The sequence below is a fragment of the Archocentrus centrarchus genome, chromosome 14 (genome assembly GCF_007364275.1).
Source record: "Archocentrus centrarchus isolate MPI-CPG fArcCen1 chromosome 14, fArcCen1, whole genome shotgun sequence".
NCBI lineage: Eukaryota > Metazoa > Chordata > Actinopteri > Cichliformes > Cichlidae > Archocentrus > Archocentrus centrarchus.
The window spans coordinates 28,676,291-28,820,469 of record NC_044359.1 but is presented as its reverse complement, the minus strand read 5'-3'; the positions used below and the strand labels follow the sequence as shown (position 1 = coordinate 28,820,469).

Sequence of the window (144,179 nt, the reverse complement as noted above, 5' to 3'; positions counted from 1 at the left end):
GGTCTACATTAAATTCCTGTGAAATATATTTATGTTTGTGGTTGTAATGTGACAATATATGGAAAAGTTCAAGGGGTATGAATACTTTTGCAAGCCACTGTATACACATAAAGACTCATATGGTGAAAACAGTAACCAGACACACTGTTATGGCTGGTAAATAAAAGAGAGGAGAAAAAAAAAAAGCCTTTTGGGTTGCCATCTGTTAAATGCTCACTGGGAAGGTAACACACAATAAAGTCCCCTGGGCATACTCAAACCAGAACATTGCTGGTACGTGATAATCATCTGAGCCAAGTAGGTCACCAGGACACATTAAGTGCAGAATAAATCCATCAGGCTGTCTATATTTCCCATAAGGGGGCAAACACATTGCACTCATCGTATATCCCTGCACCTTTTAAGAATCACATAACTTATTTTTGCATCAGTTCATTCATTGCCAGTCAAGGTTTGCTAATGCCGTTTAATAGTACCCTCTACTTGTGTCAGGTCTTGTCAACAGGTTCTACGTGTTTAGCTTTTTATATATTGACTATATATTGTTTATTTTATCACCATAAGCTGTGGTGAGATGATTTCAGCATTTTACCTCCAGTATTTGTGCCTGGAAAGGCCAGTAGCCCATCTGAGGGACTTATGCTCACTCCATTAAATGCTCAGTGGAAAGTAAAGTGGCTGTACAGGCCATTGATTATCACTCAGGCAGAATTCGAGAGCAAACCTTCCCATGAATAGAGAGACAAAAAAAAATGTTATGTTATGTTGTTATGTTTAAAAAAAAGAAAGATTTGTATATATGTATATAAATTAATAGATTTGGTTACATGTACTGGTTTGACACATTTTTTAATGAAATATGTTACAGTTTTAGTGTGTGTCTTACCTTTTTTTGTCCTATTTAAGTTGAAGCTACAGTTAAATTGAGTGCATCCGACCACCTGTAGTCTATGTTGTTTCCTTCCTCATCTCCTTTGAGGCTTGTACCTTGCAAAAATGTTTTATTTGAATCATTTTCTGCTAAACTAAATAAATCAATACTTCAATGTTACATCAGCTCCACGCTGTGCTACTGCATGTCACACTTGCATGTCTGCACGACCTATATTTATTTTTGGTCCTAATTGTGCCCCTGGTAATGGCAGCCCAGATGTGAACTGACTATCACACTGTGAGGGGAGACAGAGACTTTGCCCAAAGCACCAAACTCAACTACAAAACTGAAGCACTCTGGTTAGAAAAATCCCATTTCATACACATTCAGACACAGCCACATACTGCGCACATGCTGTTCATGCCATTAATGGACACACATACGTTTAAACCCAGAACAAGCTTTCAGTTCCCAAGTGTAGGCAATACATTTTAATTTAATTTTTATTTTTTTTAAAAAGTGGAAAATGTCTTGGCAATTTTCTGCCAGTGTATTATTTGTTTGCTTGTTTTTTGTTTTAGTTTTTTTTTTTTTTTAAATACAGAAAAAACATAAAAACAATTAACAGAAAATTCCTTCATTTTAAAATCTTGTAATGCGCTGTATTATAGTCATTTTTTCAGTGCTCATTTTAATATCTTTATAGGTGAATTGTATTTATATATACATATATAAAATAGGCAATATTTGGTTCTCACCTGAGTATAATCCTTGAGACAGCAGATTAGTATACCTCAAATATTGAAAGGGGAACCATTGACCAAAAATAAGATTAGTATACCTCTAAATCTCACCAGTTAACATATTAAGATTGTTAATAACCTTCTAATCTAATCACTGGAAAGACAGTGAATGAGCACATTTCCTAAAATGTTAAATCAACATTCACTACATGTTAACACATTAAAAATGGGTTCCTCTTTCAGATTCACAGATTGCACTTTGTGGTGATACTAACAGCCTGCTATCTGAGCTGGCTGACACCTGTTGGACTTAAACCTGCTACTTGGGCCACAGAGACTCAATAGATAAATATTCGCAGAGATCGTTTAACTCATCATATCTTCAACGCATCTGGTCTCTCAGGCTTCCCTTTTTTCCTTGTCACTGAGGAAACTCTCTGAAAGCTGGTTTTCACAAGAAATGAAGTGCGGTGTGCTACTTTTTATCCACAATTCAACACGTAAAAAAATCAAATGTAATTTTGTCTTTTCTCAAAACAGTTTCAAATCTTAAGTCTGAACATTTTCAAAAACAGCAACTGGTGTTTGACACATTGGCAGCGCCCGAGCTGAGGAACCACATGTAAAGCTTATCAAAACACAGCTGCCACCTCTGCTGCTGGTGGCGGTGCTGTATTACATAAAAACACATTCCTCATTTGAAATATTAGGCCTTAGTGAAGCCGCAGTGCAAAATTTAGTTTTGATCCATTTGGATCGATTGTTTTTAAACCTGCTTTAAAGAAATTACAATAACAGCAATAAAAACAAATGGTAGTGATGCTATTTGCTTGAACTGACTTGAGTGAATTTGAACTGTCAAATTGACATGTAAAGCATGGAGCAGTGAAGCAGTAATATACAAGTGGCGAGAAAGCCCAGCGGGGAGAGGATGAGAACTGGCTTCTGGAAGTCTATAATATCCTGACCTTTATTTATTTCTTTGATTTATTTCTTTTTTCAAACCTGTCAGTCACTTCCACTGCACGGATACCAGTCTGTGTTCCCCACAAATTGCTTTTCACTATTTTTGAAGTGATTTGAAGTGTTTATAACTTCAATCTATTTTTTTTTCTTCTGTAAATGATAAAAGCTTACCATAGGAAAGGCTGCTCCCGTAGATTTTAAAGAAGGTGGTTACCCGTGTGGCATCAATTTGAGAATCTGTGTGAACAGCTTTTTATTTGGCCCCACTTGTGGCGCTGCTGTTGATCACAAAGGTTGGCACCTGCCCTTAGGTTGATTGTTGACACGTAAGCCCACCTTTTGGGTTAGCTTTGGGATTAGTTGGAGGGTAATGAGCCAACAACCTCTTTATGCTTTCATGGTTATCAAAAAGGTGTTTCCAAGGTTAAATGTTTCTTTGTGTGTTCTGAAACCTTGTGTCAAGCGTTAACACTTTGTTTTCAGTTTGAAAACTTCAGCTGCTTGTAAAAGGGAGCTCTTGTTGACTGAATAGAAGTGCGATTTATTTGTGGAAAATAAAAGCAAATCTGGCTGCACACCACATTTTATGACAATCTTCCAGTTCATAACAAAGTAGCTGTTTGAAATCGGCAATTCCACTGCAGGTATTTCTGTGGACTGGCATTAAATCCGGTGTAAATCTGCTCTTTTACCTCTTACTGCAGTGGACGAATCACAGGCAATGTGAACACAACCTCTGTGGGATGAATGGCTGTCTGAAGTTTCTTTTTATCTCTGTTTTCATACAAATTCTGAACACGGGTTAATTAATGTATTTCACAACACAGTGACCAAAGCCTGCTGATGATATTCCTGTCAACATTTCTTTCTGTCTTTCCTTCCCTCTCATTAACCTGAGCCATTTTCTAATGGGATGAGACAGCGGCCAGTGGCTATCATATCACTCAGCAAGCTTCAGTTACACCGACTATCAAAAATGGCCTTCAGGCACGCTGTAGCCGAGCACTGCGAGAGAGATAATTCAGTCTAAGCAGGCAAAGCCCAGCTTTATTACAATATTAGTTTCAGTCTTATTTACACAAACTCTAGAGCTGAATTCAAAGATGGAAGATTCTTTATGACTGTGAACAAAAAAAAAAAATACACATTATTCAGATATAGCAGTGACAGCTGTTAATATGACAGTATATCAAAAATTTGTAATATTGAACATTATTTTTTTAAAAAGCACAAAAATACATGAATGACATTAACTTTTCATATTTGTTCCAAATCAGGGAAAATAGGTTTTAAAGTTAAGAAAAATCAGAACAGGTGCAGAGAAACGGCTCTTCATCTACATCCCATTTTAAATCTTTACACACTCGGTGCACATCATCATGCATATGGTGACCAACACATAGGACACATATCTCCCACTGTCTCCACAACCTAATGAGAGTTAATATCAAAATGCTTGAGATGCTTTGACCTACATCCACCTCTGCCTAATGAAGGAAATATTAGGCACCCTGGTCCTCTCCCTGAACTAACAAGTCAGTCCTGAGGATATCGTGTTCATACTGGACTACTGATAAAGCTGCTGTCTTTATCATACACTGAAGCAAAGTACAGTGTTGGGTTTCAGTGTTCTGTTCGAGTCTTTTGGAATTCATTTTGATGCCTGAATTTAAATGACGTGAAATTCTCATATATTATTAGCACACAGTGGCTCGGTTCCATATACTGTACTTGAGAAGCTGACAGCATGCCATCTGTCACTATGTCTGAAAATATACAGCGTGATGAAAAGCTCCTCTTAACTTTTCTTCTAAAACATGTTTGGAATATGTTCAAAAATGATCTAATTAAAAAGAAACAGCTTCAGTCTTTTTGTTTCTATACTGCCAAACCTGGAGAGATGCAGGTCTTTTCCACAACATAATGTTTATACTGTCTGACACTCATTTATAACACAGTATGCCAATTGTTTTGAGTTTTTTTTTTTTTTTTTGGAGGGAGGGGGGATATGTGTATGATGAGTATACCATCTACAGATCAGATACATATATACATTTTCAGTTAAAGTCACAATTACAGTAGCTGCCTTGAGACTAATAAGTCACTTCTGTATGAAAGTGCAATATCTCACTGTTTCTCAGTGAGATCCCTCCATTGCTCATTATATCACACACCCTGCTCCATTAAAACTTTAAAACTTCCACAAAAATGAAGTGCACTCAATCAGTTGGCAAAAATTGCCACTGAGGCTAAAATATGCTCTGTAAGCAGCATGCTAAAGTGTCATTAGGTATTAACGCTTAGATGCCAGCTAATATTTCCTTACTATGTTTTACAGTGAAGCAGCACTTTCCCAACAGACTACCCGTGCACTACCCAGGAACAACACCCCCCCCCCCCCCCCCCCCCCCCAATGCTGACAAAATCCTAGAGGAAACACGGATCCAAGAGTGTAGCATTTCAAGTGCTAACTAATAATAGGTGCCCTAATTAAAGCAATTTATGCACGTTTCGGGCTCTTCGGTGAGAGATGCTCTGGTGGGAAACAGTTCTTTATGCTGAAGTCTTCACATAGAGAGCTTTGAACCCTGTCAGTAATGACGGGGAGAGACGGCAGGCAAATAAAGGTGAAAGATGAGAAGGATTGAGGAAATGGCAAACGGGTAATGTGCATTACTGATGGGTTCTCTCACAATCCTGAGCCATTTTTCTTTGATAGCTTATCTTAGGTTTAACATTCAGAGCTAGCCTAATAGATATGTGAGAGAATCCATCTATTTTCACGCATGTCTGAGCATTGCTACGAAAAGACTTCTAAAGGCCTATCAAAAAGAATATTGACTTTATTGATTATTAGCATGCCTTGCTGGAAAAGAGATAACTCACAGAGGTCACTTCAAGACGTATCCGTGAGGTCCTATTACTCTGACCCTTTCAAATCCAAGTCCTGGATAATTACATTTAAAAGTACTGCAACCACTGAACTGTAGCACTTCAATCACTGCCAGCATGAATGGGAAACGGGTCTTAACAACAAGTTTCAGAGATAGAGTTTGTCTGAAAGAAAAAAGAAAAATCAGCACTGTCTTGATTATCAGGGGATGAAAAAAACACGTATATGCAAATTAACCACACGCTTTGGGTGCAGAGTGTCACAATATTTATAAAACCTCAGGACAATGGAGAGCTGATTTATTTAGAGAAGTAATTGTCCTAAGTGCTTCGGCGCACAGACATAGCTGGACAATAACCTCAGAACAGGAAACTATGGCCAGAGGAGTACAAACAACCCAGAGAAAACCACAAACCCACAGCAAATTTTGAGCTTAGAAGTTTTTCTCTCCAGATGAGCAAAGCTACTGCTTTACTATTTAAGGTTTTCTTGACAGGGTTTGAGGAATGAAGAACAGCACCACAGGGTGACAAGAAAAAAAAAAAAAGAGAGAAAGAGAGAGAGATTGCCCATTCTTGCTTTTTGGGTCTTTCTATTTGGTCTGCAAATCTGGAAAGATCACGCCATTAGGGCCGATCAAGCTAATTCTTTCTACCTTATCTGCATCACTGTGTAACACCTTTGTATAATGTCCACCTAGCAGCTAGTTTTGCTTGCCCTTAAACAAAGAATGATCTGCTCCCTCACAGTCTGCTCGTTTCATGTCTTGCAACTTGTATTAAGTCTTTCGTATATGCAAAGATCACCAAATGTTGGCAACACAAGGGTTTTCATTCAGTCCTGGCATCTGAGGATCTAAAGACCCAGTCAACTACTTTTAGTTTTGATGGTGAAGGTCCTCACAACAATGGGAAAATCTTTAGCATTAGCATACTGTCTATATCATTTGGCTAATCTTATATTGCCTTTGATTTTCCCTCAACAGATGGGCCAGTGATGCGGCAAAATTGTTGAGGGACAATCAGCAGCTAATCAAACTCAGCTGTTTTTTGGGTTTTTTTTTTTCTGATGAAACATAAAAACTGGAAGGAAACTTATTCTGCAGGTCTGGATCTGGATTTACACCAAAGTAACAGACTATATTAATTTGTATATATTATATCAGGCTGAGTTAATACACAGTGAGGTAACAATGACAGAGTGTCATTTTATGCTTAGCTTTATGCTTTTAATAGCATTTTGTTGTTTTAATTCAAACACATAATGTGTTTCCCTTCATCATGACTTCCCTTTGAACTTAATTAAGATGTGACTATGTATAAATAATAGTCTGTTGAGATACACAATTCTAAGTATTCGTTTATGTTGCATTATTTTTGTATTATTGTATTATTTTTACAAATACGACTTGAAAAGGTTGAGATGGTAGTCGAGGTTTGTGAAGATCCCTCAGGCAGAGAACCTGCTACCTTTGTAGGGTAGGCAGACAATAATCGATCGCTCTCAAAATGAGATGTGTACACGTACTTTTGCTTTACACACTGTATGCCTGTGTGTCTCTGTGTATATATTTGTGTGTCTGTGTGAAGGTGTGATGACCTGTTGCCCAGAGGCCCACAGGCACTTGTCAAAGCTCCCAGTAGCTTGATCCTCCCTAGGCAAGCAACCGCATTCAGCCCCACAGCACCATGAGAGACAAGTGAGTAAACAAGGGAAGCAATTATGAATCACAGCTTTCAGGAGACAATCTGAAAACACACATTAAAAACAAGCTTACACTAACAGCATTACATATGCATTTATGCACATTCAGGCTGAAGCAAACAATTGCAGCAACATGTGCAGCGGTTTGGGAAAGTAAACATGCAGCCTTAGTTATTCTGTTTCAACAGTTCTTGATGGGCCAACTTCTCATGAGTGTCAGACAACCTTCATGTGAAATGACCTCATTTTTACACTGACTGACTTGGATGTGTTGAATGACAATGTAATTATCATTTGAGATTTAAGATGTCTGTCACATTCAAATCTTTAAAAATATGAAGCATTTATATAAAATACTAGGAAGTCCAGATATGTACCTCACGCTGGGTCTGCTGTATCTGTATCTCATCTTCAAATTCTTTAAAACCCTTAAAGCATTAATGAAAAATCAAGGCATACCGGAACATATGGATGCACATAAATGGGCTCTTCTTCAGTATGACTGAAGAAGAGCCCTCATACTGGTGCATTCAAACAAAAATAAACCTTCATGAAGATTCTTTCCAACCAAACAAGTGTCCACTGAAGCTTCTGAGCTGCATTATTTCTAAGGAATATCACAATTTCATCCAACAAACAAAGGAATTCTTGGTGTACAAAGATGTCCTGGATGACCCATAACAAAGAATTCCTCATTAGTAGTGGGAGTCATCACTGTCGCCATCACAAAGACTGCAAGGAGTCTTGTTAGCTCAAAGGCTGACACAGTGGGCCAGATTCCCCCAATCAAGCTATTATTACTTAAGGTCTAGCACTGAGTAACAGGTGCTGGCTGCTGTGGTTTGCATCACAAAAGTTAACCTACTGCATCCTCTGCCCAAAAAAAAAATGATAAGTATGTGCGAACTCTGACCTATGTACAGCAAGCTCCGGGAAGCATGCTGGATGTTTTAGTGAAACTACCCCCTGTGGGGTTGCTGTACACACCGATTATAGAACGGTGCTGTGTTCTGCTGGTCTCTGAGCCCCTCTTGTACTTAACAATCACACTGCTTGAGAATATGCTTTTGCTATCAGTGAGCTAATCCACTGATAGCACATGGATGAGAAGCTTTATAAAGGTAAGATGTCGCCTCAGAGGATTTGGATATTTATTGCTAAAGGCTAAAGTAATGATCCAAGTGGCAGCTAAGCCATTACAGTTATTAGAATGATCCTGTACTTAGTTTGAAAGCCACGGCTGTAAAACAGTCATCATAATAAAGAACAACAAGATGCACCAATCGTACATTTTCCTGTAGTTCCTTTTTATGTCGTGTTTGTGGACCTTTAAACAAAGCAGGTAGAATGGTGAGACAACAACACTCTGGGGATGCATAATTAAGATCTGTGGGAAGAAAGGGAAAAGGGCATCTCGACACAAGCACATGCTTTTCATGGCCATCATTTGGATTATTACACATCATCCAATTATTACTACCTGATTTATTATTTAAAATGACACTATTAACTGAGGAGAGTTCCAGGTTTCTCCATGTGATTAAGTAACTACAGCTTTAAGAGTTTGCTGTTTGCCATATTAGGTGTGTTTCTTTTAAACACATGAAGAATGGGGAAAAGATGTAATTATTCTGATTGCAATTTGGACCATTTACAAGAGCAGGCATATAAAAATGTCAGCTATCTCAGGTATAACGTCTCTGTAATCAATCATAAGCCCGTACTCTCACGGGTTTAAACAATGGTACTGCATGCACTGTGTACCTAATCACCTCTTCCAGCTCAGTCAGTGAGCGTTTGTCCACCGCATTAGCCAAAAAAGAATGAAGTGTTAACGACTCCTGTTAGTATGCAACCACTTTAGTTTCATCTCAGGGCTGTTCACATGAATCACACAGACGTTGATATGTGCACTTTAAACTCCTTCTTGCCAATTTGCTTCTTGTAGAATAGTTGGCTGTGGTTCATGTATTAAGATTTTCACATTACTATAGTTCAGAGACATGATTTAAAAAAGTAGACAAGGGAGCTGTACTTCTCAGACCTCCTTGAAAACTCTTGGAATCATGTGGTTACCAAATTTGTCAGTTTGGAAATTTACAGACAACGAACTGGAAAACTGGTGTCATGCACATTTTAGAGCTCTTGAAGAGGATGGGCCAAGCGTTCGCGTGTTTCCATTTTTGACTGACCACTGAAATTTAAGAAAAGAGAAGGTAAAATGCTGCATTATAGCCACGTTGGTGCTGCACATTTTGTTTTTTGTTTTTCGCTTTGATCAAAGTGACCTGGAAGGCCATTCAGGACATTTTCAGTGGTTTGGAAAGTGTTGAATAAATAAGACTTTTCATAATGTGTTTATTTTAAAAGACGCTAGCCAAAAATAAGATTGTGTTTAACCCATGTGTGAAGTTACTTGAGCTGCTGTAAGCTTTGGAAGAATGACCTTCTGTGCTGTCAAGGAAAGGAAGTTCTGCACCAGATAAAGCCATCACTCAGTGTCAGATGCTTATGAATGCTCGAGTGCTGAAATCATGCAGTTCTTTTTCAGCTTGTTGCCACTGTTAATGTTACTGACAACTGCCTGTGCCTTACGGAGCGACCAAGTCTGGCGCCAGGAGAAAACATCAGGGTTTCTTTAAATGAAATGAAATAAATAAATAAATGAAAGAAATGTAATGGTTTGAGGATAAAAGTGCATTCAAACATTGACACACACACACACACACACACACACACACACACACACACACGTTAAAACTACATTTGCGCACATTTTTAAAAGCATGCTTTCAAATGGTCATTGTGGGTTATTCAACATAGACTGAGCCAATCCATCAAATTATATACATCGCAATAAATTGTGCAAAACACTCCAATAAAACCTTCCTTTCAGATCATGCACCCCCAACCTGCATCTGTGACTTCACTGCTAAGAGTTAACCTTGAAAATGAAACTCTGTGGGTAATAATCAATGTGCATACTGGTAATCCAAAGCTCTTTTTTTTTTTTTCTTTGTCTCAGATTTCTCCCAGTGAGAATGATGTCTAAAGATGGCTGGTGGCTGATTTCCCAACATGCACTGTCTGAACATGAGAGGATGTTGTGCATATTCTGATGCATACTCAGAATTAGAGGGTGACAGCCTACTATGTCCAACTAACTCCTCCTGCACTTAGTCATGCAAATGATCTCATGCAATTGCAAAACTGAGTGTTCTCACATAAATGTAACAGCAGCCTGTGAATTTAGCTTTGAGCTCCACACATACAGTACCTCATGAGTTATAAGAAGTAAAAAGTACTTCAGTGGACTGTAGAAAGCGCAGGAGAGATGGGTCACCTCCAGCTACTACAGACAGCGTGCAGCACGGGTCAGGGGCCACATGCTGGTACTGCAGTCTACAGAGAGCAAAGGTGACCCAAATACCTGCAGGCTGCTGTTACAGATAGATAGAGTCACTTCATTTTCGGTTTCACCATCGCATTTTTTTTTTTTTTTTTTTTTATTTTACTGCATATACACATGCCCAGTGGGTACTATTTGGAAACTTTCCATCACCAGAGCACAGGCTAAGAAAAATAAATGTTTAGGCAATAAACAACTCATACCTGAAGAAATCTTTAGAAATGCCAGTAGAAGGTAAACTCCTGTGTGATACGCAGGCATCTCTAAGAGCGGCTGGGAACGGTTTTAATCCAGTAAGAATGTGTTTTGTCTATTTCATCTAATTTAGAACTTCTCCAGCAGAGCCGAAGACTGGGATCAGGGTGGAGGAGAGTTCCTGAGCTCCGCAACAATACAGATAATAATGTTCAGAACTGCTCCTCGGAGAGTGAGTTTGTATTTGAATCGAAGTTCAAATCAGTCGGAGACATCCTTACGGGTTATTCGACAAGTAGCCTTAATCCACTCAACGCCACTTGGATTTTCTCCACTCCCACTGCCCAGCGCCTCACTTCCAAACGCTGCTAACTTCACGGAATTCATCTGGGATCAGATCTGTCCGACTTCGAAAGAAGATTTCCGCGGCTGAATAAAGAGCAAGGATCCGAAAAGAGCCGAAACGTCCACTTGCAGTCACTTTAATGGTTTAAAACGTGCAGTGTTACCCCGGTTTAGTGGGACTGGCGCTGGTTGGATGAGGCGCCGTGCGTCTCTGCGCTCAGAGCTGGTCTGGCTTTCCTACCCAGTCAGAGGCTTTTCTGTTGTGCAGAGGAGATTCCTGCGAGTCAGGCACCATTTAACCGCATACGGACACACTGACAGCAAAAGGCTCCACTAGGCTTTGCATCATGCTCAACATTTTTTCTCGTTTTTTTTTTAATGAGGCTGAAGAAGTCTAATATGTGTTATAAAACCATCAAAATAGCTCAAACTGTTGGAATATCCAGTTAATTAAACATAGCAGACAAAGTGCCACAAGATCAAGTAACACATATGTAAGTCAAGCAAAACCACTCAAGTTTATTGGTTGTAGCCTGCAGTGGACGACAATAAACGCCAATTAAACGCTCTGTCAAGTGTCCATCATTGCTAAACATGTTTAAAAAAAAAAAAGAGCATTAGTGAAATGCAGATCCCCCCAATTCAACTATATTTAATATTTTAAAGCGTTTCTATTGCTGAAAGTGAACAAATGACCTTGATGAATGATTTATACTATTTTTATACCACCATCAAGAGAGACGTGCACTGTGTTCTTATTATATCCAAAAGGGACAAGCTCAGGCAACACAAAAAAGAACTGCTGCGATCTTAATGAGCCGGTAAAATGTGCCTTCATCTGTGGGGCTGAAGCAGCACTGTGCCTTTCAGAGAAATTGAAAAAATCGATCCAGATCGCACCCTCTGACCTCCACTACTGTGAAATTAGGTGATATTTTAAAGTGTGTTAGAAATGTGATATCTAGTAGATTGTGTCCTAATGTCCCCTTGAAGTAATAACTGGACATCCTCGGTGATGTCCCTATAAAATAAATAAAATTCGATCGATAAAGATAAATATATAAACTTAGCAGTTGAACTAATTCTCTAACCTAGTAAACCACAGAAATGTATTTGTTGTCTGAGCAGGTCAGCACTCCCTCTGCTGGCTGTAAGAGCGCAGTGCAGTCCAGTGGGAAGGATTCCTCCTTGGAAATGTAGCTTCTCCCTGATATTCCCTGTTTCTTCAGCAACGTGACCGCTTCTGTCGTTGGTTTTGGATTTTATTCTGAAATACACTATTTAAATGTAATGTTTGCATTCCGATTCTGTCCGCCCCACAATGAAACCCCCAAAGCCCCTTGAATGAAACAGCCAGGCTACATTTCACTACAAGTTTTCTCACTTATTATGCTTTTCCTTGGTTTCCTTATATTAACCGTGCCCAAAGTTTTAAATAAATGCAAATTAATGCAAGTAATGCGTAAGAACCAAAAGCTCAGTCTTCAGATAACTGAACACGCTCTGGTTCAGGTTTTTTTTCTACTCTCGGCTTTCTGAGAACGTCCTTAATATGGTCATCTCAGGCACACGGCGCACAAAGGCCCCACCCACCCGAGAAAGCTAGGTTTTTATATATATATATATATATATATATATATATATATATATATATATATATATGAAGTTGGAAATAAGCATAATAGGTACCCTTCAGTTTCTACAATAAAAAGTGTGCAATTGAAAATTCATCCACATATCTGACTGAAATTAGTAACAAAAGAAAAGAAACAATAATTATGCATTTAGGCAAATGCTTCCATCCCAGCCTACACTCGTGCCACAGAAGGAGCAGGGATGCTTCAGCTCTTTTAAGTCACATTTAGACAGAACAAAGTTTACTCCCTTCACTCTCGCCTCAAATCCTTTAATTGCCCATTGTGGACCACTGGTGGCTCTGTTGAATGCATTCAGCTCTCTATGCCAAGACATCACAGTTGGTAAACAACCAGTAAACTATGGGAAATTACAGTCTCACTATGAGCTCTTGTCTGCCTTCATCAAACATGCACTCTATTCTTTTCACTGTAAACACATTTCATTCTCTGCTGCATTTTCAATTTTTCTTAAGTTATATATAGTATTTTAACAATACAATGATGATAAAAAAATATTTGTACAGTTGTGCAGTTCTTTTTGCTCTTTCCTCTATTATTCATTTTTAATTATCTGCTGCACATATTGCATTTTTCCTTCTTATTTTCCCAAAGGGGTCTCTGTTTGTTCACATTTTTTTTCATTTCTTGCAAGTTAATATTATCCCTACAATATGACTCTCTGGCAGCCCAGTTGGCTTTAACTATAAGCAATAGTTGGCCTATGATTGTATTGCAGGACATATCGTTTGCAATTCATTGCAATAATATAAATACATTGCTGCAATCAGAGAAGCGCTAAAGTACAAAAACAAAAAGAACAGAGGTTTCTGAGTGGATCTTTTAACGCATGTGTGGCCTAAACATAACACCAGGTGTAAATGCAGAGTTTGTGAATTCTGTTGTGTCTTTTGCGGCCCAAAGCACCAATATTTCCAGGAACAGATGGTGTAAAAAAAAAAAAAACAGAGCACAAAGACATGCACGTCTTCACGACAACACAGCACATAAAATGGGAAGGATTTCAAGGAGAGAGTGCCAAGTACTGAGACCTAATTTTATTTATTTATTTCACCCTAGAATGGCTATCCAGTTGGTTCTGATCCAAGAGAGAAATATCTCCAATAACCCCCCCCCCCGAAAAAAAAATATTTACAAAAAATTTATAATTTGGAATCTCCTCAGAGCAACAAACTTGGCCTCAATCATCTGTTAGGCACTGTCAACTGTTTTTATCCACTAGAAATGTGGACAATTTTAAAAATGTGTTACACTAAAAAGTCTTTCATGATTCGTACGCATATACCAGTCGTGTATGTGACAAATCACTGCCATTAGCTGCTCCTTTCACATATTTTACCCATGTGATTTCCGTGCTGATTCACCACTTTCTCTCTCTCCTCTTCATCCGACAGCTTGTATCATATTTTTCAAATGCCTTTCACAGTTGCTCAGGATCATATAAAATACCAAGGCAAAATGTGCAGCAGCCCCTGCCTTCACATTCATCTACACAGTCAAATGATGCTGATGCAACAGCCATGCCTTCTGTTTTTCTCGGTGTTCCTCCAAACTGGCAAACTGGCAGCCGCCCGGATGGTCTTATCGTTCATTAAGACTTGGACATGCATTCAACTTTGCACCATCTCACAGTCCTTTTTTTTTCCTGCTGGTCTACTAAGATCTTAAATGTGAGAAAAGGCTCGAAAAATTCCACTTTCAACCATTAGTGCCACAGAAACGAACAGTGGAGGCTCCACTTTTGATTTCATAATAGAAAAAGAAAACATCTTCATGGTGCCCATTAAAGATAAAACACACACACACAGACACACACAATATTGTGGCATGTCATTTTTTTTTCCTTTGTGTTAATTTTGCTTCAGAATTCAGAAGAGTGCTCAGCATACAAATCAGTTTTTTGTTTTTTTTGGGGGGTTTTGTCATCTTCAGAAAGAAAGGAGGCTGCAGAGACCGAACACTTATATGTTTAGCTTTGTTCTACCACAGCATTCCTTCATGTCAAAGCCCTTACCATAAAATGTCAGAGCAAAGGGATGGAGGATTGAACTGTGTTGGCTTTGGACACAGAACTTGCGGTCGACAGCTGCTGAACTGGCATTAAACGGTATTAGAGTCTTTGTCAGCAAAAGGAAATGTGGTATTCTTCCCGGGAAATGGGTTCAACACTGTATTTTTCAATGGACAAATACAGAATCAGCACAACCTGGAGCACCACTTCACCACCAGCTTTGTTGAAGCTTATTTCAGACACTTCTTTAAAGCCATTTTACAAGACAAAACTAAGGCAAAAGCAAACAGTTTTGTTGAACCAATATTAGCAAAATTGGATCCCATGAAATAAAAAAAAACATACAGACTAGTAACATGACATTAAATCCTTTGCCTGAAACCAAATTAACCCAAGCATTCTGTACACTGTAGTAAAAGCAGTATGATGCTTTACACAAGACTTTAAGACTTTTTGTTTAATAGCAGCTCATGCATGGATCATACCTTTATACCCCAGACTGTTGCCTTGTTCAAGTTCTGGTTCAGATGCCGGTGACTGGGTGATGACCTCATGGTTTCTTCTGTGTTTGTCTGTATTTGTTTGTACAGGAAAAACAACAGCAAGTATAAAAAATACAGTATTATATATGTGTTATATTTAAGTAAGCAAATTTTATAGCACATTTTAACCAAACTGCTTTACACTAAAACAAAACAGAATAAACAGGTTCCTAAAAAAAAAAAAAGTGACGCCACATGCATTCACAATGTTTACATGAAATAACCCAACAGCAACCAATCATCCAATCACAGTTCTAGAAATCAGCAGTTTCCAAAAGCTTGGTAGAAAACGTACGATTTCAGCTTAGATTTAAAAACAGTCACAGCTGATGCTTCTCTGAGGTCACTTGCGAGGTCATTCCAGAGTTCTGGTGTAACAACAGCAAAGGCACGAGTCCCTTTTGAAATAAGCGTGTGATGATCAGAAGTGGCTTAGAGGCAGACTTTAATGATCTTGAGGGAGTATATGGATGCAGCATGTCTAACACATATGCAGGTACAAGATGATTTAAGTCCTTAAACACAAGCATTGCCCCTTTATAGTGGCTCCCTGTACAATACAGGGATTGTCTTCTTGACCTAAGTTTAACCACAAACAGCTAACTAAACTGAAAACTGCTGCAGAATGGTTATGCACGACATGAGATTTAAAAACTGCATACATAAATTTTAATCATCTCTCGGTATCTTCAAAATGTATTTTGCAACAAAGCAGTTTTGTGAACTTCATTTGGCATTTTAGGAAAGGACTTAATTGTATTCAAATGATGACTTGGCTAGTTGAAGTTAATAAATAGATTAAGTTAAAGAGATATTTCCCAGTAGATAAATAATTTTGCTTTGGAAGCACATTTTATAGATGCTAAACCTCATGAAGTGCATTCAGATTTAATCCTGCGGTAACAGAAAAGAGTGTAAAAAACATCCTAATATCTCAGTCACAAGAGGAAAGTGATCTGTTATGTGTAAGCAGAAAATAAATGTAGTGCAATATTAATTTGGAATTTAGCTTAATGTCCACTAAAACTTTTGCAAAGTTTTCTGAAATTTCTACATTTATTATGATCATAAAGAGAAAGATGCAATATTAATTTTTCGTGTTTACATTAATGTGAGCACTCAGTCTGTTCGTCCAACAAATCCTCATAAATCAACCTCAAAGTTTTCATTAATTTCCCCCTTGATTGGGACAATGGTTAGGTGTGTGGTGTGGGTATGATGTGCTGTGTACCACCAGAGGGCGCCACTACCTAATCAATACAGCAGAGTTAAGGCAACAGAGGTACAGTGTTTGAGCTTATTTTAGTCACTGTCATGTTTTAGTCTTTCAATATTTAAGTTTTTAAATTAATACCCAGAAATTTCAACATGTCAGACGTGCTCAAAAAAAAAAAAAAGTGTTTTCACATTTGACATTGGATGGGTTCGTCACTTGAAACCTAAAAAAAAAAATCAACAGAAATTAATTAAATTAGCAACGTTGGTACACATCAAGCAAAATTACTGACTAATTAAAATCTATTTTACCTGAAATAATTGTTGGTTGAAGAAAATCTTACTCAAAGACAACTCAGAGTGTATGTAATTAATCAGTGTCGGCAATTACAAGAAATGTTTGCACGCACAAAGCAGCAGTGTGATTTGTACACTAATGGAGAGTATGCATTTCACTCCCACTGCGCTTATAAAAGAGAAAAACCGCCTGCTTCCATGTTTTCAGCCACAATAGGAGAACATAAATGCACCTGAAGGAGGTCAAGTTCAAGTTAGTACTCAAGACAGTCAATCAAGTACTTTCTAATATATTACTCTTCATCATTCCTACATCCACATATGAGATTCTCACCTGATAAAAAGTCCATGGCACAGCCCTGCTGCAGGTGGTTCATACAAAGCAGGCCGATGAGAATGAATATTTGAATAACCAGCATAGTCCCAAAAGGCAAAGGGGGTCTTCAGGAAGTCCTCAAAAAAGAAGCTAGAGCAAACAGACAGGGGGAAGTATTGTTAGGACATTACATATACTGAGCCAAATTTGGGACATACGTCAGAAATAAATGGCTCGATACAAACATGCGGTTTCATGTGCCTATTACTGCTATTTTCACTGCACTAAACATTTCATCAAATTGCTACCACAGATATTCTGATTACAGTTCCAAAGTGAAATCATTCATGATCCACCATCTACACTGCTGGCTAGTTTGTGCAGGCATGTCTTTGTGTGAAATTCCACAAGAAGAAAAGAGGCAGGCAGATGGACTTTCCTCTGAAATGTATCCAGAATACAAACTTTGGGTCTGCCTGTTTCAGTCTGATCCAGTCCAACCTTAGCAAGTGAATGCAGATTGCTGTGGAGTCTGTGCTGAATTTCCTTTCAACCCCCAACACACAAGTGAGCCTCTAAACCTTAAAGATGCTTTCTATGTGTTTTGTGAAAAACTGAGCGGGAGTAAGCTTTGTGCTGAAGTGCTCCATCAAAATTTCATGCGCTCATACATATTCCAAGTCAAACACTGTGGAGATATGGTCACGTTTACCTGCTGCATAGCCCATCTTAATGCTGCAAACACACAGTTTCACACACAAAGCGAGATGAAACAAACCATTACTCTCAAGTGAGTATGGTGATGAGACACAGTGACAGTTCCAGGCAAGGGAGAAAAAAGAAATCAGTTCTACTGATCAGCCATCTGTGGTACAAACGCCACTGCAACTCTTCCTAGCTGTCTGATGGACAGCCAGATTCCTGGGAAGTCTTGGCATCCTGTGGCCATCGGCTCCATGCATCACTTTAATTGTTCTGAGAATTACACACCAACAGCCAACGCTAGAAACGTGCCAAAACTTGAATCAAACATGAATATTCTATGCACATAGAAATGGTATGATTTTCTTTTTTGTCTGATGGTGGAGATTTACAGTAATGTGCAAGATTATGCTTCTGGGTTTGTTTGGTTTTTGGGGGGAGTTTTGGTCATTTTCACAAAGTGTGAGTAGTGGAGATTCATGAATACACAATTTACAATTTGACTTCTATAATTTAGATATCTAGAACCTAGAAAACCAAACAAGATGCACTATTTTGCTTCTGTACCACTCAACCTGCAGATATGACAGCTGGAATATATAAAGGTATGTGAATTCATTACACCAGACCAAATTATCTCAATGACTCACAGACTGTCTGCACAATCGCGCCTGTTAGAAGGTTTGCAGAGACATTAATGGTCCCCAGAGCATGAATCCAAATGACTTTGGTAATTTGATAGCTTTTCTTCTGGCACCACAATGACTCTGGCATTTTTGATCTCAGAGGAAAAAAAATCAGGTGTGCCACCATGTGTCTTTTCTACAGATGACCAGTGGACCAGCTTAACTGACATTTCATCAGTGGCAGGTGGAATTTCTCATTTAATCTCACTATGAGCAGGACTGGCACAGCATTTAGCGTAGATGTTCACACAGTCAGAGGATCCCATGACTTTTCCCTTTAGCATCACAATGCTTTTGAGATCTGTGATTCTTAAATGCTCCAACAACAGTTGGTGATACCTTAGGCTCTCATCTTGCACCCAACACCATGGAGTAAAAATTTGCTTAACACACTATATTATTTATTGACCAAAGGCTTGCAAATGAGATCTGCATAAAGCTCAGCTCTGCAGTATTTAACACTAATTTTCAAATGTGTTACCAGGTTAAACTAAGATTGTGAAACATGTAAACAATAATGATGTCATTTAAAATGTCTCTGTTCCAATGAGCTGTTACTGTTTTTTTCTTTCCCCTGTTTAGTAGTTATAGAGTCTTGCAAGACACTGTGGGCTTAGCATATGTGTAGGCACTTCAAAACTATCCTGCTGTGATGGGTTCAGTGTTTATAATATTGTGCAAATCTAGTAAAGATGCTGATGTTTCAAAAACCATGAGCAGAAATAATAATATTTCATAGAAATACAATCTGAACTATGAATACCATTCATATTGAAATCTACAGTAAACATAATGAGCGCAGAAGGATTTTTGCAGTGTGCTGAATATTAAATGCAGGTAGTAATAATAACATTGCACTGTTTAGTTTTATCTAACATCTGTTGGAGAATGCTGAGGGGAATGGTAGAAAGTGGGTGTATAAATCAAAATGTAATTTTAAAATATGCCACAGAAGAAAAATATTAATCAAACAGAAACTGCATATAAGGGTATGCATAATATGCTAATGACTCCACAGGAAAAAAAACACCACACCAACAAATCTACAATAAAAGCTACAATAAAGAGTAAGAGTAGAGCAGTTGCATTATGTAAAGAATATCTGTAATCACTATTATAGTACAGTTGCATCTGTACTGCATCAAGAAGCATTTCCATGGGATGCTGTTTTCCTCTCTGGACACAGGGCCACTCACAGCCAACACTTGCAGAGCTGCCCTTGCTGAAAGACAGTATCTATTAGACTCATCTACACAGGCTTTGAGTTAATGGGAAGAGAGGGCAGTCCACAGGAGATGGAACTGCTGATGTCCCTTTCCGTTTTCTGTCTGTTGGGAAATAATCACAGCTCACCATCTAACATATTGTCAATAAGATGCTGCAGACTAGAACTCCCCCTATACCAGAGCAGAGAGATCGAATACAGTAGAGTGCACTGGACCGTGAACAAAATCACTTTCAAGCACCCCCACATACACACATGCTCCCATCTTTTCAACCTCCAAAATTTAATCCCATGTACTCGTGGAGACAGATACGTGCAATGCAATATGCTGCCAAATGTAGCATGTCAAAAAGCACAGTGAAGACACTTAGATACATAGTAAGTCTGTCAAGAAGCATATTTACCATGGATACAAATTGCGAGGAAAGCAGACATATTCAATGCACCTTGCAGGAATATGATTAATAAGTGCTTGAGGTATATACATATTTTAAGACTATCAATGTAATATTGCATAGTTTAACACCAAGCATATTTAAATCTCAGTACATACTATGCACAAATTGTAATGGTTGATCAGGACTTCTCTACTACAACAGCTCCAGGGCGATAACTGAACGCAGGGGGCACCACCAGGAAGTATGATTCACTGACAGTTTTGGAGTCTAAATCAAGGCCACAGTGGGTGGTATGTAAAGAAAGAGGCTCACGCTATTGAGAAAGCCAGGCTCAGGCATTTGATGTATACACAACACACATCCCACCTGCATATATTACTGTCACTCAGGGAAAGTCATATATCACATACTTTTACATTATACAAGGCTTGCTGTCTTCTCGTGGAAAAACTAAGAAGTTCTGGGGAGTTCTTATCAACACCTGGCAGTTTTCTGTGACATATTGCTGTGTCTTTTGGGGAAATGGATGGTAGGGAGACAAATGCAAGCTTTCATCACTGCCACAAGAATGCATTAAGGGAGCTATCAGAGCAAGACAAAGGATATTAAAAGTATGAGAGAATATGTCTAGAGCTCCGTCAGGGTTCATAGTAACAAGTCATAGTCAGCTGAGTAGGCACAGTGGAGCAAGAACACAAGAAAGAGGGATAACAGATGATCCCACAGAGCAGCCACAGAGGGCGTGACCCCAGAGGATGAATGACCCCCGCGTGTCAGGATCAGGAGTTTTCCTAGTTGAAGATGCTGCTGGCTTTGTGTTTTTGTATTTTTAGCAGTAAACACGTAATTAAGAATTTAGATTTTATCAAGAAAACAACAAATAGATCACAACACAAATCACAGCACAGCAGTGAGTCTACTGCAGCAAACTATTGCATTATCTGTACTTGATACAGCACAAGCACAGCCCAAGGCATTGTCAGATCAAAAGATTTCAAGGGAAATACACTAATCCCACTCAGTGTGACAACTGTTAATTTTCAGTGGCTAGTGATACAGCATGCTCATCATACTTCCACACATTTGGCCTGGAAAGTAATTTAAAAGCAACTTCAGGGTTTTTTTTTTTGGTGGTGGTGGTGGTGGGGGGGTCTGTCTGAGTTATTCCAGACAAATAATATAAAACGGCCAGATGAATAGTCATGAGTTTGAATTATTTTGAATGTAATTCTACCATCTTTAAACTGCACATCTTCACAGCCAAATCAATCCAGAACCACCCGTGGATGTTCAGAACTAGAAGCCAGGGTACAGGTTTCTCATATCAGTTTGATACATACGTTTATTATTTTGTTTTGCCAGCATTTACATTCATTAGGATTACAGTCTAGACTAGCATTTTATTATTTTTGAACTAATAAGAGAAGTGGAAAATTGTGATACAGCTACTATTTAACATTTGAACACTAAGTAAAGTGAAAATTCTAGAAACCTTCTATTAAAAAATTTGTTCTTAATGATCAGAATAAATTAAACAACTTTCAGCACTACAGCACGTGGACAGTGTCTGTGCATTGAAGTATAAATAGGAATAGGATTCAGTTCCCTCTGAAGCCACCTATGCCAAAAAAACTGCACTTACGACAGTGATATCACTAAGCAATTAGTAATATGAATGAGAACAACTTTACAACTTACCCCTCTGGGTTATTCCTTAAGTATTACTGCTCCATTTTTCCTGGTAAAGCCAAATCTCTGCCACTGTGTGTTGTTGAGGCATGCAAGTAGCCCACAATGGAAGCAGAAGGAGAAAGAAAAAAGAAGGAACATTGTAGACCTGTATAAAAAAAAAGGTAGTGGTGGGGGTTAAAAGAAGGAGCCTATGCTGGAGGAAGAGCCTAAATAATCCATCTGTGATCTAGGAGACGCTATCAGATGGGGTGAATACAAATCACAGACCTACCTCTGCAGCAACCTAGGTCCAATATCCTCAGGGTCCTAAGGCTACACTCTAACAGTTTACTCTTACATATGAGGACTAACACCTCACACATTCAAGCACATTAGAAAATATTAAACCTTAACAGAATAAAACCAAGGAAATATATTTTTGTGTTCAGGAATACCAGTGTCTTAATGTGCACTAAATTCTGACTGATTTTGCATTTTAAACATTTTACTGCATCTGTGCTCAACACTACCCTGTCATTTCTTACAAAACTATTCTATTGTAGCTGTTTATGTATAGCAAAATGCACTGTCATCATGCATGGTTTGACAGAATTTGGAAATCAGTGCATGTATGTACATATATAGTGATCCAAATAGAGCAGCAAAGTTCCAGATACCTGTGGAAATGGATAGAGAACTGTGGTGTGTTGTTGCAATAAGGGGAAACATCCTTGTTTCGTGGTTCTCAATCTGCACAAAAGTATCCCACAGGGTCCATGTTTACCTGCAGCAAAACCTGCCTGCCTCTCTCGCTGGTGCTCCCGGTGAGTGAAACTGAAACGCGTTTCGCCCGTTTAATTTTTCTTCTTTCTCATTCCTATTCAGCTATACACAGTGGGGGTGCTGGGACCTAGGGATGCATGGGTCACAAGGCAGGAAAACGCCCAATTCATCATGGAGATAACAAATACAAACACATTTGCACCAACAGAAATTTTAGAGGTTCTGAGTCCACCTGACTTGCATGACTATTAAGCTCTGCCCTTTTCTATTGCCTCCCATCATACACTTGTGTAAACATGTCGCCTGTGCTCACATCAAACAATTTAAATTTACAGTAACTTTACAGTATTTGCAGTACAGAGTTTATTTTATTTTACAGAAGGCAATGTCCACTGGTGAATGAATCTTCTTGTGTGAAATGATGTGTTTAACAAAAGGAATTGATCCGCAGCATTGTTTAACAGCTTCTTAGACAACTCAATATATCATACAGGATTCAGTAGAGCCCATCACACTTACTTTGTGTGGGCATCCTTTTATATTACATTTGAGGCATCTCCAGTTTAAAATGTCTTCTCCTAAGTAACAATAAATCAGAGGAAAACCTGTGCAATGCACTGCAGATTCAAGTACACACCACATATAATAACAGCTTTCAACAACAGCTTTGGAGTATTCTTACTGAAGAAAAAAAATAATAAAAAGATGGGGACTTGTAAATAGTCTGATGCTGCAGTGGAGGAGCATCATGGCATGCGACCCAAAACCTTTTTCTTTTCAACTGCACTCTTATCGTCAGCACTCTTATCGAAATCCTTCATCTAACTCAGCAGTGCAGCTTTGAATTAACCTCGAGTCAATATCACGGTCATCGATCTAACAGGAGCAGACCTGTGAGTGTGACACTGGAAAGATAATCAAAAGGAAACATGGCCATATCTGGCAGGAATGCTGCTTCAGTGATTAGAATGGCCAAGCCACTAGCAGTTTGAACCTGGGGTGACGTCGACAAAAGACAGACAGCATGAATCAGCCAATCAGAGAACAAAATTAATCTTAGTTGAAGGCTGCAGTCATGTATTTGTTAGGAAACAAATGACAGTCACATCCCCTTCCATGTATATTAAATGTTAGGCTGATAAAAAATTAACATAATCTAGAATCTAGAATTCTAGATTATGTCTAGAATGCCTTTTATTGTCATTATAAAGGATGTACAATGAGATAGGAGGGCCACTCCTGTTCAGTGCCATGCAATAGAAAATCAAATTCTCTAAAATAAAAAATAAAAATATTATAGTCTAGTATAATCAAGAAATATACAGAAAATAAACAATGTATAAAATATACAAAAAATAGAATGTATAAAAATATATACATACATTGGTGCATCTGTACATTGTAAGAAAAGTAAATAAGTGCATACATATAAAAATGAAGATGATGAATATTGCACTAGTGAATGAATACTGGATATTACCAATATAGGAATGTTAGATATTGTTCAGTATGAATAATCTAATATTGCACAGAGATGTGGGTGTTGCACAGTTACAGTGGGTGAGTGTGTGAGTTCAGGGTGGTGATTGCTCTGGCGAAGAAACTGTTCTTGAGTCTGTTTGTTCTGGCTTTGATGCACCTGTAGCGCCTGCCAGAGGGCAGCAGGTCAAACAGGTCAAAGCCAGGGTGTGAGCTGTGCTTGATGATGTTCCTGGCTCTGCTGATGCAGCGGGAGGTGTAGATGTCCATCAGGGAGGGGAGAGGGCAGCCAACGATTCTTTGTGCTGTCTTGACTACTAGGGTTTAATATTTTTCCCGAAAATGACATGAATAGAATGTATAAATATATTTTTTTCTTGCTCCAGCCTCTGACGGGGGCGGTCGCATTCTATCTCTCTCCCTGCCCTCCCTATCTTTCCTGCTTGCTGCTTGCTGTGAGAGCGTCTCTTGCACACTGTTCGAATAAGAATAAGATTGAGAGCAATATGGATTTGGCAAACTGGGCCTTCAAGACCATGGATCGAATTTTTTCCACTATGAGATCTGGGAAAGGGGAGCCTGCGTGTCCGAGTGGAACAGACCCGGTTGGATACGTCATCGACTCTTGGAGCTCGTGGAGACCTGTGTGCTTCTCGGCCCTCGAGGTGGAAGACGTGGAAGACGCTTACATATTTGGCTATCTGGTAGCGGTATCTTTTCTGTTTGGGCTTGGAGGATACCTGATTTACCGTGAAATCAAGAAAACCTGGACGGCAGTTCGACATCTGCAGAGGCTGCCGACCCAGGTGGATGGGCTGACCAGAATGGTACAGACTCAGACTCAAAGCCTGATGAACCTGAGCCGTAGACTTGGGGAGTAGCAGGTGAGAGGGGTTCGATCTGGAGATAAGGTACGGTTCTGCTCAGTGAGGACGGTAACTAATGAATTTGGATTATTGGATTTATTGAATGGTTTCCCAGTGAGACTGAAGGCTGTTGAAAAAACAAGCAGCCTGTTCCAAAACAACATCTGCATTATCAGAATTCGGCTCCCTAGCCGGCCTTGGCTGGCAATCATATCTCTCCAGAACTATGTGTGAAGGCCGCTCTCCCCCTCCGCCCTCTCTGTGATTTGTGAAGCTGGATCTGGTGTACCAAGGCTGCTGATGAACTTCCATCACTATCAGCAAACTGTTTGCCTGGGAGCTGGCATCTGGGCTCCACAATGCCCCCACCCTCTCGTCTCCGTCTGCGTCCCCTCCTGACCCTGACCTTACCCACCATACTGCTATCCCGGCTTTATATGTGCAATATGCTTTTTGCTGAGGTGTTTTTTGGAACCTCGTAAGGTGTTCTTTATGAACACAGTATGAGATGATTTTTTTGAACCTAACTATCCCAATGTATCTCTTTCTGTCTCTCTGCTAAAGGTAGCGCCGTTGAGAAACGGTTGCATGACCTCAGACATCTGTCCCCCCCCTGTCTGTGTTATGTTTTTGTTTTGGATGGATGTTCTGTTAACTGCAATTTCCCCATTTGTGGGACTAATAAAGGCATTCTTGATTCTTGATTCTTGATTCTTGAATCAAATCCCGGGAAATGACGAGCCATTTCCCGGGAATCCCGGGAAAAAGTTTATTTATTTTTTTATTTTAATTAGGCCTTCTGTAGCCTGTGTCGGCCTTAACCTATTGTGATATTGTAGAGGTAGCTTTCCAGCTATGTCCTGTTATGCCCAGTAGGGGGTAACGTCGGCTTGATTAACGCAATAAAACCTACATCTCGAGATTGGAGTGCTTGAGCTATGCGGTGTTGTATCGTTCCTCAACACTCCCTTAACAAATATAATTCGAATATTCCTCCATTGTACATGGAATTATACCAAGATATTTTACAACTGCTGGTGCAAAACAATACGGTTCATCTCCACACAGCATTGATAAAGGCTCAGCCACGCTGTCGTGGCGACATCTGTTGCGCTATATCTCCACCAATGGAACGCTGTAATAGTCATTGAAAAGTTAACTACCGTACTTCACTATAATATGACATAACACAGGGCCTTGAGTAATGCTCCACGACTTGGTCATTGCCATTCTGGCAACAGCAAATTTATAACACCGTGTCTGAGGGTTAAAGTAGGTTCGCTGTGAATCGTCTTTTGAAAAACTGGCCAATCCTTATAGCCTAAAAAATATACATTTTACTCAACTCCATTTTAAAAGCGAAATATGTTAAAGCAATCTATTTCATGATACTTTCTTCACACATTAGGCCTGTATCCTAATTCATGATTGTTAGTAAGCGGCTGCAAACGAGGAAAAGAAACACTCGAAGTTAAACAGATATTTCTTTATTGTTCAGGGCAGGCGTAATTTATAGGCTATATAATGCAATATAGTAATATATAATAATATAAAATTATATAATACAAAATACCTTAGGGTAAACACATTGCCTACGATTTCAACAAATTAAAGAGGAAAAAGTACAACTGTGTAATACCTCTATTAAAACGCTTGAGATGAAGGCTGAAGCCTTAAACGGAGGCTGAACGTGCCTGAAATGAAGAGTAATGCTTTTCGCATTAAACGAACCCTTCTCTCAATATTTCCTTAAATTTAACATTCTGAAGCTTACTTTTCTTTCTGAAAGTCAAATCGACGCTCGTGACTTTTTTCCCGGTTTCCCGTCTAACGTTTCCCGGGAAACGGCAAATGGTTCTGATCGCATTTCCCGGGAATCCCGGATCCCGGGATTAAACCCTATTGACTACCCTCTGAAGCCTGACCCTGTCTGCCTCAGTGCAGCTGCCGTACCATACTGTGATACAGTACGTCAGCAGGCTCTCAATGGATGAGCGGTAGAAGGTCAGCAGCAGGTTTGAGTCCAAGTTGTTCTTCCTGAGGACCCTCAGGAAGTGAAGTCGCTGCTGAGCCTTCTTGATAACAGCTGTGATGTTATCTGACCAAGAAAGATCAGCAGAGATGAGGACACCAAGAAACCTGAAGGTGTGGACCCTCTCCACACGCTCGCCGTTGATGTAGAGGGGAGCTGGGTCAGTCCTGTGCTTCCTGAAGTCGATGATGATCTCTTTGGTTTTCATGGTGTTCAGTACCAGGTTGTTCTCTGAACACCAGGCTGTCAACTTCAGGACCTCCTCTCTGTAAGCTGCCTCATCTCCCTTTGAGATGCGTCCGACCACTGTGGTGTCGTCAGCAAATTTGACGATGAGGTCGTTATTGTGGGCCGGACTGCAGTCATGGGTGTAGAGGCAGTACAGGAGGGGGCTCAGCACACAGCCCTGTGGGGAGCCAGTGCTCAGTGTGCGGGTGGAGGAGAGAAGGGGGCCAAGTCTCACAGTCTGGGGCCGGTTGGTTAAGAAGTCCTTGATCCAGGAACATGTGAGAGGGGGGAGGCCCAGTGTGTGCAGTTTGGTGGTGAGAATGTCTGGGATGATTGTATTGAACGCTGAGCTGTAATCCACAAAGAGCATGCGAGCGTAGCTCTGCTGCTGCTCCAAGTGGCTCAACACAGAGTGGAGAGCTACAGCGATGGCGTCCTCTGTGGATCTGTTTGCATGTGCTGTTTGAGCTCCTTGTCACCTTTGAGATATGCATCATTCTTATTGTTTTTGATTTTACTCATTGGGATAAAGTGTTTTTGCAAACTGGAATGTGAACCTTTCTAAACAATATCTGACAGAGCTGCATATGCAAATGCAAATATTCAGTGCAGTCAGATCAGACATTAAATTCTCTTTAACCTGCCAGCTCCCTGGGACAAAGTCTGAGTGATGTCCAATTGTAGCTATGCGAGAGGGAGTGCTCACCAAACCAAATCATAAACCAAATGCAGTATTTTGCAGTGATGACAAAGTCCAGACCTGACTCGCTTGACATTTTCTGGAGTTCTTGTGTGAAAAGAGCTATAGTTCCACTAATAACTGAACAAAAAAAACATACCTGAAACGCCAGATGAGGAAAAACACTGTGTTATTGATGATATTCTAGGACTAGTAAAACTTGCATTTTCCCATTTGTGGGATCTAACTGATTTATTTAAAGCTATTATTAAATAAAGGAAACAGCTAACGCAGATGCAAATGTGATTTGCATCTACATTAGCTGTGTGGTGGTGCATTTCATTTGCATTTGAAGACACAAATGAAACGCACCACTACATATTTCTCACAGTAAAAACCGAACCACCTAGAATCTCAACTATATTTAAATTCTCATTTATATTCTGAAATTATCCAGCGCCATAAGGTTAGTCACACAGTAACAATGAAGCACTATACTTACCTTTGTGAACGTTGGCATTAGGGCACTTGGTCTTAGCCTTTTTGCCCTCTTTAATAGTTGATTATTGTTTTATTTTCATGATTGTGAATGTGACCCTGAGGTCTAGTGATTTTACATATGATTTATTTACCTTGGACAACTTGTACTCATACTACACAGTGATGAGAAAATACATTTCTTCAGTAAGATTGCTCACATACTTCACATTCAGTTTAACTGTGATTTGTTCATATCAAATAATGACCAATGACTATATTAGCATACATTTAAATGGTAATATTTGAGTCCTTTTCCCTTTACCCTCTTTGGCTGGGCTGACTGACACTTTAGTATCTACACTGTCCCGAAGCCAAAAGAAAAAAAGAAGAAGCTATTTTTATGGATGGACTATTATACAAGAGCTGCATAGGGAATCTGTGAGAATGCAATCCAGGTGTCATTGCCCCTTGGTAATCTCTCTCGTCTTCAGGAATTCATTTTCTCAGCAGCTTCACTTGAAAATGACATTCTGACACCATTTACATGGAAATCACTTTGCCTCTTCATCTGTAATAGTGGTCTGTGTGCAGACAGGACCTCTCTGAGGGCTGGACTATTAATGGACATAAACAGGGAAGAGAAAGAAAGAAAGAAAGAAGAAAGAAAAGAAGAAAGAAAGAAAGAAAGAAAGAAAGAAAGAAAGAAAGAAAGAAGAAAGAAAGAAAGAAAGAAAGAAAGAAAGAAAGAAAGAAAGAAAGAAAGAAGAAAGAAAGAAAGAAAGAAAGAAAGAAAGAAAGAAAGAAAGAAAGAAAGAAAGAAAGAGATTTGGTGCATACTAAAACATGGGCTTTTCGGGGTTAAAGTCAAGGTCAAAGCTTTAGGTATTAAGGGATAAAGTAGCAGTGCAGACTCTGAGGGAAAGCATAATGTGGGAAATTCCTTTTTCTCCACTTAAACCTGTATCCTCTCTTCCCTTCTCTCCCTGTCTGTTATTGTGTAGCTAACACTCCCACACACACACACACACACACACACACACACACACACACACACGATATAAAGGGATATAAAGATTTTCCCCTACAGCAGACACATCCACCATGAAAGCTCACATCTAAGGAATTGTTGAGACAAATGCATATAGGAAATGTTTCAGCACCTTGTTAGGTTACATTAAAATATTTTTGAATGCAATATTTTTTCTTTCTTGTTAAAATCAAATATTTCTCTGTGGTGTCCATCCCAAATTGAATCAAAATTTGAAATTTTTTGAAATTCCAAAAAGACCTGTGGTGGAGTGTAATAGGAATAAAACATCTCACGCACCTCTCAAGCTCCAGAAAGCCACAAAGGCGACTTATCGTATGCCTCACCATGCCTGCTGCAAAACTACTGCAAACATGCACAGTGGCACTTGTGACCTCAAACATAAAGGCATGCTTAGACATGCACATTAACAGGTAAACATGCACAGCAACCAGTGTCATAGATGAAATTACCAAATCATGAATAACTTTGTGTTTTGTTTACTTTTAGTGAGACAATGAATGTATAAAGTTATACTGAGTCGTATAAGAGCATTTTAAATACTTTCTTTTTTCATTTTAAATAAATGCACAAATTACATGCTTGGAATTTCTTTAAAAATGGTAAAAAAAGGTTAATAATAAAGTTTATATGGCTGGATTAACACTGCCTCCACCTGGCATTATTGTATCACTACTTGAAGAGCTTGTGAAATCTCCTGAGCTGTAGAGTGAGAAGACCTAAACTTTGCACATTATTTCATGTGGTGTGTTTTTTTATGAAATCTGTGGTTTTACAGGAAAGACTAATTGCTAAGCGGGAAATGGACATTATGCCAGTAAATGTCTACTACAAATGACCAAAAATGCTGCATACACTGCAAACAAACACTGTAAGTAATAAGTTTGCTGTGAAAAGCATGTTGACAGTGGGTTTTTACAGCAAATGTTTTATTAGCCAAGCAATGTCTTTATAAGTCATATTTAATAAATAATACAGAGTTATAGAAAGGCAGTATACACCTTAACAGCATCTGGGATGTGATGGAGATTCCTGTCTTGTACTTGTAGCTTTATGTGAGCAGCAAAGGTTTTTCACAATAGAATTTATGCCATGTCAGTGTTACAATGACCAGAGTGCACAACACTAGGATACTGAAATAACTATCAGGTTAGTCAGCACATTAGTAAGACAGGAAAGTAGTCAAATAAATAAATAAATAGAAATACGGTTTAATTAAATTTTCAATTTAATTTTATTTATATTGCACCAAATCACAACAGTCGCCTCAAGGGTCTTTACATTGTAATGTAAAGACCCTACAACAGATGTGTCAAACTCAAGGCCCGCGGGCCAGATCCGGACCACGTGATAATTATTTTCGGCCCGCGAGATAATTTAATATGGCTATGATTAATGGCCCGCTGGTAAATAGCGCTCCCAACACTTATACTACAAATCCCACAATGCACTGCAACAGCTACTGCTCAAGGCAAGACTTGTGCACTAACCGGTGTTCCCCTTGCCAATGACACATTGATCAGGGATAAAAACATTGGTCTGCACTTTTTTACAGCAACATTTAAGCTAGCCTGACCCCCAAAAATGGCCAAACAAAAAGTGGAAAACAGGGATTTTCCAAAGCTGACATCGAAATTAAACTCCTCCTCTTTTCCCCACCTGTGATGTGCGAGGAAAAGAGCATATTGTTGTGAGGGATGCGGGAGACCTGCACAGGTGAGCTGACAGTCACACAGCAGGAAACACTGAAGACAGAAGGTGTTATGAGCACCATAACACAGATGTTGAACTTTATAAGAGACAAAGGTTTAAATCACCAGCAGCTTCGGTCTTTTCTGGAGGAAATAGCTTCTGAATTTGGTGACGTGCCTTATCACACAGGTGTAATGAGCTGCCTGAGGAAATCTGTCAAGTTGATGGAAAGTAAAAGACTGGAAAAGTCTCAGCAGGGCTCCGGGATGAAAGGTGTCTGAGTCTACCTTTCTCTGCAACATAATGAAGCATCTTAATGCATTAAACCTGCAGCTTCAGGGACGGGACCCGTGATTACGCACATGTTTGCAAAATTGCAAAATTTCATCAGCTTGAAATTTTCAAAATTTCCCTGTTGTTATTTTTGAAGAAATATGTAATTTTTACATTTTATTTAATGTGCTGAGGAAAAAGTTGATGTATTCTGACCATTCAAATTTATATTGCTGATTAAAATATTTTCAGTTTTAGACTGTTCAATAATCCTATTTGGCCCGTGACTTAGACTGTGTTTGCAATTTTGGCCTGTCCTGTGATAGAGTTTGACACCCCTGCCCTAAAATAATAGAGAACTCCAACAATCAGACAATCCCCTATGAGCAAGCACTTGGGAAGGAAAAACTCCCTTTTAACAGGAAGAATCCTCTGGCACAACCAGGCTCAGGGAGGGCAGTCATCTACCTTGACCGGTTGGGGTGAGGGGAGGGAGACAGGACAGAGACTAGAATATCTCTAGCTCTATAAGCTTTTGTCACCGCTACTATCAAATCATTTAAATGGAATAAAATCTTTAAAAAGTTATCTCAGTATGTGTGAACTGGAAATCAAGAGTTTGTATACTGACCTTGAAAATTACAAGGATTTTGAAGGCTTCATTTCAGACCTGTTTTTCATAACCTGAGATCATAATCTTGCATAACTTCCAGTCACATTTAAATGCTTTTCCCCAATGTACAGAAGTTGAAGCTTCTGAACTGACACATGGTCCTCGATTGTCTGGATAGATAACAAAAATGTTTACTGGGTCTATTTTTGTGTGTGTGTGTGTGTGTGTGTGTTTGGGTTTTCTGCTACAGGCCACTAAAAAGTCGACTTTTGAAAGTTATTTGGTGTTAAGTTTGAGACGTAACAACATGAGCTATTCGCTGTTTTTGTAAACGCTACAAGTAATTTCAAGGTTTTCGAGCTCCAGTGAAGGTAGCACGACAGCCAGGAGCGCTCTGAGTGCCATGCGGTGTTTATGGGTTTAAAATAAAAGGAGAGAGAGAGAGAGAGAGAGAGAGAGAGAGAGAGAGAGAGAGAGAGAGAAACCGACGTCATTACGTACAGCGGGACGTCGTTAAGAAGATAAACAAAAAAGGAAGGAAGCCTTCAGCTACACAATCGCGGCAAAATCGGTTTAAAATTTTAGCTTGGAGCTGTAGTTAGCAACTACATGCAGCCTTTTATTGCTTAGATAGTTGCCATACGGAGTTCACAATCATGGACGACGCAATTATATTTCGTATGAGTGCGTTTTCCGAGCAAGGGGGGAGAAAATACATGGAGGATGTTGTCGAGATAAGAATCGAGTACGAGCCGACGCCAACGCCAGTCGAAGACTATCCCAATTCTCAAAGAGCCGGGGGACCGGGGAAAGCGGAAAGTGAACATATCAAACAGACTGAAAGTGAGACCCACGGACATAAGGTTTCTGCCGAGTCAAGTCCAGCTTCTGCAGCGTGGATAGAGAGTTTAGCAGACGGGGATAGCGACAACATCAGTGCACCGCCAGCATCAAACGAAAAAGACGCAGAAAATCTAGTCGACACTCGAAAGTCTGTGGCGTTTTTCGCTGTTTTCGATGGTCACGGGGGTCGAGAAGCGGCACATTTCGCCAGAGAGAATCTGTGGGGCTTGTTGAAAAGGCAGCGGGGGTTTTGGTCGAAAGATCACAGCGAAGTATGCGCTGCTCTTCGGAAAGGCTTCATCGCTTGCCATCACGCAATGTGGAAAGAGCTACGTGAGTCATCCAAGTTATCTAACTTGCAGTTTATTCCCTCATATTTTATGCTGGCAAGCTTTATTGCCGCCTGTCGCTCGTAAATCTTCCAGTTAGGAGTCTCGGCACCTTAGATAGCAAAAGTGTGTCACGTGAGGCAGCATCCCACTCAGCTGGTTGCCGGTTGCTCTGCCGACAGCCAGTTCATTACAAGTAACAGTGAGCTGTCATCTGACCTCAACTCGGCGTTCAGGGTTCTCGTAATATAATTGTTTTGTCATAGAATAAAACGATTAATGGTTAGTAAGAAAAACGCTGTTGGGGTGTAAATTTTGGAGACATTTTTCAGTCAGTTTGATAGAATGAAATGCAGATAAACCAGCTTTGCCCAAGCAGCATGGGGCTGAGCAATATCTATGGTAACATGAGCTTCATGGGACTGGATTTCTTAATGTGAGAACCTTTTTTCATCAGAAAACACATCGTCTTCATTTGGCCTTTCCTCCTTTAGATGCTGTAGGAAGGACTCGAGAAGAGACCAGACCAAACAGTTCCCTGGGGTTTCCCTAAGGGCCATAAGGCTGTATAGAGGTTAAAATTAAATTAAGCAGGTTCAGCATTTGCCTCTCACTCTCAAACAAGCTGAACATGAGAGAATCCCTTCCAGCTGTGATGCTGCATAGATTTATAAAAAAAAAAAATTGTTTTGTGGGGGAAAAGTGGGCCTAAATGTTTTTGTTTGTTTGTTATTTTACAGTCAGTGCAGCTGTTTTATTATCACTGAGTATCAGCACAGTGAAGGGACAGATTACCAAAAAAAAAAAAAAAACAATAACTCTAGCATGTCACTTATATGTGGAAAAGCTCCACTGGCATAGGTTTGACCTTAATTATTTTCCAAAACAACTTTCAGGGAAAATAAACAAGCAAATAAAACAATATACCAACATTGATAATGGAACTAATAAATGTAGAGGTGTGTGATTCTGATTGGACAATTTGAAAACCGTACTCTCTAGTTCTCACAGCATTAACACTTTTATTGGATGGGCTTTTTAACTGTATGATGCTTAATTTAAACTTCTGCATTGAGTCTACGCCGAGCCTACGACGTAGCCTACGTAAGTGGTCGACACCGTTGCCACTTACGTGTGCTGCTTCATGCGACATGCAGTTGCATTTCCAGGGAAGTGTATGTTATGTTATGGTGTAGAGTTTGCATTTATGACTTACACATGGCATAGGTTTAACACACAACCATAAATCCACTGTTAGTCATTGCATTAAATTCAATAATTTTATGCTTGTTTGGTGTGGAGTGAGTTTGTAAGTAGATATTTCTGATGTTTATGTACCTTCTGCTTGCCTTCTCTTGTTATATTGCTACTTTGGTCTTGAATTTTTGGTAATCGTCCGCAAAATTTGACTAACATCTGACTTGTTTAAAAATCTTTTCCCCTTACAGCGGAATGGCCAAAGACTATTACCGGGCTGCCTAGTACATCAGGCACCACAGCTAGTGTTATTGTGATCCGCGGGGTTCACATGTATGTTGCCCACGTAGGGGATTCAGCAGTAGTGGTTGGAGTGAAAGAAAATGACTCTGACATCACGCTCCAGGCACTTGAAGTAACACAAGACCATAAACCCGAACTTCCTAAAGAGAAAGAAAGGATTGAACGACTGGGTGGCAGGTGAGTCGTGAACACAACTTCTTCTGTGAGGCATCTTTCAAGGCTACACGGTTGGGGACTCTGTCAAATTGCCAAATAATTTCAGATGACGGTTTAAAATGCAGGCACAAGTTCACAGCATTGCTGAATCTTCTGCCATGCTTAAATGTGTGTTGGCTAACTTTTTCGTGTACCAAACACATTAAGCACCTTTTATTGCTGGCAGATTTTAATGTAACTTAACATATGAGACCATTCATGACTCTGTAGGTGGCCTCTAACAGCATGTAGCTTCATTTCTGTGTAAAGGTTGCAGGTTGGATTTTTAGTGAAAGTCTAAAAGCTGTCATGCTTGCTCCCAAGTGTCATTTCAACACTGAGCAGAACCGGTTAATGATAGTGTAGAAAAGCAGTCCATTAATTACTAACATAAAGAAAGGGCTGGGTCCCAGCATAAAACAGACTCCAACAGGGTGTGTCATCAGTTAGTATTTTTCCACTGACAACGTTAGAAAGCTAGCCAGCTAAGGTTAGCCAGCTAGGTGTTGCTACAGGTATCAGGCAATTTATCTCTGTTTGTATGTTAGATAACATGAGCTACAATTATCACAAAATAGACAGTATTATCTTAACCCTTCAGGCCAAACTGGTTCCTCAACTTGGGACTTCTTGAGGGACTTTTCCTATTTTTAGCTAGCATTTTTCATAATACTAACTTACGCTAACCAGGCTGTGGTGGTTAAATGATGCTCAGTTGATACTAAAGGGCCCAAAATGTGCCAAGAAAACCTCTCCCACACCATAGCACCACCAGCAGCAGGGTGAACCATTGATAAAATGGAGGAATGGAGCCATGCTTTCATGCCAAATTATCACCCTACCCTTTAAATGTTGCAGCAGACTCATCAAACCAGGCAATTTCTTTTTTTTTTTTTCAGTCTTCTTTGGTCCAGTTTTGATGAGCGTGTGTGAATTGTAGCCTCAGTTTTATGCTCTTGGCTGACAGGAATGGCTCCCTGTGTGGTCTTCTGCTGCTGTAGCCCATCTGTGTCAAAGGTCAATGGGCTGTGTGCTCAGAGATGTTCTTCTGCATCCTCTACTACTGAGTTATCATTGCCTTTCTAACAGCTCAGAGCAGTCTGACCATTCTTGTCTGACCTCTGACATCATCAAGGCATTTTCGTTCATAGATCTGCCACATACTAGATATTTTCTCTTTTTTGGGGGGGACTGTTCTCACACTATTCTCTGTAAACCCTAGAGATGGTTGAGTGGTTAAAATCCCAGTTGGATCAACAGTTTCTGAAATACACAGATTAGCCCGTCTGGCACCAACAACCCGACATGTCACTTAAATCACCTTTCTTCCCCATTCTGATGCTCAGTTTGAACTTGACCATGTCTACATGCCTGAATGCACTGAACTGGTGCCATGTGAGTGGCCCATTAGATATTTGTATTAACAGGCAGCTGAACAGGTGTGGCTAATAAAGTGGCCGATGAGTCTATATGTAACTAACATTTGCTTTCTACAGTAATAGCTGACATGAGGATGTTTACCCAGCAAGTTGTAACTAGCCAGTGCTGGTTATTTGGTCATGTCCAAGTCAGCTTCACTGGCATTATAGTGACGTTCAGGTATAGAGTATATGTGCTGGTCTACCTGTTCTTCTGCAAGACACGTGACATATAGTGCAGAACAGACTCTTGCATGTATCATTGCTGTTCTGGTGCATGTAAAATAACACAGTGTGAGAGCGCAAGCTGCACTTGACTGCAAGCAGGTAATGGCCGCAGGTGTCATTGTGATGGTTTTGAGTTTAAACAGCTCCTTTAAAACTTTGTATTGAAGCTTGTTTTTCTTTTCTTTTAGTGTAATGAAGAAATCTGGGGTGAACCGTGTTGTGTGGAAGAGGCCCAGGCTGACCCACAATGGCCCTGTGAGGAGGAGTACAGTCATTGACCAGATCCCATTCCTGGCTGTAGCCCGATCCCTTGGTGAGAAACTGAACTCTTTATTAATGATATGTATCCATGTAAGTGCACTTGATATTGGTAATGGCTTTTTTTTTTTTTTTAATTTAATCTATTCCCACTAATTGTAATCTTGTGTCTGCTGACAGGTGACCTCTGGAGCTACGATTTCTATAGTGGGGAATTTGTGGTTTCTCCTGAGCCCGATACCACTGTGATGACCCTTGACCCAAAACGGCATCGCTACATTATTCTCGGCAGTGATGGACTATGGAACATGATGCCACCCAAGAATGCTGTTAATATGTGTTATAGCCACGATAAAATGGTGGTACGTAATAGTGTTGTTAGTAGTGTTTAGAAGGTGGTTTGGGATTTAAAAACTGAAGGTAAACATCCACAGTATTTATTAGAACAGGGTTGTTTTGCATTGATTTTTACACTTTCACCTCAAATCAACACAATTTAAATTAGTGGCATCACTGGAAACACTTGAAAACATTGATTCTTTTTCTCCTTATTTATTAAGGGGCCAAAGGGAATGTCTTGTGCCCGCCGGCTGGGATGCACGGCCCTATTGTTTTGGAAGGAACGCATGCTCCGTGCAGACAACACGACAGTCATCGTCCTGGCCCTGCAGGAACGTGGCGGCCCACCTATCCCTATGCATCGAGATGAGATTGTTGTTGACATGGCTACAGGAATTGACCATGTTCCATACCCAGGAACTCCCTATAACACATGTGAGATCCCAAAGGTCGGTGCCCTAAGTATTACTTAACCTTCTCCTTTTGTTTTGTTTTATTAAAACAAACAGCAATGCCTGATATTTTCCAAATGCAGAGTCGCATTTACCTCAGAATGATTCTGCCAACATAGAATTTCTATGTTTGTCTTTGGCTATTCATTGTCCTTTATATATATTTCAATCCATTTTTATTGTCATTTTAATACTTTCACCAGTTGGAATATGTTAATTTGTAGACACCTAAAGCAATGAGCCAAAGGTCACACAATCAGTTTCCATCAGGGGACTACTGGTTTACCAAATCACTCTTTGTTTTCGGGGCCCAACAGGCGGAGCATGAGGATGGCATGTTTTATGAAGAAGATGAGGTATATGGAGAAGAACATGAGGGATGGACATGCCTGGAGTGGTAGTGAGGTGAATGAAAATGTATCAAATTGTGAGCAAAAATGATTTGCCCTTCTGAAGATCCAGGCCAGTTTTAATGAATTTGATAGGAAAGTCCAGCCGTTTGGATAAAAGGTTGACCACATTTCTGTGCAAGCGGTTAGTCTGATAGTGTTTTAGTCAGACTGCAGAGCTTTTATTTCTTTAAATGTGTTTCTTAGTGTTTACCAGATCATTAATGAAAGGGACATGCACTGAATGGCTTTGTTAGTTACAAATGGTTATCATCCCTGCTGCCAACCCTTCATGTTGTAATTTAAAAACCAAGATAATATAATGGGAGACTGTGAAACGGCTGCTATTCTCCAGTGCACAACAGATTATTCCCAGGTGCACTAGCTAACAGCTGACATCAGTCTAGGTAATTCTCACCATTTCACTAAAGCAAGTCTTCCGTCTCGAGCTGTATTAAAATGTCAAGTTTTTCGGTGTTTATTCAGGTCAGTGCCTTTAGCATCTTTAAATTCAGTCTATGCACCAAGTAAGAAGATGCTGATGCTTGAGTTTCAGACGAAATGACTTCGGATAAATGGTTTTTAAACACTTTCTGAACTGGAGAGTGTGGAGCAGCGCACCCAACATTGCAAGATAGTATTGGAAGAGTAGATACAATCTTCCAGAGAAGGAGACTGTTAGAGCAGATCAGTTTACTCGGGTGAACAAATAGAAGATGGAGCTCTTTAGCACTGTGTCTACTCGTCTTTTCACATATGTCATATATCTGTATTTACTGTTCACATTCTCTCCAATCCATATTTATCACATGTGCATGTGATATACATTACACTCAGTGTAGCTCCATTTGTACATATTTTGTCCACTATTGTTTGAAACTTTATCTCCATGAGTTTAGTCTTTATTTAAGTTACAGATTTCATAAGTCTGTTTTTATTTTGTTTTTTTGTTTTGTTTTTTTTCCTTGACAGCTAAATTTGGATTTCAAAATAAAAGAAAGTGTATTTTATTAGGAGTTCTATTTAATCACTGGATAATGATAAGGACTTTTTAATGTTTTTAATATTATTTTTAATCACTTTATTTCAGTGGAGTGGTGAGCCACTGAATGTCCCCTCCCCTTTCAAAGAAAGTTCCACAACTCTGGAGCAGGCATTTGGGCTTTACGAAGCAGCTTTCTGTGCGACCACGCAGCTCCTACCCGACATCGACTCCGTCGGTGACGCGTTGCGTCCTCCAGATCATTCTGCAACTGTTTTTGAAAAGCAAGACTCGACAACCCAAATGGACTGCGCTACTTCATCTCCTCCGTTAAAAAGGTCTCGCCGCTGTTCGCACGTCTCCCCAGAACTCCGTCATCGTCGGCTCGGCCGGCCCCCCAGCAAAAGTTTGTCCCCAAAGACGCCTCACGGCGAAACAGAAACTGAACAATCCCTGCAGACTCAGAGCAGAGAAAGAAGCTCCTCTGAGGAACGCAGCATCCTTTCACAGCACCACAACGCTGCCTTGTGCGTGTGCTGAATCTGGTGTCATAGGAAGTGTTTTTGCCTCGACGCTGAATTAATGATCTGCATCGTGTTGACTTTGCTTATGAACCAGGTGTGCCACAGGCCATTTCCTAAATGTATACTTTGCTACAAAGTCCCTTTTTTTGTAAATATGTGAGAAAATTGTGAATGTGTTATTGCTCTCTTATTTTTTTTCTCCTGCCCCCCAGTTTTAGATTTGAGTTTGCCAGAATTGTGAATTTCATACTTTTAAGTATGTACAATATATTCAAAAGTCAGATTAATAAGGTAGACCAGAAAATCAGAAACCACGCCAGTTCACCAGAACTGTTAAGCATGTGATCTTCAGGATTTTTATCAACTAAATGGACTATTTTAGATTGTTTTTAACTTGGTGGATGGTATTACATGCTAGCCTTTCCTTGACTGGATTTAGCACTTCAGATCAGTTGCTTGGATTAAATGTGCTACTGTGTCAGTGTTTGGAGACGGTTCACAGTGAGCTTCATTCACATGTGGAGTTTAGGTTTCTGAGAGCATATTCACTTGGAGAAACCCTCTAGCACTCACTTTGGGGTGCAAGTACCAATTTTGAAACTGTATTGTTAATTATGTGCTGTTATGATCACAGCTTTTACTCATAGAATTGCTGAATTTTATGCATAGCTTGTGTTGTGTTAAAGGCTAACTTCACACAGATTACATGCTCATACTAGTATGCATTTATATGAACACACTTTGAGTGAACGGATTTGTTTTACCTCTCCATTTTTGGACTTCCTACTGTTCCATTCCACTCATCTTAATTTATTTTTATTTATCATCTGAATGATGGTTGTTCATTTAAATCCTTGGACCTCTCTAGAAGTTTAATTAATAAAGGCAGCAATAGAGTTTATCGACTTTATCGGGTGTCTACGCATTGCAAAAGCCAAGCACACTACATGACCGCTAGGCACTAACACAACTTTAACAAGTCTTCCTCTTTGTTGTTATATACTGTATTCTTTGTGTATGCATGGTTTGCATCCACAGCTTGCGTTTGAATCTGCAAAGGCAACACTTAATGTATTCAACATATGGAACATAAAGTGCCAGATTGATGGCGATGTGATCAAAGATCTGACCGGCAGCTCGGTTACAGTTCTAAGTGATTTGTTGCCTTCTCTTTTTTTTCCATTATTGAAGATGTCATGGATGCCTTAGCACATCTGAGTCCAGTGTGCTCTTCACATATTTGGGAACCAAACAGGTGACAATCTCTGTGGCCCAGCCTCAACCGCCATGCACCTTCAGTTAGTCTAATTAGTCATTAGTCTTCTACCATTTGCACTGCGGCACACTAAACCTGCTCTGTGTGGTTAATATTTTCCTATTACTTTGAGCAGTTTGTTTTTGTACAGTGCATCAATATGCAATAGAAGTTTGTACAGTACATCATTATGCAAATTAATTGGGGTGTTTCAGGAGTCTGGCATGCTCAGATCTATTCTGTGTGTTGTGAAGTGTCCAGATGGGTGTTAATGGGCATGTGGTGTGTTTTGACAATTACAATACTTTGGTCTGACTTTGTATCCAAACACAGTTATTGAGATTTACTGTGTAAGTTGCATACTTTACTGGCTATAAAGTGTTTGTGTGTTGTAATAAAGTTCTCATTTTTCACTTGGTGTCATCGTTCAGTAATTTGCCAACTTTTCTTTTTCTTACGTCTAGTTTGGTGCCCACGTCACCACAACAAACGCAGTAATTTGCCCCATGTGTGAAACTCTTATTGTGAGTGTGATTATTAACGAAATCAGGTGTCTGTCATGTAACACAACATTGTCAATATAAAGTCTATACAGTATATTGTCTTGAGTCACTGTGGAGCTGAGATGTACTGTACAGGGGGAGCAGTAACTACACCTGCACTGTGAGTTATTATCCAATAGATGGCAGCAGTATAAAGGAATTAAATGTCTTCTGTATTGCTGTCTAACATGAAAATTTGGTATCTTTAAATTCCACAGATCTAGATCAGTAATATGCAGGGATTTACACTGATTTTCCTCATGGACACTGCACTATTTGCCCCCTGCCCCCGCCAAACAGCAAGACAAGTGGTCAAAAACCTGGAGCAATAAGCGCTACAGTTTCATGACAGAAAACAAACTCCATCTACGGATGTGACATGAAAAATAGACAGTGGGTTGACTTTGCAAATGCTTTGGATGTCCCAATATTTCTGTAACTTTTTAAAAGAAGAAATAAAGGCAAATCTTTAGAAGTTCACAGGACAGTTGCAAAGTCAATTTAACCTTATTAATATGATCTTTGGACTGTTTGAATATACATACTTGAATAAAAAAAAAATATTTATATTTAAATATAATTTCTCATAATACAGTATATATTTTATTTCCAAAGAAATAAAGATTGACGTTGTTCCTTGTGATGACTGGCACGCACTTTGCATTTCACTTTGTCGTGTTTTCCTGAGACATTACAGACATCAGATCCATGGTGGCGGTGTCTCCACTTAAATATTTCATTGACTGTCAGCTCGGCATCTGCTGACCCGCCTGACACTCAGCGTTCCCCCTTTACTGCAGTCTGTCGCTGTACATCAGCCAGTGAAGCGTCCCCCTCTCCTCCACCTCTTTGAATTTCTTACAAATAAGCATTATCACAGCCAGCCAGGGAGGGGAGCGGAGAGCATACTGAATGTGACAGCTGGAGGAGCGTAGTTAAGTACATTTACTCAAATATTGCACAATATCAATGTACTTGCATGTTTCCAGGTTATGCTCCTTCCCTATAACAACTTAATATTGTACTTTTTATTCTGACAGTTGTAGCTGCTGGTTAATTACAATAAGTAAGTGAGGACCAAAAAATGCCAAGAATAGAGCCAGTCTGTTCATTAAATAGATGTCTGCTTTACAAAGGTCCCCGTTTGGTAAATAAGCATCTCATTGATGTCGTTGCAAATTTAGGGGAAAACTCAAGTTATTTGGTGGCAGCTTGCGGTGTCCCAGTGCCTAAATTAGACGTTATAAGGTGTTTTTTCTTTAGTTCATCTCCCATTACTGTTTTTTCTTTCTTTCTTTTCTTCTCTTTCTTTTCTTTCTTTTCTTCTTTTTTCTTCTTTCTTCTTTCTTTTCTTTCTTCTTTCTTCTTTCTTTTTCTTTTTTCTTTTCTTTCTTTTCTTTCTTTTTCTCTTCTTTCTTTTCTTTTCTTCTTTCTTCTTCTCTTCTTTTCTTTCTTTCTTTTCTTCTTTCTTTCTTCTTCTTTCTTTCTTTCTTTCTTTCTTCTTTCTTTTTCTTTCCTTTTTCTTCTTTCTTTTCTTCTTTCTTTCCTTTCTTTCTTCTCTTTTCTTTCTCCTTTCTTTCTTTCTTTTTGTTCTTTCTCTTTCTTTCTTTCTTTCTTTCTCTTTCTTTTTTTCTTTCTTTCTTCTTCTTTTTTCTTCTTTCTTTCTTTCTTCTTTCTTTTCTTTCTTTCTTTTTCTTTCTTTCTTTCTTTCTTTTCCTTTTTCTTTCTTTCTTTCTTCTTCTTTCTTCTTCTTTCTTCTTATAATCTACAGAAATTACAACACAGATTTCCATGTGTTTTCTAATCTTGCACCTCTTTGTCACATGAGTGTCCCATGAAATTCTGTTGATTAATGTACAGCTCGCCTGCCACCGTCACACTCTTAGTAACTGACTTGTTTCTCTCCAAGTGTCCCGTCTCCTTCAAGCAGGATGTGTAGTGCTTCAGCAGACCTTTAATGGCTCGCCCTCTGCCACTCTTGGGAGGCTCTTGAGTAAGTGTTATGAAAAGAAAGACTTCTCCACATGATCTGAAATGACATGCCCTCATTTCCGCCTCCTGGTCTCTCTAAAAAAAAAGGCAAGCCGGATTGTGTTCAAATACTGTTCATGAAACAATTATAGCTTCTTACTATTGTAAAAGATTTGACTCGCATAATTTCCTAGCACATAATCATCCTGTCATCATTTGATTCATTCATCAGATGTCCTTATGTATTGCTGCCTTTTTGGACCTGCTTTGTAGGCCTTGTTTAAATTCACTGTCCAGTAAATCAGAATGTTTCCAGTTCTGCTTCTTAGTTGATCTTGGCGATAGCTACCGAGTAGGATCTGGCTCCACAGTGATACCGCTTAACTGGATGGTTTGGGAGTAGCTGCACCTTCTCATTAGAGTTCACTTGCACAATGTATACTTGAACCAGACAAGAATCTTTCACTTTATTATTTTCCCCCTTGCAGTCATCACACCCCTTTTCTGCTCATTCATGTCTTAACTACCTCCTGTGCCTTCTGCTACATGCTCATTCTTGCCCCCTGATATTTCTGTATCTAGACCCTTATTCACTATTTTATTCTTTTTTCTAAGGAAGTCCCATGATGTAAATGCCCATCCCATGTCTAACAAAAAGGACCCTGATATTTTTGTTGTTTGATTGTTTTAATATGGTTATTGTTACTTATACATGTTGTATATGTTTAAGTGTTTTGCACACATGAAAAATGTTTTAATTACTCTGATCTGAGCAATGGTTGTTTCTTCTCCATTATTATTCTATAAAAAATTACTCATAGCAGACACAACCTAATAATATATTATTTCATTTAGAAAAGAATTTATGGAGTACTGTTGTTTTCATCAAGAATGTGATTTCTATGCTGGATCAGTTGGATCCTGGATTAACAATGACAACCTCCGATGCTGATGGCTAACGGGGAGGAAACTGTTCTGCTGTCGGCCGAAGACAAAGGAAGAGGAAGAGGAGAGGGGGAAGGCAGAAGTGTGGAGGTGAGAGTAGGGACTTTAAAGTGACTATGGCTGGTTACACCTGTTCACCTGCTCATTAACACAGATATCTAATCAACCAATCACAGTTCAGTGCATTTTCGCATGTAGACGTGGTCAAGACAACCTGCTTAATTTCAAACTGAGCACTGGAATGGTGAAGAAAGGTGACTTAAGTGACTTTGAATGTGGCATGGATGTCTGAGTATTTCAGAAACTGTTGATCTGGGATTTTACCACACAACCATCTCTATGGTTTACAGAGAATTGTCTGAAAAAAAAGAAACTGCATGGCACGGCAACATATGCCTTGTTGGTGTCAGAGGCCAGAGGAGAATGGCCAGACTGACTTCAAGCTCAGTAGGAAAGCAGTAACTCAATATAACCACTCATTACAGCCAAGGTATGCAGAAGAGCATCTCTGAATGCACAGCACATTGAATTTTCAAGTAAATGGGCTACAGCAGCAGAAGACCACACCAGGTGTCCACTCCTGTCAGCTAAGAACAGGAAACTGAGGCTGAAATTCACACATACTCATCAAAATTGGACAAGTTTGGAAGATTGAAAAAAAAAAAATGATATGATTAATCTTGAATTCTGCTGCAACATTTGGACGATAAGGTCATACACAGCATTAACGCTTGGATCCATGCTGCCTTGTGTCTGCACTTAAGACTGGTGTAATGGTGTGGGGGATATTTGAGGCCTTAGTACCAGCTGAGCATGGTTTAAATGCCACAGGCTCTCCAAGTATTGTTGCAGATCAGGTCCATTCCTTGCAGCCAGGAAATCAGGAAATCAGCAACTGTGTGACACTAAAATCCCTGAGGAACGTTTTCAGCATCTTGTTGAGTCTATGCCATGAAGAATTAAGCAGTTCTGAAGGCTAAAGAGGGGCCAGCTCAGTACTATCGAGGTGTACCTAATAAAATGTCTGGTGGAATCAATAATTTTAAGTTATTTATCTTTGCCTGCTATCAGTCCCGGTGGCTTTGGCTACATCATCCGTGCTGCTTTGAGTTTGTATTCTATTTTTTTAATCTTCATATTAGTTTAAGATTATAGTTTGCTCATTTTGTGAACAATCGGCAGCTTTAAACTGAAGTTTGTGATTGGTAATCATGAATCTACCACCCATATAATGGGAATGCACTCATGGGTAGTTTTGTCTTGACTTACGAAGTTGCACACCATCATTGTGTGTCTGCTTAACATGATTGCAGGCATTAGGTTTACTGTAGCCAGATCACATAAAGATACACTAGGTGCCCAAGGGTGATATAAACTTGCTTCATATTACAAGCAACACTTCTGACTTTGGGAATAAATTGTAAAATTTTCCATCTTGAGCATTGTTAATAAATTCCTTCATTGGAATTTTTGTGGGAAAAAAAAAATCAGCCTACATAATCTTTTTAGGTAGGAGATGTTAGAAAATGAATATTATAGTACAATATATTTCTATAGACAGTGATGTACCCGACTGTGTACGTGGTGACTGAAGGGGTTAAAATGTTCAATGTTACTTCCCTTCAGGAAACTTTCATCAAAAGCTGATGGTTTACATACAAAAAGAAACTGAGAGGAAACTGAGCACTGAAAGGTGCTGAGCTGTAGAATCCCAGGCGTCCTCGGTGAGGGGCAGAATAGTTGATTTGTTACAGTTGATTGTATAAGTGGAGATTTCTGAGAAGTTATTATTATACTGAAAGTTTCCTGTAATGAGTTATTTACAATAATAAATTATCAAGATAAAAAATGATTTTGTGCTGTGACTTGTTATCTTGCATTCTTTTGATTTTATTACTCTGGCATGTTCCTGCAGTGAGTTTTTTGATGGTGGATACTGATGTAGAGAGTGGCTGTGCTTGTCTGGTGAAGTGTGAAACTTAGTGACGTTTCATTTAAATAAACAATAAACACAAATAACCATTTGTGGTTATTGTGGCGCTGGGTGTATCCAGTTGATGAATGACTCTCCAAAACCAAATCTGTCCAGAGAGCTGAACAGAAATGTCAAGTTAACTTTACCAAATGTCCTTTCTGCATGTAATGATGTTATTATTGTTTTAGTGTATTTTGTATTTATTTATCTTTTTCTAATGTTAAATTTTGTTTTGTGATCTAAACCATCTAAGTGTGGCAAATATGCAAAAAAAAAATCAGGAAGGGGCAGATTTCATGGCTCTGTATGGACTCACGTGGCTAACTCACTATATCCTCAGGCTCTCCCGCCATATTCTCTTTTCCAGGAATAAGTGAACTGCTTGAGAAAGGTTTGTCTGTTGATCACAAAATCCATTTAACTCTGAGTCAGGTGTCAATGTGCTCAGAGTGTCCCAACTACAATGAATAATGCTCCATCACATTATAGGCCGACAGACTTTGGTTAAAGTCAGTGAAACAGCATACTGCACCAGATAGTGAGGATGAGAAATACTTGGGCATATTATCTATGATATGGTTAACAGTGAAAATATAAAATTTTAGACCCCCCCCAAAAAAAAAAATTTTTGGAAAAATTTTCATATATGTATTAATCATTTTTCAAGACAGGCATTTTGACTTGTGAAACACAGTTGTAAATTATTGTATCCAGTTTTCCTGCTGGGATGTGTCTAAATGACTAGACTGTTCACTGAACCTGTCGCAATGGAAGATTTGAAATAAAAGCCAGCTTGGGAGTGAGAGATGCGGCCCGAGATTGGAGCAGGATTTAGAGGTTTGGTGAGGCTAAGATTCTTAAGTGTCTCTAAGTCCTTTGATTGTTTCCCTGTAAAATCTTTTTTACCTCACACAGACACACATTACAAACAGTTTTAAAGCAGATTGACCTGCCCAGGTATAAGACTGGTTTTAGTAAGTTACCACTGTCTGGGAGAAAATTTGATGAAATAATGGGCTTTTTTAAAAATGTATTTATTGAAGAATTGCTGCAAGAACCAGCACAATATTGTTAAGATTTAAGGATACAGTAGCTACCAAACTAAGGTGCTCTCACTGGGAGTTGTTTGACACAATAACAGCCCACCGAACTATGACGTGCTGTGAAGTTTACGCTGCGCAGAAGAAGCAGGCTTCTTTTTGTTGTGGCTTTTTTGTAGCCACATGTAACCACATAGGAGAACTGCATTTAATCCTCCACTAATGTGTCCTTACAGGCCATTCTTGCTTTGAGACACCCATCTGACCTCCGATAGCTCGTAAGACTCTTACTCTGATCAAACCTCTGAAGCTTGGATTATAACGCCATAGAGGGTCATCACTGTAGAAAGAGAGGTGAGAAGTGTTGACACCCAGCATGGGCTCTCTGTTTTCTGAAAAGGTCCATAAGTAATCCAGCTGACCTGATTAAACAGTGTGCAGACCTTAATCTTATAAATCTGTGACCACATACTCGACTGTAATAGAAAATGTGTGTGTGTTTTACACAATTTTCAGAGGTTGGTGACATGTCTCCTTTCAGATGTCAAAAATTAATGAATGAATGCACTTACAAAACACAGCAATAATGCACTGGATGAACTCCTGACCTCATGCAAGTTCTTTAGGACAGAGAAGCTGATGGCCATCGATGTGAATGTTGGAACTGTTTGAGGTCCACAGTGCAGGTAGGTGTGTACCTGCAAATGGCTCTCTGTCTGACACAAGCCTTTTGATTTGGACCAGCTTGGCTGTAGAAGGATTTCTTCAGTTTCCTTTGTTTGCTACACACTTTGCCACAAATTCATGCATACTTTATTCTACTGATTTGCTGACAAGCACGTTCCCTTTATTTAATTATGTTTTGTAAATAAAACAATCATTTCCTAAATTATCAGTTGTCTGGCTGTGACAAATGCCATCCATTCTCTTCTGCTTATCCTCTATAGGGTTGCGGGGAGGCTGGAGCCTATCGCAGCTATCATAGGGCAAAAGGCAGGATACACCCTGTACAGGCTGCCAGCCGGTTGCAGGGCTAACACAGAGAGACAGACAACCATTCATGCTTACACTCACACCTATGGGCAATTTAGAATCATCAGTTAATCTAACCCCAGTAACTACATGTCTTTGGACTGTGGGAAGAAATCTAAAGTACCTGGAGAAAACCCACACAAACACAGGGAGAACATGCAAACTCCACACAGAAAGGCCCACATCAAGCTGGAACCCAGACCTTCTAGCTGTGAGGCAACAGTGCTAACCACCACACCCTAACAAACTAACCAAATTAAAATCAAGTATACTGCCTGGCCAAAAAAAAAAAAAAGTCACCACCTGGATTATGATCTGGGGTTGCTGCAGTTGGTCAGGTCTAGGTTCAGCAACATTATGTGCTCAAAGAATGAGGTTGCCCTGAATATACTGAATGACCAGGTTATTCCATCAATGGATTTTTTTTCTTCCCTGATGGCACGGGCATATTCCAAGATGACAATGCCAGGATTCATCGGGCTCGAATTGTGAAAGAGTGGTTCTGGGAGCTTGAACCATCATTTTCACACATGGATTGGCCACCACAGAGTCCAGACCTCAACCCCATTGAGAATCTTTGGGATGTGTTGGAGAAGGCTTTGCGCACGTGGTCAGCATCTGCCATCATCACTGCAAGATCTTGGGGACAAATTAATGCAACCCTGGATGGAAATAAATCTTGTGACATTGCAGAAGCTTATCGAAACAATGCCACAGCGAATGCATGCCGTAATCAAAGCTAAAGGCGGTCCAACAAAATATTAGTGTGTGACCTTTTTTTCTTGGTGGCGACTTTTTTTTTTAGGCCAGGCAGTAATGTATCTTTTTTTTGGTTTTATGGAGGCCGTATAGGAACCTGTGGATTGCACCTCATATATTATTGCAAGAACAATTACATGAATAATGAATGCATTACGTCAAAGTGAAAGTGCTGTGAATGTGGAGGGACAAATGGAAATATTTGAATTCCTAAAAGCTCTCGTTCAGCAAAAACTTGTTCAAAGTCTCTACAACAGGAGTGTCTTCCTTCTTGCACGTTCGTCCTTCACCGTTTCCTCATGGTTTCTGACAACACCTCAGTACATGCACAAACACACAGATGCTGAACCACAGAGGGAAGCAAAAACAAATAGTTGACTCATCTCATTTCTGATTTCTTGCTGGCGACAAATGCAGCTCTCCGGCGACTGAATTCGTATCGCTAGACTGTGTTGTCTTTTCACTTTGGATTATGCTGAAAGCGAAGGCAGGAAGACATGTTGGGAGCCGAGGAGCTGTCAAACACCTCCTCTGTCACTGCCAGTGCTGTTAGCACCAACTGTTTCACATACTCAGCACAACCTCATGTAAAGCAAAGCAGACTTCAAGAACCAAACAACATCTCTCACACACACAAACACAATTCTAATCCAACCTACATACTTTTAAATGCATGTTTAAGTATCACTGGACAAACAGAAAAATCTCTCATAACTTTCTGGCATATTGTAATTTAAGCGGTCTTAGATGGAACTCAAAATCTGGCCTTTCTTTTGGGGCTAAGGAATATTTAGTAGATTTATATGTGGGGGAAATGGGGTTTAAATGCTGTGTAAAGCCAGGAGTCAACTTTGACTGCTAGGGTGTATGAATAATGTGCATTTTTCCATTTGGTGCTAGGGGCTTCGAGTAAAAAAGGGAGAGCTGCAGGACAGGGCTGATTATTTTAAGTTTTTAATCTTTGAGATTTTTAGCCAAAGGCAGAGATCGGTGGTTAAAGTGCATTAACCACCAATTCAAACTCTTTGCCACTGTTTAGTAAATATTTGTGAATTGCTTGGCCACTTTCAGACCATGATAAATTTTTTTAAGACCATGCAATGAAGACGTAAGAGATTCATGTCTAGAGACAGACTGAGTTTCTCACTAGAGACAAATGCAGCGAGAGTTTAGCCCTCATTGCCGGCAGAAATCGGACTGTATGACTTGCTCCCTTATAAATCATAAAATAGAAATAAAGTTTGGTATAGATTACTCAGCAAAAGTTCACAGAATGTTAATACCTTAAGATACTTCAGTGGGTAAGCCTAGAAAGAGATTAGCAAATTAGCTCGATCTGTTAAATTGAAATTCGAGGAAATATAAGGTTAAGACGTTGACTTGGCTCATTTACTCAGTCCCCGGCATCTGATTGACCCATCCACAAATGGTCACAGTGATTCAGTTTTCTCTTTCACACACACACACACACACACACACACACAGTGTAATCTAGGTGACTCTAGTGCTTTTAATGAACACTCTTGCCCCCCCGGCTCACCCACACACACCCCGCACCCCCACTCCACGAGAAACTCATGACACAGATGAGGGGGAAATGGATGTGTGTTGAATGTGTATGGGGGCATTGTTCTCTGGCTTGAGTATCTCAACAAATTCAGCAAGAAGCAATATCTCACACACACACACACACACACACACACACACACACACACACAAAACCTATGTATCACTAACATGGGCGAGAATGCAGTTCCTGACCTTTCTGACCCACTATAATCCGTGCCTGTCAGGCAGATGGTGCCTTTGGGTTTATATGCATTCTATCACATAAACGCACACACAGTAGCACACCAGCACCCAAAGAAAGCATTAGTTAAAGGATCATATAGCTTTGTTCAGTTTTGTTTGTCTGGCCCCCTGCGTCCACCCCACCCCACCTGTGATTACTGGCTTTATTCCACGAAATATGCAGGCCAGGTCTGGGAGGGGTAAGCCAGAATTTTCTCGTCACCCACCGTGGGGTGAATCCAGTTTTGTTAACAGGATTAAAAACAGGCCAACTTTACGGATTTAAATCAGCCTTGAGTAGAGAGCACAAAAGGTTCACTATTCATGGTCTGCTTAAGAAGAAAAGTTTCCTTTGGGAATGTTTCTTATATTCAGACAAAATTATATAAATATTTCATACAATATAATTCATACAGTATAATTCATACAATAAAAATGCAGTTATTAACAAACACAAAATAGTAGCTCAGAATAAAGTTTCCTGTATTAGCTCCATTTATATTTATATTTTAGGAAGTATGACTTCCTACTAGTAGTAGAGATTTTCATGTGCGTGATTGGACCACTGCCATCTGCTCATCTACTGATATGCCTAGTGCAGACAGACAGCCTTAGTTACACTTGCTTCCAAACAAACAATAAAGGTTCCACATCCAGCAATCTTGCCATGAAAGGTGCTTGTGTAGATGCTGTCTGTTAAATGGTACTAAGCCTTCTACAGGGCTAAGCATGTATTCATAGAGCACAAGTTAAATCTACCTATATTTTTAATACATACACACACATACAGTGCCAGACAAAGGTTAGGACACAATGGGTGTGTCCTAACTTTGGACTGGTACTGTCCTAACCTGCTCCAGATTAAAGTTCAAACGCTACAAAATCTCCACCTACTGACCAGTCCATTCTCCAGAAAATCACGGGACAGCCTTCCAACCTCTGTGCACAGATGGGGTTCAAAGTTTTTTCAGTAGTGTCTAATGTCTGTGCGTTTGCCTGATGAGCAATTCTTAGACAACTTTGTGCATTTGCTCCATATATATCGATAGATTATATATCGATAGATATGCCATGTCACATCCCCTGAGCATAGTATGAGGCAAACTGTGTGCTATAACTGCCTGTAGCGTGTTTTGTTTTGTGTCATAGAAAGGACTTGGTTCAGACTCTGTCCTGTTGGGTGTTGGTGTCCACCAGGGTTGCCCTTGGTTAAAAATTCTGTCCATAAACATTTTGAACAGAATTTCTAGGCACAGCCAAGGGGTGTCAGGTTTGGTGATCTCAGGATCTCATCTTTGCTTTTTAAGACAGGGTGCATTATGTGAACACCCATGGCATCTGGGTGGCATCCATTGAAGTGTCCGCTCAATAACTCACTAACCAGTCGGCCTACACTTACCAAACTTTATGGATAGATAGCTTATGACCAAAGCAAGGTTAGGATCGTATATGGGGTCAAGATTAAGGTCACTGTTACTTAAAAAAGGAAAAAAAAGGTCTCTACACAATAAATATCCAAGTATCCCTGAAAAGAATTTTCTACTAACCCAGTCCTACTTATGGCACCTACAGGAAAGGCTGCTTACCATATACCAGGGAGTACCATTAATAATACTATGAAGATTCCAGCAAATCAAATATTAGGACACAAGCCACTACCATCTAGTACTTTGAACACATTCAGAAATCAGCTAGGTGATGTTAAATTGATCCTTGATGAAAGCTCATTGGTTGGCTTTCATATGTTCAACTGTATCCACCAATGCCTGCAGGACCTAAAACAATCCAAAGAAGATTTTGGTGGTGTGTCAGTTGCTGTCATATGAGACCTTTTTTCAGCTGAAGGCTGTCTTTAATTCCTACACATTTCAACATCCAGGCAGTTTCTATGTGCCAAGTTTCAGTCAGGTTTTAGAATGCGTCACAGCACAGAGACGGCTCTTTTAAGACTGTGTAGATTCTCAGTCATCCAGGTCATAGTAGTCTCTGGAGCTTGAAAAAGGCGACTGGACTTCTTTTTGTTTCTTGAAGACGTTTCACCTCTCATCCGAAAGGCTTCTTCAGTTCTCAACCAAATGGTGGAGAGACCCAGGTATTTAAACCCCTGTGGGCGTAGTCCCATGGAGGTGGTTATGACCCTCTATTGATCATGTGCGTGAACACATGTGCCCAGGTGTGAAGAGGGCGTGGGTCATATTTAATCAGTGGTTTCAGTTGAAACCAATTTAGGACTCCGCTCCATTGTTTCCTGTGGCCTATTGAGGTCACTGGAACAAAGGTGTGAATGGGGGTTGAGACGTCTGGGAAGGGAGCTCAGGACAGCACTGTAAGCGGGGGAACGTCTGGGCCCACGCCCTCTTCACACCTGGGCACATGTGTTCACGCACATGATCAATAGAGGGTCATAACCACCTCCATGGGACTACGCCCACAGGGGTTTAAATACCTGGGTCTCTCCACCATTTGGTTGAGAACTGAAGAAGCCTTTCGGATGAGAGGTGAAACGTCTTCAAGAAACAAAAAGAAGTCCAGTCGCCTTTTTCAAGCTCCAGAGACGGCTCTTTTAAGAGTTTTTAACGATCTGCTTTTAACTGTGGACTCTGGTAGCCCTGCAGTTTTAGTACTTCTAGATCTGTCAGCTGCCTTTGACACTGTGGACCACGAGATCCTTCTATCCCGCCTAGAACATGAAATTGGCATTAAAGGCACGGTTCTGACTTGGTTCAGATCTTATCTTACTGATAGAAGTTTCTCTGTCCATCTAGGAAACTGTTTTTCTACCACAGCAAACCTTTCTTGTGGAGTGCCTCAGGGGTCCATTCTGGGCCCAATTCTTTTCTCATTGTATATGTTGCCTCTAGGGTCGATTTTTAGGAACATAATATTTGTTTCCACTGTTTTGCTGACGACATCCAGGTGTATATGCCCATCAAACTGAACAGCAGAGATCCATGGGAACCCCTGCTGAACTGTCTAAGTGACATCAAGTCCTGGATGAGAAACAATTTCCTAAATCTTAATGAAAGCAAAACCGAGGTCATATGCTTTGGTAAATTTGACCCCTCAAGCTACTCCTCTGGCACTCCGAGTCATTTGGCTCCTCACTGTCGTGATGCTGTGAAAAATCTGGGTGTCATTTTAGAAAGCAGTTTTAAAATGGAGAAGCAAGTAAGTGCTGTTACCAAAATCAGTTTTTACCAACTCAGAGTCATTGCCAAGGTAAAAACCTTATCTCCCGCAGCAGGACCTGGAAAAAGTTATTCATTCTTTTATTACTTCCCGCCTGGACTACTGTAATTCTCTGTACTTTGGCATAGATCAATCATCTGTGCGCCGCCTGCAGGTAGTCCAGAATGCGGCAGCTCGTCTTTTAACCGGTTTAAAAAAGCATGAACACATTACCCCAGTCCTGTCATCCCTTCACTGGCTCCCTGTCCGTTTTAGAATCGATTTTAAGATTTTATTGCTTACTTTTAAAGCCTTAAACGGACTGGCACCTTTGTATCTGTCTGAGCTGCTTCACAGTCACACCCCTGTAAGAGCTCTGAGGTCATCGAACCAGCTGCTCTTACAGAGGCCTAAAACTAGACTAAAACAGAGAGGTGATCGAGCTTTTGCAGCAGCAGCACCAAAGCTATGGAACGATCTACCTCTCCATATCCGCACAGCTCAGACGATACACACATTTAAATCTCTATTAAAAACACATTTCTTTTCCTTGGCATTTGGCTGCAGTGCTACCTCCTTTTAGATGATTGTTTTATGGTATTTTATGGTACTTGTTTTAAACATTTTAATTTTTAATTTTCTTATGTTATTTATTGTTCTTAATGTTTTTATTTATTTATTTTTATTTTATTATTTTATTTATTTATTTATATATTTTTATTTTTATTTAGTATAGTCCTTGGGGTTACAGATCTTGTACAGCACTTTGGTCAACGTCGTTGTTTTAAATGTGCTTTATAAATAAACTTGACTTGACTTGACTAGCAACCAGTCTGTGGCATGAGTATTTTTAGATGTATGAGTTGACAGAGAATGCATAGACTTATTTCTGAACAGACTGCGTAAAGGTAAACACACAGCTAGAGACACTGAAATTCGTGTTGTCAGTTAAAGTGATGAGAACCCTTGTGAGGCACCGCATCTGTTCACAACAAATGTTAGAGTAGATCAGCTCAATTGCTCAGCCTTACATTCAGACAACCAACCAGTTCATGAAGTATACACTGTAGATAGATAGGAACATGCATGAAAGAACTTTGGGGAAGAAAAAAAAAAAAAAAGACCAGTTACCTGCCATTGTCTCATTAGTTGAGGGTCTGTGGGCCCAGTGTGGGTCAAATTCCAAGATGTCAATGCTGGACACAACGTACACATAGGTGGCAAAATGAAAACTGCTGACAAGACATGGATGCCAAAGATTTCAGTTTTATGACAATTCCCAGCTGGATTCAAGGATGCAGTTACAAGACCTGCTGCAGCCAAAACCATCGACAGATCACAGAGTGACACCGAACACAGTAGCTGTCAATCTTGAAGCTGAAAGAAAAGTTGTTCACATACACTATCATCAAAGGTCTAAACATCCTAAACTTACAGTCAGACAATGTATATGTCAACAATCATTTGAAAATTAAATGGAGCAACTTCAACTTAAGCCAACATTATGATTTTTGAATGCTCTATAGAACTGGTGCTATATGCAGTACTGTATGATTGCATGTAGTCAGTTCTTTTCTCATTTCATTTAGCCATTTGATCCATTCCCATTTCCACAGAAGCCAAAATAAATAAAATATCCTGCAGATCAAGGGTTGAAGTGAGCTTATCCTGTTCAGTGTCGCAGGGGGGCTGGAGCCTATAGGGCAAGGGGTGGGGTACACCCTGTACTGGATGCCAGCCAGTCACTGGGCAAACACAGAGAGACAGACAACCATTCACACCTTTGGGCAATTTAGAATCACCAATTAACTACTAACTGCATATCTTTGGACTGTGGGAGGAAACTGGAGTACCCAGAGAAAACCCACGCAGACACGGGGTGCACACAGAAAGGCTGGGGCCAAGGTGGATTGGAACCTAGACCTTCTGGCTGTGAGGCAACAGTGCTAACCACCACGTCACCATGCTGCCTTCTGTCATTTAGCCAGTTCCTTTTTTCATGTCCATTGCTGATGCCATGGAAGCTCATTAAATCAGACAGTAATGTAATCTTTTGATCTCTTCTGCATCTAGATGTCTAGCTAGCACTACAGAAGGGGAACAAAACAAACTTAATTCAATTTGAAATGGAAATTCAAATCCAACATTGTAAAAAGCAGAAATGCTGTTTCTGTGCAGTTTGACGCAGTTTGTCTTCATAGCTAAAAGGCGCAGTAACTGGATTGTCCAGGTGGAAAAAGAAATTAGTGAGTGATAAGTTCACTCAGAGGTGAAACAACAAAGGAAAATGAGAGATTACTTGAAACAATAAGGATTGTTTTGATATGTGAAAACTTATGAATTTTGCCATATAACACCTTTACACTAGAATACTGGCTATGGGTTGAAAAGAAGAAAATTTCCTTTTCTATAAGAAGGTGTCTTCAGTTCATGTGAAGGAAGGAGAAAAATGATGCGGTCTACAGCATGAGCACTAGAATGAAAGCAGATGAACATGAAGATAAAGCACAAACTGCACCTAGGTCAGAAACAACGATCCACCGCTGTGAACATCAGCTTTTTGCAAACATCTGCAGAGACAACATGCTAACAGGAAGCTAGTAATGAAGAACCCTGGACTCTCAGTGATGTTAAAACAGAATGTTTGCTGAGCCCAGCTAAACAGCCGAAGCTTGATTGTCAAAAGGTCGCAAAAGTGGTGATGACTTGGCAGTCTTGTAGTATTAGCCTCCATTCTACCCTTACTTGTTTGTATGACAGAATGACTACGGCCACAACATTTTACTGTGATGCACTCTTTGGGCTGATTTTCACCAACTTTGCTGTGAGCTTTTTTGGCTTTAATACTTAAACACTAGAAGAAAGAGTTTGTGTGTTCTTGTTAGGGATTTGCGTCAATGTGTGGGAATGCAGCCTAAGGTGATATCGTTAACTGAGATAGACAGACATTACCTGATCATTCATCTCAGGCCATGTTGTATATCTAAAAATAATGTAACAAATTACTTTCTCTGGGGATTAAATAAGTATTATAACAATACACTTGAAACTGTTTCTGAGTGAATCATTTCATCTTGCTATCCAGCAGTACACCTCACCCACTGATTCCCACTTTACCTCTGCAGGTATAGTATACAGGAGCCACTTCTACACATTTGCAGTTTTTCCAGCTAACACTTCCTTAGTAAGCCATTATTTCAAAGTTAATTGTTGCACTTTCACAAAGAATTCTGTAAGTCAGTACAGGATCTGTAAGTCACCAAAAACACCTAAGTATACAGCAGCAGTTACATGCATTAATGTTGCAAATGTAAAGCATAATCTGGGGCCGTAATATTGTGGCTATTCTATGCACTTGGGTACCCTGCAGCTACACTGAATGTCATGTAATATTGAGTACTGTTGAGCCCTCTTGTCCTGTCAGGTTCTATTAGCCACTGTCAGACGCCCTCAAGCATGGAGGCAAGCTTATTTAGTTATGAAAGCTCCCTTCTGCTTTAGAGACAACAACAAAAATAAAATAAAAAAGAACACACACACACACACACACACACACACACACACACACACACACACACACACACACACACACACACACACACACACACACACACACACACACACACACACACAAAGAAAGTGTTAAACTATTTCGCACACACAGCACTCAGAGTTCTAAAAGAACTGCAAAATAATGCTTGACAAACTTGATGCAGGATAGAGAGGAGTTAAAAGGCAGCTCCACAAAAGCCTTCTGCTGTCTCCCTCTTATGGGATTTGTGACACTTATGGATCCTAGTAAATGCACAAGAGTGGTAAGCTTGACAAGATGAGGGGTTAATGATTTAACAGCCAAGTTGATGCAGCAAAGCAATCAGAAAGCTCCAGGATGCAAATAAAGAACCAACCCTTTGTAACTTTTGTCTCCACTCAAATATGACCCATTTGACTAACCTGTTATTGTTCCACTGGGAAGTTTGGCTTTATCACTATCATTAAAACATTAATTTAAAGATAATTACAATGTACAACATTGAAACAACAAAATTACAAAAGTGATATGCCCAGAGAAAACCAACACAGACACGGGCACACAGACAGAAGGAAAAATGTGTGTGTATATTATATTATATTATATTTAATATATTATAATATATATATATATATATATATATATATATATATATATATATATATATATATATATATATATATATATATATATATATAAGATGAAAATTGGAGTGTAGTGTGTTCACTTTGAAATTTAAACAGCAATCCTTCCACTCCATCGAGTTGAGTTTCCAGCACTGTGACATGAAAGAGTGGCTTCTCAATTAAAAACCAATTAGTTCAGTGCCACAGAAAGGCTAACTATGAGCCAATCACTGCTGTGTGTGAGATTTACACTGCTGTCAAGCTGTGCAGCCGGATAAGGGTTATTTAAAGTGGCCAGTGCTTGTTTGTCTTTGACACACCCAAGACATGTTTACTGATTAGTGAATGTACGGACATGCTTAACCTTAACACAGAATGGTTGAAGGGATGCTGCTGCAGCATTATTTAATGAAATGTTATTCATTCATGTGAAAAAGAAACTTTACAAAGGGGTAAGTAGCAGCCAGGTGTTGATCAAATGCACTTGATTAACCGATTATCAGTAAGTGTGAGCGCCTCTATAAAAGATAAGATAAGATAAGATAGTGTTTATTCGTCACATGCACAGTTATACACAGTACAATGCACAGTGAAATGTATTTTGTACATGCAACCATATATACACACACATATAAATAAGAAGAATAAAAATAAAAATAAGTAATTCACACTATACACTATACTCTATATACTATACACACTTTTACGTGGAATTATAGATAATAAATTATAATATTTACATTGTGCAATGATAGTCCAGTGAGGGCTCAGAGGTGAGCAGACGGATGGCTTGTGGGTAAAAACTCTTCTTCAACCTTTCAGTCTTAGCCCTCAGGCAGCGGTAACGCCGGCCTGATGGGAGCAGGGAGAAGAGAGAGTGTCCGGGGTGGCTGGGCTGTTTTAGGATCTTCATGGCCCTCAGCCTGCACTGCTTGGTGTAAATGTCCTGCAGGTTGGGGAGGGTGGTTCTGATGGTCCGTTCAGCTGAACGAACCACCCTTTTTAGGGCCATGAAGTCCTGCTTGGTGCTGTTTCCCATCCAGGTGGTGATGCTCCCACGCATGATGCTCTCGATGGTGCAGGTGTAAAAGTTCCTGAGCACCTTGAGTGGGAGCTTGAAGTCTCTCAGCCGCCTGAGGAGGTAGAGACGCTGTCTGGCCTTCTTCACAGTGATGTTTATGTGATGAGTCCAGGACAGGTCCTGTGAGATGGTCACTCCCAGGTATTTGGTAGTCCCTCTGCTGCTTCCTGCTGAAGTCCACGATCAGTTCCTTCGTTTTGCTGACGTTGAGCAGGAGGTGGTTCTCCTGGCACCAGTTCTCCAGGCGGGAGACCTCTCTCCTGTAGGCTGTCTCCTCATTGTGGGAGATTAGTCCCACAACAGCAGTGTCGTCAGCAAACTTGATGATGGCGTTGGACTCTGACGTGGCCTCACAGTCATGGGTGTACAGTGAGTACAGCAGAGGGCTGAGCACACAGCCTTGGGGGGATCCAGTGTTGAGGGTGAGGGAGGATGAGGTGAGGTGACCCACTCGTACCACCTGTGGTCTGCTGGTCAGGAAGCTGTGAACCCACCTGCACAGGGTGGGCCCAGGCCCAGGTCCAGAAGCTTAGATGAGAGCCGCTACGATGAGAGCCGCATCACGCTGGTTAGCCTGATACGTGGAAATAGCCTCATGTAGCTCGGATAGTGCAGTGTTTGTGTCCGCCTGAGGTGGAATATAGACGGCGCTGAAGATGACCGAAGTGAACTCGCGGGGCAGGTAGTGGGGGCGGCATTTCAGGGTTAGGAGCTCCAGGTTAGGTGAACAGGATTGCTTCAGAGGGACAACATTCCTACTGTCACACCAGTTGTTATTAATCATTAGGCACAGACCTCCTCTTCTTGATTTTCCAGACTCACTCGTTCTGTCCGTGAGATGAACACTGAAGAACTCCGACGGCTGTACGGCGTGGTCCGGTATGAGGGGGGTCAGCCATGTCTCCGTGAGACAGATGATGTTGCAGTCCCTTATGTCCCTCTGAAACTGTATCCTGGCCCTGAGTTCGTCCAGCTTGTTATCCAGTGACTGGACATTAGCCAACAGGATGCTCGGCAGTGGCGTTTGGTGCGCTCTGCGCCTCAGCCTCTCTCTTACGCCGGCTCTTTTCCCTCGGGGCCTTGTCCGTGACCTGGGTGCTCCGCGACATCCTTTGTTTGAGCTGGCCCACTGGAAACGCAGGATCTCCTGGGGCCAAGCCGGGTCGGGAGAAAAAGGTGTCAGAATACAGCCAGAGTGCTGTATTCTGATATTAAAAAGAGTCTGTCTGTCATACGTGATATGACACAGAGCAGGCGGAATTATAAAGTCGAGAATTAAAGCTAAACCTAATATATACAAACAAAGCGTAGGAGCAGGTACGACGGCTGCTGACCTCACCGGCGCCATCTTGGAAGGGCTTCGCAGGGGTTTTGGTGGTTTGCTGGTCTGGAGCATTCAGGTGTGTGTTAACACAATGCCACAGTCAGCCCAGGAGCAGACATCCCAGCAGAGAAACTGCAAAAAAAAAACAAGAGCTACATGTTAGACTTTACAGGCCTCAGATAAAATGTTAAATGTTAAAGTTCATGACAGTACAATCAGAAAAAGGCTGAACAAGTACGGCTTATTTGGAAGGACTGCCAGAAAAAAAAATGCTTCTTCTCTCAATTTAGGACACAGCAGCACAGCTTTGGTTTGCAAAGTTACAGAGGAACCATGTACTCATTTACCCAAATTTACCCACCTCACCTGCTCCACTCCACACTACTGAGGCAGCAGAGCTCCTTCTCCCTCAGACTAATTCACCCACGCTGCAATAAAGAACGCTTCAGGACTTCAGTCCTACCATTCTCTGTAAAACAGTATAATGACTCTTCTGTGACAGATGAACACACCTGTCAGGACATAAGATCCCACACACATATTACTGTATTATATCTTCTTGCAGCTGTCTTGAGATTCCTAGTGTACACATTATTAATTAATGAAATTTGCACTACTCTCTTGTGCAATGTTAGTCTTATTATTACTCTTCTTTACCTGCATTTTTATATTTTATTTATTTATTCATTCATTTATTTTATCATGGTTGTATATGTAAAGTGTTGCACTTTTACACTCACTTGGTCACTGTGTCGCACCACATGCAAACGTCTAACAAATAACGTGTCAATACAAAATACAGTAATCCCTCACTTATCGCGGGTGTTTCGTTCCAGGACCAACGGCGATAAGTAAAAATTCACGAAGTAGGGACGCTATATTTTAATACATTATTTTAGTAGTTATACACTATTTTAAGTTTTTATAAACCATCCCCACAGACTTATACACCAAATATATACATTACTGTACAACACGTACTACGCATGTGAAGTACGAGTACCGCAAAACCCTGCGAAACACCGAAAATATGCGATAAATATTTTACACCAATATTGATTGAAAACCCACGAAACAGCGAGTCTGCGAAAAGCGAACCGCGAAGTAGCGAGGGATTACTGTAATGTTAAATGTTCCAGCAAGTTAGAATATTTTGCCCTTTTACATACTATGAAAAATAGTATATTTACAATTTTAATATTTATCTTTAAAATACAGTACAGTCCAAAAGAAGCCATTCTTAAGGAAGGGAAACTGGGAGAAAAGGCTGAGGTATGCCAAATTACACAAGAACTGGATTGAAAATCAGTGGCAACAAAATTTATGGAGTGATGAATCCAATCCAATAGAATTTTTTTTTTTTTTTTTGGTTCAAATTGTCATCAGTGTACAGAGGAGGTCAGGAGAGACGTACAACAATGAGCGTCAGGCAACTGTAAAACACAGTGGAGGCTCTATTGAGGTTTAGAGTTGCATTTCAGGCAATGGTGTTGGGAAAGTTATCACGATTGATGGAATTATAAATCCAGAAAAGTACAGCCAAATTTTGATCAACTAAGCAATGCCATCTGGAAAGCGATTGTTTGGCAACAGCTTCATTTTTCAGCAATGATCCCAAAAACACTGTCAATGTAAAAACATACCTGGATAGAAAAAACACACAATGGAACACTATCACTCTGGGATTAACCTCCCCAGAGCCCTAACCTCAGCATTATTGAAGAAGTGGGATCACCTTGACAGAAAATGGAACAAAAGGCAGCCAATGTCTAAAGAAGAGTTTTGGATGTCCTTCAGGAAGCCGGGGGAACTATTCCTGAAGACTACTTAAAGAAATGACAAGAAAGCTGCCTCAAGAGAGTTGTGGCTGTGTTGAAGAATGAAGGTGGTCACACCAAATATTGACTTTCACACTAGAAGTTTCTGTAAAGAGGAATGGGCAAAAATCCCTCCTCAGTTGTTTGCAAAACTAGTGACCAGCTACAGAAAAGGTCTTACGGCTGTGCTTGCCAACAAGGGTTTCTCTAAAACTGCCATAAAAATTTGAGACTGCCCATTTCTTTGGAAGTAAGCAAACTTTCACATTCATCAAGGGATCAAATAAACTTGCACAGAAAGTAAGGAAATTTGTGTTTGGTTGATTATTTCTTTGTTGTAACAGAGCTTCTTGGCAATAAATCTTATGTCATTGAAAAGCCTGTTTAATTCCCCTTAAATGGAGCCACATTTGTAAGGGAAATGCATTCGTGGGTTGAGCAGCATAGTTGAGTGTGTGGGGCTGCACCCATGAAAAACCTGCCAAATCTTTTCTGTCAGTGCCAAACAGCTCATTCTGCCATTTCACAGTTTAGTCCGATATCAGACTAGCGATGGTTTGAATTTAACACTAAAGCAAAAAAAACAAATAGTAAACACTTGTAACACTTCTAGGAAATGAAAAGACCTTTTTTGCAGTGACCATCAGAATTTTTGCAGCTGCTGTCACTTTGATCTATTAGCTCATAAGACTAAAATAGTTACAAATTCAGTGAAGTCTGTTAGAGTGTGTCTATTAGACTCTGATTAAATTTGGGACAAAACATTCCCTGCAGCAAAAACAGTGACTTGGCCTCTCCTTATAGTTATTTGTGTCTCTGGCTCTGTATCACTGGATTAAGTTGGAATCCCAGATGCTCAAAGTCTGTGCTTGAAACACCTCAGTAAATGAGTTAATGCAACCTAAAATTCATTACTGCAGCATTAGGTTTATCTGGTTGACAAAGTGTCAGAGGTCAGTGGATGTAATCACAAGCCATTCACATGATGCTGCATATAAATCCAGCTGCTATGCTATATAAAGTCATCTGAATAACTAATGGGACTTTAGCCTGCTGCTTTTATTTTCAACCAGCTTAAGATACATTTTGCTATGACAGGGTAGATCTTGCCAAGAAAGCCACTGCTTAAATCTCAGATAGTGATGACAGGATTATGATGTTCAAGATCAAGTTTGAGATATTTAAGAACTGAATAAGATTTCTAGTATCTGAAAATGGAGGTTCTGAAGAAGACGAAGGCTCCAGAATCTGCACATTTACAGTATGTGGTTATGTCTTGAAAGTACATTGCCCGAGCAGGCAGAGTACACTTACAAACCTATGTTAGTGTACAGTTTACTGATTTTATCATGGAGAAAGTTAAGGCTGTTTGTTGCTTTTCTTTAAGCCTTTCATCAAATCAAAAGAAAAAAAAAAAAAAAGGCTAAACAACACAATCTTGAATAAGATTTAGGTAAAAAGAGTTTATCTTACCCCTCAGAGAATCTGAGACTTCAAACTGAGATGACCAAAGCATCTTAGCCCCTCTCCTGTGTACAGAAGATAAAAATAATCCATTCTGGTTGCATAGGAATGAATTTTTGGGTGGGGCAAATGCACCTCTCTTCAATTTGCCCCCCCCCCCCTTTGGTTCATACGCCTATACCATTACCCCCTCATCTGAGTCAGTCACAAAATAACTAGTTCAGTCAAAGAAGAATCCCTGCAGCCTCCAACTGTTACAGAATAGAAACAAAAACATGAACGTTGCTAGCAAACAAACTTGCAGCAGGAGGTCTCCACCTCCCTTCACCATGTCGCCACAGCACCCTCATCAGCCTGTGTGAGTGTCGGGTATTGTGTAAATATAGTCATACGCACGTGCATGCGCACACTCACGCAACCCTCCCTGAGGTTTCTTCCCATTTCCTGTTAAAAGGGAGTTTTTCCTTCCCACTGTCACTAAGTGCTTGCTCATGGAGGGTCATTTGATTGTTGGGTTTCTCTGGAATAATTACCTTACATTGTAAAGCACCTTGAGGTGACTTTTATGATTTGGAACTGTATTGAATAATACACATTACCTCCAGTAGCGTTAACTGAGTTTTATTAATTAGAAATTTTGACAGCTTCCATTCTACATCATGGACTTTAGTAGCCATCTGTCGACCTCATCAAATCCCAGTTTGTTATAGATGTATGAAAATAAGCACCTTTCCTGTGTCTAACTACATCACTGATATTAAAGTGCACTTCTAATTTTTTATTTATTTTTGTTAAAGAAAGCACTTAACTCAGCTTTCAAGCTGAATATTGTAAATAAATCAACTTATATTTTATTGCAAAAGCCCTTCTGTGCTGAGGCTTGTGGTGAGTCATATCTACGTTACACTTATCTAAATTCTAATCAGCACTTGTCTTCATTCTTTCATCACAACATTGTTGCAGTGACACAGAATTTGTGACAAACAGGTAAGGAAAACGGGGATTATTGCTTTCAGTGTAAATTTTATTTACTCAGAAATAACAGTATACACAGATTGATGCACCATCCTTAGGACTGCCATTCGTGTCATACTTGTGCGCATTAATCGTCCAATTGCATCTGTCTTTGGGTAAAGAAGGAGAAAGCTTGAGTGGGCTTCTAAGTGTGATTTTTCACAGTAGCTCAGGGTGTGCAGTTTCTTTTAATTCAAAAATCATTCTACAGCTCTGACAGAATCCTGGGAGCCAGACTGCAGGTCAGTCCGGTGCCATCCGGCTCTACGTTGATCTTCTTATGAAGGAGAAGTGTAAATAAGCTGCACACTAGACATACCATAAATATAACAATTTAAATAGAAATATAGCATCAAGTAGCATATAGCAGAATTAATCTTCACAACAAGGTGAAGGTGTTGAAATAACACTGTACACTGTCACAAATAAGACTGCATAGTAGAGAAACAACAAAATCACATGCTGATGATTTACTGGAAAAGAATGTGTGTTTTGGTCTGATGTTTTGTGTCTACAGGACCCAGATGAGGCCGTTAACAGGCACAGAAGAAGGAACTGATAAGCATGCTACATGCTTGCATATTTCAATAACTGTGTAACTGTGTCAAGCAGTGACGTGCGGTGAGGGTCGTGACTGGTGAGGCACTGACGTCATCACATCAGATTTACAAACATATAGCTTATTCACCATTTGATTGGCAACAGTTGTTTTGTTTAACATTAACATAGTCTGAAGCAAACCTTTTAGCTCCGGTGTTGGTCTTCCTTTAATTATCTTCTGCTTCGATTGAAAGTCCAGTTTAGAAAATTCTTTCAGTTGAGTTATGTAATCTTCCATGTTGAACATAAGGCCAAGCAACAGGAAAAACTAACTGGCCTTGCTAACTGTTTATGGTAGCTTGCCGCCGAGGAGTCGTAGAGTCCCTGGGATCACCAGCGCCCCCTACCATGAGGCACGAGAACTGCGTGCCTCACCTAGTGTCTCTTCGCAGCAGTTTCATGATCGCTCAACACAAGAATGCATTACACACACATACAGTTGTTAATGAAAAAAACAAAAAAAAAAACTGTGCATTATATACACCAGCTAAAATATAGAAATTTAGTTCATATAGTAAAAGTGTTAGAACATTTTAATAGCCACATGCAAAGGGAAAGTAATCCGGTCTCACTGCATAGCATGCCAGCACAGTTAGTAGTCATTGGCAATGACTATACTGAGCCGCACCACGGATTGCGCAATCCGTGGTGCGGCTCGCCGGGCTGGTGCCTCACCGTTCGTCTCTTAGTATTTGACCGGCAAATGCGAAAATTCAGCGATTTTGAAAAAACTAATCTAAAAATGGTGTAGTTAAATGGAAAAGAACTTTAAAATACAAATCACTGAATGAATATAACCATTTAATTTATTTTTTAATTTTATATTTCCACGATGACAGGTGAGGCCGTGCCTCACCTGCCTCCCCTGACTGCACGTCACTGGTGTCAAGTCTGTGTATAAAAAGTTGAACTAAGATAGAGAGCAGTGTCAGACTTGTGTGAAGCTGCACCGACTGGCTACATTAGGCAGCTCCAACAATTCTGAACCAGATTAATCTGTAAATTGTTTGAAATGGCTTTATTAAATTTAATAATTGGACTCCTTATTCCGTTTGTTTTGTGTCATTCCTGTTCGATAAAACAAACACGCAGAAACCTAAAGACTTAACCAGCAGCACACACTTATTTAAATTCCTTCATTTACAACTCCATCTTCCACCAGCATAGAATATCTGATACACCTATACCATTATCGCCTCTTCTGAGTCACTCATAAAATAACCAGTTCAGTCAAAGAAGAATCCCTGCAGCCTCCAACTGTTACAGAATAGAAACAAAAACATGAACGTTGCTAGCAAACAAACAAACTTGCAGCAGGAGCTCTCCACCTCCCTTCACCATGTCGCCAGCAGGACAGCGCCCTCATCAGCCTGTGTGAGTGTCGGGTATTGTGTGAACACACGCGTATATGTGGATGCGCGCGCATGCGCACACTGACTCACTCACCCCCACCCCCACCCCCGCGCGTATGTGCACACAAAGACACTTCGGAATGTTGAAAATTCTATGAAGTATTAGGTAACAAAGAGATCTAAGGAGGTTCTGTTAAATAGAACTCTTTAACTGGACACATTTGAAACTTTCTTTCAGTGCGAATCAGACTTCTCACCTGAATGCAACACAAGAGTTTTGAAAACAATTTTGGATTTTTGACATTTTCCTAACAGCAACCAGAAGAATTTTTGAAAAAATTCTTCACACATTGCTGAGAAACACCGCTCAAAATGTCAGTGGACGTTTCATCCAGTGATCTTGACATTTTTGAAGGAACCATGCTAGGAAAATGCCACAGAGTGGAGGCTTTCCTTGGAGAGGGCGGCTTTGGTTTTGTAACCAAATGTCGTAATATCCAAACCAACAAATGCGTGGCGATCAAAGTCAATAAGAACCACCCTGCAATTTTGCAACAGGCAAAAAAAGAAATATTCATCCTCAACAAGCTGCGATGCCTGGATCCAGACAGCTGCAATCTTGTCAAATGGAATGGCTTTTTCATTGACAGGGAGCGTATATGCCTCAATTATGAACTCCTTGATCAAAGCCTGCTGGATTACATGGAGGACCGCCGCAACCAAGGCCTTCCCATACGCGAGGTGAGGCCAATTTTATATCAGCTGGCCAATGCCCTGTCCCACCTGAGTGCAATGGGAATAATACACGCTGACCTCAAGCCAGAAAACGTGATGGTTGTGGACCGCACTCAGTCTCCCATCAAAGTGAAAGTTATTGATTTTGGACTGGCGTGTCCCGTGTCTGCAGTAATTCCAGGTGACTGTGTGCAGACAGTTTGGTACAAGGCACCAGAAGTAATGCTCCACGCTCCATTCGATCAAGCTATCGATATGTGGTCTCTGGGCCTGATAGCTGTGGAGCTGGCCATAGGGCGGCCTCTCTACCCTGGTGAGAGGGATTATGATGTTTTCAGATACATCATACAAACTCAGGGCCAGCCACCAGACTATGTCTTGGATCGTGGGTTTGATCCAGATTTGTTCTTCGTACAAGACAACCGTGGTGATCAGCGGTGGAAATTTAAATCTGAAGAACAATTTCAGCATGAAACAGGATATCAAGCGCAAGAAACCAGATATGTAAAGCTCAGGCGTCTTGATGATCTGGAACAATTAATGAAAATGAAAACAGGCCACCAAAGCGGCCAGAATTTGTTGGTGAGCCTCATTAAACAGATGCTGCACTTAGATGCCAACCAACGCATCACTCCCTTGGAGGTTCTCCGGCATCCGTTCTTTGACCCCGGCCTCTCGCAGAGTTCCTTCAGAGACCACTGTAATGACATGAAGAACACAGAGGATCAAAGCCTTGTTCTCTGTCAGCAGCCTTCCAGCTGGCCATCAGAAAGTCCACATAGCATTAAGTGGAGTGTCCAAAAGCCAGATGAATTAACCAAGGAAACACCGCTCAACAAGTCAGAGAACACATCATCCTTCCTCCCCAGTGATTTTGACACTTTAAAGGAACCATGCTGGGAAAATTCTACAAAGTGGAGGCTTTACTCGGAGAGGGCTGCTTTGGTTTTGTAACCAAATGTCTTGATACCAAACCAACAAATCTGTGGCAATAAAAGTCAACAAGAACCACCCGGAAATTTTGCAGCAGGCAAAATCAGAAATATTCATCTTAGAGCAGCTGAGATGCCTGGATCCAGACAGCTGCAACATCATTAAATGGAATGGCTTTTTCATGGACAGGGAGCGTGTATGCCTAAATTTTGAACTCCTTGATCAAAGCCTATACGATTACATGCAGGACCGGAACTACCAAGGCCTTCCTGTAAGTGAGCTGAGGCCAATTTTGTATCAGCTGGCCAATGCGCTGTCCCACCTGAGTGCCAGGGGAATAGCACACACTGACCTCAAGCTAGATAATGTGATGATTGTGGACCGAAATCAGTCTCCCATGAAGGTGAAAATTATTGATTTTGGACTAGCATGTCCTGTGTCTACATTGGCTCCACATGTCTCTGTGCAGAGCCTTTGGTACAGAGCACCAGAGGTAATGCTCCAGGCTCCATTCGATCACGCTATCGATATGTGGGCCCTGGGCCTGATAGCTGCAGAGCTGGCCGTAGGGCAGCCGCTCTACCCTGGTCAAATGGCTTATGATACTTTCAGATACATCATACACACTCAGGGCCAGCCACCTGACTGTGTCTTGGACCGTGGCTTTAATACACAATATTTCTTCATCAAAGAAAACTGCGGAGACCAACACTGGAGATTTAAAGCTGAAGAAGAATTTAAACATGATACAGGATATCAAGTGCAAGAAACACGGTTCATAAAGCTCAGGCGTCTTGATGATATCCAACAATTAATGAAAATGAAAACAGGCCACCAAAGCGGTCAGGAGTTGTTGGTGAGCCTCATTAAACAGATGATGCATTTAGACACCAATCAGCGCATCACTCCCTTAGAGGTTCTCCAGCATCCATTCTTTGACCCCGGCCTCTCACAGAGTTCTCCCAGAGACCACTGTAATGACATGAAGAACACAGAGGATCAAAGCCCTTTTTTTCTGTCAGCAGCCTTCCAGCTGGCAGTCAAACAGCCCACACAGTACAGACTGGAGTGTCCAAAACCCAGCTGTACACCTAAATTCTACGTGGAGCAGCAACAGTGAAGAGTGTGACATTCAATTTAAAAACAATGCAGATGCCTTCCACGCCTGCTTCTGCTATCCTCCACAGTCTCATCAAAGTTGCCCCAATTGTCCACACTGCGAAACCCAAAACTCAATTAATTATTACACCAGCCCAGCACTTTGATGAAAAATTAATTTCTAAGTTGCTCCAAAAAACATCATTTTGGCTTTTTTTTTTTTTTTTTTTAAATTTTCACTTTCCCCTCACCCACCAGTCGGTCGCGGCAGATGGCCGTCCCTCCCTGAGCCTGGTTCTGCCGGAGGTTTCTTCCTGTCAACAGGGAGTTTTTCCTCCCCACTGTTGCCAAGCGCTTGCTCATAGGGAATCATCTGATTCTGGGGGTGTGGATTCTTGTGGAAATAAGACATTTTTTTTAAAAAGCCGATAAAACATCAGATATAATCGTGACCTTGAACAAGTTACCATCCTATTCAAGCGTCACTGAGGAGCAACGATTCTTTTGAAAATTGGCTAAAACTAAAAATTTGACCGTAAATTCAGTGTTCAATACTTAAAATGATGTTACTGTTTTAACATCAATGTTACTGTTTTAAGTCTTAATAAATAAAAAAAAAAAAAAACCATAAGATTGCTTTTGTAATTCTTGTCTTTTATTGTATTGTATAGTGTTTAAAACTGTAGACACTGTTCTTGATGTTCCACAGACTGCACTGAACCTTCATTTGAGAAATATATGAAAACCTTTTCAATTCCTTTGTGGAGGTGGCTAATGTGAGGTTAGATATCAGCCTGTAGTAATGCCACAGCTACAGCTGAGGAAACACACTTGGAGGCTGGAATTCTCTTCACCCGATGTGCAATTTATTTACAAGTGCGATTTACAAGGAGGGTCAGGATGGTGATATGACCAAAAAAAGAGATACAAAACTATAGAAAAACAAACTTCAAACTGTTCAAAGAATTTAAAAAAAAAAAAAAAAAAAACTAAACCAAAGAAACCCAAAGGCTAAGCCCATGGCTACTGGGCTCTAGCCAACACACTAGGCCTGCTATGCCTCCCTCTCTCTTCCTCTCAAGAACATTAACTCTGGCTTATAAAGCCTAAGCCCCTCCCCAGAATAAACCACAAAAATTCAATAAGGTCCCAATTAAGATTTTCTACCTATGAGCAAACAACTTTCCAATGACCTCCTTTAAAGCTCTGACACAAAATCATCTAAATATTAGTGGTTTCCTGTGTACCAAAGATTATTTCACAAGAAAAGAAAAGAAAATTCCCCCCCTCTGCATTCTTACTGACATAGTGAGCTCCCAGTCTCCCCTTACTATAAAAAGATTTGGAACCTTCCACGTCCTGTTTGGCAGTCCAGATCTCCAAGATGGTGGCAGCATGGAACAGAGCATTCAGCAACATTGACATGACTTGACTTGGTGCTAATAAATGGTTTGAATATGTGGGCCCATTGTATTTTATTTTTCTATGACATGGAAATAATGAGAATGATAATGCTAAGAGATAAATACCAAAAATCTGCATACTATTGAATCAAACTGAAATTAAAGTAAACCAATGAAGGACTGGACCAATGTAGTGTTGGCCTCACATTTACCACTGAACAACCTCTTTTTTGCTGGGAAGATGTTATATTATTAGAAGTCATTGCATTCTGTTGGCGGCCATTAACACATTTAGTCTTACAGGGCACGGGCTACCCCGTGCCTTTGACCCATCATGCTCCATGCTCTGCCTTTTTCTATCAGTTTAAGCCCTTCCATGCCCTCCTTGTGCAAGGTGTCAATGATCATCTTTTGGACAACTGTCCAAAAGTCAGCAGTTTTCTCCATGATTGTGTAGCCTACAGAACTAGACTGAGAGACCATTTAAAGGCCTTTACAGGTGTTTTGAGATAATTAGCTGATTAGAGCGTCTTTGTAGCTGCAAATATTGAGCCAAATTAGATGAGACAAAGGCTTGTACCCAGTCTATTCCAATTGCGAAAGACAGGTTAGATAAAAATGTTTATGACATATTAGTAACTTCTTCATTGAATTCTATGAACACGTATAGTCAAGTTGACAGAAATGTAACTTTTTTGGTCTATTTGTCTCTCATAAGCCTGGGGACCCTTACTGGATGGAGCCCTAATATGGCACAAAGTCAACAAAAAGGCTGATCTTCTTCCACACCAAGAAGGCCTTTGACAGGAGTTAAAGGTCTTACCTCTTTGGTTTCCTCTCAGAATTTAATTGAAAGGATACTGCTTTTGTGTGCTGCTCTTGTCACCCCACTCATCACAACTGTCTTAAAGTCTCCTGAATTCATGGTGGGTCATAGAACCAGGCCTTCTTTTGTACTGTGAACCCTCAACAGGTGAAGTTATTTGTTTGTGACTGGCACAGAGGTGGCTTCAGTAATGCATAAAATCTTTATGGAAAATGTTTTACTTTATTAAAGCCACCTTGAGGATTCTATTATTGGGACAGCAGAGTTGGCTATATCCTTTGGTGAATTTCCAGTTTACAAGATTAATTACTCTAAGTCTGAGGCAATGCCCCTGACCTAATGTATCCCGGTCTTCAACCTGATCCTTTTAGCTGGTCCCTGTCACTTTTTACTTCCCTTGGTATACAAATTACCCTCTCCTTCTTTGACCTGCACAAAGCTAATTTCATGCTGCTAAACCACGAGCTTAGGGAAGACCGAGCTTGCTAGACAGCCTTGTTGCTGTCTCTCTTGAAGAGTGAACCTCTTTAATATGAACATGCCTCTGTGGTTTGTACCCCTTTCAAATGATTGACTAAAAACTGGTTTGGAGACCCCTTTTCTACCAGTCTTACCTTTGAGGCTTCCCCAGCTATTTCCTCTGTCTCTCTGTAACATGTACAGTACTAGTCAAAGTTTGGACACACATGTTCAAACTTTTGACTGTTACTGTGTATGCTAAGAAATTGGTTTGAAATAATGTTTAGTCTGGAGTGCTGACAAAACCATTAAAAAAAAAAGCCTTCTATCCTGTCCACTCAAACCTACAATTTTGCCTGACTTAGGGCACCCCATCTCTTTGTAGGCCTAAAAATGTGTAAGGAGCATTAGTGTATTAGGAGTATTGTGTATCAACTCAGAGATCAAATTTGTTAAGTTTTCCTGTGAAACTAACAAACTCAAGTTTTAGTACCATATAAGATGACAGCAAATGCCAAAATCAAGCAATTTCAAATCATAATGTACCTTTGCAAGACAATAAACTGTATTTTAGATAAGATAAGATAATCCTAGGGAAATCGAACTTTCCTACATTAAAAAATAAGTGATGCCTGTAATGGATTAGTATTGAAATCAATCTCAAAATATCTTGGGGAGGGTGATCCAAATCCAAAATCTAAATCTTTATTCATGCATGAGCCAAGGCAAACAATTCAGGCAGAGCAGATGAGAGAGGTACCCCAAAAGGTCTAATACAAGTAGAAATTGAACATGTGGAACCTCCCCTAAGCAAAAAAGGACAAAAATCAAGAAGAGAATCCTTAGAGGCCAAAGTCTATTCAGAGAATAAACTTGGAAATAAAACACGTGAAATAAAAACCTGAAAACTACCCTGAAAGCTTGACTATGAATAGAACAAGTTACAGTAAACAACCACTTCTATATATATAGTAGGAAGACTGATTGGATAATTGGTTAGTTTCTCTTCCAGTTCTGTGGTGTACAGAAGTGGAAGGGAAACTTGAAGAAAATCCTCAGACACTGTTAAACACTTGAGACTTTTGTTTACAGGTTTAAGATGATTCAATAAAAAGCTTTGTTCTGCAACTCTCAGCAATCACATTTGTATCCTGCTTTTTTTTTTCCCCCAAACTTCATTTTCAAGACTCAGAATCAGATGTTTATACAGAATATGCTCACAATTTCAGACTATGCAGACTGCTTCATTCCCATTCCTCTCTACTGGAGCTCTGACACAACATTCCCAGTATTTTCTGAATCATGCCTGTCTGAATTCATTTTATTGCTACGATTTCACTTTATTGCCATTTACTTTCCTGAGTACCATTAATCATGTGAGAGACTTGTCTCCATGGCTGGATTAGCCAATGGGCAAACTGGGCAAATGCCCATGCACAGTTGGGGGCCCACTGAAGAAGCAACGGTGTCTCAGCAGCTGAGGTTCACGTCACCACCCCCGCCCTCTCCAATCAGGCCTTCTCACTATGCCTTCCGGGGTGACAGTTCAAAGGCCAAAATCAGTAACAGAAATTGGTTGTAATATCAATTTTCAATTTTTGACATATTATCCTAAATATAAAAGTAAAGCAAAAAAAAAAAAAAAAAAGGTCAGATAATAATAATAAAATTATTATATTAATAATAATGTCGGCTGAAACCATGATCAGTGATTGGTAGGCTGTGCGTAACGAAGCCCTGTCGAAAAAAAAATCTGGCTCGTTAATGTACCATGTGCAGGGGAAAGCAGACGTGTGACAGCACGAACACAATCTCTCTCCCTCCCTCTCTCCTCATCCTTGGTGGCAGTTGTTTTTAACAAGCTTGGAGTCTCAGCGTGCACAGCTGCCCTCTGCTTGGTGGATTTACTAGCGCATTCTTGCCTCTGTCTCTGTATTTTAAGAATAGGAAATTCTGCTTTCCCTCTTCAGATCAAATCATGCCACCACAGTTCATAAACTTAAAAACGGAGTGCTTTTTAGATGTAGATGGCCAAGCACGTACAGCCCGCGCGGGATGACTGGGACTTTTCTGATCGGATGCCCCGATGAGAGATCCGGTTGGCGCTGCGGTTCCCATGGCTTATTTATCCTTTCCAAATTCGTTGACCGGGTGCCTTGTCCTTTTCAGCCTTCCTTACCAGCGCACAGCCTTCGTTTTCCCCCTGCGCCGACTTTCCCGGACGTCGCCGCCTTCTCCAAATCTCTGTCGGAACAGGCACCCTCTGACGCGGGGCTGCACGCAACTCTGGGGTGCCAAAATCAGACCGTTCAGCAGCGCACCTTAAAGAGCCTTGAGCCAGATGAATGGTTGGACGAGGACCCGAAAGTTACGACGCTGGGAATCAAAGAACTTATGGAGTGAATTTCACAAAATAGGAACCGAATGGTTATCACAAAATCAGGAAGGCAAGTAAAAAAAGCGCAATCAAGTGCCAGTGCTGGGTATCTTGTGTATCCATTTGTAGTTTCAAATGTAACCCTTAACTGTTTTTGTCTGCCATTGTTTGCTTAACGCTATGTTAAGGAACTCCCAAAATTTATTTATTTTTATTTATTTTTTTGGGGGGGGGGGGGGGGGGGGGCAATAATCTAGTTCTGCTTCTGACTATCACAGGGGACAAATTCAATAGACAAACAAGCTGTATGCTTAAAAAAAAGTCACAATTAATTATAACATATTAATTTTTACACCCAATCCCCCAAAAATAATTAATTGTCTACGACAGGAGGATGTTTCCGCCTTTCAAAGTGCAAGTAGAGGGGCTGGATGAAACAGCAAAGTATATCCTGCTGATGGACATTGTCGCTGTTGACGACTGCCGCTACAAGTTTCACAACTCCCGCTGGATGGTGGCTGGAAAAGCTGACCCGGAGATGCCAAAGCGCATGTACATCCATCCGGACAGTCCGTCCAAAGGAGAGCAGTGGATGAGCAAGCCTGTTGCCTTTCATAAACTAAAACTCACCAATAACGTGTCCGATAAACACGGGTTTGTAAGTAGCACTCACTGTAAAGTTGCTGTTTTTGCTCATCACTTATTATGCTTATTTATTATACTTGCAGTTTTCTGTTGTAGTTAATGACGTGGATAACAATAATTTCAACAAGTGTTTCTTTTTTTTCTGATTTCCAGACAATTTTGAATTCCATGCATAAGTACCAGCCCAGATTTCACATAGTCAAGGCCAACGATATAATGAAGCTTCCGTATAGCACCTTCCGGACTTACGTTTTCCCGGAGACGGAGTTCATCGCTGTCACTGCTTATCAAAACGAAAAGGTAACCTCATCCTTCAACCCCTCCCACACACACACACACAAATGACAAATGCCCACATGGATTATACAGTGGATACTGCTGTTGTGCCCATTTATAACTGCACAAGGAACTTTGGATTTATTAATCTGCAGACCTTTCCTATTTCCCATCAAGATCACACAGCTAAAAATTGACAACAACCCCTTTGCCAAAGGATTCAGAGATACGGGAAATGGCAGACGAGAAAAGAGGTATGTTTTGCAAGTAGAATACATCTTCAGGCCATATCTGCATGAGCTCATGCAATCTAAATTTGTGATCCTCAGGAATAAACAGTTAAACATTTCTTCACTGCATGAAAACCAAAGCAAAGCGGACCAGGACTTTGCTGATTCTGATGACTCCTATGAACAACCTAGTACCAGTGAGCCTTTTTATTCCCCACAACTGGTGAGCAGCCCTCTGATGTCCACATCAGCCTGTCAAGGTGGGTTCATTCAGAGTGCATTATGTTATTAAGCAGCCACTGTTGACCTGTCTACATGAAGTGTTAATTTGATAATCTAACTTAGATGTCATTCTCTAGCCAGCATATGCTACTTACAGGATCTTCTTTTTTTTATTATTTTATTTGATGCAAAACTATCAAAATGGGCCACAAGGTATTTTAACCGGTTTTTGAAAAGCACACTTTACTAATAACATTAATGGCTCAGCTCAATTTCACTGTAAAGTAATCCATGATGCATTGATAGTGTTTCTTCATGGCTCAAGATGTTTGCTCTCCTTCAAAAATTATATATCTTTTTTCTTCACAGATGAGAGCAACATTATAAGCGATTCAGATATTGAGCCGCAAGATGACTGCAATGCTAAAGCCAGCTGCTCCGGGAATGAGCGTGCAACAGCTTTTAGTCTGAGAGGCGAGGAGATACTGTGGAAAAAGTGGGATCTCAGAAAGAACAATCAGGATGCAGCAAAAGCAAGAACATCAATTAGCACTTCACATGATAGGTTATCTATAGGTGTGGGCTCAGAAGAGCAAATGAGTGAAATCAAAAACGGGCTCCTGCCTATGATGCTGCAGTCCTGGAGCGCATCATCCTTCAGTGCTGGTCAGCATCAGACTTTGGATTTCTCAAGTACTCACAGCCAACAGTCTACTAGACTTGGGGAACCTTTGTTGTTTCATTCAGGACAGCTGTCAATGAAGCCAGAGTTTTTTTCCAATATGGGTGTGGGGAATGTATTTTCCACTGCATCTGGTGTAAGTGACTTAGGAAGCGGAGGCCTGTTTTCTGAAAGCATCACCTCTTCAGCTCCGTTCAAATGTCACCTGTCACAGCAAATGTTGGCATCTCAGGTACGCTTCCCCAGGTTCACTGTATTCTGATATTAAACATCCAGTTAAGAGACATTGTAAGCAGTGGTTCCTTAAGGGGTAGACCAGGGTATACAGTAGTAAGATTTATTGAACCTCAATAGCATCTTTAAAGTCTGAACACTTAAAAAAAAAAAAAAAAAAAAAAGATTCTCCACATTAGGGAGCAGCAGAGTATTCAGAGAAAGAAACATCTGATTATAATCTTCAGCATTATATGGCAGCACATGTGCAGATTACTAAAGGGGAATTATGTATATTTGAATGAATGAATGAATGAATGAATGAATGAAGTTTTATTGCCATATTTGAGATGGTACCCTATCATTAGAGTTTAAAAAAAAAAAAAAAGTGATCACCAACAAGCTGAGGGTTCTCATAAGGGGTCAAAATTACTAATGGGATTAATTTTGGTTGCAGAAAAGTTACGTTAGAAAAATTCTGCTTATTCTGCCTTTTCTTTAAAGGTAGAGAACTCATCAAATCTACTGTTTACAACTCATAACTACTCATTCAGGTTTCTAAAAATGAAGGAGAGTCAGACATATAGCCCGGCAAACAAAGGTTCTCTGTACACAACTTCCCTTAAAAACGATACCTTTGATCACTTCTTGGTGTACTATGTAAAGTTTCCTGGGATGACCAGTGGTGACTATGAATATAAAAAGATTAAATGAATTTGAAATCAGTCTTATTTTTCATTAAACAACTATTAAAGTAAAGCATAGGTGTGAATCCTCTTGTTGCCTAATGGGATTATATTGATGACCCTTACCGACTTCATTTGCTAATGCTTTGGATTTCCTCCAATAATATGAGTTAAAACCAAAGCAAATCACAGGAGCCTTCATGAAATTTACATTTTCAGTTTTTAGTTAGCTGTTTATATACAAAGGAAGACGACAAGATCTTTACTACAAATCTTAACAACTACTCTTTATTGCAGGGAATTTCACTGTCACCTTTTGGAGGACTGTTCTCATATCCATACAGCTACATGGCAGCACCGGGGGCAGTCACACCAGCCCTTCCCACCTGTTCTGCCACCTCGTCACACTCCAGAAACAGACGGTACAGCAACTCTCGACCATGGTTGCGATTCAGCCCTTATCAGATTCCCACGTCGATCACCTCAAGCCAAAATCTGCTACCAACCAGGTTGCCTGGTAGATCATATTTACAATCTCAGCTGTTCAAATCTGGGAGCAGAGAGTCAAGTGTGGTGTCTGACAATAACAGCTCTCTAGTCAGAAGACTTAATAAACCAAATCTTCTACAATAGAATCTCATATGCAGTAATCACATACATGGTGGAGATTGTGATGGAGACACAGGCAGCTTTATGAAGTTGCATATGACAATCATTTAAAATATTTTGTCAAAAAAGTATTTTTTTGCTTATTTTTAAATTGATCATATGATCATAAACCCAATAAACACCGACTTGGTGTAAAGACACAGGCGTTCATACTGAGGTTGGGCTTGGATATACATGATTGAAATATAATCATTGAAAAGCATATGTTTATATACATTTTTGAAATTCTGATTCTTTAACAAAATTTAGGTTTGTTTTAACTGATATACATATACACACCTGAGTGTCTTTTGATTTGCAAAAACACAAAGTCAGTACTTATTGACTACAGTATAATAATGAAAAATTATAAATGCTGGTCAATGTAATTCCCAGAAAATGTGCTATGCAAAGCCAGTGCCCACAGTGGAATTCTTTAGAGAATAATACACTGCTCAAAAAAAAAAAAAAGTAAAATAAAAAATTAAAGGAATGCTTTGAAAGCACATCAGATAACGATGGAAAAAAAAAAAAAAAAAAAAAAAGGATCTTCTCCTAGATCTGGACCAGGGTGGCATCAGACAGACCAGAACATAATGTCCCAGAGGTGTTCTATTGGATTTAAGTCGGGCGAGCATTGGGGCCACTCATTGGTATCAATACCTTCATTCTCCACGAACGGCATGCATACTCTTGCCAAATGAGGTCGGGCATTGTCTGCACAAGGAGGAACCCAGGACCCATTGCACCAGCATAGGGTCTGACCATGGGTCCAAGGATTTCATCCTGATACCTAATGACAGTCAAGGCGCTGTTGCTTGGTCTGTGCTTCCCTTCATGGCTATGCCTCCCCAGACAATCACTGACCCACCTCCAAACTGGTCATACTGAACGATGTTACAGGCAGCATAACATTCTCCACGGCTTCTCCAGACCCTTTCATATCTGTCCCATGCGCTCAGGGTGAACCTGCTTTCATATGGCTATGAGATCCTGGAGGAGTTGAACTACCTGTGCAACCTCTGTAGGGCCCAAGTATGGCCTCATGCTACCAGTACTGACACTGACCCTAGCTAAATGCAAAACTAGTGGGGGGTTGAAAAGATGGAGGGGGGTGTCAGACCTTCACCTGTAAAATCATCCCTGTTTTGGAGGTTGTCTCATTGTTGCCCCTCTAGTGCACCTGTTAATTTCATTACCAGCAAAGCAGCTGAAACTGATTAACAACCCCCTCCGCTACATACCTGACCAGATCACTATTCCAAAAGTTTGACTGACTAAATGCTATAATCAAAAAAAAAAAAAAAGAAAGAAAGAAAGAACGAACACACCACACACACAAAAAAGTGTTCCTGTAGTTTTTTGAGCAGTGTATAATGTAATGTGCTTTAAACATAATTTAAAATGATTTTTTACTGCTTTTTTCTGTATAGCTGTATAAATATTTTCTCTTGTATTTTTTTCACAAACTGTAAAAAAAAAACATGACTAAATGAAGCCTTTTCAGAATGAATGCTTTAAAATTTCACGATATGCCAGTGGTATGAGAAAAGTGTTAGCTGTTTCACATGTTACACAGTTTCACATGTTGACGTAACAAAAATGTGCAGTGAGCTTGGAAAAAAACAACAAAAAAAAAACTCAGGACTTTTTTTTTTTTTTTTTTAAACCAGCACTAAAGAAAAGTATCTCCAGAAATGTAATGTGTATGAAATTATGCAGGTATGATGATTTTTTTGTTTGTTTTTGTTTTTTTGTTTTTTTTGGGGGGGGGGTCTTTACATTTTCACAACATGAAATATGTTGGACTAATTTCCAGCAGGTGTTCTAATTTGTAATATTTGAGTGATTCGTTTAATGTTAATTTTGCTTATTTTGTTATTGTTCTCTTCTTTTTGTTGAGTTTGTCGTGAATTGCACTCCTACATTTCACTGAAAATACAAAAACAAACAAAAAAACAATACTTGTTTGGATGTGGTGCATATCACAGTTCTTATGCTCCAAATCATAATTTAATCTTGACTGAAGAGTTGGATTCTTTTCTCTAGTGATGATCAGAGTCATCTAGATGTTATGCCTAGTCCTTTGAGTAAAATAAGCTTTAGATTTCATTTCTGTACTTCTGTATTCTGTCTTGGAAAAGCTCAGCCTGTGGCTGCTCCATATGGCCACTCGTTCTCTGTACTGACATCTAGGAATCTGTGGCCTTGGTTGCCAGTTAGACCTTATTCTTGTCACCTTCTATTCAAAGAAAAACTCAAATGCGCAAGAAGGCAAGTGGAGGTCTTAAACTAATTATCTTAATTCTGAACAAATTCTTCTGGCAGCAACCTTAGAACCCCCCCCCCCATTCATAGATGTATAAATATCTATGGCAGACATCGGTTAGCCGAAGCACATGAACAAGAATTAGCTGCACTTGATATTAGCACTATTTGTAACATGACAATGGTTCACAAAAAGTCGACAGTAAAGTTGCCAGTTAATGACAGGAACAAAGTTCAGGACAGTCATACTGCTGCACTGTAACACAAGGTTATATCAATGCACTGATTTGCATGTATGCAAATAGGTGTAGAAAGCTATGTATTCAAACAAGGTGATTCACACTGCATTTATTCCTGGACAGAGATCTTGTGTGATGAACATCATCACACAAGCAAAACAAAATATCCAAGTTTCATAAATACATTTATGTGCCAGTGAGTGGTTGGAGCTTCTTTTTTTTGCCTGAAACACCCAAGATATCAAAAAAATAAAAAAAAAATAAAAATCCTAAGTCTCTTTGATTTAATATCAATTTGTCCCGTTGATATTATGCTCAGCATGGGTATTAATAGAGAATCACTAGTTATGTTAATGTAGACTTACACTCAGCTTCAGAAATCAAGTCTCTGGGACACACCTGATTTGAAGAGGCCTGTGCTGAGCTACTCTCAAACCTCTGTTGTGTGGATTTTCTCCTTGGCTGAGTGCAACATTGTATTATAAGAACAGAAGAGTGGGGGTCAGCTGGAAGGTTTTACAGTCACCAGAACCTCCCTCCAGCTGTGGTGAGAGACCGGCAACACCAGTAGGAATTGAGGTATTCTCCTGTCTAACATCCTGCATCACACACCTCTCCTCTAGACCTATCTGAAATGGACGAAAGTGAACGGACACTGAGGGGAAAGCAGCCATTTCACACTTCATAGTGTGCAGAATATGAGCTAAAAGCTTACAAATAATTTAGTTTACCAGCATCACTGTCAAGAGGAAGCAATATATTTCCTGAGATCAGATTTTTAAATAAATCATTATCATCACTAAGTGCTAAAATAAAAATGTCAACACAGATGGCTTCAATAGATGAGACGGTCATCTATAGTATAAAGTATCAATTATTCACTTAACAGTGACACCCTTTAAAAGCTTGTGTTACTGCGAATAAAGCATTGGCATGTGTCCTTCTGCTGGAGGGAACAAACAGAAAGGTGAACAGTTGCTCCTGAAGTTCCATAAATTTTGCTGCTGAGTGGTGGGTGCAGATTAAAGGCCTCTGAAGCCACCTAGTGGATCACCACTGCAATAATACATTTACTTTAAATGTTCTGCCGCAAACCGGAAACTGTGGGTTATTTCACTAATGTAAACTCCTGTAGTTAATCACAAATACACTGTTTCATTTTAGCATTGGGCTTAAACTGGTTTAGCTCTGGCTAAAATATGTATCTGTAATGAAACAAAGCATGTTCTGAATGAGCTGGTAACTAAAGACAGCACTGTTACATTCTAATTTAATTTATTCGCTTTCAGTTTTGGGGTTCAGTTTTAGGACTGTGAACCAGATGACCTGCATTTACACTTCCATATCAGCAGAAACTTCAGCAAGCTTCAACTGTCTACAGATGGGTGCACAGTTAAAGTGTTCTGTCTACCCATCTTTCCTACACCAAAAATGAATCTTTAGTCACATTCATTTTGAACATCACTTTAAGAATACTATAACATTATAGGAGCAAGATTTATAAACTGTGACAAAAAGCTGCAAGTTTCCTCTTAATATGACAATTTCAATTTTGGAGAATTGTCTTTGTAAACAAGAGTGTTTCACATAAAGAATCTTTGAATGAGAGTCTCTTCATTCGAATAACTGATTTCAGGCTGCAAGCCAGCAAGATGAATTCTGATTGCTTCTAATTTGTGATTTGAAGTGAGGCTTTGAGGTTTTGGTGCTAATGGAACCAATTTCAATGCAGACAGGCCAGTTTGTCAGCATTCAGATGAGCCAATGTGAGCTACGAAACGGGATATGAAACCGATTTTCTGTTGACTATGTCCTCTGAAGTCAATACAGTATCTCCACTAGCCCATACTGAACTGAGGAGTAAACATCTTTGATATCACGTGTTTGATGCTGCAGACCAAAATGAAGAAAGGATGTATACACATGTTCAAAATTAACCTCTCCATTAGCCATTGTAGTGTTTTAAAGTGAAGCTTAATTTTAATCTTGAACTAAACTTGAGCTTCCTGTCAGACCATTTGCATAAAGGAAATTTTTAAATAAAAAAGCATGACTTTTGTCCTTTCATACTATTATAAAATGTATTTTCTGAAAATTAATCTTAATGCCATAAAAAAAGGGGGGGGGGGGGGGGGGGGGGGGGGGGGGGGGGGGGGGGGGGGGGGGGGGGGGGGGGGGGGGGGGGGGGGGGGGGGGGGGGGGGTGGGGGGTGGGGGTGGGGGGGGGGAACACAATTGTTCCTCTGGCAATATACACAGGATGAACAGTCCCCCTCCTTAATTTTCGACATCCCGAGGGTAACCGTAATCCACAAACTGTCGTGTTCAGACTGCATATTTGCCATCATGGCGTGAAAGAAACTGTCTCGCTCACAGTAGGATCGGCTACAAAGCACGCCCACTTAGCATGACAAACACCTGCAACAGTGAAACATGCACCTCAAAGATTCAGTACAACTGAATGCCTAATTCTGTAACATATATGTACCTGTGTACATTCCTTGACAGCACACGCTGTACATGCATGAAGTACCACCTCTTCCGGGTCTCTCCCAGCCCTCTACGGCCTTAAACACGCCCACTACCACCCTAAACCCGCCCATATGATTTATCTAGAAACTGATTGGAGCTCTGCGAGCAAAGTCACCATAGATCTAGTTGAAATAGACAAAAGAGTCGCCGCTCAAACGCTTATTCTACTGGCATTTAATTTCATTATTTGACTGCAGCCTAAAAGAAGGGGAAAAAACCCAAAACAAACAAAACAAAACATGGCTTTGTACGTTTTTAAAGTCACAAGAACACAATAGACATGCTCTTTAATACCTGGTTGTGGATGGTACAATTATAGAAAAGTACACTGGAATTATTTTAATTTCAGGTGGATTAGCTGCGGTTATTTTGACTCAGTTTTCTTTAAATGTGAACACTCATTTAATTACACTTAATTTTAAGTTATGTATAACTTCCAACCTGACATACCATATTTATATTTAGTTCATTCCCTTACCAGCGGGAGAAACTGAATGGATATACTGTATATAGCTGGTGCACCTAATGCTGATGGCGCCAGGTGTACCGGCTGGCGTGTAATGCATTTTCTACGTACACTAGCTCTATAGCGGAAGCTGCTGACGGAGGTCAATGCCCAAGAGTAACCTGCCTCTGCGCAATCATCACATCACCCCACTCTCCTGCTGTTAAAGCGTGAGACGGTGAGGTGTGACCTCATCATGATGTGATGTTTTCATCATCACTCGGAAGAGAGATGTCTGGCAGACGCAATTAATTTATCGATCTTTTTGAATCAACTTTTTTAAGGATTACGAGTCGGTTTATCTCCACCGGTGAGTCGCTAGCCAAGATGTTTATCTCTCATGATGCGGCGTCTGCCGTCGGTTGCATGCATAAGAGTTTCCCTCTACACTGCAGTACAGTACACCAGTCGCCAGTACAGTCTGCGCTATTATATTAGTGCCATTACTGTGGAATTATAATTGTATTAGCGGCTGCCGGTAAGCTAGCGTTATTAGCACCTGCGCCTCAGCTTATCTGCGGTTGCTGTGTAAGAAGCTAGCTTTCACCGGACAGGTAACCTTAACTAGTCAATTCAGCGGTTTTTCTAGAAGGCGGTTCTTATGCAATTAAATAACGTTAATGACGTAAAACAACATTTTCGGGCAGCTATCGTTTTGTGATGTTCCCCTGGTTCACATTTGCGGTGTCTGTGGTTGCAGTGCTCGGCTTGTTTTTCTGGTCCCGCAAGCGCCTACAGATAGGTAAGGTGTGCCCTACCTGCGAGTCTGCTCTTTCCATTTGCTCTAACAGGTGGGCTTTTATAGTCGCAGCAACCGGTGACAGCAACTTGGCAGTTAAGTTACGTCTTACCGTTTACGCACGTGGCTACGGAGCATTGGTGGTAAATTGGCGAGGGCACGGTCAGTATTGCGGAAGCTAACGCTAGCGTTTAGAGTAGAATCACCTGTCTTAAACTATTGTCTTGCCTTTTGTTTCTTTTTTCAGTTTTATTAAATGGCAGATCCACGACAGCTCTGTGAACACGTGGTTTTCATACAGGCTTTTTATTTTATGATGTGGCAGGTTACTGATACAGTGCTGCACTGCGCCTGTCTGTGTGATTACTGGTGAAAATGTAGCAATCACTGCATGCAAGTGCTATTCTTTAATGTTTTGTTATTAACATTTTATGTAAACAACTGTTTTTGGTACGTTCACAAGTGACACTTTTTCCACAGTCTGCACAAAATGTTTCAAGGCTCCTGGGAGAGTTCACTTGTTGCAATATCAATTCCATTATCAAGAAACTTAAGTTCATGTAACCCACTTTTGCAATAATGACAAACAGTGTCATGTTCCAGCCAAAGCAATCTGTGCCGCACTTTACTCTGTACCTCCTTTATAACTGCTGCCACCACTGGTCTGCTTGTTGTCAGTGTTTGCAGCCTGTGCCTGTCGCCCAGCCATGGCACAACAGGACGGTGCTGCCAAGAAGAACCCGGCCGTTGGGGGATTGCACTCTCACTTCATTGTGGGATCCGTGTCAGAGGAGAACTCAGAGGATGAAAACCAAGGCAAGGCAGACATGCAGCTGGACGAGAAGGAGACTCGATCTTTGTCACCGTCTTCTGGTAGCTCGGACAGCACCTATGAAATGGGCTTCGACCACATCGACGGCCCCTTGCACAATTTAAGGTTAGAATCTAAATCTGCTTTGCTTGTCAGTGTTGATTTACAGTTTTCTAAACAATAATGCAACTGAAATATATATTTCAGTCAGTCATTTGTAAATGTTATGTTCTGCAGGTCAAAGTTATATTTTTCTTCAATAACATAATGCAAATGAGAGATACTGAAAGGGAACCTGCAACTTCAGTGCTGTCTTTGTGAAATTAATGAACAGATCTGCAGTAAAAAATGATACGGAGCATGCTCTGTTTAGATTATGTACTTTTCCTTCGCTTCGTAACTTTCAACAACATGTGGAAAATGTGGTTTCTCTAGTAGCCCTCTGCTAAAAGGTTTCTCTGTGCCCTGACTGTATGGGGAGAGCAGACATCGACTTCAGAATGTTGGTTTGGGAAATTTCAAATGTTTTACAGACAGTAATTCCCAATCCAACTTTTGAAAGGAGCTATTCATAATAGAAGCCTCCCTCAGATTTTTCGACTGGTTTCCCTGCTCCTCTGTGTTTTGTCACTATCACAGAATTTTTTTTTTTTAATTTTTTTTTTTCTTTTCTCAAAATCATCACATAAAAGTTGAATGTCAGGATTATACCAGTCTACAGAATATCTTCCCTGTAATTTCACTTTTACAGTTGAGTTAAAACTGTGTGTGCATTTTATGTTTTTGTGTGAATTTGAATTCTAAGGATTATTATTTGCAGAAACACATGGGAAACCTGCAATTTTTTTTTTTTCCCCGCATGCTGAGATTGTTTGTGCAGTAATCGGGAGGTTTTAAAACAACCTCAGTTTCAGTCAGATTTTTGTGCAATCAGTTTCACAAGAACAAACAATGCAAGGGAATGAGCATTAACCGAAAGATAATGGGATGCCAGTTTCAAAACTGGAAATACTGGATGGGGGTTATCTGCCTGCCCCACTCACTTCAACAGCTGGATTGATTTGCCTCGTGCCAGAGCGTTAGAGTGATGTAACCATGCAGTGTCATGCCACATAGAAGCCGACCAGCTAAACGAGCCCAGGCTCTTCCACACCCAGTCACTTCCCTCCCCCCTGTCCCATACTACCCAACTCTCCCAATTCTTCCTTTCTGGGTGGAGCTTTGATTTACAGAGCTCTGCAGTTTCTGTTGGAAGCACTTGTCCAAACATGTAAACATGTGAACATGTTTGTGAACAATATGTTCTACTTTTTTTCCTTCTATATTGTTTTTTTTTTTACTTCTCAACACCTACTGTTGTCATAGATTCTCATTCATATGCATAGTTAAAGTTTTCTGCTCATTTCACTGACTTATCCACAAGTTATAAAAATCTAAGATAAGAGAAATTAATCAAGTCTTGTGCTACTGAGAGACGGGGTGTGTCAGTATAAGGTGATACTAGTATAATTTTATTTTCTGGGTTGTAAACATGGTCATATATTTAAACAGCTCTCCCTAACAGCTCTTATTTCCAACACTAAACATGTTACAAAGGGCTGTTATGCATGTTCTTTGTGTTTCCTTAAAACAGATCAAGCATGTCTGGCCTGCACCTGGTGAAACAGGGAAGAGATCGAAGGCGTATTGACCTCCAGAGGGACTTCACTGTTGCTTCTCCTGCTGAATTTGTCACGCGCTTCGGTGGTAACAGGGTCATTGAAAAGGTAACAAATGCTGTTTAAAGCTAAAAGTGGCCCTGACAAAATAAATCCTGTCATATAGGGGCATGCTCAGTATAATTTACAATGACGAAGAATAACATCTGTGAAGGATTCTGAATTGGAAACGCACATCAGAGATGAACAGCGGTACATCAGTGTACTTTTAAGCAAATAAGGCAAAATTGACCAATGCAGCTCAGTGATCTTGGATGTTCTGAAGTGAAAATCACAAGATATTGATTGACATAATGTGATAATATGTCAGTCAAATAGATGGTGTATTTGCATTCCATGACCTTAGTGCTGTGACATGATTAGACTATGTTAGTAATAGTAACTGAACTGATATCTGCTTTTCCAGGTGCTTATTGCAAACAATGGCATCGCAGCAGTTAAATGCATGCGCTCCATCCGCCGCTGGGCCTATGAAATGTTTCGCAATGAAAGGGCGATCCGTTTTGTTGTCATGGTGACCCCAGAAGACCTGAAGGCCAATGCAGGTGAGTTTTAGCATGATTTCCCTGAACAGTACACTAACTAACTGAATGTAGCCCCAGCGTGGAATTTTTCACTTGATATCAACAGTCACCTTTTTTTTTTTTTAAACATCTTAATTACATTTTAACTACAGTGTAGCTAGTTTGACTGGCCTTTTCACCCTGCTGCGCAGTAGGTGTGAACAGCCAACTTTGTGAACCAATAAGTCAAGACTGAGTCAACGTAGGAATTTCAAATTAATACCATAGGTGCATCTACTAAAAATCTTCGAGAATTTAGAATCTCAGTGATCTTGACGCCAACGACAGACGTCAGGTTTTCTGAAAATCTTGTGACCGCGATAACTTGATAAAGGATTAACAAACCTAATAACATAGATGTGGATCTACCAAAAAATTTTGGACGAGTTCCAATTCTGGATAGTCTTGTGAATTCAATAGCTTGGGAAGGAGGTCACACAGGATTTTTTTTTTTTTTTTTAACTATGCCATATATTTATTATATAGGCTTCTCTTATGATAGTTTTAGGTGCATCTACTGACAGTCTCTGATACTCTGGAATTTGGTTACCTTGATGCAATACATGCATTTTTTTATTTTTATTTTGCTGGTTTCTCAGTAGCACAGTATAATATGTAGCTGTACAAGCGCCACTCTTTCAGTCTTTTGACAAAATTCCATTCAAAGTTTTTTCTCAATTTGCGTTCAGTGAATTTTCCTATCTGCTGCCAGATTACTGTAACTGTACGGATTTTCACACCAGGGCACAATTTAATAGCAGAATTGTTAAAAGATGTTCTACACTCATTGTTTCATTTTAGATTTTTTTGCCTTTTATGTAAATATGGCCTGAAATGTTCTGTCCGTATTGCTGCAGTTTGTAATCAGAATGATGATGAGGGTCATAGACTGACTCATATGATGCATGGATTTAAGTTTTTAAACTCACCCAACAGGGTCACCGGAAGCCAAGCTTTTTATTAGGCCTAGTAAAATACTCATTTCCTTATGGGGTTGGAAGGACATATTTTTATGTTCCTGCATGTACTAATAAACATGTCAGTTATAGTCAACAGTATATTTAAAAACCTGGTGAAAGATATGAAAGAAACGGTAACACAAAAATCGGTGTTCGGCTATTTGAAGTCCGCAAAGCACTGTGGTGTCAGTTATTGCACACAGACCGATCATATACATCAACTACTGTATGCTAAGAACCTTCTTCATTTTTCAACCTGAAAAACATTTCAGTATTCTTTTGTGATGAAGACATGCATGCATTTTAGAGGTAAAATATCATAGAGCTAATATACTAGTAATTCATCTTTTCATTTTATAACCACCCGGCTTACAAGCTGCCGGGCCTTTTGGGATGAATAAAATGGTTCTAAGAATCTGCAGGGTGAATATGTAATAGGTCATCTGAATAGTCACTCTAGTAACTCAGATTTCAGTGTTAGCTTTTATATATTACATACCATGGAACTAACATGTTATCGAGTTCAATATTAGTCAAAAGCCCCTATGGTCATAAAGAAATGCCCAACTATAATTCTTACCATAATAATGCAAATCACAGAAAGTGACAGTATTCTTAGTGATTTATATTTATTATGATTTTAGCATTTTGTATTCCTGGTTCTTACTTAGGCATTTGCTTTTGACTTGATATGGAGAATAAAGTCACCAAGGCTCAGATGCACCCCATTAAGATCTACTGAGACCTGTAATTATGTGCTCTAGGACTTGTGCTTCCATGAGGCTGAGAGCTAGCACTGATGGCCGCCAGTATTTTTGGTCTGGTAGAGCAGGGTTGAGACTCATTGACCATATTTTGTCGTGTTCAGTTTTATTGTGTCTTTTTTGTGCTTTACAGAGTACATCAAGATGGCAGATCATTATGTGCCTGTACCTGGAGGGACTAATAACAACAACTATGCCAATGTTGAGCTCATTCTGGACATTGCTAAACGCATACCAGTTCAGGTATCGCCAGAATATTTTTCAATAGTTTCCACTGTAATTACCAAGTTTATTGTTTATTTATCATCTGCTGTTGTATTGTTTTATATATTATAGGCAGTGTGGGCTGGATGGGGACATGCCTCAGAAAACCCCAAACTCCCAGAGCTCCTTCAAAAACATGGCATTGCTTTCATGGTAAGGGATGATGGTCAGCAAAGCGACCATCAAATGTTCATTTGACTAAATAACTTAAGACGGACGTTTTAAAATTATTCTCTCTTTTCTCAGGTCCACCAAGTCAGGCTATGTGGGCTCTTGGAGACAAGATTGCTTCCTCCATTGTGGCTCAGACGGCTGGAATTCCAACACTGCCTGGAGCGGAGCAGGTAGGTCACAGTTTGCAGTCTCTGAATATTGTAGCTGGTCAACATTCCTAAGATTTCAGATAAGAAATTTATTAACAATGCACAATGGTACTGAAAAGCTTCTATGCTGAATGCATTTTTGATTTGTCCGTCTCAGGCCTGACAGTGGAATGGACAGAGAACAACCAAAAAAGAAAATCGTTTAGCGTTCCTCACGACTTGTATGAGCTTGGCTGCATCCAGGATGTAGAGGATGGCATGAAAGTAAGCACTCATCTAACAGTTCAGAATGTCAAATGAGTGTTTCATGCACTTTGGTGTTTTGTGCATATTTGCACTTGTGCTTGAAACCTTGATGTTTTTGTTACCAGGCTGCAGAGAAAATTGGCTACCCTGTAATGGTGAAGGCCTCAGAAGGTGGTGGAGGAAAAGGGATCCGTAAAGTCAACTCTGCTGAAGACTTCCCTAACCTGTTCAGACAGGTAAGTGCAAATGTACAGCCATTCCTGTTTTTGTACTATGGTAAAGTGGGGTTTTATGCATTTTGTAATCTCAAGAATATATTTTGTCTTTTGTAGGTCCAGGCAGAAGTCCCGGGATCGCCCATTTTTATCATGCAGCTAGCCAAGCATGCCCGTCACCTGGAGGTTCAGATTTTGGCGGATCAATATGGAAATGCCATTTCCCTGTTTGGCAGAGACTGTTCTGTGCAGCGACGTCACCAGAAAATTATAGAGGAGGCACCTGCTACCATCGCCACTTCTGATGTGTTTGAGGACATGGAAAAGGTATCACCCAGCATAATTTACGCTTAGCTGATAAATGGAGATCAGCTCCAACCAACTTCAAGCTTGAATTAATCCGAGTTCTCCTCTCAGTGTGCGGTGAAGCTGGCTAAGATGGTGGGTTATGTAAGCGCTGGTACAGTTGAGTACCTCTACAGCCAGGATGGCAGCTTCTATTTCCTGGAGCTCAACCCTCGACTTCAGGTGGAACACCCGTGTACTGAGATGGTGGCCGACGTCAACTTGCCTGCTGCCCAGCTGCAGGTTAGTTTCACCTATACAATAGCACGCAGCTGCATTACACATATTTTTCTCTACAGGACAGTCGCAGACTAACAAAAAATTGGCACACTTCACCACAATTGATGTTATGATGGGCCCCTGGTTGCTATGGCAACAGACTGCAGCTATGCAAAGTGCAGAAACATTGCAGTAGATCTGGGAGTTGTAGCAGTGATGGGTCACGTGGTCTGCTTTGCAGTGTTTAGGATTGTGTCTAAATAGGTCAGTGGCAGTGAAGCTGAAGGGCTGGGAGGGCTTTGTAGTCGAGCAGATTGGGTGCTGCTGTGGGAGTGACACACCGTCTGACTCAGTGCTCTTTATCTTGGGTGCCTTGAAAACAGAAATTATAAAGTTCACATAAGCATGACAGAGAAAACCTATGGGGCTTCTTTATTAAAAAATCTGGGGGAAAAAATCATTATTGTCTATGTATGCAGTTTAGTCAGCTTGTTCTTGTATTTCCATGCTAGTTTATGATCATGAGTGCTGTGTGTGGTGCTGTGCTAATGCTATCTTTTTTCAGATTGCTATGGGTATTCCTCTTCACCGAATCAAAGACATCAGGATGCTTTATGGGCTTCAGCCCTGGGGGGACTCACCCATTGACTTTGAGGGTCTGTCAACTACCCCTTCCCCACGGGGCCATGTCATTGCAGCTCGTATCACCAGTGAGAACCCCGATGAGGTACGGTTCACTCATTCCTGATATGCAGAATTTTTCTATCCAACCTTTATACCTGCTCATGTTATTGTGTAATTAATATATATTTTTCAGTCTTTTTAAATAACAGACTATTGTACATATTTAGAGATGCTTCTAAATGTTACTATTGCTTAAATGTCCAGTTTGCATCAGCGTATTTATGGTGTGTAATTGCAGGGATTCAAGCCGAGCTCTGGAACCGTGCAAGAGCTGAATTTCCGCAGCAATAAGAACGTGTGGGGCTACTTCAGTGTTGCAGCTGCTGGAGGACTGCATGAGTTTGCTGACTCCCAGTTTGGACACTGCTTCTCATGGGGAGAGAATCGTGAAGAAGCTATCTCGTGAGTATGCTCATAATTTGAAAACATTGCTCATATTGTTTATTACTGTATTTTATAGGTCACTCCTGTACAACTGTCTAACCAGAGGTTATGGCTTCTTTTAGTAACATGGTGGTTGCGCTTAAGGAGCTGTCTATTAGGGGTGACTTCAGGACGACAGTGGAATACCTCATTAAGCTGCTGGAGACTGAAAGCTTCCAGCACAATAATATCGACACAGGCTGGCTGGACAGGCTTATCTCAGAGAAGATGCAGGTATGTGGAGATGATGCAGCTGTGGCCACTGGACGCTGTAATGACAGGTTACTTAATGTTTGACCCATGTTTTAATGTCTGTATTGAAACCGTAATATATTTAGATGTTGGGATAATAGTCTCCTTGGTTTGTCTTCTGATATCACACAGTCTGTGATGCATGAATTTTTTTTTTTGGGCTAAGTTGTAAAGTGTAATTTATATGCAGGCAGAGCGTCCTGATACCATGCTGGGAATTGTGAGTGGCGCTCTGCATGTAGCAGATGTCAATCTCAGGAACAGTGGTTTCCAACTTTCTGCACTCCCTGGAAAGGTAAAAATATAATGCATAAAATATATGTGTAGAATGTAGCATTGTGCAAAAGTCTTGAGCCACACTTCATTTCTTATATATTGCTAGCAAAATGGGAAAAAGGTGCAGTGATTTATTAAAATATGTAAACACACATGGATATACAGGATATATGACAAGAATAGAGTTTGTACAATTCTAACACGCTTGAAAATCAATATTTGGTATGACTACCATTATTCTTTCAACACAGCCTGCCAAGTTTTCTTATAATTTCTTCAAGTAGTCTTCAGGAACAGTTCTCCAGGCTTCTTGAAGGACATTCAAAGCTCTTCTTTGGATCTTGGCTGCCTTTTGTTCTTTTCTCTTTCAAGATGAACCCACACTGCTTCAATAGTGTTGAAGTCCGGGCCCTGGGGAGTCCAGTCCATGACTGAAAGTGTTCCACTTAAAAACCCAGGCACACTTTTACTGCTTTGGTAGTGTGTTTGGATCATTGTTACTGCTGGAAAATTAAGCCATAACCAATCAATCTTTCCAGATGGTATTACATGGAGGATGAAAATCTGATGCTGCTTTTAATGTGCTCATAATTCCTTCAGTTTTGACAAAATTCCCAAAACCACTGACTGAAATGCAGCTCCAAACACTGATCACTCCATAAGACCTATTAGCATACCTCAGACCTTTCTTCCTGTTTCCCTTCTCTAAGAGTGGCTTCTTCTCACCCTATCACTGAGACACTCTCTGATGAGGCTCCAGAGAGCATTTGCTGTAAATATTTTTTTTTTAGGTCTGACATTTGTCCAGATTCCTCAAATTTTTAAGGGCACACTGCGCCGAGATAGGCCAAGTTTTTTGGGAATCACCTTGTAGGTGCAATAATGCGAGGTTAAACTGTTACTGTTTTGGATTTGTAACCGGTGGGTCAAAGTGCTGTTATAGTAAAGTCAGTGAACAAGTGTGTGAGGTTTGATGGGTCTAGCTTGAACATTATGCATCTATGGTGTGAATTTGAAGATCCTAGATGAGATTGTTCACAAGATTTTCAGAAAACTTGACCTCTGACCTTTATCCTTAGGTCAGTGTTGCCAAGATTTGAACTTGTGAGTTTTTTTGTAGCTCCATCAATGTGAATTTGAACATCCTAGGTCACATCACTCTTGATTTATGGCTAATGTTAACGTTTTTGTGGAACAGATGCTGTCGCTGAATAGCTCAACTTTTTCTTCCAAACAGCTAAGCAAAAGAAAAAAAAATGGTTCTTTGGTAAGTTGTCTGTTATGTGTAGACACAACACAGGTTCATCCTTTGGGTATGTGCCTTTTTATGCTTAAGTGATTCATAGGTCAGTGTTAAATAGGTTTACAAAAAAAGAAAACATCCTCTGAAAATATTCAGGCACAGGAACTGGAAATGAGTGGAAAAAAGTGTCCAAAGAACAACTTTGAAAGATGTTCAGAAAGCTGGAGAGCTATTGCTCAAGACCACTTTCAAAAATACAAAGGGCACTGGCTCTTTGGAAGCAAAATATAAAGAAATGAGTGTGGCTCAAAATCTTTGCACAGTACTGTATACTTCATTGTAATCAAGTTCAAGCAGTAGTAGAAAAAAAAAAAAAATTGCGTTTTGGATAAAGGACTTGAGACACTCTGTACTCTCTGACCAGGGGTCAGGTGCTGCCAGCGCACACACTTCTCAACACTGTGGATGTAGAGCTGATCTATGAAGGTACTAAGTACGTTCTGACAGTGACTCGTCAGTCTCCCAACTCCTACGTGGTCATCATGAACAGCTCTTCTGCTGAGGTGGATGTCCATCGGCTCAGTGATGGAGGACTTTTGCTGTCTTATGATGGAAGCAGCTACACTACGTACATGAAAGAAGAGGTGGACAGGTAAGAGAAACAAAAGCCATATGAAAGGACTGTTACTATTTTAGCCTCAACTTTACCACAGAACAGTCTGAAAGAACACAGGGACCAAAATGTAGTGACTTTTTTTTTTTTTAATATCAGTCATTACCTGGAAATAGTTCATTAATTTAATATCTTCACAGAAAATATGGGAAACAGAAATCTTCTAATTTCTACTTCTGTTTACACTATTTTTTTTTTTTCCGGCAGGTATCGCATCACAATTGGGAATAAAACATGTGTTTTTGAAAAAGAAAATGATCCTTCGCTGCTGCGATCGCCTTCAGCAGGAAAACTCATTCAGTACACAATTGAGGATGGCGGGCATGTGTTTTCTGGCCAGTGCTACGCTGAAATAGAGGTACATTAGCTTAAAGCTTAGTTGTGTGCTGTCCACAATGCAGATGGAATCTTTATATGCAAATAAAGATAATGTATATTTAAATTTCAGGTTATGAAGATGGTAATGACCCTTACTGCTGCCGAGTCTGGTTGTATTCACTACGTGAAGAGGGCTGGAGCAGCATTGGAGCCTGGCTGTGTCATTTCCAAGCTGCAGCTGGATGACCCGAGCAGAGTGCAGCAGGTACTTTGTCTGACTACTGCTGTTTATTGCTGTCACAGGTACAGTTTTTGTTGTGTAGCAAGTAGGATTTTCCCTGTGCTTAATACAAAATGGCCATAAAATGTAATAATTCTTTGTCACAATATTAAGTTAGAGCATCAGTTTTTATTTTAATCTCATTTGATAATAACTTTATGAGCATTAGTTTGAATATGCGGATGTGTTTAATAACAAATCATTTTATGGAGTCGAAACATCACTGAGGGAGAGACGTCCAGCAAAATCAAAGGCTCAGTTATATGAGGGGAACTGGTGTGTTGGTGTGTATGGGAGAACCAGCAGTCATCTGAACCGGGCAGATATCAGAAAGCAGGCTTAAAGGTGCACAGAAAGAAATTCAGAACTAATGATGCTGAGCTCGAGCACCAGCAGCACCAGCATCTCAAACTAAGCAACAACTGAACCTGAATATATATATATATATATATATATATATATATATATATATATATATATATATATATATATATATATATATATATATATATATATATATATATATATATATATATTAGGGGTGGGACTCAATTTAACATGAGAACTATTAATTTAACTTTAGTTAATGAATGAATCAATATACATAAGCTTAAACTTCAAAATTTTATTTTCCCACCAGTCTACTACACAGACCAACGAAGGGCAGAAGTGCTCCTGTGATAAGCAAACTCCTCAAATTAAAGTTAAACATCGTAACTGGATAGTTTTAGTCAACATTAATGTCTCACTTAATATAGTTGGAAATTAATCATTCGCTCAGCTGTATTCCTTGATGTTGTTATGCTTGTTTGAACAGCTTATTTTTAATAACGAATTAAAATGAAACCACAAAAAGGAGCAAAAGTTCGTTCTCCGTTTAACCAGCTGCTTTTACACAGCTGGGCTTCGCACTCACGGTTGGTAGGCGACATGAGCTACGCAGAGGTGAGGGCAGGCGACGCTGATATGAAGGCTAGCCGCTCACTTCCAATCTTTGCAGTCTTCCTGGCTGCGAAGGACGTGGGCCGGGTCCTTCGAAGGATGCGGCCCCCGAATTTGGACATTGTGCGTTGATATAATCTGTATGCTGGGAATTCGTGCACTGAGAAACTTTCCACGGTGCAAAGTGCGAGATAATATATTATTGAGACACTGAGTATTCACAAAAACCTGGTAACTTAATAGGTTTTTGTATTGTCTTGCAGGCTGAGCTGTACACAGGGACCCTGCCTTCTATCCAGGCAGTGGCTTTGAGAGGAGAGAAACTACACAGAGTCTTCCACAACACACTGGGTCATCTTGTTCACATAATGAACGGCTACTGTCTTCCTGAGCCTTTTTTCGGTGCTAAGGTAAGAATTCACCTACACTTATGTGCACACCGGCACTAGCTCACTCGATTTCGAACGCTTCCTGAGATGTGCTTCTTTTCTGTCTCCTAGCTGAAAGAATGGGTGGAAAGGCTAATGAAAACCATGCGCGATCCCTCGTTGCCGCTGTTGGAGCTCCAAGACATCATGACAAGCGTGTCAGGTCGCATCCCCCTGCTGTGGAGAAGGCCATAAAGAAGGAGATGGCTCAGTATGCCAGCAACATAACCTCTGTGCTTTGCCAGTTCCCCAGCCAGCAGGTGCATCACAAACACATGCACGCAGCTCATATTTCTTATTATACGTACCTTGTGAACAGCTCTTGTCAAGCACCTGAAGACTAAGGTGTGGTTTAACTATGAGAATGTGACAAGAGTAGAACGCAAATCAAATGTCATCAAGATATTAATACTTATTCAGAGTATCAATTACAAAGACTTTAACCCTTTTACTCCGAATGCATCCACCGTGGCACAACATACTTCAAAAGTGCCGTCGTTCGCAGACTTCTGGCAACAAATAACGTAATACCCCTATATGGCTGTGACGTGCAATTTCTGGGCTTTTAGGAACTGTTTGCATTTTTTCGATAGGACAAACGGTTGCAGAGTTACAGTAATAAACCAGCTGATCAACATTCCTTTGATCAGCCGACTCTGCGCTGATATGCCACGTCTCAGTCAGCTTCAGCAGCGATCGCCCGGCGTTAAAGGGTTACCAGCTCAAGTTTTTTTTTTTTCCCTACAGTTTGCCTTGTTTGGTTAAAACCACCACTGATAAATAAAGCAGGTTCAGGCAGGTGTACAGTCATGTAAGCCCAAGGTGTGAGGCAAACAGCTGGCAAACTAATGTCAATTAAGTTCTCTACTATTCCTTTGTCTGGGTTGTGTAAGTTATTTAACTAAGAAAACGTGCATGCCCATTAGGTAAAAATGAAAACCTAATCTGAAGGAAATAAAACTTGGTGAGCAATTCCAGAAATATTTTAGGACAATGTACAAACAAACCCTTTTAGTACCAGCAAAAGGATGTAAAAATATGCAAATACAAAGACTAAATAAAAAAACATTTCTTGTAACTTTTTATAGAATTTATTTTGCAAACAGTAAATCAAAGTGGCCTCATGTTTGTCTAAGAATGCAGAATGAGTGCACCATATCTGGGTGTGTGTGAGCAAATACATTTGTGGTCCAGAATCTCATCTTCCTTTTTAGATTCTTTACATAGTCTGGATATAACACAGGCATGTTCAGGGATGGGTCATCAATGCCACTGGGATTAAATTCTTATGCGTCTCCACTGCTGCTGGGATTAAATGCTTATATTGTTTATCTCCCGTGTTTCCAGATTGCCAACATACTGGACAGCCATGCCGCTACTCTTAACAAGAAATCAGAGAGAGAGGTCTTCTTTATGAACACACAAAGCATTGTTCAGCTGGTGCAGAAGTGAGCAACATACTCTCTATCAGAATATCATCCATAGGTTTTAAAGTCAATGCTTTGTCTAGATGCTTTAGCTGTACAACAGCAAACATTCGTGTTGTGTGCAAAACTAGACTAGTTTTTGTCTCCAACAGGTACCGCAGCGGCATCCGAGGTCACATGAAGGCAGTGGTGATGGACTTGCTTAGGCAGTATTTAAAAGTAGAGACCCAGTTTCAGAATGGTGAGAAACAGTGATCGGGCAGTTTCTTGCTTGTATTTTAGAAGAATTGCACTAACACTCTTTCTCCACTTGATGGCGCTCTTTAACCTCAGGTCTGCTGTCCTGTATTTACCAAAGCTTTTATGTTAACAGGACACTATGACAAGTGTGTCTTTGCACTGCGTGAGGAAAACAAAGGCGACATGGCCAATGTGCTCAATTATATCTTTTCCCATGCTCAAGTCACCAAGAAGAACCTGCTGGTTACTATGCTGATTGTAAGTATCCCTTCTGACTGATTTAGAAATCTCTCTTAAAAATGAATAAAAACAGAGTTACACCTTCATCATACCCTTATGTTCTCATTTTATCTAATTTAGGACATACTGTTATTTCATTAAGGCAATGCATGTTTATTTTCTTTAAATAAACCAGTATTTCTTATATGTTAATAATCCTGAAGTAAATAACTTAAGCCTTTAAGCGATCATTCTGGTAGTTTCATGTTATTTAGTGTTATGTAATGTCTTCTTTTGTGACTAGGACCAGCTGTGTGGCCGTGATCCAACACTCACAGATGAACTGATGGCCATTTTGACCGAACTCACTCAGCTCAGCAAGACAACCAATGCAAAGGTGGCACTGCGTGCTCGACAGGTCAGAATTGAATTAATCTTGGTTGACAGATTATATTAAAATACCAAAAACATACAAACAACAATAAAGTATTACTATTCTTAGCAGAAAGACACTGTTAGTCAAAAAAAAATAATTTTTAAAGTGTGTTTTTTTTTTTTTTTTAACCTTAAAAAATGATTAAGGCTGTGGGTGGGCTCAGGTAATGCTTGATTTGTAATACTGTGTTTAATTCTCTGGCATAACCTGACATGCACATTCCAGGAAATATAACTGCACTTTGCAGTGCTCATTTTATTGAAGCAGTAGCCAGTATTCTGCTGTTGTAGCCATACAGTGTGTTTTTTGTTATTTCTCCGACAGTCTGTGTAGATAGAGACTGGCGTCTTCTCTCTTTCCTGTTGAATGTAACTGTTGCTCGTGGTGTATTAGCTCCAGGTCCAACAACAAAAGCTCACTTTCACTTGTGATGGCTGAGCAATATAGAGACACCAACACACCAGTGTAAATATGACACAATACTATGCTTTCAATTAGGCTCAAGTCATGGGCAGTGGTGAGTATTTCACCACCAGATGTCACTATATACCCTCCACTATGGCAGACAGAATTTCTTTTAAAAAAACAACAATAACAAAAAACAGACTAAAATATGTGTAAATTAACACATTAAAGTGTGTGGCTGGAATTGTACAAAGGTAGACAGTGTCTCAAAATGTAAAGGAATGCATAATTAAGTATTGTGTGCTGTGTTATGAATAAAGGAACACATTTATCTTTGTTTCCCAGGTATTGATAGCTTCCCACCTTCCCTCTTATGAGCTGCGACACAACCAGGTGGAGTCAATCTTCCTCTCTGCCATCGATATGTACGGGCACCAGTTTTGCATTGAGAACCTGCAGGTGGGCATTAAAGGACATGAGTGGCAGTCATCAATTGTTTTGAAAATCTATTAAGTGTTCAAGGTGGATAATTACTCTTTTTGTTTTTCTTTGTTTTTGTTTTGTTTTTCCCCCTAGAAACTGATCCTTTCAGAGACATCCATATTTGATGTTCTGCCCAACTTCTTCTACCACAGTAATCAGGTTGTCAGGATGGCTGCCCTTGAGGTGAGAGGAACAAGACTCTTTTCTATAAATCAGTTTGTCTGAATTGAAATTGAATAAACTCTGCAAGCACTTCACTGACTCGCATTGCCTGTCTTCAATAATGTCAGGTGTACGTTCGCAGAGCATACATTGCCTACGAGCTCAACAGTGTTCAGCATCGACAACTGAAGGACAACACATGTATAGTAGAGTTTCAGTTCATGCTTCCGACTTCACATCCCAACAGGTATTGCTCATGTAAATGGCTGAAACACGCACACGTTGTGCGTTACTGTTCTGCTATCCTGAACCATCCTGAACCTGATCATTGTTCTCCATGTAAATGTTCCCATGTGGAAAAAAAAGAAGGTATTTTTCAGCACTGAAAATACTTTTCTTGGTTTGTTAAAACGGGACTGAGCAATTAAGGTTCCAGCCTCAAGAGTCTCATGTCACCTGCTCTTCCTTAAGTTCTCAGGGACAAAAAAAATGTTTTTTTAATCTGGCACATAAAACTGGAGAATGAGAGTAAAACCAGAGACAAAGTCACACTTTGTCTTGTACCTGCTCAGTATTTGAAAAGGCTTTTAACAGACACAGTACTGTGGCATTACTGTTGCACTCACATTTTGTATCCCACCTTAGCAGTTGGTCTATGTGTGGCTGTGTGTTTGGTGTATTTGTTCTGTTTGTTTTGGTGTATTTGCTTGCAGTAACTAAGTAGTGCTAGTCTTTGTTGAGTTCAGTTTGTTTGCACAGTTAGTTTTAGAAATCCTCGCACTCATTCATTCGCATGCTTGTGTCTAAAATAACACGTTTGCCTCATTAATGTGAACTGCAGAGCAGCATGAGAGTGTGATGTGATTCTCTGTCTCTGTTCAGAGTGTATTTCTGAACAGAGATTTGTTTTTGGATCACATGATGCATGCTGTGAAGGAAGCAGTTAGGAAGTGAAATGTGTGTTTATTGTGAGAAAGATATTTCAAGTTTTCTTTACCTCCAGTTTTAACATTCATTACATCCATTTGGAAATACAGTTGGATGTATACAAGGTATGATCACAAAGTTCTGCAACTCCATCCATGAAATTTTCCAGACTGATTTTCCCGCAGTACTCGGGCACCCAGTATACCCAAGGATGGAGTCACAGAACGCTGCGGTTGTACCTGTGTTAAAGGACTCGGAGTCACATGCACACACTTTGCTACACCTAGACTGTCTTCCTCCTGATGCCTGACACTAACACTTAGTAATCCATGTTGTTTGATTGCAGAGGGAACATCCCCACTCTAAACAGGTATTGTAAACCATTCTTTTTATTGCATTGACTACTGTTGACTAGCTAGCTGCATGAATCAGGCTGTAATTCAAGCTGACATTAATCCATTATCAAGTTGTTGGTTATTAAGCTGTTTTATGTTTTAGATTTAGTAACTCCAGTCGATCTAGTCTAGTCTGGTTGATAATTGCAGTGTAGTTAAATTTTACTGACATCAGCATGGATTTCAACCTTTCTGTCAAAAAATGTGTTCATTGATGAGTGCCTGTTTCTGTTGAAATGACTGGTATGTGTCTAACTACTGTGTGTATGTGCTTCAGTATTGTGAAAGTCTAGAATAACTTGGGATGTAATTTGGTGTAAGATTATTGCATAAAATTGTGGGAGAAATCATATATAGCAGTACAAATCTCCAGAAGTGAAACCTCTGACTATCCTGCCAGGAAAATGTCACCTTCAGTCCTGGAACATGTAAAAGCCACGGACACTAAATTAAAGGGAACTAAACCCCAGGACCCTAAAGCAGCAGCTAATGAATCACAGGATGATAATGCTGAGAAGAAAAATGCATCAGATTTGGAATCTGTGGACAGGTTTGACACACAGAACCTCTTGAGTGCTCATACAAGGTGTAACTTCTGGGATGCCTTCTTAGAATCAAATGACTAACACTCTTAAAAATGAAACACAAACATTTGAGGGGTCATTCTGGTGGTTTTAAGTTTTCTTGTTCTCAGCAAAGAGAACTTTTCTCTGGTTTAAATTTGACTAACATGATCCATCCAGAAGTCCTTGCCTACAGTATAGCTGCTGTCACTGTGTTCAGTTGTCATGGTTCTTACTTGTTGCGATTTTGTTACTGCTTTTTTTTTTTTTTTTTTTTTTTTTTTTTTTTTTTTTTTACATTTGAGCCTCATCCAGTTTTTATAATCTTTCTTCTTCTACACCCTAGAATGTCATTCTCCTCCAACCTGAATCACTACGGCATGGTGCATATGGCCAGCGTGAGTGACGTTCTGCTTGACACATCTTTTACGCCGCCTTGTCAGCGCATGGGAGCCATGGTCGCTTTCCGCAGCTTCCAGGATTTCACTAGGTTAGTCTTTATGTAAAAGAATTCTAAACTTGGGTGCTTTTCATTGAGAGTTGAAGATAATATTGCAGGTATCACTAATGGATTTGTTTTCCATCTTTTATAGAAACATACCAGATGTGTTGAGCTGCTTCTCTGACTCTCCTCCCCAAAGTCCAACCTTCCCAGAAGGAGGCAATCCTGTCCTGTACGGTGAAGAGGACAACAAAGTGAGGAGGACAGATTTCTACCAGCCACTAGCCTATCACTGACCCCTCTAGCTGAGACTTATAATTAAATCTGTATTTGCTCTGTCACCCAGAGTACCCAGGATGAGCCTATTCATATCCTGAATGTGGCTATAAAGACCGACAGCGACATTGATGACGATGGCCTGGCAGCTATGTTCCGGGAATTCACTCAGTCAAAGGTGGGAGATGGCTACAACAAAGGTTTTGTTTCTTGTGATTTAAGAAGATAGATTTAAAGGTTAGAGATGGCTAGATCTTAACATCCTGACTTTTTTTTGGTTCCTCATTCCAGAAGTCTCTGCTGTTTGAACACGGCATCCGAAGGCTGACTTTCCTCGTGGCTCAGAAGGTGAGGTTTCTGATAATTTCCTCAGAAAACTGTCTTCACCATCTGCTGCCTCGCATGTCAGCAGTATTGAACCGCATGTACTGAAATGTAACAAACTGAGCTTGATTCTGTCCTTTTGTTGTTACTAATATGTTATTAATTTTCATAATGAGTGGCTTTACTATAGGAATTGTGATAATAATTTGCATTTGAAATTTAGCTTGTATTCCTTGTTTTCTGTCTCCTCCTGCATGCCTTGCTTTTGCTACATTTTTGATGACAGGATTTCAGGAAGCAAGTCAATTGCGAGGTGGACCAAAGGTTTCATGTAAGTAGCAGAAGACAGAAGAATTCTGTCGTCAGCAACTGTCACTGAATTTGTTTCACAACTAACACACATTGCAAAGTGCACATTTAAAAAAAAAAAAATTATCCAGACACTCGGCTGCAAAATACCACTGTAGCTGTTTTTAACAATGAGGTAGATTAAGGATCCCAGATGACAGCATATTAATATGCAGGCACTGATTCTGTTTAGAAGAGACTTCTTTATCTTTGCCATACAAACCATGACATCCTGCAGCTCCTTGTTTTATAAGAGGTTTCTGCTTCTATTTCTTCTGTTGTACCAGTTTAAATAAATCAGACTTATTTAATTCTGAATCAAAGATTTGGACTAACAAGTTTGTGAACTCACTAATCCCTCATTTTTCAGATGTAAATACCCTATATGTAATGGGACCAACACATTTTGGCCACATGAGAGTTTGAACCCTCAGTTGTGGCAGTTTTGTGATGTAGCCTTTATTTTTCAGAGTTTGACCTGTTGTCAAGAGACCAGCCATCATTTAAATGATAGGGATTTGGAATGGCGTTAGATCAGAAAAGCCCAGTTCTTTCATCTCTGCTGTCATTTTGACAACAATACACATGTATCTTTCTTTTTTTTTTTCCAATTGATGGCCCCCATCATGGTAACAGATGTCTCTATCATTGGGGCCTCTGTTGTTTTACTTGTTATGCATGCTCACTCTGAAAAGATTTTTCCTCAGTTCAGTGTATTGCGGTGGGTGATTTGCAATCAGAGTGTTAAATCATAGCTGTGAAGGTTTACGGTGTGTATACGATTGCAGCCGTGCAATTATTATGTGGGCTGTGAGTTGATGAGGGCGTCTCCAATCCATCTGGCATTATTTTGGCAAGTGGGACACTTCATCTGATAACATCAGACAGGTCTGCCAGGCATTACTCCGAGAATCACTGGATCGCTCTCTTTTTAAAAAAAAAAAAAAAAAAAAAAAGGCATGTTTTATTCATTAGAATGTAATGGGTGCTTATATATTGAGCCTATTACTGTTATTATGTTAGCTTGCTGTCTTGGTGAATACATGGTGATTTCTTGATAGGGAAATTATCGCAGTAAAGGAGCATAGGGCCCACTGCATGTAGATTAAGGTCCTAATCATGACTGTTTTATTTATTTATATTTTTATAGCGCAATTTCAGTAAAGACCATAATGGCTTATTTTGAGCTGCTATAATTAGGCTAATAGTCAAACTAATTTGTCATTCTTAACACAGAATTGCAGATGTTTGTGTTATGTGCAGCGTTTTGATTCATTTATTTTTCTTTCTCTCATAATTATTTACACAGAGGGAATTCCCCAAATTTTTCACATTCCGTGCCAGGGACAAGGTACGTGCTGGCATAACACACAGTGTCCAACCTTCAATATAAAATATATAAATGTTTTTGCTTGAATGTCCAAACTAATGTTGAGCCCATGGAGAAGTGACCGTCTATTGGAAATGAAAATGAAGCCGCATATTTAGGGAAGAAAACCAGACTGACCACATGGTTCCAAGCAATGTTAACTTGAATTGAGTCACAATCAGTGATGGCTCTTTATTTCTGCTACTCCTGATAGTTTCACTACAGTGACGTGACTAAAACTCATTAAACTAATGAACTCTTTAATTATGTCTCCCATTTAAGAGAAATGACACCCATTAGCAGCTTTCTGAGATTGATATTGCCCATGACTTAATTTACTTAATACAGCTCATGGGTGTCATTCTACACTTATACCGAGTGATCATGAAACTGGCAATTTGAACTTTGTCTGTTAATGTAAGAGGTGCTACTCGAGGAAAAAGGGTTTTCAGTAAAATCGTGAAGCAAACTTGTTTCAGTCTCTATAGCAGGAACGTTCCTGTTTGTGATTGTATCCTGTCTGTGTCTCGATAGTTTGAGGAGGACAGGATCTATCGTCATTTGGAGCCTGCATTAGCATTTCAGTTGGAGCTCAACCGCATGCGGAATTTTGCTCTCACTGCCATCCCATGTGCCAACCACAAGATGCACCTGTACCTGGGTGCAGCCCGAGTGGAGGTGGGCACAGAGGTTACGGACTACCGTTTCTTTGTCCGAGCCATTATCCGCCACTCTGATCTGGTAACAAAGGTATGAGTACAAACCAAGTTCTTTACGAAAAATTACATTTTGCATTTTGCACACTTTCGTTTTGTGCTTTCATTTTTAGCCCCCAATTCTGTCATGCCTGACTCTGTTGAAATGTAATTTGCTCTCTTCCTTCATTAGGAGGCCTCCTTTGAATACCTTCACAATGAAGCAGAGCGTCTGCTGCTGGAAGCTATGGATGAACTTGAGGTGGCTTTCAACAACACAACTGTACGAACTGACTGTAACCATATCTTCCTCAACTTTGTCCCTACAGTCATCATGGACCCATCAAAGGTTTAGAACAATGTTGCACATAAACACCTCATTCAGAGAGCACATTACTGTCATTGGGTTTGCCTCTTGCTAAATTTTTTCTTCAAACTTCAGATTGAGGAGTCTGTGCGCTCCATGGTGATGCGTTACGGCAGCCGTCTGTGGAAGCTTCGAGTCCTGCAGGCCGAACTGAAGATTAACATCCGCTTGACTCCAACGGGGAAGCAAATTCCTATCCGCCTCTTCCTTACTAATGAATCTGGCTACTACCTGGACATCAGCCTCTACAAGGAGGTCACTGATTCCCGAACGGGACAGGTGGGGCCCAAAGACCGACAGGTGGGGCACTCACACATCATCCATCTCATCTGCTTATTGTCCATTCACTGGCAAAGGGCATCAGCTCCATCCTGGAAACCTCAGCTCCTACAATGTGATTTGCCAGACTCTCTTGTAAATCTTTCAGTTGTATGCGTCATAATAGAAGTTTTTAGGTTTATTCACCTGGAGTAGAGATCCAGTATGGTGTCTTGCCCTTAGCCTGATGGACAATTCTTTTAGTAATGTCTTTTTTTCTAACAGCAATTCAGGTAAGACACAGAAAATCCATCAATCCAGCCATCCATCCATTCATCTATCAGTCATCACAGCCGTCCATTCAGTAGTAAGGCAGTGCTGAAGGGGTGAAATCTACATGAAGCAATGAAGGAAATGTTCTATGACAGTCAACGCATTTCACATCTCATTTTTGACTTTCTAATTTTTGCTCTGTGGTGGTTCCATATTAGGGAATGTTAGAGGTTCCAAATTTGTTTTCTGTATGAAGACTGTGATATGGTTATGAAAAAAACAGGGGACTGCTATAGGAATTGTAGCTGTAGCCATTTAATCCATTAGAAATGAATATTGTTGGAAGGATAGAATAAACCAAATTTAAAGTGCTACCATGGAGGGGAATTCTTTTTAAATAATGGGTCTTTTTCAAAGGCACATTATTGCACTTTTTATAGGGTGCTGTTGTATGTGTTGGTAGCTATGAGAAATGCTTGTAATCATCATCGTCATCACTGTCATGTTTTTGCTTTCATCTTAATGCCAAGGTTGTTGAAGAGATCCATGTATGAGTACAGTGACCTTGTCTTCCTTTTTTCCAGATTATGTTCCAAGCATATGGAGACAAGCAGGGCCCCTTGCATGGCATGCTCATCAATACACCCTATGTTACCAAGGACCTGTTGCAGTCTAAGCGCTTCCAGGCACAATCTCTGGGCACTACCTATGTCTATGACTTTCCAGAAATGTTTAGACAGGTACTGTACAAAAATGTACTTTTTGAACATTGGGCTTAGCTTCTGCTTAGAAGTGCTGAATAGTAACATTATTCTGCCTATTTCATCCTATCGTCAGGCCTTGAAAAAGCTGTGGCACTCATGTCAGGCCTACGCTGACTTACCTCAATGCCCTCTTCCTTCTGAGCTGCTCACCTTCACAGAGCTGGTTCTTGATGCTCAAGGTCAGCTGGTACAGATGAACCGACTGCCAGGGGGCAACGAGGTCAGTGTTTAAGTTTAATGCGTGAATACAGACCTTTTAAAAGCGGAGATGATACCTTTTTGACACATTCTTCTTTACACAGTCACCTCTTATTTCAAAATGTACAAATTTTCTTTTGTTTTGAGTCTCACTGACTATGTTAATGAGTGCTTGTTTAATACTTTATTGCATCTATTTGTGTATATAACAAATGTAATACAAATTCTCTATGTTGTCTATCCAGATCGGTATGGTGGCATGGCAGATGACCCTGCGGACTCCAGAGTACCCAGCAGGACGGGAAATCATTGTCATAAGCAATGACATCACACACAAGATAGGCTCCTTTGGGCCCCAGGAGGACCTGTTGTTCCTGCGAGCCTCAGAGATGGCTCGGGAGAGCGGCATCCCCCGAATCTATATCGCAGCCAACAGTGGTGCCCGCATTGGTTTGGCAGAGGAAATCAGACACATGTTTCACGTGGCCTGGCAAGATCCAGCTGATCCTTACAAGGTCTGCCAGCAGAGTCTCAGATACATAATGCTATACTTGCACTTTATTTAAAATTATATACAATTGTTTTGGATTTTACGTGAAATCCACCAATCAGCATTTGACTTTCTAGTATTCTTAATCATTTTAGTAAATTTTGTAATATTATCTGCTATTCTAAAAGATTTTTTTTGTCATAATTGCTGTCATTAACTCAGACATCAGCTGGTGGCTGTTTTAGTTTATTTGTACTTAAAAGTTTATGATATTATAATTTTTTATTTATTTTTACTGAACATGTGTCATGCAGATTCTGAAACTGTGTTCTGTCAATTATTTTTCTTTCATTTTTTTAATCTTAAAGTTTCTTGCCTTTCCTTCTTCTGCATCTTCTTCATTATCTGCTGTCATTAAGCTGTCGACATTTTTTCGTTTGCATTTTTCCTGCAGGGTTTCAAGTATCTCTACCTCACACCTCAGGATTACAAGAAGGTTTCAGCCCTAAACTCAGTGCATTGCGAGCATATAGAGGACGAGGGGGAATCTAGGTACATTTTCTAATAAGCATTAATAGTTCATTTTGTATGTGAGGAAATTATTTTATAAGCTTTTCATCCGTCAAGCTTCAAGCACAAGATGTGACACATGGAAAGCTAGTAAGGGTAAGGGAAGTGGTCACATCTGGCTTTGGATGAATATATGTGTTGTCACGCAGGTACAAGATCACCGACATTATAGGTAAAGATGAAGGGCTGGGTGTGGAGAATCTGAAAGGGTCGGGAATGATTGCTGGAGAATCCTCTCTGGCTTATGAGGAGATCATCACCATGAATCTGGTAAGACTCAAGTGCACACTTGTATGCAAAAACATATTTATACATGTAGTCTGCTGCTTTGCCTTGAGCTTGTATGTTCTTTTAAGAAGAAAGACTTGCTCTGTATAATAAGTTGAAAAGCTGGCATGTGGTTACCCTATGCTTGTCTTATCCTCTAGGTCACATGTCGAGCCATAGGTATTGGAGCCTATCTGGTGAGGCTTGGACAGAGGACCATCCAAGTGGACAACTCCCACATCATCCTTACTGGAGCCGGAGCGCTCAACAAGGTAAAATGAGTTAGGAGAAATTTGAATTTTGTTACACTACAATGACAGACCCTTTCTGCTGTTGTAGAAGGAAAACATGGTTGTGTTGAACACATCTGCACTCTGCATCTCCTGTAATGGAGAATGAACACCAAATGAGCTGTTTCTAAATTAATATAATTAATGCATCTGTGCTTTAATGAGCAAGCCAATATATATTCATTAGTTGACTTTTACATTTTTCAGCTAATATGGGAGGAAGGTCAAATGGATATGTCCTTTTGTCTTTTCTTCCTTTTTATTTATTTATTTATTTTTTGAATGGTAAAATAAATAAATAAATAAATAAAAATGGCAACTGATATTTTTTTTTTTTGGGGGGGGGGGGGGGGGGGGGGGGGTGCTTTGATTTTTCTGGCTTGTTCCCCCTCCCTGTTTGAGCAATTTTGAAGCTCATTCCATCTGCCTTGCTGTGTTCTTCTGGGATTCCCTTTCCGATCCCAGCCACAGGCCTGCCTGCCACTCAAAGTGGAATAATTGAAAGCGCACCATGAAGTTGTATTTGCATAGAAATAGAGTGACATGCCAGAGGCTGCAGTGCAGGACACCCATATCATTTGTTTTTAATCAGAATGAAAAGTTTTGCTGATGCAGATTGTTTTCTCTTCTCTTCTCTTTTTTTTTTTTTTTCCGCATACAGTTGATTGGTGTGTGTCTGTGTGCGTGTACGTGTCTGCACGCATCACTGCCTCCTTTTTGGCTCGCTTTCCATTCTCTGTCCTTGTCAGTGCATTAAGATGATTCCATTTCAAATTGGATGACAGATCACAACATGACAAACCATGCAAATGGCCCAATGATGGCATATCTATTTGCTGGAAGCTCAATTGTTTTTCGATTGTTCCACTGTTTTGCTCCATTTGTAGGAGCAGCATCACAGTAATGGTTACTGACAGATGTCCACAAGAGGTGATGTATTGCAGTTTAACATTTATTTTTTTGGTTTCATTTTGAGAAAACGATTTTAACCAGCATGCACTGGTTGAAGTAAGGTATTTTTTTTTTTTTCTGCTCAGTTATCATGTGACATCCTGGCTATTAACTGAAACTTAATAGAGAGCAGGAGGCTGTCACCCAGAGATTATCATTTCATTAACTGCTGGAAAGAACTCATATTTTCATGGGGAATGGATAGTAACTACTAGCACAAATACCCCAGCGAGCTGTTGCTACCACTTGGTACCTCGTTTTCTTCCTTCCAATCATCTCCCTCTGTTCCTCCTCCTTTGTCTCCTCCTCTTCTCTCCGCAGTGGAATCTTAATGAATCTGGCGATGGCCAGAGGCACAGGGGTTTTGTGTATGTCAAGGTGACTGCAATGTTTCTTGGGGCAGCCGGCTTTCCTGACAGCTTTAGGAGAGTGCCCTAGATTTGTAGCCAGATACATAACCATTAATGGTAATAAAAAAAGTAAATGATGGCTGAAAAGGTGAGAGCTGAGGGTAGGGATTGAGCTCCTCTCTGATTTTTATGGAAGCATGTCAGGGCCCTGCCACCTGTTCTCAGCTGCTTATGAAAATAGGGTGGGTTGGAAGTGAGATTTTATGGCTTCAGGTTGGCATAGGAGCAACATGAAGATAAAATAAGTTTGGTGGCTTCAGTTTCTCCTTTATACAGGTAAATTGGTGCCCGTTGCAGCTGATGAATAGATGAATCAGAACACTAGTAATGGGCACGAGCAAGTTAAATGAATTGGTGTTTTTAGTTGAGAAAGGGCATGTGTTAATTCAAGCCATGTGTTAGAAAATCAACCATGAAAAGAAGCAGATGCCTTCCCCAGCCTGGGACTTCTGTGACGAGGCTGCCGTAACCTGGCATGTTGGGATGTGTGCGATCTTACTGAGCCCAGATACAGACTAGAAGCTTGTTTGCATCACCTCCTGTTGTCAGCCAGTGTTGCGCAACATTGTTTTGCCTCAATTTGAGACGAGAGAAGCTTTTAAAGGGTAAATCCACACTCCATTGAATTGAGCAGTAAACAGTAAACTAATTTTTAACAGGTTGCAAGAGAACGTCCTTTTTTTTTTTTTTTTTTTTTCTTGATGGATGCATTTCACACTGGGGAAATACATTTGTCCTTTTCCTTTGTTAGGTGCTGGGCAGAGAAGTTTATACATCCAACAACCAGCTTGGTGGAGTTCAGATCATGCATAACAACGGTGTCACTCACTGTACTGTTTCTGATGACTTTGAAGGAGTCTTCACTCTTTTGCAGTGGCTGTCCTACATGCCCAAGGTAACAGCTGGCTGTTTTGAAATAAAATGCTGCATCTGCATGATAAATTCATTCATCCAGATGTTTAGATGATTTAGTATTTGTGGTATATCATAATGAATTATTCTTTCCTCAGTGTAAATCATGTCCCGTACCCATCCTCAATGCCAAGGACCCCATAGATCGGCCAATTGAGTTTGTGCCTACTAAGGCTCCTTATGACCCTCGCTGGATGTTAGCAGGACGTCCCAGCCAGAGTGAGTGCCTAGTCTGGGCATGTATGAACTTGAGAATTAATGGCCCAGTCCAAAGGAAGCTATTTTTGATTATCAAGTAATTCTTTTAATTGTGTATTAAACAACAAATACTAAACCTTTGCTCACTGTAGCTTCTTAAACTTGACAGTTCCTACTTTTTCTCTGCTGCATTGTACTGTAAATGAAATGCTTGGTTTTCGTCTTGGTCGGCTACAACAAGCATTTTGACACCAATGTGCTTGTTGTTCAGACTTTTTATTTTCTGCAGACTAAATGCTCAGTTTTATTTACCAAATATTCTTCCCATTAATTATTAATGCTATTGATGCAGTTCTGAACTGTGCCAAATAAGCTGTTGTGCCTTGTTTAGCATCTAAGCTTTGACTATGAAAGTAATATGCAGTGGGGGAAATACAGTAGCAGTCAAAAGATTCGAGACACTGGTACTGTAATTATTTGATCCCCTGCTGAATTTGAGAGTTTGCTCACTTACAAAGAAATGAACAGTCTCTAATTTTTATGGCAGTTTCATTTTAATGGAAATGTGGTTATACACATTTCACTTTTCCTCTACTGATCATCAATATTGCTTCATCAGCAGTTGTTAAAAAGTCAAGCCCCATTTTTCTCGTGTTATTTAAAGTAAATATAAAGATTTATTATTTCAGCCTGATAGCCTAAGAGTTAAAGGTTGAAATAATTCATTACAAGAGAAAGGCTATTAAGAAACTAAGCAAGAAACAGTGAAGCCTAACACCATGCCGCCAAAGGCCAGATCAGCACCAAAATTGATGCAGTGTGTTTTACACTGCAGGTCAGGACTGAGCAGTGTAATTACTGCTTGGGATGGCAAAGAGATCGGGGGACCGTGTGGGAAGCCAGTCAACGTCTGGTAGTGATGAGTGGCCAAGCTTAATTGAATGGTAACCTCTTAGGCTGGGCATGTTTCTCAGGGTGTACAGGCAGAAAAAGAGCTGAGCAAGTCTGCTTATACAGTCATCCATCACAGTTGGTGCCAAGATGACAGATTCTGAAAATATACACGCTGAGTCTGCATACAGAAGAAAGCCAAGGATTTCAAACATATCACGAGAAGAGAGAATGCTCTTTGGAAGTAGATTAGTGAGTCATTTTCTCTCTCTTTTTTTTTTTTTTTTTTTATAACCTTTATTTACGTTGTCCATGTATTCTACCCTCTCTCAAAAAAGCTCCAAAGGGTTCCTGGCAGCATGGCTTCTTTGACCATGGCTCTTTCATGGAGATCATGCAGCCATGGGCTCAGAGCGTAGTGGTAGGCAGAGCCAGGTACGTTCCAAATAAAACCAGGTCACAAACATAATTGATTTACAAAAAAAGGGCTCCCCTTTTAAAAATGTTATCAAGGTATTAGTAGATTTTAACGCCGGATGGCCTCTTTACAGACTCGGTGGGATACCGACTGGAGTGGTTGCTGTGGAAACCAGGTCAGTGGAACTGTCAATCCCAGCTGATCCAGCCAATTTAGACTCGGAGGCTAAGGTAAGGGTCGCTCTGTGCATATACTCAAGAATGAACAGCCACACAAGACGTTTACAGACACCTGTGTGCTGATGCTACGTCTCTCTTTTTCATATTTAGATCATCCAGCAGGCAGGGCAGGTGTGGTTCCCAGATTCTGCTTTCAAAACCGCTCAGGCCATTAAGGATCTGAACCGGGAGGGCTTACCTCTCATTGTGTTTGCCAATTGGAGGGGCTTTTCTGGAGGAATGAAGGGTACTTCTGGCTCTTTAGACAGATAATCAGTCAATTTGTGATTGAACCCAATCTTTATCTAATTTGGTTTTATCCTCTTTAGATATGTACGACCAAGTGTTGAAATTTGGAGCCTATATTGTGGATGGACTGAGGGAGTACAAGCAGCCAGTATTGGTTTATATCCCCCCCCAGGCTGAACTGAGAGGAGGCTCCTGGGTGGTTATAGATCCCACCATCAACCCCCGTCACATGGAGATGTACGCTGACAAGGACAGCCGGTGAGCTTTGCAGAAAAGGGGCAGAAAACTCATTTTTATGACATCATCTTTTGCTCACTTAAATCCTTTCCGTCTCCAGAGGTGGCGTGTTGGAGCCTGAAGGAACCGTGGAAATCAAATTTAGGAGGAAGGATCTGGTGAAGACCATGAGGAGAGTAGATCCAGTCTACATGGGCTTGGCTGAAAAATTGGGTAAGTCATACATTTGAATTCTAGGTATTCCTCTTTTGGGGATATCTCTTTTCCTCCCCCTTTGGTCTTATCTTCATTTAAGGGAGAAGCAAAAGGTGTGAGCATATGTGCTTTCCCTGTCATTCTTGATTTGGTGTCATCTTCACTGCATTCCCCTGGGAAATGTGTCAGTCACAGCCTGCTCAGTTCAATCACTAGCTCTACTGTCTCTCCTCTGCAGACTATTGATTTTTCCTTTGGACCAGCGCTGCAATTGCTTGGTGCTTTCGGCATAGTGGTGGTTTACTGTGTGGGATTTGGGAGCTCACATACCGTAATTAACAGAAATCAGTCTTTTCTGACCAAAATGAAAGTTTGCTAGAATAAAATGCTATTAGCAGAAGTTAATTCCCAACTGTATTCTCATAGAGAACCTGCGTTGATGGCAAGAAGAAGATAGGCGATCATAGGATTACCATGCTACTATGTATTAGCATTAAATACAGTTTCTTACCTGCTCGAACTGTGTACAAAAAAATGTACAGTTGGTAGAGAGACAGATGGAAAATGTGCAGTTGCATTATACATGGTCAGGAATGAAGAAAAGCATGTTTGACTGCTGATCCATAAATTTTAACCTTTTAGAGTGCTCCAGTGAAATAAGTCAAATATGTTTCATGCTACTACTGTGAAACTCCAACAGGGACCCCAGAGCTGAGCCCCCCTGATCGAAAAGAACTGGAGACCAAACTTAAGGAGCGTGAGGAGTTTCTTTTGCCCATCTACCATCAGGTGGCTGTGCAGTTTGCAGACCTTCACGACACCCCAGGTCGCATGCAAGAGAAGGGGGTTATCACGGTGAGAGTTAATGCTATCATGTGTGCGTGTATGAATGTGTGTGTAGTCTGTGACTAACCCAAAAAGCCCATAGGGGAGTATCAGTCTAGCTGCTGCTGCACCTGCCTAGTGAATAATGTTTGGTCTTAACAGGCTGCGAGATTCATCCTTATAATTATCTTCTGATGACCCTGGTCTATCACCTTAGCAACTACAGAGCAGCCTCAGGCAGACCCCATCTCATTCTGTGCCTTCACTGACCCATCTTTCTCACACACACACACACACACACACACACACACACACACACACACACACACACACACACACACACACACACACACACACACTTTGCTCACATGACCAGAGGGGTGTTTTACAGATGGATGGCGGTTGGGGGTGTTTTTTTTTTTGTTTTTTTTTCCTTCCCTCCTCCCACATGCTATGTACAGGAGAGGATTACTACCTGCACTGAAGTATAGCAGCAGAGAGAGAAAGCAGGCATCCTCAGAGCTTCAGTTCACTGTATTCACTTAATGTGGAGAATGGAACATTAACACACACTAATCTGCTTTACAAGTATTTACACTTCACTAAAAAGAAAGGAGTCCTACATTTATTTTAACCAGATTTTAGCTCAATTTTTCATTAAGGCTGAGTTAAACCTTTAAATTCAATGACATTTGTGTCAAATCAAACCGTTTTCATGCCAGGTAATACAGTGTTTTACTTAAGTGCGACACCTTTGGATTCATTTATAGAAGCTAATGCTCCATATTCACATTGGCATTCAGCAGGATTTGTATCACAGAGGATTTTAGTTCTGTGTGATACCAGCTCCGTGTAATGTTAGTCGCTTGTCTGTTGCCTTTTCAGGATATCCTAGAATGGCAGACATCCCGTCAGTTCTTCTACTGGCGTCTGCGCCGTTTGCTGCTGGAGGAAACGGTGAAGAGGAAGATCCAAGTGGCAAACAGCGAGCTGACAGATGGGCAGATCCAGGCGATGCTGCGCCGCTGGTTTGTGGAGGCCGAGGGGGCTGTTAAGGTAGAACTCAATGCTGCCATTTTTGGTTTTATAAAATCTGTCAATATTCAGTGACACTGAGTGAAAATTATAATATAGAAGAAAATAACTGATATGTCCATAGAATGTGGTGGTTCATAAATTAATAACTTTTACTGGCTTTAGAGAGCAAGATCATGATAAAATTAAAAACAGTCGATTCAGGTTGATTTTATTTTAAACATGGATGAGAACGATGTAGTTAGTTGACCTCAGTGACCTCCCAAACACATATATATATATATATATATATATATATATATATATATATATATATATATATATATATATATATATATATATATATATATATATATATATATATAAAAATAAAAAAAAAAAAACTGTAGAATAATAAAATATCTGTCATGTAGTATACCTTTTCATCATGTCTACCCTTCCTTCCTCCCTCTCTCCCTCCCTCCTGTGCTCCCTTGCTTCTAAGGCTCAGAGTTCCAGCCGTAGGGGTGACAGGAGTCGGCTCAGTGTTTGAGATCTCTTAAGAAGTGGCCTTCCTGTTAGCTAATACATTACCCTAATCAGGACTGGCTGTCTTAAGCCACAATTAATCACAGCCCTGGCACGTGCAGATAGGAGAGCAACACGCTGTTTCTTAATTAAAAGCAAACAGATTAAAAATGATTAATAAGGGCGTTAAATGTTCTTGTGGACCTCAAGCAGGACTGTTCATAAAAAGGCAAGAGCCCATTAAACCCCCAAATCTTCACTAAGCCCTCCAGCCTGGCTTTGTTTGGGAACAGAAAATGCCAGCACTCATGAATACTAATTTTCCCATCAGGTCCAGTCAGCAAGACATCAAGCCCCCACTTTGTGCCTGTCCATCTCTTTTGTTCTTGTTGTTGATATTTATTTGTTGATTCATGATGTTTTATGAATTTTATCTTTTTATACGGTGTGCAACTTTCAATTGTTTCATAAGGCTTTTTTTTTTTAAATTCCACTCATAGTTGCATTATCAGAAAAAGTGGGATTTCCAGACTTTATTCATGCTTGAATATTGTTTACAGTGATGAGTTTTCTGTCCTTTAACACTCCCTGTTCTGCAGGCCTATCTGTGGGATAACAATGAAGAAGTGGTGGCGTGGCTGGAGCGACAACTAGCTGAAGAAGAAGGCGCGAGATCCGTCATCGACGAGAACATCAAGTACATCCGCAGAGACCACATCCTCAAGCAGATTCGCAGGTGCTAATTCAAAGCTGCGCAACAGCGCAAACTGCTGCTGAGCGCTGGAATTAAATTGCTCATTTACTCCTTTCTTTACCTTCATTCACCCACCTGACGGGCACGTTTTCTTTTGTTTTCATCTCTTTCTTTTTTCCAGCCTTGTTCAAGCCAATCCAGAGGTTGCCATGGATTCTATTGTGCACATGACCCAGCACATCTCACCCACTCAGAGAGCAGAAGTGGTGCGTATCCTGTCCACTATGGAGACATCAGCGTCCTCCTAGGGGGGAGGCCTGTCCTTTTCTCACTGCCTGGCTTAGGCCAAAGCCAGACGCAAAGGAGCCTGGTTATGCCTCATCTGAGGCCTGGTCTGGAAACTGAGGCTGGAGGAGCCAACATGATGGCTCTTGGCAGCAGCCATGTTACTAATGAATCGTTGGCAATGAATCTCAGTAAGCAAGAGTTGACTGACATCAGTTATTACATTCTGTAAATGGCAGTGCGCGTATACTAATATTAGGATCAATTCATGTATTTTTTTTACTGAAGTGCAATTAAAGGAATGACAATACAGAAATATGTAGTGAATTTAATTTAATAATATGTCTGGAGTTTACACAGATGGCTCAATAGGATGCCAGTGCTTCTATGATAATCCATGCTTTTCAACTGGAGTGGTCCCAAGAATAAATTAAACATGTTGTCCTTAAAGCGCACCGTGGTTTGTGACATACGCTTGCTAAGATTCGCAAGTGTTTTGATGACCAGCTCAACAATGACAACACATTGCTAGTGGAGTTAGCAAGAAAGGATTTTTTTTTTTTAAACACTTCTAAGTATGGAGCACTTAGTTACTGAACAAAGACAGAATTGAACAGGGGAGCTCAGCAGGGAGCAGGGACAAGGTCCCTTTTAAACCCCAACTATTGCGCAGTTACCCTGCAGTGAGCAATGGGCAGCTCGCCTCACAACAAAACCACAGCTGTCCCCTTCACACAGTAAACGCTGCTTTAGAGGCACTTTAGCGCCGACTGTTCCCTTACATTGCACTCAGAATCCAGCCTGCATTTTAGCTGTTGCAGCTAGTATACGTACCAACAAACATACACGCACAAAGTAAAACAAAGTAATGATAGTAATGCACAGAGAGCTGACAATAGTCTAAATATGACAATGACACTAAACACAGTTTAAAATGCAAGCTTGCTTAGACCGTTTTGTTTGTTTTGGTAGCTGCTGGTTTGGTCTTAAATGGAGAACAAGCTTCACTTTTTTGTTTAGCTTTTTTTCTATAGAGATGTATTTGAGTTAACAGCAAACAAACGGCCAAATTTTTTAAATGTCTGAAAGAATAAAGACTACTGTTACATGTCAGATTTTAACTGTAATCAACTGTTGAAGTTTTTATGTCCGATGTGTGAAATGTCATTTGTTTTTAACGTTAACATTTGAAAGCAGCCTTTGAATCACACGTTCTGTATTTGTGTTGTAACCAAAAGGCAAATTGTTGTGAGAAAATGAGTACCGTACATAATAGCTGAATGGCACTACATGGTCAAATTTAGACCTTTTAGATTATAATGCACTGCTGAATACTAATGTTGGCAATGTGAAATGGCTTCATAGTTAGTGCTGTGCCTTTTTTTTCTGCCTGTATATTGACATGTTTCCCAGTTGCTTTATAAGTAACTGGATGTTTCCTATTTGAGGATGGAGAAGAATTTACACTGATGAGCTCTAAATGTGTCTGAAACTTAAATAAAACTTACCCAACTTAGTTTAAAGTTGTTTTTTTTTTTTTTTTCTTTACAGGAGTCTGGTTTTCAAGAATTTGCACTAATTTAATTTGTCAATTATTTTTATATACTGATGATCCCAGGGACTGATAATCACATCACTGGAAGCCTCGTTAATTCCAGCAGTCAGAACAAAGTCTGTTACTCTGGAGAGACATTTTCTGATTATTTGAAAATGATAGTCTTCCCATTCCTCAATACACACATGATTAAAGTGCCATTTTCTTTCTGGCTTTTAAACTTCAACAGTATTAAGGAGGATGAAGCAGATCAAACAAATATTGAGGGATCTAGCTCATCTTTTTTTTTTTTTTTTTTTTTTTATTTTGTCTCTTTCTTTCATATCATCCCCTTGGCTCTGTCAACTCTATTACCATCTTACCAACAAATATGTAAGACAAATTGAGTTGCATGCACCCAATACCCACTACAATTATAGACGGCCCAATAAAAGAAATGATTCATTTGGTAGTATAATTGGAAATGTGCCTTGCTTGGTCGTGCTGGTCTCCCAGAGGGTTTTGCTCATTTGTGGTGGCATGCTAGGCTGGTTAATTCTGCTTTTAATCACTGACAAACTGCAAAATCAGGTTCCTCGTCAACCACTGGAGGGAAGAGGATCAGTAGGTGAAACTGGCAGAAAGTTGTAATGTTCTTTCTCTAGTTAAGGATGTGAACCAGATCTACTGATATATAGTCATAGACTTTGTTGGCAAAAAAAAAAGTTACTACAAAGGAATTAAATACGACTTTCTTCCCAAATGACGACCCCTAGTGACTTCTGGTTTCACGCAAAAAATGTGACAAAAACAGGCGAGAACAGGAAGAAATATTAATGGAAGAAAGGAGAAAAAAAATCCACATCTGTGATGAGACTGAAAAGGAGGCATTAAGATGAGAAGACTCAATCATGCATCAGAGACAACCATAATTCCACATTCACGCGTCACAATGACTTGACAGCACTTGAGAGACAATGCATGTGACCCAGTTGCAGGATTCCAATTAGCAGGGTGTATGCAACAGTTGAGATGAAAAGAGAACAGGGTCTTTACAGAGCCCCAGGGCTGTCTGATTACTGCCTGAAAACAAGAGTCTTTTGGCCATGACAAAGAGTAGACACACACAGAGGGAGAGCCAGGCCCCAGCTGTTCTCTCTTTTTTTCCCGGGCAGAGGATTCTGAAGAGCTCATCTCATCTCTGCGTTCCTGCCTTCCTTTTTACATTTCAGACATACTGCAAATTTATAACAGTCCAGCCACTACGATGAGATCAGTGTTATGAGTATCATAACTATTGAATTTTTAAATTAATTTTTCCTGTCTGAAAAAAAAAAAGATTGAAATACATTTGGTTCAAAACCTGCCTCTCTTAAGTCATGTGCAGAATGCACGCTGAGCAAAGTCTATATTTTTTCTTCCAGAAATGTTTTTTACTCTCTTAGGCTCCTAACACCACGGATGACCCAGTGTTCTATCTACACACAACAGACAACTTAGCAAAAATATATTTTTTTTTAATTTGTATCTTTAGGCTTTTTTTTCTAGCAGCCTGTCGCAAAAAAACAAATCAGTTGTTCCCATTTCCTTAGTTGAATCTATGAAAAATGCCAACAATAACACAGTTTGACAGGCATAAAATAGTACTGTTGCACCAACAAGGTGATTCACAAAAAGCTATTAGCTGATCAACGTGGCATATATCACCATGGTGTGCAGTGTGTCTAAAAAAAAATTAGAGGACTGAAGGACAAAAGAAGTGGCAGTCCTAAAAAAAAAGTATCCACAGTAGGTCAACAGTATTTGAAAGGTATGTCCTCAACAAAAATCCAACAAAGTCCTCACACAGGACCTGAGAGATGCACCTGCCCCTTCAGCTGATCCATCTACTGTTCACTGAAGCCTCATCAGAAATGGTCTCAGTGGAAGGGTGGAAGAACTAGACTGAAAATCAGTGGCAACAGATCTTATGGAGTGATGAGTCCAAATTAGAAATCTTTGGTTCAAATTTTCATCAATATGTACGGAGGACATCAGGAGAGAGGTCCAACAGTGAGTGCCTACAGCCATCTGTAAAACATGGTGGAGGCTCTGTCGGGGTTTGGGACTGCATTTCAGTCAGTGGGTTGGAGGTCTTGTCAAAACTGATGTCACTGTGAAATCATGAAAATATAAGATTTTCAATACCACCTGGAGAAATCTGATTGGCAATGGCTTCATTTTTCAGCATGACAATGATCCCAAACATGCTGCCAGTGCAGTAAAAGCATCCCTGGGTGCTTTTACTGCACTGGCAGTGAAAACATCCAGGATATACTTCAGGTTTACAAACACACACAATGGAACACTATCAGTCATGAACTGGCCTCCCCAGAGCCCCGACCTCAGCATTATTGAAGCAGTGTGGGATCGTGTTGACAGAGAAAAGAACAAAAGGCAGTCAACATCCACAGAAGAGCTTTGAATGTCGTTTAAGAAGCCTGGAGAACTATTCCTGAAGACTACTTCAAGAAATTACAAGAAAGCTGCCTGAGAGAGTTCAGGCTGTGCTGAAGAATAAAGGTGGTCACACCAAATATTGATTTTTCAAGCTCGTTAAATTGTACAAACTCTGTTTTTGTCCTATATATATTGTATTTTCATTTATGTTTGCACATGTTTCAAATCGCACGTAACAAAATATAAAGAGATGAGGGGTGAGGTCAGACTTTTGCGCAGTGCTGGATATTGTGAATAATACATACAGTATGAGAATGTAAATAAAGTCTTAAGGCTTAATGAAACAATATTGCAAAAACATGATTTCTCTGCTGAAAGTGATTCTATAACACTTTGTAACAAACTGATTTGACAGAACTCAGTGAAAGCACAAAAACTTAAATCAAAATTTAACAGTGTCTGCGCATTACAAGCAACTTGCTTTACACAGCGAAGCTAAATCATAAACGATGCAGACTGGTGTTAAAATTAGGCGCATAGTTTGATTAAGTAGCACATAAGTTCCAGTCCAGCTGTAGTGAAGCTGAACCTATAAGAGGAAATAAAACACTGCTGTCACTCTTGTGGCTTTGTTTGAATTTAGTTTTATGATGGTGAGATTATAATGATAGTGATATTTCCCCATGCATCGCCGGCCTTGTGAGGTATAATCTTTGATAGTCCCATTTGATGAAAAGCAAACTCAGTTTCTGAAATGCAAATCCATGCATAGATCAATATTTAAACAAATGAGTTAGTGCATCTTTAATGCAAGGAGAACAGAGTCATAGTTAGTGAACCTCTCTGGTGGCAGGAAAGCAGCACTTCAGCCCTCTGTGGGGGTAAAAGCTTAACACACTTTGTAATCATCACCACATGATGCCAACATTTTCACTGTGCTGAAGCTTGGTAAAGACATAAGATAGCAGAGGAAATCAGAAAAGGACATGACACTGAAGTGAACTGTGGGACACATCACCAGCATTTTTTTTTTCATCTTAATTTCACTAAAATTACACTTTTGAGGGATTTTATAAAATATAAAAATCAAATGGCAAAAAGCCCTCGTTACATTCAGTATATAGAAGTGAAATTATTACAGTACATTGTTGATGAGTGTGACAGTGACCTGTCCTGAAAATGCTGCTCACACACTTAATATTTGTCACAGATACTATAACAAGAAAATCATAGCTTAGTTAATATGAACCATAATATGGAAGAAGCTCCATATAGCTGTGCATTGCAGACCAGGTAAAGCTGTCCCCTGTACCATGCCTCCCTCCCCTCTCTTCCCTCATCCCGACATTAACATTCATGGAACCACTGGAGTGTTGCAAGCTTCGTACATCGAGCCAACTACAATATGTACGTGACTGAGGGTGAGGGAGGAGAGGAAGGTTGGGGCCCCCTGAATAAGGTCTGTGGAAAATGGGGAGGGGCAAAGGAGGTCGATGGTAAAGGTTGCCCAGTATGGGATTGTGGAAAGGTCAGCAGCCGAGGTGCAACACCTTTGGCCATACATCACAATTATCACTGTAGGTCACCAACTGGTATAGAAAATATGGAAGCAGTAATAGATCCGCAGGGTGTGTTGGAAGTGTGGGCAAAGCCAGAATAGCAAGATGACACTATCTGCTGTTACTGTGTCTCTGAGAAAATGTCACTACAAATATAATTGTTCAAGCCACTCTGGAAACAAGGCTCCAGGCAAAGGCAGCCTATTGCTCTGTCGCTTTGAGCTATAGACTGAAATCACAACAGCTTCTGGGCTGATTGCAGTTGAACTTGTGCAGATATTCAGAGTCTCTGGAGGATAAATTAGTCCAGCACACAACTCCCATTATTTTCATATAATGCACTGTAGTACAAAATGAAGCTTTATTTACTTTCTTATACTTTCTGCAAACAAGCCATCAAACACTAGTGTGTGTTTAGTGTTTGATAACTAGTCATTTAATGCTGTTATGTAAATCTGTAGTCGAAAAAAAAGGAATGTCAGCTTAAGAGGAGTGAGCCGAGTCACCTGTTTGACTGTGCAGCACTTAAAGAGGATAAGTCACCCAAACCAAGTACAGTGCACCAAAGACAGATTTTACAATAAATGAACCTGAAAATGTCTTGATTGACTGATTGATTGATTGACTGATTGATTGATAATGTTATACTGTGTTCCTTAGCCTCACAGACTGAACAAACTCAAATTAAAAATAAATAGATAAATAAGGTAGAAATTATTAAATGAAACAAGTAGACAAAATTATAGCTAATCCTCACTATGCAGGTAAAACACACAGATAGCTTACTATAAGTAAGTAAACTTAAAAAGTTGTATAAATTATGTGAAATTAACTAATTTCATGTTTGAATTTACAGTTCATTTGGCATACACCGAGAACTGTGTTTACTGTATGTTCCCCTGACTTAGTCACCTCATCTAATGAATACAGGAATGTTGTAGTGTGTGTTTACTGTTGCCAATTTGACCTTTAAATGCACCATGAGTCTAGAACAACATAAGGGTGCACCATCACAGGATTTTAAAGGAGCGTGTCGAGATAGAAATTCAGATTAATTAATATGTTCAAGGAAAGACTTAGCCTACGCTGGACTGTGTGCTACTCATTATGGGTCATGTTATGCACAGTTTAGCTGAATGCAAAGATCAGTCCAGTCCCGCAATGGCTCCATTGGAGAGATGTGTCACATTAAATTGCATGCATTGAGGGCATATCAGTGGAGCATAGAAAGCCAACTCCACATGGAACTGTTGGTTTACCGCATCTCATAATGCACGTCCTCTGGCTCTGAAGGACAAAGGCAGCCAACCAGTGAAATCACTGTGCTTGACAAGCTAGCTTGTAGTAATGTCATGTAGCAGCATTAGTTTACGACAGCTAAATCAGACTGATAAAAGCCATATAAGTTCTCAAGAATCTGTCCAACCTCCAGATGGGTGCTGGAACGAGTACAGACTGAGAAAGGGGGGAAAGGCAAATTTTTGATTTTAGGCAAATTTGCCTCAAAAGAAACTTTTATATGGCGTGAGTCTAGATTTGGTTAAGTAACTGGAGTGATTGCAGGCTATTCACTAATACTGTTAAAGCTTGCTGCTCATAATTACAAGAGCTGAGAGCTTACACTAAAAAAAGAAAGATTTCATCTACCAAACTTGATTATAATCAGGTGTATTTTTGTGAAACTGACCACTGGAGTACAAAACAAATCAAGGATGGGCTACAGCTGGAGAATGCCTCTACAGTCACCTCCACGCTGCTCATGCACCGCATTACATGCACGTATGCACACATACCCTATGCAGAGCAGAGTTTTTCACACTTGAACATACAAGCTTAAACTGCAGGTGAGAGCAGCGCCGACCATCAGTGGGTCATGTCTTTGTCTTAGTCTTCACAGGACAACTGCGACGTGCAGAACGATCTGAAGGAATTAAGTGTGCAAAAACCTCGGGACAATAACGGCTCATTCTGCAAGCAGGTTTATTTGTTTGCCATGTAGAGCAAAATCATGTTTTGTTTTTTTTTATTATTCTGAGCAATACAAAATCAGTAAATAGATGAGTCCCAAGAAAAAAGCACCAAGTTTTCCAAAGACCCAATAATAAGTGAAAATATATTAAACTAAAATGAATCACATTTTCATTAACATTAGAAGCAAGTGACACACTGATTAAAATCTTAACAAGTGAATCTGCCTTTTTTTTTTTTTTTTGGTGAATGGATGACTCCTCTGGCTCTGGAACAGGCTGAAATCAGCTCTTGGCCTTACGGATTAAGCACTGCAGTAAAAGAGAGTAGGTGGGGAACACTCATGATTCTGTCCTCTTCAACTTTAATCAAAATTACACTGACGTGCTGCAGCCCCCCTCCATGTCTTTCATAATAATAGACCGCTAAAAATTCAGAAGGCAGGCTCCACATCAATCACTCGCCAGATTTGAGTCCAATGCAATAAATATGTAAATGAGGAGAAGCCAATGTCTCGTAGCTTTGAGATCAGCACAAGGAGGGAAAAAAGGAGAAAACTGTATTAATTGCCCATGGCCAGAGGAATCCTATTACTGTGGGCATTGATTATAAAATTCTATGTGTGAATGATTTTCATGCAGAAATTGGAGTACCAAGCCTCAAGCATAAAGTGAAGAAAGAGTCAAATTTGTGAATTGGGCTAGATTGAGAAAGGGACTGAAAGGAAAGAGGAATGAGGAAAAATACTAGATCTAAGTTCAAATAAAATTTATATTTAAGGATGAGAGGGGCTCATCTCAAATTCCAATAGATGATTACTCTGTGATAGCATTTGTCTTCGTTTATTTATTTGTCTTTTCTCAGTTTTTAGGTGTTCAGCTTAAAGGCAACTGAATGGAGTGACAAAAGGGTCAATAAAAGTGTGCATGTTTTTTTGTATTATGCTCACGTTTCCAAACCAGCTGATCAGATGACATTTAAATGTGAGGAGAGACCTAAAAAAAAAAAAAAAGATAATTGGTGCAACAAATTGTGCCGATTCTGTCTAAGAACATTGTCTAATCTTGTGAAGAATAATAAAGATACTAGCTGCGGGCATCTGACCGAGCTGCTGATACCCAGCTCAAGTGTCAGGGCATAATAGAAGCTAAAGAGTCCATCTAGCCAGTGGTAGGCAGCTAATTAGCAATTGGCTCTCTGAAACATGCCTCTTCCTTTCTTTGTTTGCTTTCAGATTTGTGTTTAAAGCATACCCAATATATAAAATGCAAGTCAGATTTCCTGGACACCAGGTTCCACGAGTATTTGCTTGATTTGCTATTTTTTTGGAACACTTGTGAAAGCAGTTAAATTCCTTAGAAAGTGTACAAATTGATGCTTAGAGGTCAAATAAGCTTTCTTTCTCTCTCTTTCTTTCCCCCCCCTCTCATTGTCAGCGAGATTTAAATTGATTTGCTGGCTTCACATTCGACTTGCAAATCTTTCTCTTCATCAAGGTATTTTGTTCAGATTATAGGGATTATGTTTCCAGCATAACATTATCTGCTACAGCAAAAGGGGAAGTTTAAACATTGTCGATTTCAGTTAATTAACAGAATTCAAAGATCAATTTTAGTAAAAAAAACAAAAAACAAAAAAAAAAAAAAATTTCTGATGTATTGTGTATGTGTGACATTTTCAAACATACTTTAAGTGATAAATTTAGCTTCTCACCATTGTAAATTACATTTTGTGGCCAACTGATGTTAAGCCCGCCATGATGATTAGGATTTCTGCTGCTGCACACACAGTAAAACGGAGAGCAGAGCAGACCAGCAAAAACAGCAGCACCGTCTCTCATACTGAACTGAAATGCAATGAGAGCACATTTAAATATCTGCATCTCAGGTTTATTGACATGACGAGGGCCCTCACAATACAATATTTTCTGCTGAGGATTACATGTTATGTCAAATAGCCGTGCGTTGCTACAGAGGGATCACCAATTAAAGGTAATGTGCTGTAATTTAATAAGTACAGCTTCACTGTACTTGGCAATACTTCTACAAGTCTCAGAAAGCCTACTGCAGCTCTCTTATCTGGTGTTTTGTTTATGCTGGTGAACAGTACTGTGGTCCACAATCTTCTACAGGTGTTTAGTTGGGTGTAGCGTATGTTTCAGCTCCTAGTGAACTTTGTCAGTCAGATCACTCAGAATGACCTTGTGTGATTCTCAGTGAGCATTCTCTTTACAAACCTAGACAGTGCCAGTGAAATACACCCCCAACAGCATAACAGTGCCACCATATTACTGTTGAGTTCCAGGTTTTTGCTATAATTTCCTTATTTATCAGTGTTCACCCATATGTGTCACCTATAGAAAATTTCATTATTTGAACAAGTTTAAACCTTTAAAGAGTATTCAGTGAAATACTTGGAAATTCAAAATGTCAGTCCTAGAATATTATTGGAAGATATTATAAGATTTTTTTTCTACTACTGTGGGTGTTTTTTTTGTTTGTTTGCTTGCTTGCTTGCTTGTTTTTAAACTGCAGGAATGTCTTAAAGACAGAAAGGCTTTGATGACCTCTAATATCCTGCTTCTAAATTCAGATAAAACTGACGTCATTGTACTCAGCCCCACAAATCTCAGAAACATGGTGTCTAACCAGATACTTACTCTGGATGGCATTACCTTGGCCTCCAGTGACACTGAGAAATCTTGGAGTCATTTTTGACCAGATTATGTCCTTCAGTGCACACATTAGACAAATATGTTGGACTGCTTTCTTGCATTTGTGCAATATTTCTAAAATTAGAAACATCCTCCCTCAGAGTGATGCTGAAAAATTAGTTAATGCATTTGTTACTTCTAGGCTGGACTATTGTAATTCATTATTATCAGGCTGTCCTTAAATCTCCCTGACAAGCCTTCAGCTGATCCAAAATGCTGCAGCTAGAGTACTGACAGGGACTAGAAAGAGAGAGCAGATTTCTCCCATATTGGCTTCTCTTCATTGGCTCCCTGTTAAATCCAGAATAGAATTTAAAGGTCTTGAATAATCAGGCCCCATCTTATCTTAAGACCTCATAGCATCGTATCACCCCAATAGAGGACTTCACTCTCAGACTGCTGGCTTACTTGTGGTTCCTAGGAGTAGAATGGGAGGCAGAGCCTTCAGCTTTCAGGCCCCTTTTTCTGTGGAACCAGCTCCCAGTTTGGGTTTGGGAGACAGATTTTGAGATTTTTAAGATTAAACTTTCCTTTTTGATAAATCTCACAGTTAGGGCTGGATCCAGTGACCCCGAACCCTCCCTTAGTTACGCTGTAATAGGCCTAGGCTGCTGGGAGCTTCCCATGATTGTTCCCATGAGATTTTCTTCTTCACTCACCTCTTTTTAATCTCTGTTTATACACCACTCTGCATTTAATTATTAGTTATATTAATCTCTGGCTCTTTTCCACAGCATGTCTTTTGTCCTGTCTCCCTTCCCTCACTCCCAACCGGTCACAGCAGATGACTGCCCCTCGCTGAGCCTGGTTCTGCTGGAGGTTTCTTACTGTTAAAAGGGAGCTTTCCATCCTCACTGTGGCCAAGTGCTTGCTCATAGGGAGTTGTGTCTGGAAACTGAAAAAAAAAAGGGGAACTGGACTTCTTTAAGTTTCTTGAAGATGTTTCACCACTCATCTGAAAGGCTTCTTCAGTTCTCAAACCAGAAGGTGGAGAGGCAAAGGTATTTAAACCCGAGTGGGGGTTGTCCCCTGGAGCTGGTTGTGACCCGCTATTGTTCATGTCCATAGTCACAGGCACCAAGGTGTGAAAGAAGGTGTGGGTCACCACAATCAGTGGTTTTGGGTGAAACCAGTTTTGGACTTTGCCCCATTCTATCAAGTGACCTTTTGAGGTCACCTGAAGAAAGGTGTGAATGGGGGTTGAGGTGCCTGGGCAGGGAGCTTAGGACAGCATTGTAGACTGGGGAAAATTGGTGTCGTAGCCCATCTCCTCTGCTCAGTGATGGTCATTCATAGTGGACATAGATGGCTTTGTTTACTCCTCTTTCAACCCATCTGTCCTTCCCGGTCCAAAATGTGAACATCGGCATCCTCGAAAGAGTGCCCTTTCTCCATCAGATGCAGATGTACAGCTGAGTCTTGTCCTGTCAAGGTGGCTCTTCTATGCTGTGCCATTCATTTGTGAAGAAGTTGTTTGGTTTCTCCAATGTAGAGGTCCAAGCACTCTTCACTGCATTGCACAATATACACTATATTGCTTATCTTGTGTTGGGGAGTTTTGTTCTTGGGATGGACCAGTTTTTTCCTTAGAGTGTGACTAGGTTTGAAGTTTACTGGGATGTCATGCTTGGAGAAAATTCTTCTGAGTTTCTCTGACAAACCTGCCACATAAGGGATGACAATGTTGCTCCATTTGTCATTCTTATTCTCACTAGATTGAGTTTGACCTTCTTTCCTGTGCATCTTGGCTGATTTGATGAAAGCCCAGTTGGGATAACCACATGTTTTAAGGGCTTTCTTTACATGCATGTGTTCTTTTGGTTTCTCTTCTGCCTTAGAGGGAATGCTTTCTGCCTTGTGTTGCAGGGTCCTGATCACCCCAAGTTTGTGTTCCAGTTGGTGGTGGGAGTCAAAGAGTTGCTACTGGTCTGTATGTGTGTGGGCCTCCAGTAAACGTCAGTGCTGAGGCTTCCATCTTCCTCAATAAGCACCGCACAGTCCAGGAACGGTAACCTATTGTCCCAGATGTCCTCCCTGGTAAACCTTATGTATTTATCCATTGAGTTAATGTGATGAGTGAAGGCTTCTACTTCTTGGGTTTTGATTTTGACCCAGGTGTCATCCACATATCTGTACCAGTGGCTAGGTACCATCCCTTTGAATGAACCAAGAGCTTTACTTTCCACTTCCTCCGTGTAAAGGTTGGCTACAACAGGTGACAGTGGGGATCCCATGGCACATCCATGCTTTTGTCTGTAGAATCCATCACTGTATTTGAAATATGCTGTGGTAAGGCAGAGGTCTAAACGTGCACAAATCTGATCTGGGGTGAAGCTAGTTCTGTTTTGTAAGGAGTCGTCTTCTGGTAGTCATTTTCTGATGGTCTCCACTGCCTCAGTTGTGGGTATGCAAGTTAAAATTGAAACCACATCAAAGGACACAATGGTTTCATCTGGATTCAGTGCAAGATTATGGACCTTGTTGGTAAAGTCTTTGGAGTTTTCAATGTGATGGGGTGTGTTGCCTACAAGCGGAGATGGTGGTGAGGTTCTTGGAAATATTGTAGGTGACTGAGTTTATACTGCTGATAATGGGTCTGAGTGGGACTCCTTCTCTGTGGATCTTCGGAAGTCCATAAATGCATAGAGTAGTTTCTCCAGGGTAAAGACTGTAGTAAGTAGGGCGGTCAATGGATTGTTTCCTTTTCAAGTTGTTGTAGGCAACAGATGACTTTATTCTTGTAGTTGCTTGTAGGGTCTCATCTTAAGACCTCATAAGTATTGTTGTCACTGAGGAGTGCAGTAACTTTGGTGTGGTACTCAGTTGAATTCAGAACAACGGTGCACCTCCCCTTGTCGGCTGGTAGTATGATGATGTTTTGATCCTCACTCAGGCCAGTGAATACTGAGGTTGGATGCAGGAATTCTTACACTAGAGAGGGTAGCTGAAACTTTCATCCTAATTTCTACTGGTTCAGGTTGTGTTAGTTTGGTATTTCTTATTGCTGTTTCTGTGACCGTGATGAGATCCACTATGGGCAGCTGTTGTAGGGATATGGCAAAATTGAGTCCTTTGGCAAGCACATTCTCTTCTGGTTTAGTGACGACTCTTTCTGATAGATTCTTCACCAACTTCTCTTGGCTGTCGTTGATTGTGTTGTCTACCTGCTTGTTTGGTCTGGGTATTGACTCTGAATGGTAGGTCTTTGTTTGCAGTGTTACAGACTTGTCTTTCCTTGCCATTAATATGTTGTGCCAGCTGGACTTTGTCCACAAATTTAGATACTTATTCCAAGATGGAGGAAGGTAAGAGTGATGAGAGCTCCTGCAGGGTCTGGATGATCTTGTTTTGGAGTGCATTTATGGTGAAAGAGAACTGTCTTATCCTTCCACTCAAGAGCGCGTTCTGTGCTTTCCATAGGATCTACTCAGCTCTATGTCCCTTGACTTTGGACCGAAGGCACAAACTGGGAACCAGTCAGGACGCTATGCTGCTTATCTTGTGCTGGGAGTTTTGTCCTTGGGATGGACCAGTTTTTGTCTTAGAATGTGACTAGGTTTATCGTATCATAGGGGATTGTCTGATTGCTGGGTTTTCTCTGTATTATTGAAGGGTCTTTACCTTACACTACAAAGCACCTTGAGGTGACTGTTGTTATGATTTGGTGATATATAAATAAAATTGAATAGAACTGAATTGTTTTTTCGTTTGTTTGTTTTTTAAATTGTTATCATGCAAATCAAGCTACCACATACGGTTCTTCACCTGATGAATGGTTATGGGTAAATATGAATTTTAATAAGTGACAATAAATTAACCATTAACCCCACTAACCAGCAGCTGGCAACAATAACACTAACCATGACAAGTTGCATTTATTTAACATTTTTAATGTAAAATCTTGATGAATATTAAAAATTTAGATTTCAGCAGCTTAAGCTGAGCCCATCAATAGTTTTTGTCCTTCATGTTTGCTTACACGGTCTACCTGCTTATCTGTTCTAACAATAAACATACCCAGTTATGTCAAAGTCCACAATTCATCCATCACCATTTTTAGACTGTTTCAAGACACAAGTTGGCTGCTGCGCAGTTTCTCTCAGAAATGAAGCTGAATGTAAGTTTCTCTTTCACAGTAGATTTTGGGAAGTTGTATAGCAAAGTGAAACTGAAAACCTTGTTGTTGACTTAACTGAAGCCAACAATTAGCTCAATGTAGCGCTCTTTACCAGCTTCAGCTCCACACTTTCTCAGTGTGTTTTAAATGTTTAAGATCGGGTTGATTTTTGTTACCTGGCAAATCTAGACTTCATCTTAAAAATATACCTTTAGATACAAATAGGAGGTGGATGAGCCATGTCCATGTTTTCCTGCAGTTTATGCTTTGTGACATTGCTTGTCTTCTACACCCCTCCCCCAGTCAGCTCCACTGATCTGCTCCTTCAGTCTCCTGCTTCACTGCTCACTGATCCAATATGCAGCATTTTTTTTCTGTCCTGTTTTATGAGGCTCTCACCTTTCCCTGGCTTAAAAATAGTCACTCTGTCATTAGCCTGTTAATGTCTCAACATGTCACTTGGCCGGCATTAGAGAAGGGCTCATTGTTTATTGTCTGCACATCCAAATATGTGCTTGAAGCTCTCAAATTATCAAGGAAAATACCTAACAAATTAACACGTCCCAAAGATATTATGAAGCTCCTTTGCATAACTCAAGGAAAAATCAACATAACCTTAAACACAAAAAGTAAGGAAATTTGGTTTTGGTCGATTATTTTATTATTATTTCTTGTAACAGTGCTTCTTGGCAATAAATCTTATATCAATGGAAAGCCTGTTTATTTCCCTTTAAATGGAGCCACATTTGTAAGGAAAATGAATTTGTGGGTTGAGCAGCAGAGTTGTGTATGTGGTTGCACCCATGAACAACTTGCCAAATTTTCTCTGCCAATGCCAAACAGCTTATTCTGCTATTGACTCTAGTTTGGTGTCTTTTATTGGATTAGATTATTTAAGTCTGAAGAAACAAGACATATTGGCAATTTAGTAATTTCTTCATTTAAAAAACAGGGCCCTCAGCAGCATGTGGAAGAACCATACACAGCTACAACAGCCCGGCACCTCTTCTCATGCTAGTCACCAGCTTGCTCACACACTGCTGTGCGCTGGTATCCCATTCTTCAACTAGCATTTGTCACAAGTCAGCCAGTGTGGTTGTGTTGGTCACTCTGGCACAATCAGCACACCCAAGCTGATCCCACAGGTGTTCAGTGGGGTTGAGGTCAGGACTGCAGGCAGACCGTTCCATGCTCTCCACTCCCAAATTCTGGAGGTAGTCTCTGATTAACCCTGCTCTGTTGGGGCCAGCGTTGTCATCTCCGGTCCCAGACTGTGGAGATATGAGATTGCCACTGGTTGCAGAAACTCATCTTGATATCTCTCTGTATTGAGATTGCCTCCAATGATGACAAGCCTGATTGTCAGCACCTAGGGTACCAGAATCTCAAAACAAGAGTCAGTAGCAGAATAAAGTGTTCGACATTGCCAAGATTTGGCAAGTTTTCTTTTTTTATTGCCAAGAAGCATTATTACAACAAAGAAACAATCGACCAAACACAAATTTCCTTATTTTTTTGTGCAAAATTATTATACAGACTAATAGGAGTTGACAACTTTCCATTTAAACAGTGTGTCTTTGAAATATATATATATATATATATATATATATTTGTTAAATCTAAATTTTCAAAGGTATCGCCTTAGAATTTCATTTTGAGTCATTAATTCTCCCAATTTAGTAGAACAGTAAGTACTCAATGTCATGGTGAAAACAGTAAATTAAGGACAATGAATAGCTCTTTGCAATCAGTGTAACACATTTAGCTAAGCAAGTTTAATGTGATTGTTAGTAATGTAATGCAAGTCATGGTCTTATTGCTGATGTTATTTAGAACTTATTTCTAATCATCCAGTAGTTTTTAAGCAATTGCTTACACTTTGGCTTCTTCATCAGATTCCATAGGAGTATGTTTATTAAAGGACAAAAATATTTTAAATGCACATTTGTACCCTCAAATGATCCCCTCAAATAATCTTTTTGGTCTATTTAAAAATCATCTCAAAAGATTACATACAACTTAACAAATCCCTGTTCATTAAACATTCACAAAATCAAGAAACACTGAAATAAGAATTCCAATCATTTCCCCCCCAAAGTGATAAACAAATGACAGTCATCAATAAGACTTTTATTATACAGTGTTGTGATGTCTGTGTCATAAACCAGATAGGAAAACTCAGGTATCTCATGGGGGGAAAAAAAGACCTGTTTGTAGCCATGTGGAATACAAACATTATAAATAATGTAGCATTTTAAAGACAAAAGCAGTTTAAGTCTTGAGCTGAAAAGTTTTTTGCTCCAATAAAAGTGAACACAGATGTCCATACAACTGAAATGGCAGGATTTGTGATGTGCTTTCATTTGGCAGCAGTTTATTTGTTTTTACTATTTTATGAGGTCATAATACAAAAAATGGATGGTGACAAAATAATTACAGTAGCTACAAAAGTTTGGTTTGTTTGCATTAAATGGTTTACCCATCAGAATAAAGAGGTTTAAATAACTCAAAATTGACCCTTTGAACACTGGAGTGTTACATAAACAATTGACTCTTCTGTCCATTATTGTTCATTAGTATATATGGTGTCAGGCCAGGCTCTTATCATGTTGCAGTCAAATCATTTTCTACTCATATAAAATGTTCAGATTAAAATGGCAATATGTGGAAGGCAAACACATGCCAGCCAGCAAATTATTAATGGAAAGTTGTAGCAAAACAAAAAAACAATGTAATGTTTCCGCGGTCCTGAGAAATGTTTTTGGTCAGATGTATCATCACATTCAAAATCTGTAATTAGTGGATGGTTCAGGTGTAATACAAGAGTTCTGCACACAAAGTCACATATGGAGAATTTATAAGTGGGGGTGAAACACTGAAAGGTGGTAAAACAGATGCACTTCACATTTGAACTGTAAGGTCAATTTCACCATATACAATGCTGTGCAAATTTTAAACATCTGAATCTATGTGACATTAACAAATATATGTGAATGTTCTCAGTAATGCCATTAATGCTTTACATTTATCAGTGAACTTCATGTAAAGTGCCCTAAACAGAAAAAAAAAAAGTTTTCAAATTAATATTGAGCATGACCACATTTTCCTTTAAAAAAGCATAAATTCTTGCAGTTACACTTACCATTGTTTTTCAGGGTATTTGGTACAGAGGGTTTTTTCTTTTCTTTTCTGTCCTCCAGCCATCTTAAAGACCTTGACACAAGGTTTCTTCTTTGGATTTAGGGTGGTCTCAGCTGTTTCCGTCCCCACAGGATATCTCACATTCATAATCTGTAAGTGGATGGCTCCTGTGTAATACAAGAGTATTGTTTCCATCTCTTTGTCTTCATCTCAAACTGATTTAAATATAGTCAGATGAGGGATATCTGTGAGCCATTGCAGAAATCCTTGTCATTGAAGATAGTTATTTATGACTCCGGCTGAAAGTTTGGGCATATTTTCTTATTATTGATCAGATCACTTGTCCATCCATCCATCCATCCACCCATCCATCCATCCATCCATCCATCCATCCATCCATGCATCATCCATCCATCCATCCATCCATCCATTTTCTGAACTGCCTATCCCAGCTAATATGGAAAAAGGCAGAATACAGAATGGGCTTGTGGCCAGCTGATAGTATTGTGTGACGGATAAGGAATATAAAGATCAAATGTGCCTAAAATCTTTGCACAGTACTGTACATGGCAGAAAAGGTTTTGTAAACACTAAAATGCAACTTCAGCAGTGTTAATGTATTTGTTTATTGCTTAATCAGTGAGGCCCAGCGCTGTGAGACCTCTCAATCAGCCCAATTCACACAGATTATTCAAAAATATCCAATAAGTGGCCAATCAATAAATAACATAAAAATGAAAAGCATAAATAGGTAAACAAACAAACACATAAATAAATAAATAAATAAATAAATAGCTGATTAAAAAAAAAGAAAATCAAGGATTTGCCTTCAGACTCCGTGTGTTGTATTTCGGTCATAGCCGGATTACCAAACAGTGCCTTCGCTCATTTCTGAAGAGGGCTGTGACAGCTGGTTGGTGTATCCGTTGTCACTGAGAGAAACAGTGAAGGGTGTACTGGGGCCACACATTTCACTGGAAATGCTATGAATTGAACTTGGTCCATTGGGCTCCGGACTGGGTGAGTTCGCGGGATGATGGGATAATGTATCAGAGAAACACTGCACCTCTCCGGGACAGTGGTGACCAGGATGGTGGTGGTCCATGGCTCCTAATGGGGTGCCAGCTGGGACTGTGGAGGGCACAAAGCCCAGGTCTGCTGGAGTCTGTGCTTGGGATGGTGGTGGGCCTTGGAAGTACTCATAATTCCCTCCTGAGCCATAGTATTCACCAGGATAATCTGCACTCACATGAACATAAGGATTAGTGTATCATGCCAGTATTTAAAGGAAGAATAATGGCAGTTTTTTTTTTAATAATTTGTTCTTAAAATTTTAGAATCAAAAGAATCATTGAAACAGTTAGTATGAGATTAATTTTATTGATTATAGTGAATGCATCAGCCCAAAGAAGCATAAGTAGTTTGTACATGTAAGTTATAATTTTATTTATTTATCATATGGCAATCTTAAAATAATAAATCTTAATCAAAACATTACATATCTCACCTCCATAATAAGAGAAGTGTCCAAGCTCTCCTGGTTCCAGTCGCTCTCCTAGGCCTCTCATTCTCCTCGGGTTGCGGAAAAACACGTGTCTCCGAGCGCTTAAAGCACTCAGCTGCTTCATACGCCTCTCTTTAGATCTCCGATTTTGGAACCAAACCTTTAAGACAGCGGTTAAAAAACATGAAGCACATAAGCGGAAAAGCACGGCCAACAAAATCAGACAAAAGAAGCTGTTTAAAACGTGAGGGAACAAATCGCATTTGGGTTTTTGGATGATTATAGACCTGGTAAATATCAGAAATCGAGTCAATAACACCGCCGGATTCTTTGTAAATTGGAGTAAGGTTTTAGCTGTTGAAAAAAGACAAAAACAAGCAAATAAACAAAAAACAAAACAATAACAACAAAAAACATGCAAACGGATAGCTTATTATCGCACCAAAAATGTATACTTCTTACTTTTTTAAGTTCAAGATGAATCAGTGCCTGAATTTATTTATTTATTTATTTTTAATTAGGGGCTTTTTAAAATGCCCATGGGCAGCATGAGTCCTCTTTGGTTTTAGGGGCGCGTTGGGCGTACAGATTAAGGAAAACCCCAAAAGAGAGGCGGAGAAAAAAGAAAATCAGCAGAGGAGATATTCTATGAGGGTGTTTGAAGGAGCCACCAGCCATACTGCTTTGTTAAGTAGCCTACATCAAAGATTGTCAGGGAATTGGCAGGGTATAATTTAGGGACTTTATTCCCTGTATTATTAGTGCTTTTGGGATTGTGTAACTGTCACTTTGTATGAGCTTGGATGCGAATAATAATTAAAAAAAAACTGTTAATATGCATTATCTGCCTTTTTGTTTGTTTCTTTGCGTTTCTGTATTTGTTGCTTTTACCTGGATGACTCTCATGTTGAGACCCGTCTCCCGTGACAGCTGCTCTCTGATGTGTCTGGTGGGCTTCGGTGTGGCCGCGAAAGCCGCTTTCAGGGTCTCCAGCTGCTTGGCTTTTATGGTGGTCCGAGGCCCGCGTCGTTTTCCGACGGCGCTCTGCTCGTCGTTCTCGTTGCTGCACGCGTCTTTATCAGATAAATGCCCGTTTTCGGAGTCCTTTCCATCGTCCTGCGGGTCCTGAGAGTCCGGAGACAGACTTGGGTCGCTGCACGTAGTTACTGTTATGAGAATAAGACGATGAATAAATACTCTAAGCTAAATATTTATTTTAAAAAAGTGCATGTCAGGAATATTTTTTTAAAGTAATAATAATAATAATAATAATAATAATTTGACATTATGGGATCACCTGAAAGGAGGATTGTGTCTTTCCCGCTGTTGTTTTCGTAGTCCTCTTTGCAAACGAACTTGAATTCGTCCAGGATGTACAGCTCCTCTCCGGTGGACAGCTGTTTGTTACACATCACACAGGTGAAACAGTTCAGGTGAAACACTTTGCTCTTGGCTCTGCGGACAAGATCACTGGGTAAAATCCCCTGCGCGCACCCAGCGCACTTGGTCCCAAATCTCCTGTTCGAGAGGGAGAACCAAAGTCAAGGAAAAGTTTCAGTACAGATGTAATATATTGATTTTAACCGAGGAGAACACATTTGCACCTTTGCTTACTTGGGCCAAGTTTAGTTTAGTCGTGTCGATTTTACTGCGCAAATTTCGATTTTAATCCAGAAAATCGATTAGGAACTTGGTCACTTGTAGTCAGTTAGTTAAACCAGTATAGTCAGCTTTAGACAACTTTGGGCTATACACAAATATTAGGTGCAACGGTAGCATAACCTCCATTGTAATAATCACATGAGCGGTTATCTACTCGAAGCTGCAACTGCAATATAGAAAAAAAGGGGGGACTTGGATTTTAGAGAATTAAAAACAACGAAATCACTGTTTTTGATTTTGGAAAGACACACAACCAAAAAACCACAAAACCAACAACAAAAACGAAAAGAGAGGAGGAAAAGATAATACAATAAAATAAAATAAATAGACATGAATAGTATAGAATAGAATAGACACGAGTGTCTATCGTATAAATAAAGATGGTTAATTGGAGCCAGCAAAGTATTAACAAGCAGTTTTCAATATCTGCAAATGCTGAACGCCATGCATAGTTTTTAGGTTGCGCCGCTTAAATTTGGACGGTCAAATTAAAGTTTAACCTGTTCTTTTTTTTTAACTGTCAAAAAGAGAAGAAAAAAAAAAGACTTTTCCTTTTCAGTACTAAACCACAAAGACTTTGGATGCTTACCTGAAGAAGTCATTCTTGCAGTATAGTCTCCCTTCTCGAGAAAAACACTTCTCTGTCAAACTGCATTTGCAGTCGCAGCACTGGACACATTTGATGTGCCACGGTCTGTCCAAAACTTTGAGCAAGAACCTATCAAGAATAGGCTTTTCACAGCTGGCACACTGAAGCATTGTCTAGACTTATTCCCACTCCAGTGTGTGAGTGCGAAATAAACTCTTCCGTCTCCAACGTCCCAGTCACCGAGATATGGACTCGCTTTAGTGTATATAATCCAAAAGATCCGCTGCATCCGAATTGTTCTGATCGATTACACCGCCATCCGTGAGAGTAAAAGATTTTAAAATTTGCTGCTGTTGTTGTTCCACAGGGCAACAATCCAAATTCAGCCAACTCCTCCAAATGAAAGATCAGCTGTTGAAGTTAAATTGGTATTTCTAAAAGAAAAACAAATCACTCACTGGAGATCAGAGCGGGCCGTGAAGATGATCCGAGGTGTGCGATTTCATGAGGGAAAAGACATTAAATAAAAATAAGCTACCCATTAATATTAAAATCATTCACGGCGAAATATCCGCAGTGTTGTCTGAAGTAGAGAGGAACAACGAACAACAATCAAAGTCTATTTGTGCGCTTGGTGGAGTCATATGTTTCCCATTTTGCCTCTGATGAGCTCTCTCCGAGAGAAACGCTGTAATGAGCGCACCTAGCAGAGCTCAGCCTATTGCCTATTAACAAACCCGTGACGTCAGCTCACGGGATTAAAAAAAAAAGAGCGTTTCGTTTCACTTCAAAACATATAACTCAAGAAATAGTTATAAAAAATAAAATAAAATATGGTGCGACGATACAGGAAACACGTTTTTAAACCTAAAGATTAAAAAAGTTTCTATATCTTGAAAAATTGTTTTAAAAAAAAGACATCATCTAAAAGCAGATTTTAGGGAAGGATGATTTTTTTTTTTTTTGGTGTTGATACCAGGAACTAAAAGAGAACTATTCAAACTAAGCAAGTGTATTTAAAAATAAATTATAGTAACAAATAAAAAAAATATTAAATATTAAGGAAACTAAGGTTGTCTTCTCAATGATAGCCTTTTTTTTTTGTATCAGCCATCTTTTCTCAGTAGAATAGAGTGCTGAGAGTCAGTGATAATGTCATATAAATAAATGATTTCCTGTGGAAAAGGCCGGAGAATAAGTCTGACTGAACCAGTGGCAGCTGACAAATGATCAGCAGGTCTCTCCCTGCAGAGGGCTGTGGGGAGAGGACGTGCTGAACACAGGCTTTTCAAACAGACTGATGCTGCGGCCCGGCATTATTCTTCATTGCATTGAAATGACTAGGAGCACTAATGGTTATAATCTGTGGCGATAGGCTGCCTCTTACAGATGCTATCTCACCATGTTGGCACACTGGGGACGGAGATAGCGCATTTTCTCAGACAAACCCACAGTTCTGTTGGGTCCTGATATCCAAGGTCCCGATGCGTAAGATGAGTTCAAAAATATTTTTTGAAGATTAAAAAAAATAAATAAACTTTTTGAAAAAAGCCACACTTCAAATTTTCTCTCTCGGTGCTTTCTTCTTTTTGGAGGAAGGCCAGATCACGGCCTCATAATCTGCAAACCGTCATTTTATCAGTAATTTATCAGATTGCACTGTGTCGATTCACTATGTTACTTTCTCCACATTTTGTCTATCTCTGAACGTCATTACTTTCAAATTCTGCTTTTAACACAGTTAATGTGGATCTCAGTTATTGATAACCAGTCAGTCAAACAAAACTGTGATGGGGGGGTGGGGGGTTAATATAAATTCAGTGAAGAGCCTGTGTCCCCTCTCCACTTTTCCTCAATGCATGGAACTGAGGAGGTTAGACCTAATACTAGAACTGTGTGTCATTCTACTTTAAGCTTGCTCTTAAAGCAAACCTGACAGCACCCCACTGACCCAGGCTTTGTAATGCATAAAACAGCCTTGCAGCATGTAGTGAATCACTATCAATATTTTCAGGCTTTGGTACAATTTGACATTATTGCTTAAGTTGCAGATGTGCCTCAATTTGGAGGATTTATTTAAAATCACGAATTAATCACTTCATTCATTCATCAAGCCTTACATTTTATACAGAACTACACACAGTGATAATATTAAAACATTGCAAGTAAGATGCAGGAAGGACAATCCCTCAGTGCCACTGTAAGAATGCGTCTTCATATGAATAAAGTGGCTGAGATTTTGAAATAAAACTTAGATCTGCAATTATTATTATTAAAACAAAAATAAACACAGATTTTTCACCATAAACCTTTGATCTTAATAATGAGAGTAAGGATTATTCTGTTATTAAGTGAGTAAGTGTGCTCTCAGAAGCCTCAGTGTAATAGTGGGTGACAATAAAGGACCAGAGGGGGGCTATCTAGTATACTAAGTGCATTTGGATAAGCTGGAAGTCAGATACACGTTTCCTTAGTGAGTTTGTGTTTCTCCATGAAAGGTGTTGATTAGAAGCCTAGCCTGTCACTTGGCCCCCAGCACCACTTATACACACAAGAGGTCTCTGTGCAGCACTGGAATCTGCCAGGGTGTGCACTGTTTGTTTTGGAATGAAAAAAGCACGTCATTAGTGTTTGTTAATTGCAGCTAATTGGCCCTAACGAGATGAACAAGGCCACCCACTGGGACCACTCATACAAATAATTTGTAGAAAACAAAATTAATTACTAGATGCTAATTAAAGTCAATTAAAACTGACTAGGCAGTGGAGGAATGGGAAGTGACAGACATAAGGAAAATACTCTGCAGCACACAAGATGGGATGACACATATATCTGGCAGCTTAAACAGATCCCTAATATGAAGCAGGATGACTTTACCTCTCTGGTACCCATGCTGAATGCTGCTTAATGGTCTGCTTTGTTCAGACAGAGCAACTCCTCAGTAAATAAGTTTAAACTGATATATGGTATTGCCATTTTCAGGCTTACTTTAAAAAAACAAAATCAGAGTTGTCAGACTTACTGAAAAGTTAGATGTCCTTAGCTCAGAAGCCTAACTGAACATCTCCAGTACTCAGCTGACATTTATTAGGAGGACCTCATACACCTTTAATGGCCTGGAAGATACAATAATTGTATGTCAGTGTCAGTGTCAGTGTCAATTTTATTTATATAGCACGTTTCATTACACGTGAACTCAATGTGCTTAACATAAAATATAAAAAAAATATAAAAACCTACGTTAGTCTGCAAAGCCTTAAGGCAATAAAAACAACAAACTGAAACGTTATAAAAATAAAATAAAATACAAGTTCACACACACACAGACACACAGACACACAGACACACACACACACACACACACACACACAGACACACACGCACGCACACACACGCACACACACACTGTAATGGCAGATGACAAAGCTCTTCTAACACCCTTCTAGTTGTCCTGTGACGTTTAAGGGTTAACCCAATAGAGACGGCATAGAATCTCTTACTGTAGTATGTTATTAAAAAAGCATCTCTATTTTTTTCTATTTTTTAGTTCACCTTGATATGTTAGAACACCAGAATCCAACCATGCCACAGCTCAACCCTGAACTGGACAAACAGTTAAGAAAATGGATGGATGGATGGATGGATGGATGGATGGATATTAGACACTACCAGATCATAAAAGTATCAACACTATCATAAGCTAAATCCTGTTAACTGTTGTTAAATCTGATTCAACACCTCTTTAAAATAATTTACAGGCAGAGTGAATCTTATAACCAAAGTGAAGGAGGATTTCTTACACAGCTTTTGAATCAGACTCCATTCATTTTTGTTTTTAACTAGGCTCACCTAACAAACTGCATACATATTTATCATGATGCACTGATCTGTAAGCAGTTTAAAAAAAATCTTTATTATCCGTTTATCACCGTAACTTCTCTGTGCAGCACCTTTTCTGCTATCATCAAATTGACCTCAAATGCTTTTTTAAAAAAACACTGAGAAGTGTAGCAGCAATGCAAAATATACAACACGCAGCCTATGCATCATCAGTTATCATTACAGAGTTATCATCATCATCAGTTATCATCATCAGTCATTATTGCACACATAGGAAAATACAAGTGGCTTTATTAATATGGACCTGCAGACAACACATTCTTCAGTAAAGTTTAATTACTTTTTATTACCCATTTGAGAACAGCAGCAAAAGGTGAAAATAATGGTTCACAGCAGGAAAATTACAGCAGGAAAATCCAACAATACTGAGACTAAGGGCAAAAAAGAGGAGACAGCCAAACTGACTATCTTTGCACTGACCTGCCAAATCATATCAGCAGCTTCATCAGTCTTAAAATATGAATTATATATTCATAATTACTGATGGCTTGCCCTGAAACTACCTTCAATACATCATTTTCCATAATAACACATAGGAAGTGGTGGTGATGTCCCCAAGCTCTCAGAGAAAGAAGGCTGCATATTAAGGTAATGTAAACATTTTGAAAAAAAGAGAAATTTAAATATGGTAATGATAGATAGATCTTTGTACTTTAAAAAAAAAACTATAAAAACTCATCCTCAAGTCTGTGTAATTTGTACTGAAGGGTTTTTCTTTCACGCTCAAAACTGGAGTATCAAAAGCTGGTCAAAATCGGAGTGGTGTCGAGTACGGCAAATGTTAGGGTTCAAGCAGCGTCACATTGTTTGTATGATTGTGAGGTAGCGCAAGCAATCGCACAGATTGGGAAACCTAGGGAAGACAGAGTGATCTGCCTGAGGGGCCGTTCAGTGAGAGGGCCCAAGGGACGAAGTGCCTACGGCCCTGGTGATGATGGTGATTGATGCTGGCACAATTCAGACACCCCAGACGCTGCAGCAAATTAAAAGGCTATTTTGTAAAGTTGTAAAGGCGCACAATAGCAGAGGGGAAGCGATGAGTACGCCCTCCCCAACTCCTCTGTCATACCATCAGCTTCTGTTTGGTTTCCTTGGTGTCATCAGTCCCCCAGGGAGGAGAGCTATTACAGGCCTTTCATGCTCACTCGTACTGGATACACTTCTGATGCTCCTTGTGCACATATGGGAGTGTGTATGAGTATATGGCAAGAGTGTAAATAGCCACTCCTTGAAACTACAGTATTATCTTTTTCTGTAAAGTGGTTTATTAAATTTTGCTCATTTTCTCAATGTTTTAACAGCTATAGAGATTCTATAATTTTTGGTGTTATATTGTATGTGCACCTGTGAAGCACAGAGTAACTTGGGCATCGAAAGGCAGTACTGAAATAAAGATTACTCGCTAATTACTTCCTAACTATGAATCAGTGGAAGAAAGTCAAACATCCCTCCGGATGTTTGCTGTGAATATTTTTTTTTTATGTGAAAATGAAAGCAGCACCACTGCTAACCGTGTTGTCCATTAATTCCTTATCTGTACATGATTTACAAATCATTTATCCTTGGTTTGAATTTAATTGACCCAGCTAACCTCTGGATGCACCCGTTTCAGGGTGTGTGTCATGCCTATATCAGTGTGTGGGGGGAAAGGAGATAGACAGACTGCGTCAGGCTATAGGAAGAGCATCCTTCGGGAAGGACGACTCACATGCCAGAGGTCAAACCAGTGTCAAGTGGGGAGTGAGGCCAGCTGAGCTGCCTTGGCCCGTGCATTGTGCTCATCAATGCAGCTGCTGTCAGTTATCAGGAGTGTGGGCCAGGGGTGGGGGTGCAGGCTGCTTTGATAGAGAGGAGCGTGCTTGTGTGTAAGTCTAGGGGAAGTGGATGGGGGATTGTTGGAGCTTGAGGGCATATGGACCTACACGAGGAAAAGCTCTCTTTTCCGTGCAACACATGGCAAGTCTCTCACAAGCAGGTCACCTGCCTCACATCTCTAGGCTGCACAGGAAAAAAACATTTATTTATTTATTTTTTGTATATGTTTTACACTATTAGTTAGCTCTAAATAAAAACAAACACAATTTTTTTTTTTTTGTAAAAGTGTAAAATTGCCAACAAACTTCTGCACACTTATGATGTGGAATGGCAAATTTATTATTAAATTATCCTAGTAAAATTAGTTTAGAAATAGGTCAGAGAAAAAAAAAGATTGGATTTCTTTTAATCTAAAGTTCAGAAAATAGTGTGAAATATTTAGAACTGACACGAGTCTGGGTTAGACATGAAGCTACAGAAATGTACGATGTTAAAAATAACTTATAAAAAACACATTTTAAATGCTGAATACTATTTTGAAAACAACACTGTTGTCATCCTCACTGTTTGCTCATTGGCTATTATTATCTCCAACATGG

General features: G+C 40.0%; 4 protein-coding genes and 1 pseudogene across 4 annotated transcripts in view; 3 read left to right on the top strand and 2 right to left on the bottom strand.

Annotated features, from left to right (window-relative positions):
• The window catches only part of LOC115791487 (roundabout homolog 2-like), a 21,241-nt gene extending 9,867 nt beyond the window's left edge, over positions 1 to 11,374 (bottom strand). The window contains exon 1 of the mRNA XM_030745570.1: positions 10,793 to 11,374. Coding sequence (XP_030601430.1) covers positions 10,793 to 10,850 — 58 coding nt within the window. The 5' untranslated portion in view covers positions 10,851 to 11,374. The remainder of the gene's footprint in view (positions 1 to 10,792) is intronic.
• A 21,163-nt stretch (positions 11,375 to 32,537) lies between these two features.
• LOC115792450 (protein phosphatase 1D-like) lies at positions 32,538 to 41,145 on the top strand. Its single transcript, XM_030746988.1, has 6 exons — positions 32,538 to 33,196; positions 34,641 to 34,869; positions 36,722 to 36,846; positions 36,972 to 37,153; positions 37,352 to 37,579; positions 39,062 to 41,145. The coding sequence occupies exons 1-6, from the start codon at positions 32,677 to 32,679 to the stop codon at positions 39,491 to 39,493; spliced, it is 1,716 nt and encodes a 571-aa protein (XP_030602848.1). The 5' UTR covers positions 32,538 to 32,676; the 3' UTR covers positions 39,494 to 41,145.
• Positions 41,146 to 67,185: 26,040 nt separating this feature from the next.
• On the top strand, positions 67,186 to 78,622 carry LOC115791486 (T-box transcription factor TBX2b-like; annotated as a pseudogene).
• Positions 78,623 to 84,338: 5,716 nt separating this feature from the next.
• On the top strand, positions 84,339 to 118,156 carry LOC115792407 (acetyl-CoA carboxylase 1-like). The gene is given in 57 exon segments (XM_030746929.1): positions 84,339 to 84,483; positions 85,159 to 85,417; positions 86,925 to 87,057; positions 87,416 to 87,554; positions 89,429 to 89,538; positions 89,632 to 89,712; positions 89,805 to 89,886; positions 89,889 to 89,903; positions 90,040 to 90,146; positions 90,254 to 90,364; positions 90,461 to 90,670; positions 90,761 to 90,931; positions 91,473 to 91,634; positions 91,830 to 91,993; positions 92,098 to 92,248; positions 92,457 to 92,531; positions 92,533 to 92,561; positions 94,210 to 94,437; positions 94,666 to 94,816; positions 94,907 to 95,041; positions 96,262 to 96,408; positions 96,499 to 96,592; positions 96,595 to 96,686; positions 97,774 to 97,874; positions 98,006 to 98,094; positions 98,227 to 98,351; positions 98,617 to 98,730; positions 99,499 to 99,612; positions 99,730 to 99,819; positions 99,927 to 100,045; positions 101,072 to 101,095; positions 102,030 to 102,173; positions 102,277 to 102,379; positions 102,472 to 102,579; positions 102,693 to 102,749; positions 103,012 to 103,056; positions 104,383 to 104,424; positions 104,977 to 105,192; positions 105,331 to 105,486; positions 105,580 to 105,804; positions 106,620 to 106,775; positions 106,873 to 107,019; positions 107,243 to 107,512; positions 107,942 to 108,039; positions 108,207 to 108,327; positions 108,486 to 108,596; positions 110,727 to 110,870; positions 110,986 to 111,106; positions 112,315 to 112,411; positions 112,528 to 112,624; positions 112,724 to 112,859; positions 112,942 to 113,119; positions 113,199 to 113,311; positions 113,994 to 114,148; positions 115,004 to 115,174; positions 116,260 to 116,396; positions 116,536 to 118,156. Coding segments are annotated over 57 exon segments (7,179 nt in total). The 5' UTR covers positions 84,339 to 84,401; the 3' UTR covers positions 116,663 to 118,156.
• A 14,461-nt stretch (positions 118,157 to 132,617) lies between these two features.
• Positions 132,618 to 138,540, bottom strand: LOC115792296 (LIM/homeobox protein Lhx1-like). The gene is made up of 5 exons (XM_030746765.1): positions 137,866 to 138,540; positions 136,912 to 137,132; positions 136,506 to 136,780; positions 135,618 to 135,774; positions 132,618 to 135,349 (listed from the first exon to the last, which is right to left on the bottom strand). The coding sequence occupies exons 1-5, from the start codon at positions 138,033 to 138,035 to the stop codon at positions 134,976 to 134,978; spliced, it is 1,197 nt and encodes a 398-aa protein (XP_030602625.1). The 5' UTR covers positions 138,036 to 138,540; the 3' UTR covers positions 132,618 to 134,975.
• Between the last annotated feature and the right edge of the window lie 5,639 nt (positions 138,541 to 144,179).

Coding starts and splice junctions, on each gene's coding strand:
- LOC115792450 (XM_030746988.1), top strand. CDS start 32,677: ATGGACGACGCAATTATATTTCGTATGAGTGCGTTTTCCGAGCAAGGG. Junction 33,197..34,640: donor CGCAATGTGGAAAGAGCTAC/GTGAGTCATCCA, acceptor TTCCCCTTACAG/CGGAATGGCCAAAGACTATT. Junction 37,580..39,061: donor ACACATGTGAGATCCCAAAG/GTCGGTGCCCTA, acceptor ACTTTATTTCAG/TGGAGTGGTGAGCCACTGAA.
- LOC115792296 (XM_030746765.1), bottom strand. CDS start 138,035: ATGCTTCAGTGTGCCAGCTGTGAAAAGCCTATTCTTGATAGGTTCTTG. Junction 135,775..136,505: donor TCAACATGAGAGTCATCCAG/GTAAAAGCAACA, acceptor GCTGTCTTAAAG/GTTTGGTTCCAAAATCGGAG. Junction 135,350..135,617: donor ACACTTCTCTTATTATGGAG/GTGAGATATGTA, acceptor ATGTGAGTGCAG/ATTATCCTGGTGAATACTAT.